The sequence below is a fragment of the Triplophysa dalaica genome, chromosome 19, assembly GCF_015846415.1.
Source record: "Triplophysa dalaica isolate WHDGS20190420 chromosome 19, ASM1584641v1, whole genome shotgun sequence".
NCBI lineage: Eukaryota > Metazoa > Chordata > Actinopteri > Cypriniformes > Nemacheilidae > Triplophysa > Triplophysa dalaica.
Genome location: NC_079560.1, coordinates 15,447,449 through 15,591,627, shown reverse-complemented (window position 1 = coordinate 15,591,627; position 144,179 = coordinate 15,447,449). Strand labels below are relative to the sequence as shown.

The 144,179-nt window shown below is 38.7% G+C and overlaps 2 protein-coding genes and 1 long non-coding RNA gene across 7 annotated transcripts; 1 reads left to right on the top strand and 2 right to left on the bottom strand.

The window, feature by feature from the left end:
* Positions 1 to 45,421: 45,421 nt before the first annotated feature.
* nsg2 (neuronal vesicle trafficking associated 2) lies at positions 45,422 to 76,774 on the bottom strand. Its single transcript, XM_056731291.1, has 5 exons — positions 76,509 to 76,774; positions 75,943 to 76,101; positions 72,582 to 72,701; positions 47,037 to 47,147; positions 45,422 to 46,550 (listed from the first exon to the last, which is right to left on the bottom strand). The coding sequence occupies exons 2-5, from the start codon at positions 76,069 to 76,071 to the stop codon at positions 46,359 to 46,361; spliced, it is 552 nt and encodes a 183-aa protein (XP_056587269.1). The 5' UTR covers positions 76,072 to 76,101; positions 76,509 to 76,774; the 3' UTR covers positions 45,422 to 46,358.
* A 2,594-nt stretch (positions 76,775 to 79,368) lies between these two features.
* On the bottom strand, positions 79,369 to 102,975 carry cpeb4b (cytoplasmic polyadenylation element binding protein 4b). Of its 5 annotated transcripts, none has more exons than XM_056730413.1 (11): positions 102,888 to 102,975; positions 100,745 to 101,897; positions 93,967 to 94,057; positions 90,141 to 90,191; positions 88,295 to 88,318; positions 86,445 to 86,615; positions 86,248 to 86,337; positions 85,990 to 86,108; positions 85,392 to 85,506; positions 83,673 to 83,854; positions 79,369 to 83,256 (listed from the first exon to the last, which is right to left on the bottom strand). In XM_056730413.1, the coding sequence occupies exons 2-11, from the start codon at positions 101,843 to 101,845 to the stop codon at positions 83,029 to 83,031; spliced, it is 2,172 nt and encodes a 723-aa protein (XP_056586391.1). In that variant the 5' UTR covers positions 101,846 to 101,897; positions 102,888 to 102,975; the 3' UTR covers positions 79,369 to 83,028. The 5 variants fall into 5 exon arrangements, with proteins under 5 accessions (XP_056586391.1, XP_056586390.1, XP_056586392.1 ...); XM_056730412.1 differs by having other exon boundaries at positions 102,532 to 102,955; XM_056730414.1 differs by lacking the exon at positions 102,888 to 102,975 and adding an exon at positions 102,023 to 102,156.
* On the top strand, positions 102,197 to 108,388 carry LOC130407500 (uncharacterized). The gene is made up of 4 exons (XR_008904652.1): positions 102,197 to 102,271; positions 103,760 to 103,966; positions 106,641 to 106,907; positions 107,997 to 108,388. It is a non-coding gene; the product is annotated as an uncharacterized LOC130407500 (long non-coding RNA).
* Positions 108,389 to 144,179: the final 35,791 nt, after the last annotated feature.

Sequence of the window (144,179 nt, the reverse complement as noted above, 5' to 3'; positions counted from 1 at the left end):
ACATGGCGCCGTAGCGGACCCTCGTGGGTATTAGAGGGCTGAACATTTGGACCGGGGCCCTACAATTATCCCATCTCTCAGGTGCGTTTGATTCGTGGCACAGTTTGACCCTTGCTTAGCACTTACAGGCGTAGAAATTTAAATCAATTTGCAGTGTAAATCAAGGTGTCGTGCAGAAGAATGTTTAAGCTGATTTATTGAGGGTTTTACCCCTCCTTTAGTACAACGGTTTGAGCCATCATTTTTGAGAGGTGAAGAGGTTTGTCATTATTTTCTTGGAAGCAGGTGTGTTGATGACAGCTAGAGGAAAGACATTGTGATCAATGCACTGTAGCTGATAACAGCCTACGTACGTTGTATTTAAACTTTTGGTTCCGTAAAAACAAATCTGAAGTACACAAATGCTGTAGTAAGGTGACTAATATCTGCAGTACTTGGACAATAACTTTTCATTGTCATACATTTGTAGATATCCAAATCTTAGCCAAATGTTTGGCAGACAAGGACAAAGCTATTAAATGCCCAGAGGAAAGCATTCATGTTCAGTGGTTGGTATTTCGCAACTCATAAGACATAATGACCTTGTTCAGTCATGAAACTCTAGAGGCGCAGGCTGACAGTTTCTAGTCTTGCGATCTGCCAGTGCCAGCCAAACAACTTGAACATCGAACATTCAATGCTTCTTCTTCCTCTACATAAATAGTCTCAGCAGCATGCTATAAGCAGTCTGGAGTTTTAAACAATCACCCGGCTCCATCCCCAGCTTGAATTGGCAGAAGAAAGTCTTTGTTCTCAACACAATTGGCTTTCGAGCCTTATGATTGTTAAGTTTAGGGGTGGCGCTTCAGTATTTATTTTTTCTGACAATAGTACATTGAAAAAATGTATCGCAATTTAGTAGTGTTAAGTAACTTGCGCTATCTCCATTTGTTCATTCAACTAAATATTTTAAGTTTTTACTTTCTTAACTAGCTTGTAAGTTGACTCAATGAGAGCATTTGTGGTCTCAACTTTTAAAACATTTGTTGAGTCAATTCATGGGTGATATCACATTCTCAACATATATCGTTAGTTAAAGTTGTGTTTGACCACTACTGTAGTAAAATCAGCCTGATCTCACAGGAATTAGTAACTCTTTTAAGAGATGGCTATTTTTATGATTTGATATGAAGCAAATTGTACAAAATGTAGGATTATAAGAAAAATCAATAATGAAGCCTCATAAACATCCGACAAACATATCGATAAACATATAACCATAACAGCCACAAAATTAGATAATTCAAAAATGTACAATTGAGATTCCATCATACAAATTAGCAATCTCGTAAAATGTAAAAATCCTGACTGACGACAGAAGACACAAAGGGACAGACACTATAGCCATGGGTATTAAATGTGGCCCTCCAAAGTCTGTTGGAGAAACAAAGGTTGACTTAAATAGTGTCTTAATTTGTCTCTTAAATATCATCTAAAGCCCGTTCAGACCGCCAGCGACACCCAGTGACAAAGCGAGGTCATTCATTTCAATAGTAATCTAGTGCGATCCACCACAAGGGACGGTGACCGTTGGCGACAGAAAATGGGCGTGTCTAGCTATTCGTCTTTATGCGAATGATAATCGACTTTCAGGAGCCATTACCAATATGAGTAGAGCATCATCCATCTCTTAACTGTTACTGTAGGGTTTGTTAATAAATGTATGTAGGACAACCAATGCTAGGTACAGCAAGAGACTGGTACCACACAGCGATGGCGGTCTGAAATAGCGTCTTAATTTGGCGGTTAGATCTCTCTCAAATCTGGCTACTGTTGTTATATAGTATAGACCTATAAAAGTCTCCAATTGCTCTCCAATCTTTGTATAATGTCGCTGTCCTTCTGAAATCTTGATGATCCAAATTTGCTGTTTTTCAGGAAATAGAAAAACACTTCACTTTTTCAATGATTGTCAAAGTTGACAAGCAATTTTTTATACTTTTTATGCTTAAGATATTATCAAAACCCAGTGACAAACATAAAGGGTGACTAACAATCATGATTTATGTCAAAAAAATAAAAAAATAGACATGGAGATACCAGGTTTCACAAGGCCAGCAGCGATGAGAGAAATTTTAAACGCGTCTAGACTATCAAAATATAAAAAGCAAATGAAGTTGGTTGGGCCTTGAGGAGTTTAACAAGGGTTTCATTTTCTGTTGACTAAGAACGACAGGGATGTACAGTATGTATAAGGAATTGTACATATGAATCATTCTTTATATTTGCTATGTGAGAATGATCAATAGTTGTATGTTCAAGGGCACACAATGCATGGGCCCTTAACGAGAAGTAATCCCGGTAATTAAAGAGGTGGTGTCGCTTTCTCTGTTTGGCATGCTTCAACACATTAGCTTGTAATGAGTGAGGGACCACAATTACTGCTGCTTAATTTAAAGTTGTCAAGCGAATTGAAAGGTTGACATAGAGGTTTAAATAGACCCATTACAATGCAGTGAAGCATAAAAGTTATCCAGAACATTCCATGTTGTGCGAATGCAACCTAATATTAAGTAGAAAAATGTGTCAGCCTCTCAAAACCGTTTTCGAAAGTACAGAAAATGGTCAAAATTGTACTTATATCTTGAAAATATTGTTCCTGATTTGTTCTTGATATTATATTTTTTTTAATATTTTAAGATTGCTGTTTGTTATTTTTTTAATTTAAATGATGATTTATTTGAATTTTATTAAAAGTTTCTTTGTTTGATTGTTGATTATTTGTCTATTTTGATGCTAAACTTACACCTCAGAACAAAATTTCTGTCTCTTTTTTTTCATAAGTATTTGTCTGGTATACCATATCCTGCTATTTGATCGTCACTGTGAGTTTTGAAACATGAGAGCAACTTGACCCTACGTGAACTCTTAAGTTAAGCTGTTGTTCTGTGCTTTAGTCCAGTTAAAGCGATGTGATGTTGCTTCAAACACAACTCTTAACTTCACAAGAAAGTTCTGTGTCCCTGTGTGAACACAAACAAAGATTTGGAAGTGTACATTTTTTTGTCCACAGGTTTTACCATCTGATAAATTTGTACCATGCCACTAATACACAAGTATTCCGCACAAATGTAGGCATCCAGCTTGTGTATGTGCTCTTTTCATGTCCCCTTTATGAAATGTCTTCTGTTTCACTGGGCAACTTCTGCTTTGATTAATGGTTGTGGATTATGTTCCAATATGTGTAAGACAGGGTAATAAAGATGTCAAGAGATCAAATACATCATTAAATAAACAAAATATGAAGCAAATTAAACAGGAATGTAAATATTAAATATGTAAGAGCTTCTCATTTTACTCGTATGATGTTTTTTTACACATTTCATCTCACTGTAGAACATTTAAGAGTTTGTGATCCAATATACTGTTCAGCAGGCATTTGAAAATGTCTATACAGTACTCAAAGGTTGCTCTAAAGTTATTTTAAAAAAGAATGTGGATGTAAGATCATCTTAGATTATTTGATCTCAAAGATTTATTGAGTAATATTGATATAGACAGATCTTTATCAAACTGAAATGTATCATCTTGGTCAATCAAAGCACACTTAGTGACATGTTGGCTTCTCTTCTAAAACTGACGCATGTGAGATTACTGTTTGTTTATTTATTTATTTTTCCTAAGAGAGATCTGAGAAGTAAACATTTGCTCCCTAGTTTATCTCATTGCTGTCCAAAGCACATAAATGAAGAATTAAATAGATCACATTGGTGACACTCTGTCCTGTAAGTTAACCAGGACCATCAAAACCATTTTATTGATGAACTAATTACGTATTTTAAAAATATATACTATGTACTCAAATTGTTACTCTACAATATTTTATTTTTAAAAATATGTCATGATGTATGTGTTAAACAGCATAGGCGATACTTGTAAACCAAAGTTCTTTATGTCACATTTACTAAATAATCATTTTTTTTATTTAAAATATGAATTGTATATACCCGGATTACAGTAAATCTGACAGGTGCTACAGCCATTCTAAAATCCCAATGCTTTGGTTGAGTAGTTGTTGACATACAGTGAGCACAAGGTGATTGTTTTCTGTCAGTCAGCAGGTCATTTGATGACAATAGAAAGTGTGTTGTGATCTGCAGCTTTACAGCTTTAAGCTCTGTCACATTACTGCAAAGTATTACGTGTGACTGAGTTGAACTGTCTGCTGTTTATTACTGATATGCCGTGAGATTGTGTTGGCCAATCAGGTACAAAGACATCTAATCCGTTTGTTTGTAAATAATCCATATGTTTACAAATAATGTATTTATCGGTGTGGAATTAGATTTTTTTTAAAAGCTGAGGGTGCAGTTCTCTTACGTACTGTCTGCACCATCAGAGAGCCATGCGTGATAGTGTAGATCGCAAACATCTTGAAGCTTTTCTTGCACAGCCTAGCACTCCTGGAGCTCTTTAATCTCTCTATAACCTTGTTTGTCTGCCACCATTAAGCTCTGACAGTTTCCCATGTTTCAACAAAGAGCTTCATCGTTTGGGTCTGTGCCGCACTTCCTTCGGATAAGCTAAATGAAGCTTTTCCAGAGAAACCAAGGCCCCAAAGACTTTCTTATTGCCTGTTAGCCATGCGTAAATACGTCTACGTGTAAACAACAATGGAACCGCAAAGCGGAACTATGGCGTTTGCAGTGTTTTTAAAAAGTCCCTAAGCTGGAAACAGTCATTTATGAACCCATTTCAAAGTGTAAGTGTGATTTTAAAAGACCCATTTAGTTGTAATCACATTTTGTGTCGATTTTGTTTATTCAAGTTACCTCCACATAAACTATGTGTTTACGTCGCATCCGTGCCATTATTGGAACAAAGATTAAAAAACAAAGATATGGCATTATGATTTATACCGCGGTCATCTCAGAGCTGTAATTAAGTCAATTGTCTGTGATGAAAGCGATGGGCTTGGTGTTGTTGGGAGGGGCCTGTTTGTTTGGAGTCTGACAGTAATCCTGATCTGAAGACACACAGGGACAGACACTAGCCATGGGTATTAAATGTGGCCTTTCAAGGCTAAAAAGTGCCTGATGGCGAAACAAGAGCTTTTATTAACAGGTTTATGGATAATTTTACATATTTACAGTTTTACATACAATATTATTTGTATTATTACTATTATTTGAACATTTTAATGTTAAATTCATCCATATACCTGTTGTATAAGCATGCAGTTAATACATAACATTCATATATATATATATATATATATATATACATGAACAAAGATTAAGAAAACTTAATTATTATTATTATTATTATGAATAAAAATAAGAATTAGTGAATAGATAAGATATTATTATATAAAATATTACTTTGTTTGAAATATAACAAACTTCTCCAATTTTGTACCATTTGTACCATTGTACCAAAAAGTTACATCCTACATTGTATTATTTTTATATTGTTTTATTTTATGGTATTATTAAATGTTATTTCCTGTTTTAAAATGTAGTAAAATTATAAAAAAATGTAACAAAATTAAAAATAAACTTTCCTTGATGGACAGCAAAAACTGACACCCAACACAGGTAACTGTAAGCCCCAGGTATACTGTATGCGATTTAACAATAACAAAGCTGACATCATTTGACGTTCATCTTTTACCGGCTATCTCATGAGATATAATAAGTGTCATTTTTCCTCTTAGCATGAGAGTTCAAGCAATCATTCCTAATTATATTCCCATTAGATATATCAACACTGTGACAGAGATGCGTACACCTAGATCAAATATCAAATGGAAGGACTCCAAGATGTCATTCTCATCTGAGCTGTAAAAAAAGGATCTGCCAAACTCACTGCCAGTGGAACGGTCTCATTCACTAAACACCGTCCAAACGTCTCTCATTAAAATCTCTCATTATTCCCTCAGTCATAACTGCTCTTCTCGATTTCAAACGCACCAGTTTTCTTCCTTTGTGTGCCTGTCACCTAAGCTCATTGCCCGGCTCCATTAGGGATCTCTCTTACGGCGATGGAGGGACTTTACATTCAAGACTGCTATTACTTTCATTGTGTTTCGCCTCAGCCCGAGGAAACACCTGATTGTGTAAATAGTTCTCCTGCACACCATAGCAGGGTATACTGTGTGCTGACAGGCCTACTTATGACTATTCAATCTTTTGAAAGGGGTGGGATTTTAAAGACCTGATGTTTGATAATAGTTTTTATTTATCATGGCTTGCCATAATCTTGCTTTTCATATCCTGGCAGACTATTTAAAATCAATCACAAATAGACTTAAGATAAAGGATATAAATCAAAAATGCTTATAAAAATATATATTGAGTAAAAGCGGTTGGTTTGTTTAACAGCATTTCAACCTTGCCACCCCTCCATTTGTTTATTCAGTTCATCTAAATTTGAGAAAATAGCCCCCTCTAGTGTTACCCATACAAAATGCACCCAAAGACCTTCTCACAGGGTTTCCCAAAAGCATCATAACGCTAAATTGATCGTAAAATTGATCGTAAGAGTTGTCTTAATATTGCGATCTGTTTTCCAAAAGCATCTTAACTTAAATAGCATTTAAAAAATCATCGTAGATCAACGAGTGCTCTGGAGTAATCCTAAAGCTCTAAGTGCATCGTAAGAAGACAGATTTATGAGGACACTTGCAGGACAACCGGAGAATTGCACCTAAACTTAAATACGCCCATATATGACTTATCGTGTTTTTATTTAGTTGGTTCTTTGTTTGTTTGCATCTTTTAAACTACTTAACAAAATGTATAAAATATAAAGTTAAATAAAAATGAAATGACTTGAATAAAGTAATGAATAAAAATTATTAGTATGGGCAAGTTGCTGGTTCCAAACAGAGATGCATGTTTGTTGCCGGATCGCTGTATTAAAGTTACTCAAAATTTTATGCAAAGTAAAAATGTTGTGTTTAAAAGAGAAATGGTCAAATGCTTACTTGGTGGTTGTAAATGTGTCTTTTCTTTCTCTGTGGCTGTTTAGTGCAGCCATGATTTCCTCTTTGAGACTATTGTGAACTATCCTTTACTTATTTAGAGGATATTACATAATCATAATGAACACATTTTGTGCTTTTTATTAATAAAGTGTTGATAATGTACGTATACAATAAACATTTTTTGAAGCTAGAAAGCTAGATAATACATAGGGCCTTATAAAAGTTTAACTTGAAATTGCCACCTCCACACCTCACAAAAGTGTAAAAGTTCTGCAAACATCATACACATACAGCATTTTTCTTTACTTTTAATTTTAACTTTTTTATTTTCCCTAGAACGTGCTTAATAAATTGCACAATATCTGTAGATAAGCCCTATATAGACATAGAAAAAGTATCACGTTGGACAAAAAATATGTTAAACAGCATTAAACAAAACTCACCTACCACATGCACCGGGTGAAAATAAACGGCCTTAACAATTCGAAAACAAGCGCGTGCTACAAAAACGAGCCATTGTATAAGGTGACATTTCAGCACCTGACAAGCGGATAGCGACTCTTAAGTGGCACTTAACGTGTACGTGCAGTCGTGTTAAGTGCACTTTTGGGAAACGCACGTGAAACGATGACTAACGTACGCAAAGTGGCTCGTAGAAAACGCTCTTAAGTGCTAAGATCCATCGCTCTCGGAAAAAAAGCAAAAAAAGCTTTAAGTAAAATCATGGCAAACACTAATTAACCGTGATTTTCACATTATTTTAATTGATGGTATTTTTAAATGTGTTATTTCTTGTATTAAAATGCATTTTAAAAAGTATAAAATTAAAAATAAACTTTTCTTTCTGGACAACAAATCTATTACCCAACTGGAAACTCTAGAAGTCCAAAGTCTACGATTCAACAGTAACAAAGCCGATTATAATACAGTATCCAAATTTCAAGTAAAAATAAGTAAGATATGACTATTTTATTATAATTATTTTATGTTTTATAGAAATATATTTTTGTATTTTATTTACATAGCCTTTAGGGACTTGATGTGCAAATAAGCACTGGAATAATGTTTATTGTATTGTACCTGTTCAAATAAAAAAGAAATCAACACAAAACAAATAAAAATAAAACTGTGGTTAAGAATTCGCCCCAAAAAAATGTTTACTATAACAAAACCACAGCTACATCATCTATTAACAGAGAGATTTCCCTTTTTTTTCTTTTTTTTAGTTTCAGTTGTTTTTAGTACAACTGACTACATAATATAACACGAAGGAACACAAATATACAATTGTAACTTGCACTATCATAATAGTGTAGTTTTGTAGTTTTGGCAGGGTTAGTGAAGTTTACCTAACAAGTGAAGTTGTGTACTGCAAAATATACGGGCAAAATAGACAAACAAATAAAAGCCTAAACACAATTGCTTGTGGGATATCTACAAATGTAAAACAAGGTATCAATAAAATGCTTGTTTATACAATACAACCTAAAATCAGAGAGAATAACTGGAATATAGCACACTGCATTCGACTTCTTTTATTAATAATTTATTGTATTTTCTTATATTTTATGGATATTTTCCACATTTAAAACTAAACAATGTAATCTACACATTAATACACTCAACAGACGTTAATGCATCAATTTATTTCACCAGCGGTAGAATGTTTTAGTCCTTAAATTATATGAATAGTGTCCCAGGGCTTGTGCGTTTTGTAGGACAGTGCGCAAGAGGACATAGATCTTGAGGTTTTCTAATCGTGTGCTTGAAATACTTTACAGTTCTCATTTTAGCCAGCAGAGCTCGCCCTCTGTTTGGTTTTTGCGGGTTTTGCCATCGCCATATTCATAGACATCCGCAGACGCAGGGTTGAGCGCTTTGGCTCATTGATGTAACTCTACAACGAGTCCCCCATATAGGTCAGCGAAAAGTCAACGTTTCAATTATTTAATTGTTCTTCTTATTTGCAAAGAGTTCTCTGTCATTGTAACACCAGTGACAATAAAACCAGTCACAAATTCCCATGAAAGGCTACTTTTCCAAAATGATGGCTAAATCACTGCAAAATGAATAAGACGAGGCACACCACAATCTATACATTTTACCGATTTTTTTCCAATAAAAACTCTTTCATGCTGACACAAACCAAAGCAACTCCAATGACGCTATTAAAGAACCACAAAATCCAACATTTTAAATAAAATGTATGATTTGTATTAAGAAAACATGTGTGTGTTTGAACAGAGCATCTTCTTTGTTGACCTTTGACCTTGTAATGTACTTACTTGCATATTTTTATTCTTTCAAAATAATAGTTTGTGTCAACAATAACACCAGTGACACAAAATCAAAGAACAGATCTATTTTTGTATTATTTGTATTAATAAATAATTATTTTGGTTTCCATTTTTATGCATTTATGGGTCCTATACTTGTGTTTAATAGGTTAACTTAATTTTTTAAAAAATATGAAAAGGCAATGTTTTACACCATACAAAAGAGTTAAAAATAGGGAGGGAGAGATGTATTTTTTCAAGTGCACATCAAATTCTAATTAATTTAGTAAAAAAGAGTACAAAACTATAAAGACTTAAATAACAATCATCATTATAAAAAGGAGCTCAGTTGCGTATTAATGGCTAAATCGGGTGGGTTTTTTCATTTGAAGCTTTTTACATGCCTGTAAAGTGAAGGGACAGGCTTGTGACCATATTTTGAAAATATTATTAAATGTACATGCTCAAAACACAGCATGTTCAGTTTGAAATAAGCAATGTACCAAAATACAGGACAAAGAATACATTAATGCTCAAACAGAAAACGTCTCTTTAAAGCACGGCCATTAGTCATTTACATCACATGTTTTCCCCTCACCTACCCACACTCAGCTTCGCTCACAGCTATCTCACTCAACATATTGCTTTTAAAACACATCGTTCAAGGGCTGAAAATCACAACAACATTCAAAGGCTATTGATCTTGATCTGGTCAAGGTTATGGTTGACATGGTACCCTTTAGTATATACAGGGAAGAAGTAGGCCTACAGCATATTATGTCACCATAAAGAAAACTATTGTAAATGTGGGGTTAAATTACGTATTCATATTAATATTTATCCTGGCGCTCCTGCAATAAATTAAATCCACTACATTCATCCATCTGCAGTGTGCAGTGTTATTTTAAATACAAACACATTAAGCCTTAGCCAGACTGTACAGAAACAAAGGCCCCATTTGCATTTTAATTGAATAAATCCTTTTATTGTGATACAGCCTGATTAAAAATTGAATAGGATTAATAGGATTCTTCATAGCGGTAAATGGTATTAGTTGTCAGGCTGCATGATGGGTAAGCACTTGGTCAGGTGACATTTTGTTCGCATGATTAGTGTTTGCAGGCTTTCTGGGCTTTACACTAATTGTTAGGTTTGCAATAATGTTGTAGGTTTTATAATAGCACATTGAATATAAAATGAATTCTGTCAGTTGTACAGTCACACCTATATGTACAGGTAACAGTCAAATAATGTCCGTGTAATCGTTAATATGTAATAATTCATTAACATTATGCATACAAATATTTGCTTAGTGAACAAATATTCAAGCACAGAATAAATGATTGACTTAATTAGTTGAGTTTCTTCAATCTAAGACAACAAACGTCTAGTTTTAAACCTTCGACTTTTTGCAGTATAATAAAAAGATTGACTTACATTTAGAAACCTAAATGTTACATTGAATTCAGTGACTCTTTTGACTTTGAATAGAAAGCAATCATGTAACAATCAGACAGAAACACACGTATGTCAGAAGTTTCGCACTGAAACCCACCACTCACCGTTTCTTCTGAAAATGTAAAAGTCTAGTCTATCAATATAAGTGCACTAGACTGTGAGTCTAGTAAATTGAGGTCATATAACATGAACAAAGAGAGCAGTGAAGACACCCAAGAGAGAAATAAACAGAACATGACCTGAAGATTCATCATCCCTGTTCAACTTACAGTAGTAATTACCGCAGGTTTCTTTCTCAATAAGAAAAATATTGTTTCAGACCTATTTTATCACCTTAGAGCCTTCAATCTATATTTACCATCCCATGTTTACATGGAGGTCCTGAATCTTGCTGTCCTAGAGCGCCTGGTACTCTGAATTTCCATTTAAGACTACAATCGAAATTACAGGAACATTCACATAAATAAATTATAGGTTTTCTAAAAAACAGCTCTCTCAAACAGATGGGTGCTGTCTTCTTGGGAATCACTGTGTTTAGTTTTTTGTGAGAAAGAAAGATGTCTTAAGAGATCAATCTGCTATAATCCTCTTTGATGCGCTGTAGATTTCTGAGTTAAATCAACCAATGTTTTAGTGTTAAGCTAAATTAAATGTGTTCATTCATTCAATGCTGATTTTTTTATTTTGCTAACCAAGTTGACAAATTCACTCAACTGAAATAAGTTTAAATATATTTTTAGCATAACTATATTATATACATCCTTGACGTAAGAAAGATAAAAAAATGTTGGTCAAACATGTCAGGATCCCACTCCTTGTCATGGTCTTGTGTGTGTGGGTGTTTTGTCTTTTCGTGGAGAATCGTTCTATCATCCCCCACGTGTTTGGTGTCTACGTCACTGGCCCCGCCCCCCGTGTCTCCTCGTCAGGCTTTCCCCTCACCGGGTTTCCATCACCTCATCACCCACACTCCTGTAGCTTGTCTCCATTAGTACTCTCCCCTGGTTTCTCATTATTTATTGTCTTATTATTATTTTTCACTGATAGTTCCCCTCTATTTAAATCCGTCTTGTGCTCTCGTCCAGCGTCAGACCGTTGCGTGTTTTATGCCAGTTCTGACTGCCTCAGTCTAGCGTGTCTAGCACTGTTAAAGTCTTGTTCAATTGTCTTAGTTACACTATAGTTCCGCTTCTCGGATTCGTCACAGCTCCAGTGGTTTTGTCTCTTTATTATTTTCTACCCATACCTCCTAGTGTTCTCTGGCGCTCCGGATCTCCGCTCTTCCCACTGCCGGCACCGCTCCACAAAGGAACGGCAGGCACGTCTGGATTCAATCGGCGGGTCGAAACTCCTCCCCGCAGAGCGTTCGCTCCTGGAGGACTCAAGAGATCAAGTTCGGATTCTTTTCAGATTCTTACCGTGAGTGTCGGTGGTTAGAGGCTTCCTCCCACGCACTCACGAAGAGGCGCAGTCCCAGATTCTCCTCTGCTTTCTTTTTGGATCGTACCAAATAAACTGATTTCCTGCAATTAAGTCTCCGACCCTCTGTTTTCACTACAAGTCATGACAGAACGGTCTGACCCTACTAGAGACTCAGCGGAAATGGACCCGTTACGCAATGCCTTACAGCAGCAAGGAGTCGTCCTTGGACAGCAGGTTACTCGGCTCAACACCACCGCCCAGGATGTGGGGATTCTCGCACTCAGGTTACCGACCTCACCAATCTCGTTACCGAGCTTCGCAGGGAACTCGCGGGGAGCCGGATTTCTTCCAACGCCTCTGCCCGAGGAGATTCTGCCCATGCAGAGCCTCACGTCAATCGCCCTCCGGTTTATGACGGAAATCCTAACGCCTGCCGCCCTTTTCTTTCCCAGTGTGAACTGGTGTTTTCCCTTCAACCACGCCGTTACGCCTCGGAGGAAGCTAGGGTGGCGTTTGTTGTAACCCTGCTGACTGGCCGTGCATGTGAGTGGGGAACAGCTGTGTGGGACTCTCAAGCGCCATGTTGCTACTATTTTGCGAACTTTCATGCTGAGATGACGAGACTTTTCGACAGAACCGTTCGAGGGGAGCAGGCAGCCGCTCAACTCTCACGCCTCACTCAGGGTCGTAATTCCATCACAGACTATTCTATAAGGTTCCAAACCCTGGCGGCCGCTTGCTCTTGGAACGAGGAGGCGTTGATTGCTCGTTTTCTGGACGGAGTGAATTCCTCGATTGCTGACGAGATCGCTACTCTCGAAACACCACATGATTTGAATGCTCTCACCAACCTTTGTCTTCGTGTTGAGACCCGTATGAACAATCGCCGGCGCCGGCAGCCTTCTCCCACCTCTTGGCGAGCCCGAGATGCCAGCGCTTCCACTAGAGCCACCGGAGCTGCAGAAGAGGAGCCTATTCTGCTGGGCCGCTCACGTCTCTCGGCACTCCAGAAGCAACAGCGTCTTCTAGGGGGGCTATGCTTCTATTGCGGGAAGTCCGGTCACCAAGTGGTTCAGTGCCCGTTAAAAGATCCCGCTCACCCGTAGAGCGGAGAGTCCGGGTGGGCGCCATTTCTGTATCCTCTCCTGTTTCCCGTCCTGCAGTTCGGTTTCGTATCCTTTTTGACGGACGTAGTCACTCTGGGCAGGCTCTTCTCGACTCAGGTGCTGAGGGAAGCTTTCTTGATGCCGCCACTGCAACCCGGTGGAGGATTCCTGTCAAGCTTCTTGCTCATCCCATCAGTGTCCAGACACTAGGAGGCCTTTGCTTCGCTACTATAACCCACATCACCCCTCACGTAAGGCTTTTTATTTCGGGAAATCATTATGAGTGTATTGAGCTGTACATCCTCGATTCACCCAATACTCCCCTCATTTTGGGGCATCCTTGGTTGTTGCAGCACAATCCTCATATTGATTGGGTTAAAAATTCTGTATTGGCCTGGAGCCCATCTTGTCACGTTTCTTGTCTTGGTTCTGCTCTGTCTCCTGTCTCTGTGTCTCCTGTGTTGCAGGTCAAGGCCATTGATTTGTCTGGGGTGCCGGAGGAATATCACAATCTTCGCGCCGTGTTCAGCAAGTCACGAGCCGTCTCCCTTCCTCCGCATCGTCCCTACGAGTGCCGCATAGATCTCCTCCCAGGCACTTCTCCGCCCAAGGGGCGTCTTTACTCTCTGTCCGCTCCTGAAAGAGAGGCCATGGACACATATATTAATGAATGTTTACAGACTAAGCTCATTCGCCATTCCTCCTCCCCGGCTGGTGCTGGGTTCTTCTTCGTTGAGAATGACGGCTCCCTGCGTCCCTGTATTGATTACCGAGGTTTGAATGAGATTACTATTAAGAATAAATTCCCCTTGCCTCTCATCTCTTCCGCCTTTGAACTTTTGCAGGGAGCCCAGGTCTTTACCAAACTAGACCTTCGCAATGCTTATCACCTGGTCCGCATCCGGGAGGGGGATGAGTGGAAGACGGCATTTAACACTCCTTCTGGGCACTATGAGTATTTGGTACTCCCGTTCGGTTTGACCAATGCTCCTGCCGTTTTCCAGGGCCTCATAAACGCCGTGTTGGGAGACATGATTAAACGATTTGTCTTTGTGTACCTGGATGATATCCTTATTTTTTCCCCTCTCTCCAGGAACACACCCGACACGTCAGGGAGGTCCTTCAGCGACTTTTAGAGAATCAACTTTTTGTGAAGGCGGAGAAGTGCGAATTCCATGCTGTTTCAGTTTCGTTCCTTGGCCATGTAATTTCTCCCAGAGGCATTAACCCTGATCCCGCCAAGATCAGAGCTGTCGCCGAATGGCCCATTCCCGACACCCGTAAAGCCCTCCAGCGGTTCCTGGGTTTCGCCAACTTCTACCGGCGATTTATCCGGGGTTTCGGCCAAATAGCCGTACCGCTCACCGCATTAACCTCCACCAAGATCCCGTTCAGGTGGAATTCTCAAGCTCAGGTAGCCTTTGATAATCTTAAGTCCCGCTTTGTCTCTGCTCCTGTGCTTTGTTTTCCAGAACCCGAACGACAGTTTATTGTCGAGGTTGATGCGTCTGATGTTGGGATAGGTGCAGTTTTGTCTCAGCACTCTAGTCAGGATGGAAAGGTGCACCCCTGCGCTTTCTATTCTCATCGCCTCAGCCCTGCTGAACGGAACTATGACATTGGTAATCGAGAGCTGTTGGGGGTCTGCCTGGCTTTGGGTGAGTGGCGTCACTGGTTGGAGGGAGCAGTGCAGCCTTTCTTGGTCTGGACGGATCATAAGAATCTCAAATACATCCGTTCAGCCAAGAGACTCAACTCGCGACAGGCCCGTTGGGCACTCTTTTTCGGACGGTTTAGTTTCACCCTCTCATACCGACCGGGGTCCAAGAATGTCAAGCCTGGCGCTCTCTCTCGTCTCTACGAGGTCTCCGAGGGGGAGTTCTCGACCAGCCCCATCCTTCCCAAGGAGATGGTGGTCGGGGCTGCCGTCTGGGATCTCGAGGGACAGTAGAGCAGGCCGGTCGAGGGGTGCAAGTTCCGAAGGAGTGTCCAGGGGGTAGACTGTTTGTCTCGGTTGCACTGCTCCCGAGGTCCTGCGGTGGGGTCACTCTTCCAGGTTGGTCGGCCATCCAGGTAACCGGGGAACCCTGGCTTCCATTCGCCAGCGGTTTTGGTGGCCATCTATGGCCTCAGATGTTAGTCAGTTTGTGTTGGCTTGCCCGATCTGCGCCCAATGTAAAACCTCTAACCGCCCTCCCACTGGTCTGCTTCGCCCACTTCCCATTCCCTCCCGCCCATGGTCACATATTGCCTTAGATTTCGTCACTGGCCTACCTCCCTCTGGCGGAAACACCGTCATTCTCACGGTGGTGAACCGTTTCTCCAAGGCGGTTCATTTTGTCCCCCTGCCCAAACTTCCCTCCGCTCGGGAGACATCCCAACTGATGGTGGACCACGTCTTTCGCCTGCATGGGTTGCCCACTGACGTTGTGTCTGATAGGGGTCCTCAGTTCACCTCCCGGTTTTGGAAAGAATTCTGCAGACAGATCGGGGCCTCAGCGAGTCTGTCTTCCGGTTTCCACCCTCAGACCAATGGGCAGTGCGAGCGAGCAAACCAGGATCTCGAACGCAGACTCCGCTGTCTAACATCACAATCTCCCGGTTCCTGGAGTCAACAGCTCTCCTGGATAGAGTATGCCCACAACTCCCTCCCGGTATCCTCGTCAGGTATGTCCCCATTTGAATGTTCTATGGGTTACCAACCTCTCTTGTTTCCATCTCAGGAATTCGATGCTGCGGTTCCTTCTGCTCTGGCCTTCGTTCAACGCTGTCGCCGCACCTGGACGAGGGCCAGAGAGGTTCTGGCCCGAACTTCCCAGAAGACCAAGGCAGCGGCCGATCGCCACCGGTTGTCTCCTCCAGCCTTTGTGTGTGGTCAGCGGGTGTGGTTCTCTACCAAGGACCTGCCTCTCCGGGTGCCCTCTCGCAAGTTAGCTCCCTGGTTCATTGGACCATACCGCATCACCAAGGTGGTTAATCCAGTGGTCGTCCGGCTCAAGCTTCATCCTAGTCTTGGTCGCATTCACCCTGTTTTCCATGTTTCCAGGGTTAAACCTGTCATCACATCCCCTCTCAACCCTACGTCACTAGCCCCGCCCCCCGTCTCTCCTCGTCAGGCTTTCCCCTCACCGGGTTTCCATCACCTCATCACCCACACTCCTGTAGCTTGTCTCCATTAGTACTTTCCCCTGGTTTCTCATTATTTATTGTCTTATTATTATTTTTCGCTGATAGTTCCCCTCTATTTAAATCCCTCTTGTGCTCTCGTCCAGCGTCAGACCGTTACGTGTTTTATGCCAGTTCTGACTGCCTCAGTCTAGCGTGTCTAGAACTGTTAAAGTCTTGTTCAATTGTCTTAGTTACACTATAGTTCCGCTTCTCGGATTCGTCACAGCTCCAGTGGTTTAGTCTCTTTATTATTTTCTACCAATACCTCCTAGTGTTCTCTGGCGCTCCGGATCTCCTCTCTTCCCACTGCCGGCACCGCTCCACAAAGGAACGGCAGGCACGTCTGGATTCAATCGGCGGGTCGAAACTCCTCCCCGCAGAGCGTTCGCTCCTGGAGGACTCAAGAGATCCAGTTCGGATTCTTTTCAGATTCTTACCGTGAGTGTCGGTGGTTAGAGGCTTCCTCCCACGCACTCACGAAGAGGCGCAGTCCCAGATTCTCCTCTGCTTTCTTTGTGGATCGTACCAAATAAACTGATTTCCTGCAATTGACTCTCCGACCCTCTGTTTTCACTACAAGTAATGACAAAACACTTTGTGTTGAATGCACTTTCGACAGTAGCATTGCTTCGTGCACTCAGATCTCTGAAAACACAAATCTCAAACATAATTATCAAACAGTCTAAATCACTATGGCGCAAAGTGAAACTACACGCTAATCATGTTCGTGATGTCATCATGCCGTACTTCACTCAAAAAAAAACGTTGTTGATGAACTTAATTAAATTAAAGAAAGCGAAAGTGAATTACAAAATATAATTTGTTTGAAAAGATTCATTATAATCTTGTTGTGTGAACTTAAATTTTTTTGTAGTCTTGATTAAATTAATTTGTGTCTTACCTACATTAAAATAAAATTATATGTTCAACATTTTTTTATATTATACAATTTTTCATTAGTTAGACATTGTTCCATTTAACATCGATAAGAAGAACTTGAGTCAATAGAAATCAACAGAATTGCAAATAAAGGATTGTAACCGCCCCCGACATAACCAAAGGCAATGCTTTTCTGAACAATGGTAACCACAAAACTCAAAAATATAACAAACTCGGCAAAACTTTGAAGATAAATGAATATAAATCACTAAAAAGTATTTATTTCTACTGAAAAATGCAAAAAGAACACTTATTTAAGAAAATAACTCTTAAGATGCAGTTATACTCAATGCATGCTGGGAAATATATGTCCTCTGGCCAATTATAACTATATTATGTTAAGACAACACAACTCCTTTATGTTGTCCCAACATGAATGGATTCAGTTATATGTCTAAACATGTTTTGACCACATTTTTCAAAAGTTGTGTTGATTTAACTTAAGCAAGTGAAGTAAATTGAACAAGCAGCAAAAATAATTATGAGCGTTGTGGTAACTTTCTGGACTTACTGTATTGTATTACAACTCAATGCCCAATAAAGCCATTGTGGTAAACATGTTTACATAAAATCGTTTACATATTTGATGTTTCAAATAATAATTAAAGACAAAGTTTATATGTCCAGTCACTAAGAATGACAAGTACATATAAATGCTGTTTTTTAATCATTTAATCATTCATTTAAAAGTAAGCTGCAGTTTGGTCATAAGTGTGCTGCTTCTGCCATTCACTGAACAGAGCAGATGCAGAGAGAGACATTAATCCACTCACTGAAAGTTAATGTTTATCTCACATGTCGCTAGTCGCTATCACTTTTTTGATGTAAAATAATTCTGTAAACACCGCACAAGTGGTTTGTGTGTGCCTGTGTATGTATACTTTTTGGGTCTGAGTGAGTGATAAGATGGATACTTTGCAGATCCCGTAACAACACCGTAAAACAACATTAGAGATCGCTGTGTTATGATAATTATAAAATGATTTTCGGTTTGTTTTGAAACTATGGCAGTACAAATCACGTTTAGTCCATTCACAATCACATTCTAATGAAATAAAAATATGTTGCCAACTGATAAAGAATTATAAGGTGTCTATTGTAAATTAATCAAAACTATAGACAGTCTTTACATATTCTGTCAGGAAATTTTTGGTTAATGCGACCACTGCTCTGAAACACCAAAAGCATAAATACAGCCAGCAAACACTAAGGGGCGCTTTCCCGAACATGGATTGTCTTAAACCAGGACTAGGCCTTAGTTAAATTAGGATATTTAATTTTTTTTTTTTTAAATCCTTAGTGGTGTGCATCTTAAACAATTGCACTGATATATGTTAAAATATGTCAGAGTAAGTTGTTGTCGATCAAGACACCTCTAATATTTAGGTTAGTCTGGGACTAGGCTTAAGCACTGTTTGGGAAACCGCCCCTATACAGTCATCTTTTAAATATTAACCTCTGAAATGTGCTGCACATGCAGCAGTACATGTCATGAATTTTCAAAAACCTTGTTTAATGTAAGATTAAATAATAAAATTAGCAACATGTTTAGACAAATCTTTTTCCACTATATCTAAACCTCTGTCAACTAAAAACTTTGTTCAAGTTACTTTATTTTGTCATAAATTGCTCCGAGACTTGAAGGGTTTTGAATCTAAATGCAGCTTTAATAGTCCGAGTTCAAGAAACAGGCAAATATCAGGGCACGCAGCAAACATTCACAAACGAAATCACAGGCAATGGTCGGGGCACGCAGCAGACGTTCAGAAAACAAAAATACAATACAAAGGTCATACACGATAAACCAACAATCAGACTGTTCAGAAATGCTGGTTGTGTAACACTAACAAGACTTCGCAATGAGTGAATGAGTGAACAGAGCATATGTAGGCTGACCAGACAAGATAATAAGACACAGGAGATGCAGATTCATTAAAAGAGTCCAGCTAAGAATTATGGGAAGTGTAGTGTGTAATGAGTCTGAGTGGAGTGACCTCTTGTCTAGGTGACTTGTGATATATTTCCTGTGTTAGGAGAAAAGAGAATATTTTAAATAAATAGTTGATTGGGTTTTTATGTAGATCTAAGATAAATAAATACAAGTCATAGGAACTTTAAACTGCTCATCGACATGGCAAATTGCAGTATGCTCATAATATCAACAATCACATAACAGGATAAATTAAACAGTTATCATACAAATATATAAATATATTATATTATATCTATTTCTATTGTTAAAATGTCCACGCTCAAAGCTAGAATCTGTAACTTCTCTGTTTGAAATCATGAGTCCTTTCCTACTGATCATACTTTGTGTATGTGGGTTGAAGTCAACTGAAGTCAAACATTTCCTGCAAAATTATACTGAAAGCTGAAATCGTTATTATAGGCATCCCGTGGAGTAAGAACTGATGTTGTGCTGTTTTTCCATAACAATAACTGTAATATTATACCAACACACCCCCCCCCCTAAAGAACCCTTTACTAAGCCATTCAAACGGTAGGTTGTTTCTTCAAAAAATTGTCACTCCTACTGTACAGTATGTGTCACTCTTTGTCACTATCAAACATTGCACTGATACAGCTGCTTAAGTTGTTTGGTAAGAACATGTCAATCCAGTACATCCTGCGCTGAAGGCATGATGGCGAATTCATCTTCTCTCACTGTCGGCCATATGTGGAATTTTGTCAGCCTTTATGATAATAGACAAGCAGTTGACCTGAATAGGTTTAACTCAGGGTTGCTAAGTCGTGTACTCATCCACTTATTCAGATGAGAGAGGAATAGTATCTTTCCCAAAAGCTCAGCCCGGACCTTGATCCATTGTCTTGGAGGAGATGCAGAGAATACAGAACTATTGCTTTTATAATCATTTTGGTGGATAAATGTGCCCAAAGATCGTCTTCTTCATGCATATTAACTTTTTATATTGTGAAAGGCCATAGACATGACCGTAATCAGCAAATCTGTTCATAACAAACAAAAATTTAACATACATAATAATAATACCTTTAATTTATAATGCTCTTTTCTTACACGCAAATCGCTTCATAATAAAATACATCCATTACTACAAAGAAACAAAACAATAATAACCAACAAGTAATGATAAGATAATAAAAATAAAAGAGTAAAACAACAATTTCCCAGTTGTTAAAAAACACAGTCATATAAATATGAGTTTTTAACTGTTTCTTAAAACTACTAAGAGTGGGAGCACTCCACAGCCTAGGGGCGGCTCCCGAAAATGCTCTATCACCCATTGATTTTAACCTGGAGGATGGCTGTTTAAGGAGGAGTGAGTCTGACGGAGAGTACGAGAATAACAAATAACAAATATAAAATAGATGTCAAAAGACAGCTCCAATACTTATCATACAATTGAACTTTTTTTTTTTTTATTGGTTTGGACACCACTGAGCTGAGCAAGAACAAGTTAGAGGTTGCCATGGCAACCCGGTGAGAAATGCAGAAAGGGTGAGATGTTGGGGTGAGAGAGCAGGAGCTGAAAGGATTTGTTATCAAAGAGTGCATTCAATACAGTGAGCCACATACAATAGAACACGATAACATTCAGTAGGTGAAAGATGATAATGGCGAACAAACAAAATAAGTGAACATATTGTTTATCACTGATAGAATGAATAGAGAGAAAACATACAATGCTACATACAAAACCGTAGCATTGTTCAGCGGTGGTATCGGATGATAAAAAAATGGTATTTTGATACATTATATACTATGTTGCTGTTTGATTATACCGTATGATATTACTGCACCTAAACACTTCAATTATATTTTTTTCAAAGATGGTTTATGTCATTTAAGTTCTTATGACACATTGTTGGTTCGCTAACAAGTTAGGTTTTAGCTAGTTTTAGACTGATTTCCCTCCCCTGCCATGTTGAAATCGAAAGCGAGGCAGAGGTGGGAAGAAAACCCGAAGGACAGATAGACTACAATGGTTTGGACTACCATCGGGTGTCTGTGACATTTAAAAAAAAGATGCGTTTAAAAACACCTTTAGAGTAGCTGTATGTGTGAATGAAACCGCTTATGGCAGCTTAAACAGTCACAAATAGTGACGATATGGCTGAGGTGGTAAAGTAAAACAACTTGTGTGATATTTAAGATCTTAAATCGCTTTAGTTACTCCAGATTGGTTGTCCAAACCATTGTGGTCTACCTGTCTGTCCGGTATTCTTCTCACCTCGGCCTCGCTTTGGATTTCAATATGGCGGTGGCGTGAAATCAGTCTGAAGGATGTTATAAAACGGGCTGTGATTGATCTGTGTGTTTGCGATTGGCAGGGAATATGGGCAAGAGCTTGATACCACGGCTTCACTTTACAATAATTTCTGCAGAGACTCTGAATCATTGGTGCGAGTCCACTGGATCACCGGCACCAAAATAATGTGATATTTTTGACTTGTTGGTAGAAGCGCATGTGAAGTAAAAGGTAGTTCCATACATCCGACACTTCTTGTTTTGTCCTTAAAATACTTTCTGTTGTCAGGTAAAGTGATGCTTAAGAGTCCAGTTTATGAAATTTAGCGGCACCTGGCTGTGAGGTTGCGAATTGCAACTAAAGGCTCACTCCACCCCTCCCATCCAAAGCACTACGGTGGCTAACACAGGACAAAGAAGTTTTCAAGCTTTCGCTATTTTGCCAAAGAAAATAATGTATTTCGAAGCACGCACTGTAGAGAAGTGAGTCCGTCTAGGGGTACTGTAGAAACAACACGGAGAATTCCATGTTTGGGGACCCGCGGTGTATTTAGATAGATATAGCTCATTCTAAGATAATAAAAACATAACACTTCAATAGAAGATTGTAAGATGTAATTTTTCATAAGGCAAATCAAAAAGCCACAATTACTGTATAGTGTATCAATAAAGTTCATTTGTGTCTTGATTGAATTTTCCTGAAGAATTTTACAAGAATCATTTGAGAAACCTACCTCAGTGAAATATGCAATCCATCCTGCATTTGGGAGTTTTACAGATTTACAATGAACAATAACTCAGATTTTTTTCTGAACGGAATGAGAAAATAACACAGGTAAGCTGTTTAACTGACTTGTCCTAAACAAGGAACACAGTTTTCTTTTGTTGTTTAATAGGAGTACTCTGCAAGTCTATACTACCATGCTGTCAGTCGAGTTTTTGTTACAAACATGATTTATTCATTCCCAAGTCATGAGCCGAGATAGATGCGTGCTCATATCTGTGTTTGTCTGAATGACTTGCCTGCGGTGTTGCAATTCTTACCAATGTTTACCTCCTAGAGATGGTGTCGCAAGATGGAAAGCGCATATCAAATGAAATAGTGCATAAGCAAGAGGAGACATGACACAGCATTGGTTAAATGTGAGACATTGTATGTCACCTAACTGCAAATGACTTTGGGGAATACAGAGAACTTGACTATCTTAAGCATGGCCAGTGTAAATTAGGGGAGTTATAGCTGGTTGGCCTCCAATCTCAGTTGCCTAGCAGCGCACTCTGATGCAAATTCAAAGTCATTTTTTTCGTGTTGTTGAGAGGCTCGGGGAACAATTCCCTTCTGCATCAAAGCCTTCGATTAATACAAACAGAAGAGAGTAATATTTTGTCCTCCCCCGTAAATTGGCCTTTTACATTGTGACTAATAGCGAACCTGTGGTTAATGTAGAGAGTATAAGTGTCACGTTGTTCTGTGTCAGGCACACACTCACACAGTTAGAGACGGCTGGTTTTGAAGGTGTTCATAATTGAAGTGTGGGTGGATTAACATCATCACCATAGTGATCACATTTTGTCAGGTTTTTTAAGATGGCACATCTTCAGAACAGCTGCTCACTGCCTTTAGAGTATATCGTACATTATGTTGCTTTTTGTTTTGCCAAATGAAATGTTGTTGATTATGCATAATAATGCCCAATGCACCCAGCAGTTACCTTACGTCAGCAAACTACAGCGTGTCTGTGGGCTATTCTTCTGTTAACCTTTCTCCTAGAGCATTAATATGTATTTGATAGAAATACACAAAAGAGATATCTTGAAGAATGTTTATAGCCAAACAACATTGGCCCCCATTGACTTCCACTGTATGGACACTGAGACATTTGACAAAATATCTTCTGTTGTGTTTTCGAAGTAAATAATGACAGAATTTTTGCTCCTGAGTAGGAAACCAGATCCATAGGTTTGGAATCGGATCCATAAGGCTAGGTATCCATACATGCCAACCCTCCCGATTTTTCCGGGAGACTCCCGAATTTCAAAGCCCCTCCCGAAAATCTCCCGGGCCGACCTTTCTCCCGAATTTCTCCCGATTTCCACCCGGACAACAATATTGCTACATCCGTCACTGGGCGCCGTTTCATATGAGGCACGTAAGTTGACAAAAGTAAAGCGAATACCAAGAGAGGAAGACAACGCGCGCGAGAGGGAGTGAAGGCGTGCGAGAGGGAGTGAATGCGCGCGAGAGGGAGTGAATGCGCGCGAACGGGGGCGAATATGCGCGAGATGGGGCGAGTGTGCACGAGAAAGAACGAGTCTGCACGAGGAGCAAATGCGCGTGAGAGGGAGAGTCAAATGAGTGAGAGTGTGCGCGCGCGCAAATTACCAAATTAAAGAAACATTACTTAATTGTTTTATAAATTGTTTGAGATAAATCAAATTGTTTAGTTTTTGAGGTTTTATTGATTTTAGTATACGACCAGTTTACTCTGAAAAAGTAATTAATTACTAGTTACTCATAACATATTCAATAGTGTAATTAGATTACTGTCCAAATTACTCTGTCCAAAAAGTATTTAGTTACTCATTACAAATTACTTTCTATATCCTTAATCAACCTTGATTAGTTCAGTGATTCAAGGATAGACATGAAACGGCTTATTTAATTCATTAAAGAATAATATTATTAACTGACCAAAGTATTACAAATGTGAGAATTATACATTAAAGCACAGATTTTAAAGTAAGACTTTGAATTTTGATGTCAATTACAGTATTGCCCACGCATGTATTTCAAAAAGTATTAAGTTTAATTACATCAAAAGTAACTGTAATTAAATTACAGAAAACATTCGAGTGATCCCTTACTTTACTTTTTCAAGGGAAAAGTAATTCAATTACAGTAACTAATTACTTAGTAACTAGTTACACCCAACACTGTATACGACAGTTTTCCTCTATTAACCTATGACAATGCTCCATGCTGGGCATCCCACCAGCCATTCCCCCCCCGTTGAATATCTCCCTAATTCTGAGGTATCAAAGTTGGCAAGTATGTAGGTATCAGATATTTGACATGAAATTCAAATGTAAAATCCAGTTTTGCCTACGCCTAACCCAAGTACATACATTTTTCCCAGCCTATGGTTTTCCATCTAGAACTGTTTTTTTTTACATTTTGCTGTAAAATCTATAAAAGTAGAGAGTTTTTACAGTGCATCTTAAAAGAGTTTTTAACCAGCTTCCATGTTCCAAAACACAGCTACCAATTTAATGATTTTTTTAACCAGGTTACACTTTGACCTATGAAATGAAACCAAGAGCTTACTGTACGCATCTGTTCTATACTGATTCGGATGATTTCGGAAGAAACCTGAAGAAAATCACAAGGTTCAATGTATTTATTTTGAGAAATTATCATTTTTTTCCCAAACAAAGCAATTGCCACGAGTCAAAGCATTCATTCTCCACAAACCCTGATGGCAGTCCTGCTGTGGTGAGAGGTTCTTAGACAATCTATTGTCCCAGCAGGAACTCAGATCTGTCAGAGCGACGACAGACAGTGACAGCACCTATTCATGGAGGATTATGCTATGCTAATTATTATCGTTTCAGTTCTTGCTCATTTCAGATCTGTTAGTGTTATACATAATTGTCTGCAAGAGATTCTTCAGGATTGACAGTGTAATTACAGAGAGGGGTCAGCACAGAGTCATATTACATTAATGTGCTGGATTGTGAGTTTTCCATTCGAGTGAAATGAAAACACTTTTAAGCAGAGATGATTACACTGACTGACTAATATAAAGACCTTATAAGTGACTCAACACTGGGAAATAACACTCAAGAGCTTTACTGTTCTAGTTTCGGGTTTTTTATTTTATAGCAGGAGGCATACAATTGAGCTCCTCCTAAAGCCCTGTTCAGACCGCCAGCGGCACCCAGCGCGAAAGCGAGGAGAAGTCCATTCATTTCAATGGTAGCCTAGCGACATACAGTGACCGATGGCTACAGGAAGTTGGCATGTCTAGCGACTCAACAAAGTTGAGATTTGCTCAACTTTTTGAAATGATGAGCGACTTTCGAGAGCGACTACCAATTGGAGTACAGCAGTTGAGCTCACGTCATCCGTGTCCTGTTTGTTACCGCAGGGTTTGTTATTAAATGTTTCATTGGACATCCAAAGCTACCTTCTAACGAATTTGTAGGGAGAGACTGGCGACACGCATGGACTCAGTTGTAACAAACACAACTTTTTTCAGAAGGGTTTAATTACTATCACGGGAAACGTTTGACCAAATTGTTGCCTTTTACTTGTTGGTCTTACAATAATATCACTTGGGACAGTGTCACACAGTCACTTGTAGACTGAATGAAGCTTCAGACACCGAATTTGTGGTACAATTTTTTGTTGTACTTCTGAAAGCTGTTTGTTGAAGTTTTACTCTCCTGGTTCATCGAAAATGTGATTCTCTGTGTGACCTCCTGTGTTACTATAAAAAATGAAGAGGGATTTAGGGAACCCGTTGACGTCACTGCCTAGCACCATGCTAACTCAAGCTCTAGCTTTGATAACTGATGACTTTAGTCGTATACTGTGCCCCAGACTACTTCCTTGTTAGAGTGCTCACAACAATAATATCTTGGATATATGGATGCTGGTGTTTATATATATATATATATATATAGAGAGAGAGAGAGAGAGAGAGAGAGAAAACATTGATGCAATATGTGAGGTTGTGTTAAGCATTTACAAAGGGCAGCATTCAACCGATGGGATTAAAGCTTTCAGGTGAGTGGTAGGGATAACCTCACTGATAGGGATAGCCGTGTGAGTGACAGGGTGAAGGGGTCAGCTGAAGCGTAATGAGTCTGGGAGATGGACCGACAGCTGAAAAAAAAAGGTCAATTTGTCTATCTGTAGAGAAAAGGATGAAGTCTTCTTTTGTCTATTGGACACTTAAAGTGCTAAGGATGAATGTAATGTCCTTTCAGCGGTTTGGAGATTTTATTTGACGCAATATAATCAAAGCAGTGGGTGTGTCCAGAACAAACAAAAGTAAGGGTTTGTTTTGGCTGCTACATTAACAGGAAGATTTAGAAATAAATGTAAAATACTGTTTTACACAGTGTCTACACCAGACAAACACCACGGTGTGATTTGACGTTTCAAAAGACAATATAGAAAGCAGTAGAACCCACTATAATTTAATATTTTGTCCACACTGGACGAGGCGTGACAATCCCATTAGAACAAGCCGTATGTCGTGTCAAATCAAGCCAGTAGACACATTAAAGTGGTTTGATTCTTCTAGTGATTTTCCTTCTCCTGATTTAGCTTTTAAGCTATCCCAACATCTATACAGCTGGCTTGTTATATTGTCAATAAGGGGCTGTACATTAGACAATTCAACTTCTATGCACTTTGGATGTTTATTTCCTTGACGACGGCTGTTGGTGGGACTAAAAACGCAAACTTTTATAAACGTTTCTCAAAGTACACTTTTTTTTAAACAACGCCGCTGTGAAACCGCAAAACTGTAAAAACGCTGTCGTTATGCACATAGTCACAAACTTTAATCTTTTCATTCATGTTCATGAACATGAATTTCCCCTTTTTTCGTGTCACTATGCACAACTATCAATCAGCAGTTTCTTTCATAAGTATAACTACATATCAACGCATGATGGAAATTCACACCAATTTTAAAAGGAATTAAATTTGTGTGAATTCATATGATCTCATGACTCATACTATTGTTATGATTTGATTAGGGGTGGGTGAAGGTTGGCCCTTTATGGTTGCTTTGCCACCTCGTAAATCCATGTGTTTTAGCAAAATTTGCCTTTGTGTTTGTTATTTTAGGGTTTGGGGTACCGTAAGGGGTAAGGGGTGGCTTCCGCTAATGACAGTATAAATATACAGCAGAATTGTCAACCCAGTTTCAAGGCATTTGTGACATTTTGTATCTATTTATTCATGTTCATGGACACAATTTTTTTGTCAGTCAGCATGACTTTCAATACACAGACCACGTGTTTATTTATAACCTGATATCAAAAGAAGTCTTACATATTTTAGGAGTTGGCTAGCACCTTATCTCGCCCCAAACCTTAAAATCAGAGCCACAAAGGCTAATTTAGCTAAAAACACCAGTTTTTGAGGTGGCAAAGCAAAGATAAATGGCTCCCCTAACCCCGCCCCTAAACCTAATGTTACAGGGGCAAAGTTAAAACAATAAAAAACAGATAAATAAGATTTAAGAGTTAAACCTGGAAACGTGTATGTGCACGCAATGTCTTTACAAATTGACACCAACTACACTGGTCTGGCATGCACAAGTTTTTAATCAATAACCCAGATCCATGTACATTTTCAGAACATCTTGTTGTCAATTTCAACATAGAAAAAAAATTATGCAATTCAAAACCTTTCTGTTTTCTACAGTGTAATTGTATTGCAAATGTTTCTGTAAACCTGCTGAAAAAATAATTATCTTTGTTTATATACATTGCTAATTGGATTAGAACGAGACCGGGAGAGAATGAACTGTTTCTATCTCGACTCTCTGCTCCCATGCTCTCAGTTTAAAACACTCTTGATCATATCTTCAACATTGGTAGTCATAAGACAAAACACATAGAAGTTACTGTGAATATGAGACACGTACAGCAGCTGCTGACTTCAGATATTACAACTTTTAAATTAGAAGCTCTAAAACGTCATTCTCAGACATTCAGAATAAATAAACGCATTGCAGTTTAAGATCGTCTGTTAATTATGTGTGAGCTTTTCCACCATTCTTCAAACAGCTAATTTAACATCAAAACTTTAAAATTATTTTTTGTTTAGAAAGTGAATCCAGTTCTGGAAAAAAAAGAAAACAAATATTGAAAATTCCGGTTTGGGGTTTTAAATCAAATGTGTATTGTTAACTCTGGGTCATGTTTCCCCAAGAGATCTGTCACTGCGAATACACCCATTTCATCATGGATGCGTAAGTGTGTTGCACAGAACAATAGTTTCATTCCATGAATGAGGAAACCAGCAGACAGATCTATGGAATTATATTAATATCTAAATTATACCGCCACCGACCTATGTACTCTAGACGCAATCGATAAGACAGTCCCTGTGCTGCATTGCCAATAAGATAACTGTCACTCTTTGTTCCCAATAGACGTGCCTTAAAAAGAGTTAGCTTTTCTCTCTGTTGACTGAAGAAAGTGGACAGAAAATCTATGAGTGAGAGTTGGCTGTGCAAGTGTTTTGAATGAATTAAACATCAGAACCTCCAGTGTGGCCAGTTCTTTTAGCTTTTTTAATAGACAAAGGCATGATTAAAGAAGGCTAGAAAAACATAATTTTGACGGATCTCACAACCATCCATAATTCTATGGATGTTATGGATCAGTTGTTGTGATCCAATTCAAAATGATCAAACTAATTTAACCCAAGCTCTTTACCTAATTCTGAAACCCAACAAACTTTTTTAAAGTCACAAAAATATTATATTCAGAAACCTACAGAACACGAGAAGATTGTAAAGCTTGTTTGTGTGATCCACAGAGGTGTAATGTAAGCTTTTTTATTCAGGTCCATTATAAGACACTCACTATGGTTCTGAGGTAATTATGACCACCTCTCTCTGTTATTCTCACTTTGTGTTTCTCTCTGTCAGTAAACATAACTGCAGTCGTGTCAGGTGCTGTGTGTGTGATTTACAGCTTGGACATCGGCGCCCTGCTGTCTTCTTTGCAATTGAGAAAAATCTTCTGCCTTCCAGAGACAAGCACATGCACACTTTCTGTCTTAACATAAAGCCTCATTCATATATTCAGTGACTTTACGCCAGCTAATAGAGAATACGTTTATCTGATAATTAACATTTTTTTCACCAATTATTCATCATTGGAGTTATACTTACCCATGTTGCCTTGCTCATCAGGGACACATAATTTTTGTCTTTTGCTTTCTATTTTCATCTAAAGCTCTTCATTTGATGGGTCACCACGCCAAAACTCCTCCCCGCCATCCCTCTTGAAAAAAACAGCGGTATGTTTTGATGCTGGTTTGACCAGCTTAAACCAGCAAAAACTAGCACCAAACCAGCATATTCAGTTTTTTTTTCGACAGGCATGACTAGCCTACAGTGATGCCATTCATTCATAATTTGTCCGGCCATTATTGCTAAATTGGCCAGTTTTTCACTAGATTTAGTATCTTTTCCGCCCCCCTTAGCAGCTTTTGTTCAGTAGACCCTGATAACGACAAACCTAGCGTCGTTTTGGATAAACCGTTCATTCAGTGGGAAAGTGTTGTCAGTATTGCCTCGCTTGCGCAAGGTCTTGCTTTCCTGGTGCAGGAATCGCGTCTGTGAGTGAGCGGCAGACGGCAGGGAGAAGCCATTGACTCTAAATGGAAAGCCTACAACCTTTAGCCAAAAAAGCGTAACGGCTAATCCTAATGCCCTGACTTCCGCTCATTAAGGTGTGTGTGGTGATTTTATCAGACGATTTGTCTTGGTTTTAAAACAGAACTGACAAAGCTGTATGCACTCCAAATGTTCATCGAGTAAAATCGAAAGGGGTCTGAAGTTGCAACTTTTGGTGGCATCAAGCGCTCTCTGAAAATCCATAATAGAGGGAATGCACGTGTCGTCACTTTACCACGTGAACACACCGGAGCCCTCCTGGGTGGCAAAACATTCTGCAAAATGACTGCTTACAATATCAGGAAACGCAATGCCACGCAACATTTCAGTGTCCAGAAACACCTGATTCCTCTTTGAGTCGCAGTGAAGCCGTAAGCGTTAGCGACCGTAACCGTCGAGTCCAGCTGCTTGTAATTTCAGCAATAATTGTGTGTTTTAGTCCCGTGGTGCGTCCCAAATTTTATACTCAATGAGTAGTTACTCAATTTCAGTAGGTACGTACTCAACGGGGCAAAATGGGTATGTACTGTTTTCCTTAAATGGGTGTAGTATGTATGCGATCAGATGTTGTCCGCCATATTGATGGTCTTCTGCTCCTTTTTAATGGCGGGGAGCAAATTACGGTTGTGGTCCACCTGCTGTACTGGAGTGTACATGGCCAGAGATGAACCATGTGATGTAATAACAAGTGCAACAATTAAGTTATGAGAGACAGGTAGTATGGCAGTATGACAGACATTTCTTGTACGCATTTACACAGTAAACATTTCTGTACAAGTTTTACACCAGAATACAACAAATGACACGTAATATACATAATAATAATACACAGCACCAAATGTACACAATTTGTGTAGTGTACAAAGGATAATGACACATAATTTACAAATAACTAAATAAATAGCAGCGAATGTACACACAATGTGCGTAGTGTACAGTGATTGATATGTATTGTTGTATTACAGTAATGTATAAAGTTGTGCGTGCTAGTGGGGGATAAAGTGCAGTGCTAATGATTGTGAAAGTCAAGAGTTTAAGAGTCTGACTGCTTGGGGTAATCAGACATGTATGATATAAAGGAAATTATTTAACGCAGGGATTAACTTTTCTTTTAAATTCTCATTTCCTCCAACGTCTCTCCGCAAACGTCGCTTTTGTTTACTGGCTGACACGCCCATTTCCTGTGGCCATCAAGTGCTAATGTCACAGACTCAATAAAAGATTGTCACTGCAGGTTTGTGGCAGTGTGCGCGAGGCTTAATGCTGTAATTCACAGACATCTGTATCTTCTCACCTAAACAATGTCCCAGACATCATCTATTCAATACACCTCAAATTCAGAACCTGAGGAGACGTCTTCAGTCTGCCAGCATTGCACTCTGTTTTCTCAGAGTTGCCATTCAGTCTCCTGTCATTCATGTCATATCAGTGGTTTCCCAGGCTATTACCACAGCAGAACCGACAGAAGATGTGGATGCTCTGCTGCTCCTGATGAGAGTGTTCAAAGCAAAGGATGAATCCCCATCATTATTGGACAAAGCAGCAGCGTCCTTATTTCTTACAATAAAGATGCATCTACCTATTTACCGAATCAGGGTAATGGGCAAGGAATCAATGATCTCATGCACAGTATCCAGAGCCAAAATCATATATGGTGCATTCATCTCATTGGTTCTTTTTTGCATTTTATTTAATACAGTGGGAGAGAGAACGACAAGCTAATCCTTCAATAGTGATATGTATCTAGCACAGGGCAGTTGTAATCTTTTCCCAACATTATTCTTCACAATATTGATTTCTATTCTGCACATAACAAACCCAATTATATCTTTACATTTGTCTGTATTCATAATTAAAATTAATTGGTTTTGAATTGGAGACACTCATGAGTGCCTATACATTATTTGATAGCAAGCATCCACTAAGAGATGAATCGAATACCAATATAACATGATATTTTGTTAAGGCATATTTGAAGATTACAGTAACAATACAATTATCCCACACAGATTGTTCCATCAGGGTTGAAAATCATAGCTTAGCATAGTTCAGTAACTCTTAGTTTATATAGTTGTTTTACCTGTTCCCTACCATTTAACTGTCCAAAAGCCCAACCTTACTGACAATTTTCACATCATGAAACAACAATCATACGGTCAGTCACATTGGCCTTGAAGAACAGGAAAACGAGCATCTGGGAAATTCTTCGGAGCTGACCATATGCTTCTCAGCGAGAGCCTTCAGACTCCTGTTTGAGATCTGTGAGCTCAGTCACACAACAACACAGGTTACTGGAGATACAAACCTGCCATGTGTCTACCACTGTGCTAAGTGCTGCATTTGTCATAGCTGTATAAAAGATCTGTCTTACACTGTATGAAAGCAGGTTGTGTTTCCTTCACAGCAATATCTTTTCATCTGTAAAAATGTACCACCATTTTTTGAATCTGAAATTTTCATATTGGTTTTCAACTCTGTGTTGATGTGGTGGGTATAGCCCTACCAAATTTCCACTCCCAATTCCAGAGATGTACTGTAAAGTATTTTTACATAACAACTTTTTAAGGAACTGCACTTAATGAGAGTGTTTGTACTTTGGAAATAAATGCTGCACTAGCTTATAAAGCATATGTCATTAGTTTTCCTCCACTACATTTCACAAAAAATAAAGTTGTATCAAAATGTATAAAGCAACAACAACATTTATTTATTAAATGTAGTGTAGTAAAACGTATGATATGTGCTGCATTATGTAGTTTTAACTAAAAACACTCTCATAAAATACAGATATTTAAAGATGTACTTGAAAGTAAAATATATTCTGTACTATCCAACACTGGCCAATGCATATTAAGATATTAAAGAAAAATAAATACTCTCATTTAGTTGCTTGTATCGTGTGAAACTGATAACTTTATATCTTTTGTATACATATCTTTTTTGTATTGTCTGATTTATAGTACTACATTTCTGTTACAGCAAAAGAAAACATACTCAAAAAATCATTACAGTAAAAAGTGATGCATACATACACACACACACATAAACAAACCGAGCTAAAAGCAATGCATAACATGCACAAAAAAACTATGAAATAAATTGTCAAAGTCAGCTGTATTTTGATTTGAAATATGAAATACTGTACATTGAGCTGCTCTGCTGATGTGGCATAAAAAGTGCTCCGAAGTCTGAACGTATCAACATAAAGCTGTAATCCTGGAGGATGTGTTAAGCCTGACCTCAATATTATAGCGTCAAGTGCAATGTGAGCTTTTAAAAAATACATGCAACAGAATATTTATTTTATCCAGGATTTATTTGCCTATTGATGAATCAGATCAGTTGAATACGTTTTTGTTTTGTTGCTATATTCCTTCTTTTATCACTTTTAAAGATAAGTGGAGCTTTTGTTGGGATACGCTCATACTTTTATATAAACAACCAATAGGCATTTATGTATCAAACATAACCTAAACAGAAAAAAGTTTTTTTACAGATCTTTATGTTCTTCTTTTACAGATTTTCCATGTCAAATGTAGAAAACAAAATGTTACTGTTTTTTACATATTTTTAATGTATTTTTCAAATAGGGTCAAAAAAAATATTGCATGTTTAAGGGGATAACGAGAAACCACGTGATTTTACAGGGAAAATCGTTATTTTAAAGCTTATCTATGGCACCCAGATTTTTTTTTTAAGATTTAAATTTTTACAGTTTATTTTTATAATACGTTCAAAAAACAAAATTAAAGAAAAATACAGCAAATTTACAGGTACGACGGGAGAACATTTCATATTATTACAATTTAACAATATATATCCTTGTATCCTGTAATTTTACAATAAAAAATATATATTTTACGTTATGTTTCTGTCGGTCCAGTGAACTGCTTTCCTTTTCGATGGCAGGTGATATTGGTGTTCTAGAATCCATATTGTTAAACAAAAAAATGTATGTGCCCCTCTGATTGGATATCTAGGGTAAGGGTTACCCAAACCTATATGTGGATATCTGCTTTTTTGTTGAACATGAGCCACAATATACCACCAACACCTTTAACTAGACATTTCTGCATTCCTTGACATTTCTCTCTACACATTCTAATGCTACCACAGAATATGCCACGTCTTTTATACCCTCTGAAATTATACACTTCATCATTTATAACATCCCTTCATTCTCATTTCTTTTAAAAATAGCAACACATACGACTGCAAATCCAACAAGGGTAATTATTTAGTTCCACGAACATCTCAGAATGATTTATAGGGCATCTTACGAGCATTTTAGCCTGACTTGTTTGCCAGCGGCTACGGGATATAAAAAGCCTGCAGTGTTAGTGTGTGAAGCAGACATGGAGGTGAAATGTGCTGCTAAGGAGTGTTGATGACGAACAGAAGGTGACAACTTGTGATCAGGTTATTTTCCACAAATAGCTGCAGAATTCACAGCATGTGAAGCTATACCTTATCTCCTTTGATGGTTCATACCACTATGCAAAAAGCTTTTCTGCATCGCAGTTTAATTAAAAGAAAATTAAATGATCGTTTCATATAAATTCTATTTACTATTACATTTACGTTTTTACTTTAACTAAGTTTTTATTTTACAAATACAATTTTCGGGTTTAATACACTCAGTCTAGGCTATTGAAGTGTTCTCATGAATAAGATTGACATACATGGTTGTTGCTATGAGAATATAAATGACCCCCTTTAAAATAAGCGAAGTCAGTCAGTTAACGCAGAAAACGTATGGCCGTGAGGGTGCGGGATCGGACACTTGCATAATAAAAAATACACACACACACACACGCATACACACACACATGTTTCTTTCTTTATTTATACTATTTCAGTGAGTCCCGCTAAATGCAATTTCTTATATTTCTAAAGTGTTTCTTTATAATAAACATATTGTTTTGTCAATACTTTACCCACTCTATAGTGCAAGGTAGAGCAAACAATCGATTCTCGAGGCATCAATATCAACCTATTCAGCACTTCCGCCATTGACAGCACCTACTAACGTCACACTTAAGAAAGTTTACCTTAAGTAACCTCAAAAGATATAGAAAAGGTATAACTTGAGTTAAGGTGTAATGTAAGAGTCTTCGTAGCGCGCTAAGAGACAACGTTATCGAGAAACACAGCCAGGCATTCGTCTTTAAAATCATTTTATAGTCCCACACACCTGGCCCATAGTTAACTTCCAGTCTGTTTTTGGTTATAATATAACAATTTATTTTATGTTCAATTTATATTTACATTCACTTATATTAATATTTTGTTGTATTTCAGTTGAGTTCCTGAATTAAAATAAAACTTCCTTACAGTTAATGACTCTTTGCAGAGGTCTACTGGAGGTCAGGTTTGGGGCACGTTTGTTAATGTTGTTGCTGCTGAAACCGTCTGTGGAGAATGCTTTCAATTATGTTGAGAAATGGTGCTACATTCAATTATACAGAAAATAAAAATTAAAGAGTAAAAATTAAATACATTTCGAAATATTTTAAGAATGAACCAACATTACAGTTTTTAGTGCCATAGCATACAGACATTAAGAAAACGTAATGTAACACATAATGTAAGTAAGTTGTTACATTAAAATAAATTGAATATGTGAATAACTACATTTTGACAAAAATGTCATATAGAATTAGGACTTTATAATTGCAAGGTGACGATTTATTTTTACTAATCCAGGGATAATATTGGGTATTTTATTTATACTATTTTTTTATTTATATGTTATGTTATGTTATGTTATGTTATTTTATAATCAGATTTTTATTTATTATTTGAATAAAGAATGTATGTATATAATGTATATTAAAAAAGTACATAAGGTTTGTAATAAAGGGATTAGGTTGAGTAAATTCATGATTAATGATAAAATAAGGACATATACAGTTGCTTTGGTTAAATGACATGCATTCATGCATTCAACTGACTACATTTCCTGTTTTTCATATATTTTTGGAACAGACATGGCTGATGTGAAATACGTATCCCCATGCCAGAATAATCCCTCTGTATGCTGTATGTATGTAGACACATGGCATTTGCATGTTTGACGTCTGAGTCACAGCAGACAAAAAAACAGGAAGAGGAACTCTGGGATTAAAATCTAGAATCTAATCACACAAAAAAACATAAACAGAAGGCAACAGTCTCAGTTTTACATGATGAGGAGTGTCACGTTTACATCCAGATGACAATTTAATCTACATGGAACCCAGACCTCATAACGTAGCTCCAACTGAATAATTCATCTCAAATAATTTAGAGTTCTTGAGAACGGTATGTGCTGACTATGTCTTGTGCCCTGAATAGTGCACTTCATTATTTCAATTGGAGCTCAGTGTTGAAAGTATGGCATTAACAATGCCAAGGTCATGGGTTCGATCCCAGGGGATTGCATTAGAAACAAATGTATAGGACAATGCAATGTAAATCGCTTTGGATAAAAGCGTCTGCCAAATGCTAAAACATCAACACAACACAATAATGCTTCTCCAAAATGGAAGGGCATATGTGATAAGGAGATTTCACATTAAAAAGGGTGTACTGCACAAAATGAACTTCCACAGACAATATCCCTGCACATTTCCATAATAATATAAGCTCTTTGTGCGCTTCACAATGAAAGACTATTTTATGGTTCTCTTTTCAGCATCTCTATTGAATTTGGCAGGAATGTTCTTCAGCTCACCCAGCTCAGACTCCATCTACGCCCAGAGGTGGGAGAAAGAGACAGGGTTTCATTAGCAGCCGTTTTAAATGCTAATCGACTGCACTAATTAATGAGAATGGATCAGGCCGAAGAAAAGCTGACACAAAGCCAACTGCTGCAGCTCGGAGTCTCTGAAAGATACAGTAGCTGTTCAGCCGCTGGTGCGATGTGAGAACAGTCGTCTGTTTCGGGTTTAAAAGACATTGTCCTGGTGACTGTTCTCTAGATTCACTTTGATAACTCTGTTAGGCTCTGATAAGACATCGGGGTGGATGAAAAGTTAGGTCACATCACTAACATTAAAAGACAGAAAGGAATGAAGATTACATGAAAAAAGTGGGTGGGACCATAACATTTTTAATAATGAATGAACTAACTCCAATATGATAATATGTCTTTATCATATTCATATGATGAGGTTCTTATGCAAGTGAAATTTGTCAGTTGTCAAATTAAAAAGATTAGTGCCACATGAATATTTAACATTAAGCTTTTTTCATTTGAAAGCACAATTTCACAAACTGTAACATTCTTTATGGTTTTATCTGACAAAGTGCCTGGTCCGAAGTTAACTTCCAGTTTGTGTTTGGTTGTAATATAACAATTTTTTTCATATTTTATTTATTTTCATATTTTATTATATGCTAATTGTATACAATTTAATTAAAGTTATTCAACAGTTATTGATTATTTGAGAACGTAAAAAAACGTAAAACCTAAAAAAATGTAAAAAATAGGCAGCAAATTTACACGATGGTAGTAAAATAATATGGAAAACGTAATTTCCCTTTACAGAAAATATATGTTCTGTTACTTTATTTTTCTAGCGCCATAGCTGCCTGGATATTACCGTTATTACAAATTTTCTTTACAGTGTAGATATGCAACTCGCTCATGTAAAAAAACCTCACTTGTAAATTTGAAGTCTTTTTCTGTAATTTGACTTTCTTCTTTACCGTATTTCAAAAATACATAAATATTCTGTAAAACAAAACATCTTTAAAACTCTTTAAATATATATTGGGGTTTATTTTCTAATAATAGTGCTTTTCAAAGATTACACTAAACAGCCTTAAACGAAGAATAAGGAATGTCTCAGTGGTTTTGTGTTTATGCCGTACTGTGGAAGTCAATGGGGGTCAATGCTGACTATTTACCAACATTCTTCAAAATATCTTCTTTTGCGTTCTACAGAAGAAAGAAAGTCACACTGGTTTGAAATGACATGACGATGAGTAGGTAAATCATAAAATCATTTACATTTTCTATTTAAGTCCTTTCATTTAGAAACAAAATAGATAATGCACTTAAATAAACTATCCTTTTGTTTTTAATAATGCATGTTTAATGGGAGTCCCAAAGTCACCAGTGAATGCAGTGCCTGGGGGAGGAAGGTGGACAGACGAGCAATTAAACAGTTCTAAAAAAGTAGGCCAGACCAGAATTACACACATGCCATGCGTGTGCCCTGCCGAGATCCCTGAAGACAAAATTGGAAGCCAAGAATTACTCAAAAGGTGGAAGAAATGTCATTTGAAAATGCTTTCAAGGACTAGCAGTGAGAGGTTTGCAGTTTATGTTAAAGCAGGTAGAGCAGTCATTTGTGGCTGAAACCTTACTGTATATTAGACAAAACTTATCAGTGTGTATACACAGTCTATATTTACTGTACTACTTAGTAAACAAAATGGTCAAAATGGACTTTTGTGAATAAACATTTTTGGTGAAAACATTGTGGAACCAATGGTGTTTCAGAAGACCCCCGCAATCCAATTCAAAACAACTGACTGAAAAAAATTTCTTGCAGACTTTTGTTGATAAAATCCTAGGAACAATTTGCAATCTTTTTTTAAGTAAGAATTGCTTCTGTAATTCATATTCGACTTACTCTTCACAACAATTGTTACAACTTAAAAAAATAAACTTACAAATTATACCAAAACCCTCCTAAATCTCAAAGATAAATAAAAAAAACACTAACAAGTCTTTTTTTTTGATGAAAACACTTAAAATGACCGATAATCTTGAAATTGAATCTCCTAATGCAGTCAGATACAAAGCATGCTGGGAACTACAGATCAACTGCCAAGGTAGTTATATCTACAAAATGTACTCAACACTTAATAAATAAGTAAACTTGATTTGACCAATTTAAATGGGTTTAACATGATAAAAATGTAGTTATATTTACTTAATAATTTGTTCAATTAAAATTAAAAACATTTAAAATCTTAGCCAAAATAAGTAGATTTTAACCCCAAGATTATTACTATTTTTACAATTTTTTGTTAAAAACAGGAAGTTAATATTTTATTTTCAAAAAATTGACTATGGCACATAATATTATTTTCAGTTAGTTTAATCAGTTCTAAAACTTCTTCTTCTGCATAAAAATCTCAGCCAACATATTTAGATTTGCATGTTTTTCATTCTGTAATATGTCACATTATAATGTAAAATACCATTTCATGTTGAACGCTGTGATGTCTGTGGCTAAAATGCCTGGAGCGTTTGTCTGATTCGGACTGTGCAAAATGAAACATCTCATGCTCCATTTAAACATCAAGCTACATTCTCGCCTAAAATGAGGGAACAGATGTCACAAGCAGAAATCTGTAGGTGGGGGTCCGCATGGGCACATGGTCAGAGCTTCCTGTTGAGATGAATCGTCTGTATAAAATCAAAACAGGTGCTCAAGTCTGTTTAATGTTTGTTCATGTTTGAGTTTGTGTTTGTTTAGGGACAGTCAAAACCGCACTCAGATTTTGTTTTAACCTGAAAAGCTCTATATGATGTGTCAAGGAACTCTCAAGGACGAACCCAATTGCAGGCAGGAGATGGCAGACACAGATGGTTGAGGGGTTAACAAGACTTTAATGATAACATAAAACAGGAACAAAGCAAAAACCCTCGATGGGGAAAACAAGACCCACGATGGGGTAAAACAGGAACAGACAACAATAACAAGATACAACACAAGGACTCACTAAACACTAGACTAACAAACACTTGACAAAGACTAAACTGACAACTTACTAGGACTCAGGGTAGATAACACGGGCAAGGCACAAGACACGGGCAAGGCACAAGACACGGGCAAGGCGCAAGACACGGGCAAGGCGCAAGACACGGGCAAGGCGCAAGACATGGGCAAGGCACAAGACACGGGCAAGGCACAAGACACGGGCACGGGCAAGGATTCTCATCATTTGTGAATATAATCTCACATGTTATCTCATATTAATTGGGCATTTTTATATTTAATATATGTGTAATATTAAACTGGAGCGGTCAAGATGGCTTTAATCCGAATGACAAATTGTGTTATTAGATCTGAATGGTTGTTTTCAGTGAATAACTAACTAATATATTCTATATAATTAGGAAAAACAGTTTTTTAAAAATCTGTTTTAATTACTTTTTACTTATTTTTATTTGTCCAAAGCTCCATCGCAACACTGCAAACTGTAAAAAAACGCTGTAGGGAATAAACCTGAATTGAATTTGTGTTCATGTTTTGCTTATTCAATGCTTTACCAACTGAACAGAAATCAACGATAAGGCTCAAATGATTGAAGGCTCAAATGATTGAAATGGCAACATTCCGCAGTTGTGCTGTGATTGTATTTTATCGGCCAATTGTAAAGTGTACAAATGAATTTCATTTACAATACTGACGTGTTGTTTTCCCCTGTGCTTTTCAACACATGCGTCATTCTCCATCGCCACAGGTTGTAGTGAGACACAAATGCTTCAGCTGCCTCCATGGCAACAGTGTAACATCACAATTTGCTGAACCTTAAATGAACAAGACCTGCTTCTCTCCCAAACATTTCAATGCCCTCGTTTCCCTCAACATCATCATTGGGTTATCACTGTTAACTACTGTTATTACTACAGTTGTGCAGGTTTGTGTTTTTCATCCTGAGCTACCTAATAAGACATTTATGTTGATTATTTTATGTTTAAGATAATATTTCAAACTCAAGAACGTCAAAAATAGCACAAGGTGGTAAACTAGTCTCTTAGCAAGGCAAAATGTCAGTTAGGTTTTTTTTTTTGATGTTAGAGAAGACCATCTATAAACCAGAATGGCCAACAGTGTAGACCAGTTAAACACCAGCTTGTCCAGACTGGGAGACCTGAGAACTAAACCTGATTTAGCTTTGGTTGGGATTAAACCATATTTTTCTTTATCCCGCAGGGTAAATCCCATGAGCACACTGCTCAACTAAGGAATTGCTTTTACTTTGACTGTATTTTTCTACTATCACTCCAGATAGGGTTTGATCAAGTACCTTACGCTCGCAGGAAAATCCTCTCAGATCTAAAACCCCATGAGGATTTGTGAATGTCCTTCAGCGCCACATCTAATCATGCAGATTCATGATGAAACAAGTTCAAAGATGCCTTTAAACACTCTTGTCAAATCTGGCACTGTTCACAGGGGTGCCGCCAGAAATTCTGGGCCCTATGGAAACCAAAATTTCTGGGCCCCCTACATTTTTTACAGATAAAATTTAACCCAATAAACATGCCCTGTATACTTAAAAAAGATACTTAGCACATTGCATAGTTAAAATGTCTAAAGATGAGTACAAAGCCTACAAAAACAAGAACATTTTTTAGAAATATGTACTTGTTTACATAAAAGGGAGAACATTTATTATCTCAATTGCAATTGCAAGCACAAGAGAACATTATGTATTGACATATACTTAACATGAACAAGCTTTAGCTGGGTCAAACTGCTCATTCAGGAAACATCAGCTACAGTAGAGACACGTTTTATTCAATTTTATATTATATTTTTCTGGGGCATTTTATTCATATTAAGAACGTCAGGTTTGACAGCATCGATCTTAGCAGCCGCACTGTCACTTCACAGAACACACGACACGGCAAACTAATTTTGTAATTTTTGAAGCGTGTAGATTACTTTTTGTTTTGCGAAGTTATCATCATGTGGCGAACACAGTAGATAAGACGTGTTTAGAGGCTTCAATCTTCGCGAAGTTTCGCGCTCAGGCTCACCTTGTTCGGCTGAGACGGGGACGGGGGGTGGGGGACGTGGGTGTGCAGCAGCCGCTGAATCTGTGTCTACGAGACATGATAACCCGTCCCGGAGACAGCAGAGATGTTATTATTGTTGGATGTAAATCATAATTCAGTAATTATTTTACTAAGCTCGCTAGATAAAAGCAGGTCATGTAGCAACAAAAATAAGTTTTGGAATACAGGAATATGGCAAGCTACCTTTCTTTTTGAAAAACTGTGTGACATACTGTCGACTTTGGCGTTCTCTGTCTTCTCTTGACTTCTTTTCTTTCCGTTTTTGTTTCCCTGACTTTTGATGTGACGTGTCTGCGTGTGTCACTCTCTGCGGCAAGTCCAATAAGCAAGAGACGCTACACTAGCGAGCGCAGGTGGAATGAACCATTGTGAGAGGGAGCAGGGAGGGTTGTGACCGAAACAGTAAATACATTACTTGTTTTTTAAATATTAAATCTATGGTCAAAACGGACAAAATACACATTTAGTGCACGAGGAGCCCTAGCATATTTAATGTATGTATTAAAAAAAGAGAAAAGAAATAGGAAAATAAAAAGGGGGTCTGCTCTTCTGGGCCCTAAATCAGGCTGGGCCCTTAGAATCGTCCTAACCTTCCACCCCTTTACGGCGCCCATGACTGTTCACTACAGCAGCGGTTCTCAGCTTCTGTCCGAGGACACATGTTGTATGTCCCTCTTCAGCTGATGTTTGGTTCATAGATCAGTTTTAATACAACCTTCTTAAAATCAAACTTTTACTTTGCCTTTTTTGTACAGACTTCAATGTTGTCGAAATAATCCCAGTTCACACGGATCTATGAAAACGACTAATAGCAAGATCACGTGATTTTTGGCTGGAGTTTGCTGTCGCGGACAGATTTCCAAGGTCTGCTACAAAACCCTCGGATCACAACTAAATCTGTGTTTGTTTCGGTCGTCGAAGCTTGTTTAGTATAAGCAGGTCAGCACGTGATCCGGACCTGTCTCGAGCCATCCCAGACGCTCCAATATTTTCAAACATGCTTGATATTTTGGCCAAGAGATCTTGTTTTGTGTGATACTGTGGAACTAACCCAGCCATTCACAGTGCAGAAGGTTTGCATCAAATTATTGCGTGGAGGAATTAAAAACTGCTTGCATAGTTTCATTAACATTACAAACATTTTTTAAACTATCCTTAAGCAACAAGTCTGTATAATATAATATAGAAAACCCTTTAATAACACTTCAATGTTTAACCTTCCGTTCCAGTGGATAAACAATTTGTTTACCATACACGTCAAAGAAGAAGTAAGGGCGATGTGTGAAGTGTCTTCGCTGTTGGTCACATCTACTCCTCGACCAAGATCTTGTTGTTTGTCTGCGTTGTGAAGTGTGAGTGCTGCAACAAGAAGATGAAGGATGACAGGAATCCTTCTTGTGTAGTGTAAGCGCCATAGCAATTCAAGTAGTTCACAGTCCCGTAGTGTCAGCTCAGCTCAAAACACTGTAATATGAATGCCATGTCAGTTTGTAAAGAAAACGCTCCTGTTCATCCACAGAGTACAATCAAGAATACAATCATTTTCCGGATGGACGAGGATGGTTTACAATTTGAGGAGGGTTTAGAATTTGGATTATATAAAGGAAAAGCTCTTTTCCAAAACGCTATAATTCCATTTTAATCGTTTTCATGAAAATGACATTTTCTTTCTTGTTAATATTAAATTTATCCTGTTAAAATGGTCTGTTGGATGAGTCGGAACATGTTAAACAATGATTGTTAAATGAAACAACGATATTGTCGATTATAAATTCAAATTTTTATTTTCAAAACGCTACAAATCCATCCTTTTTTTCCAAAAAATGTTGGTTTATTTCTTTTTACAAACAAACAAACATGAGAACATGAAACATATGACATCAGGGACTCTACTATAAATTAATATAAATCAAAAAAATCCAAATGCATGAAATAAATAACAGCTAAATAAGATAAATAGTAACAAACAAAATAGTAAAATAAAATAAATATTTAAAATTTCATGTTTCAATATTTTCCACCACATACAATAAATACTTTAGAAATCACCCATACAAATACCACTAATAATGGAATTCTGATTGGTCCAGAGGATATATCGCATTTAGGCTAAAAACAGTTTCGGGATTTATAGCGTTTTGTAAAGAAACTGCATCTTGCAGTACATTTTAAACAAGGAAATATAGCAATTTGGCATGAAACATTGATGAAGCAGTGAATAGGTTTAGTACACAGCAAAATGGCATGATAAACTCGTTTTTTTTTTATTTGGCATTTATTGCGTTTTGGAAAAGAGCTCTTCAAATACTGTAGTGGTGCAGTATATCTAGGCTTTTCTGGAAAAGCGTAAATAAAAAATAAGCAAAGACAGTGTTGTCCACCATTTTTTATTTTGGTATCGGCACCTATTGATTGAACACCTAACTCGAATGCGCATGATGTCCCCGTTCTCACAAATTCCCAATTGTAGTTTACATGGTAGATAATAATGGTGTTGTTTAAAATCCTCGCACTTTGAAACCTGCAATCAAAAGTTGACATTTTCAGGCCTGTTGTGGTGGAAACGAAGTTTTAGTTCATCATCAGTTGATTTTTTTGTGTAAATGGCCATTAAATCAGTTCAAATCATGGATTCTTGGTAATTCAGTGAAAAGGACTCATTGCTAAATGAATCCATCTGTAAACCATAAGTACAGAATCATCAAGACTGAGTTCATTTGAGTATGCATTAATCAATTTGGGTATTCCAGAATGGTGGATTCATTTACAAAATCTGACTAAAAAAGCTACTTGTTTATCATGGAATAAAACCCAAGATCTGAATATGAACCCTCATAAGGGCACCAAAGAGCACTAGGGATGAAATAAAGAGTTTTGATCCATAAACTCTTAAAAACTCTTGGTTATTTTCCACCCAGGGTTGAGTAAAAAAGAGACAAACCCAACCATTGAGTTGTAAATTAACCAAAGCTGGATTGTTTCAACCAAAAAAAGTTCATTTTAACCCATTGTTGGCTTATGTATACTGTAAACCATTTGTTAGCAAAATAACGTCCGGGTTCCCCCCTTTTTGACCCAGCGCTGAGTTGAAAATAACCCAATATTTTTTTAAACGTAGTTCATTTTCATTTGTTCTTCGCACAGCTACTCGAGCGATTATAGACTCTGTGCATTCATGGATCAATATCTTGACATTTAAGCTGTCTCCAGTCGCCTCAGCATGAGGAAACGCGTGCTGGAGAAAAGTCATGAACAGACGATACGAACAGAACTGCTCATTAACCAAGCAGAAATAAACCAGCTGTCAGTCTTAATGTGTGACTGCTTTACTCATCATCAGAGACTGACATCGACCCATGAGAGAGAAATGTGTTTATCAATGTGAGTCAGTAAAAAGACTCCTGAAAAATTTGTGAATAATATTTATAATATTGTGGTAAAATAGGCTTATAAGGCTGTTGATGTGTCACTATGATGCATCACAGAGAATCATACGAGAAACAATTAAAATAAAGATATTCAACATAAGTGTGTATTTTTCTTCATCGCTATTGTCTTTCTTGGATATTTTATTGATAACGGTGGAAAATAAAAACACACCCAACTCAACGACTGAACACCTTGTATATCTTTATTGTTTTGAACCTAAAGGATATACAAATGAAAATACTCAAGGCTTTGCTACATCTCAACTAACAACAGCACAAGATTTCCAAACTCCAGTTTTTCCTCACAACAAATATAAAAATGGAAAAAGAGCTGAAGTGGGACCAAACATAGCAGAAAATCAAGCTTTGGCAGGAATTCAGATGAGAAGCTTCACCAAATCATCTCAGTGTCCCTGTTTAAATGCAAGCATAGACACCAGCTAAAGCAGGTCGCAAAGCTCTAAACACCTCTGCTCATCCATTGAGAAACGCTGATAATATTACAATGTGTCTGATGGAGGTACACAACATGGGAAATTGCTCTCATTGGTTATTTACATTGAGGTTCAAAGTAGGAACCATATCATTCTGTACATTTATAATGTGTTCTTTTGACGGTCTACTGTTAGTCTACATCAATATTTCCGTAATATATCGTAATATGTTATACATGAAAATGAATATAACAAGGAAGTTTTTTGTTTCCATTTTCTAATGAGAGCATGATGTTTTTGTGGAAAAATGCACAAAACTCCCTTTGTGTTATCATGCCTTTTGAGATGTTGTCATCCCCTAACTACACGAGGGAATTATGGGTATTCTGCTTTCATAATGGATCATTGACACTCACAGACACCGTGTGGGGAAACTGCTCGACGAGATTGCAGTCATGCCTTTATACAAACAATACCAGAAGATTAAATAGAAAACAATGTACAATAAAAACAAAACAAATAGAAATAGAAATAAATTACAAAATGATTGAGAGATTAACTATGCTGCAAAAAATGAAACACTGAACATAACAGGAACAAATGAGCCAGTTGAAATATAAGGGACCTAGGGAATTGTGGGATGTAAGTGAACGTGATGAAATCCCTTTAAAAATCAGCACGGCAAATCTCATTGGCTGTCTGTGTTGGGAGGCTTGACATCATGTGGGGCGCTGCCGGCAGATAGCCAGGGAGAAACGGAGCGAGAGGTGGTCTGCTTGGCCATGCTGTAGTGACTGATGACGGTGTAAAAGCGACCGCGGTTGTTGGCATCCTGGGCAGTGTAGTAGGCCTCCAGTGAAGCAGGAATACAACGCTTGTGCTGTCAGGAAAAGTGGAAATGTAACATTAGCACGTTCATTTTATATACACGTGCTGTTCTTTAAAATGCATTGATCTACAGTACATTCGTAGAAATCCACTGTGAATTTCACTCTGACAAACATTTAAAATGTAAAAATTTTCAATAAGATCAATTACATTTGCAAATAATAGACCATTAGTGTGAACAGATCAAATTGTGTATCGCAGAAAACCGTAAACAAATGAATTTAGTCTTTGTATATAAACTTGTGTTCGATATGTGTCAAGTCAACGGCTTTACAACGTTTTGCCAAATATTTTCTATTAAGTGTGGTATGCTGTGGGAACACAACATGGAACATTAGGTGTTTTAAATAAGTAAATGACATGCACGGTCAATGCAAAGACGTGAATAGACGCAAATTGAAAAAAAAAAGTTGAAAAATGTATTTATTGCTGGCCTGTTGTTGTAGTTTTAATGAACATGAATCTTGCACCCGCTTACCTTATACACAAAGCCATCAGGACAGGTGTGATCATAGGTGAAGGCTTTGTACACCACCAGGAACACTATGCATGCCAAAAAGGCCAAAGCCAGAATAATAAGGATGGTGACCTGCAATAGGGAAAAAGCACACATTTTACCACAGTTTATAACACAAATTCTTATAACGGATGTTACAAACAAAATAACTTAAATACAGTTTGAGGCCACCATTATGCCCAAAATGCCCAAGAATTCAGTACAAGTTATTCACACACTTGAAATGAAAGATTTCTTGAAATGAACTAGAAATTGAGAGAAATAAGACCACACAAAAGCGTTTGAAGCTTGTTTTGGTTGAAAATAAAAACTTGGCTGTATTTTCGCAGAAGGTTTGAAAGTAATTTACCGTAGTTTTAGTTGACAATTTTGTCTTAAGCATAAATATGCCTATTTGTATATTTTTCGTTCATAAAACAACTTTTCTTGTTATGTAAATTTATCGTAAAAGCTTAATATTTTTACTTAAAAACATGACAAAATGCTTAGGAAGAATGGCAATTTTTGCAGTGTTGCTGTTCTAATGCCAGTCTCTTCTTGCTCAAAAGTCAAAATGGTTTTAAATTTGAATAAAGTAATTGAAAACAGCACTAATAGGGAATTAGTATTAAGTAGTAATTACATTTACAGAATGTTTTACAGTGCATGTTTTGATCCTGAAGGTCAATTGAACATATTAACATCACTGTAACTATACTGTTACATAAAACCATACTGACAGTTAATTATCTAAATTTAAAAGAGACATTCAAACATTAACAAGTTTTAACATATGATGTTATTTTAGGTTATTAAGTGAATTTATGTTGTTTTTATTGGAAACCAAGACAAGAAATGAAACAAGAAGTCTAAACCTTTGTTGGACCCATTCAAGATGTGCTTAAACAATCCATATTGTATCAAAACCAATTATATTTTGCACATATTAAATGAACTTGAAAGTGTTCCGCACATCAACAGAGAATGAACAGCAATACGAACCACGTGCAAAATAATCTTCCAGTAACCAACTGATTCATCCCCACCCATCTCCTCCAGGCCATCTCCCCCTCGGTTGTGCCAGCTCTCATCCAACTCGCCTCCCACCATTGGTACATTTCCCACAGTCTTCAAAGAGTCCCGTATTACCCCGCTACTGAAGAAACCCAGTCTTAATTCTGCACTGTAAGAAAACTAGAGACAGGTATCTCTTCACCTCTTTATTGCTAAAACTCTTGAGCGTGTTGTAATTAACCAGCTCTTTTCCTTTCTTGTGCAGAACAACCTCCCGGACCGCAATCAGTCGGGTTTTAAGAGCGGTCATTCCACCAAAACTGCAATGCTTTCAGTTTGAAGCCCTGAGACTGGCAAGAGCAGCTTCTAAATCATCTGTACTCATCGTACTGGATCTATCTGCCGGTTTTGACATTGTTAACCACCACATCCTCCTCTCAACTCTCAAGGCTATGGGTGTCTCTGGACTAGTGCTACAATGGTTCAAGTCTTACCTCAGGTAGGTCATTTAGAGTACCTGGAGAGGTGAGGTCTCCGAGTCACAACATCTTAATACCGGGGTGCCTCAGGGCTCAGTGCTTGGACCGTTGCTTTTTTCCATTTAAAGTAAATGACATCCCTATGTTCTGTCATTCGGAAACATGGCTTTTCTTATTACTGCTATGCGGATGATACACAACTCTACTTGGCATTTAGGCCTGACGATCCAACTGTTTCTGCACGCATTTCATCATGCCTGAGTGACAATTTACTCTGGATTAAGGACCATCACCTGATGCTGAACCTTGCCAAAACAGAACTGCTTGTAATCCCGGCCGAACCAAAAACTCATCACAACCTTTCCATTCAACTAGGCTCATCAAAAATCACACTTTCCAGAATGGCCAGAAACCTGGGAGTGTTAATCGATGATCAGCTAAACTTCATGTTGCCAACACTACCCCGTTCCTCTAGATTCATCCTCTACAACATTAGGAATATTAGACCTTTCTTGTCCGAGCATGCTACACAAGTCCTAGTCCAGGCTCTTTTCCTGTACAGACTGGACTACTGCAATGCGCTACTGGCTAGACTCCCATTTTGCACAACCAAACCTCTACAGATGATCCAGAATGCAGGGGCAAAGGTGGTCTTCAATGAACCGAAGAGAGCACACGTCACTCCTCTCTTCATTAAGTTACATTGGTTCCCTATAGTCGCTCGCATCAAATTCAAGACTCTGCTCCTCGCCTACAAGACCACCACTGGTTTGGCACCCCCATATCTTGACACGCTATACAGACCTATGTACCCGGCAGTTCCTACGCTCTGCAAATTAATGATGTCTTGTAGTGCCATCCGAAAAAGGGAAAAAAACACTCACATGTACCTTCTCCGGATCTGTCCACATCTGTGGAATGATTTCCCGCTGCTACAATATCAGCAGATTGTTTAGCCATCTTTAAGAATCAACTGAAAACACATCTCAACCGTCAAAACCTGACCGATTATTCTATCCTTAAAAAAAATCATCGGCTTTGTATACTGTGGAAGGCTATATGAGACCAGTTTGTACTGCACTTCTGCTATTATTTACCTCATTTGTAAGTCGCTTTGGATAAAAGTGTCTTCTACATGACTAAATGTAAATGTATTATGTTAATCTCTAAACCACCACAAATCCAAAAACAGAATTGGGACTTGTCACGGTTCTGCCTATCTTGTCTGGCTAATTCTTGGTCTTGAGGCAGAACCAAAACAGAATTCCCTGTTTCATGTGGGGAGAGGGATTTTGGACCTTTTGGGCTTCCATACTCTCCCCGAGTCTCGTCTGTGTTTCCCGCCATTTCGTGTCATTAGCTTCCCCTTAGTGTTTCATCTGTTTCACCTGTCCCCTATTAATTATCCTGTCATTGTCTCCCTATAAGAGTCCTCTTGTTTCATTGTCTTGTGCGGTTCATTGCGTTTGCCCTGCATTGTATTTGTGCTGTGCGTTTGATACCTGTTCTATTGCCTGTCCATGTTAAGCTGTTGTTCCTGTTTCCTGTTTCCCGTGTGTAGTAAGTCTAGTTTAGTTTTTGAAGTTCTGAGTGTTTGTTTTCTTTTAGTTTAGTTAGTCAGTGTTCTTGTGCTTGTTAAAATATTGTTTATCCTGTTTTCCCCACTGAGGGTTTTTGTTTTGCCTGTTTTTGTCTTGTTAATTATAAATAAATTCGTGTTCAAACCCCTGTACCACCTTGTCTGCCTGCACTTGGGTTCTCCTGCCTTGTCTCCTCGGAGATTCTTGACAGAATGAACCGCCACAACAGAACCCAGCAGGCAACCGCGGACGATTCCTTGCGGTCCCACCAGGCCCGACTCCTGTTGGGTTTTAAGCAGGGGGATCGCGGGATCAGGCAGTTCGCTCGGGAGTTCCTGGCTGCAGCTAGGGAGACTGAGTTCGGTGAGGCAGAGCTCAAGGTTATTTTTAACTGCTGCCTCACCGAGCCTCTCCGGCGGTCTGAGATGAGGATGTTGAGCTCCCTGTGGATGGGCGACATGATCAGGTATGTGGTCAACCGGGATGATCCCTGGCCATTAGTGCCAGACTGGGTGTCCGCCCCCGTGGCTACCGTCCCGGAGGACCGCGCCCTGGCCGCCCTTACCCTGGGGAGCTCGGCACCCTCATCCGCAGCACCTCCTGCGGCCACTCTACCGTCGGCCAGTCCCACTGGCCGGCGGAGGAGAAAGAAACTACCCAGTCCGGAGCTACCCAGTCCGGAGCTACCCAGTCCGGAGCTACCCAGTCCGGAGCTACCCAGTCCGGAGCTACCCAGTCCGGAGCTACCCAGTCCGGAGCTACCCAGTCCGGAGCTACCCAGTCCGGAGCTACCCAGTCCGGAGCTACCCAGTCCGGAGCTACCCAGTCCGGAGCTACCCAGTCCGGAGCTACCCAGTCCGGAGCTACCCAGTCCGGAGCTACCCAGTCCGGAGCTACCCAGTCCGGAGCTACCCAGTCCGGAGCTACCCAGTCCGGAGCTACCCAGTCCGGAGCTACCCAGTCCGGAGCTACCCAGTCCGGAGCTACCCAGTCCGGTGCTACCCAGTCCGGTGCTACCCAGTCCGGTGCTACCCAGTCCGGTGCTACCCAGTCCGGTGCTACCCAGTCCGGTGCTACCCAGTCCGGTGCTACCCAGTCCGGTGCTACCCAGTCCGGTGCTACCCAGTCCGGTGCTACCCAGTCCGGTGCTACCCAGTCCGGTGCTACCCAGTCCGGTGCTACCCAGTCCGGTGCTACCCAGTCCGGTGCTACCCAGTCCGGTGCTACCCAGTCCGGTGCTACCCAGTCCGGTGCTACCCAGTCCGGTGCTACCCAGTCCGGTGCTACCCAGTCCGGTGCTACCCAGTCCGGTGCTACCCAGTCCGGTGCTACCCAGTCCGGTGCTACCCAGTCCGGTGCTACCCAGTCCGGTGCTACCCAGTCCGGTGCTACCCAGTCCGGTGCTACCCAGTCCGGTGCTACCCAGTCCGGTGCTACCCAGTCCCAAATATTTTTTGGGGGGGCGCCGTGGGGAGGCGACTGTCCGAGCGGCCGTTCCGGCCGCGGATCCGTTCCAGGAGCCGGAACCAAGCCCGTTCCAGGAGCCGGAACCAAGCCCGTTCCAGGAGCCGGAACCAAGCCCGTTCCAGGAGCCGGAACCAAGCCCGTTCCAGGAGCCGGAACCAAGCCCGTTCCAGGAGCCGGAACCAAGCCCGTTCCAGGAGCCGGAACCAAGCCCGTTCCAGGAGCCGGAACCAAGCCCGTTCCAGGAGCCGGAACCAAGCCCGTTCCAGGAGCCGGAACCAAGCCCGTTCCAGGAGCCGGAACCAAGCCCGTTCCAGGAGCCGGAACCAAGCCCGCCGTCAAGTCCGGCCGCCCAGCCGCCGTCAGAGAGCGCTGCCCAGCCGCCGTCAGAGAGCGCTGCCCAGCCGCCGTCAGAGAGCGCTGCCCAGCCGCCGTCAAGTCCGGCTGCCCAGCCGCCGTCAAGTCCGGCTGCCCAGCCGCCGTCAAGTCCGGCTGCCCAGCCGCCGTCAAGTCCGGCTGCCCAGCCGCCGTCAAGTCCGGCTGCCCAGCCGCCGTCAAGTCCGGCTGCCCAGCCGCCGTCAAGTCCGGCTGCCCAGCCGCCGTCAAGTCCGGCTGCCCAGCCGCCGTCAAGTCCGGCTGCCCAGCCGCCGTCAAGTCCGGCTGCCCAGCCGCCGTCAAGTCCGGCTGCCCAGCCGCCGTCAAGTCCGGCTGCCCAGCCGCCGTCAAGTCCGGCTGCCCAGCCGCCGTCAAGTCCGGCTGCCCAGCCGCCGTCAAGTCCGGCTGCCCAGCCGCCGTCAAGTCCGGCTGCCCAGCCGCCGTCAAGTCCGGCTGCCCAGCCGCCGTCAAGTCCGGCTGCCCAGCCGCCGTCAAGTCCGGCTGCCCAGCCGCCGTCAAGTCCGGCTGCCCAGCCGCCGTCAAGTCCGGCTGCCCAGCCGCCGTCAAGTCCGGCTGCCCAGCCGCCGTCAAGTCTGTGTCTATGTCTATGTCTCAGTCTGTCTTGTCCTGTGAGTCTCCTTGAGGAGCGTCAGGATGTCGCTCCTTAAGGCGGGGGTTCTGTCACGGTTCTGCCTATCTTGTCTGGCTAATTCTTGGTCTTGAGGCAGAACCAAAACAGAATTCCCTGTTTCATGTGGGGAGAGGGATTTTGGACCTTTTGGGCTTCCATACTCTCCCCGAGTCTCGTCTGTGTTTCCCGCCATTTCGTGTCATTAGCTTCCCCTTAGTGTTTCATCTGTTTCACCTGTCCCCTATTAATTATCCTGTCATTGTCTCCCTATAAGAGTCCTCTTGTTTCATTGTCTTGTGCGGTTCATTGCGTTTGCCCTGCATTGTATTTGTGCTGTGCGTTTGATACCTGTTCTATTGCCTGTCCATGTTAAGCTGTTGTTCCTGTTTCCTGTTTCCCGTGTGTAGTAAGTCTAGTTTAGTTTTTGAAGTTCTGAGTGTTTGTTTTCTTTTAGTTTAGTTAGTCAGTGTTCTTGTGCTTGTTAAAATATTGTTTATCCTGTTTTCCCCACTGAGGGTTTTTGTTTTGCCTGTTTTTGTCTTGTTAATTATAAATAAATTCGTGTTCAAACCCCTGTACCACCTTGTCTGCCTGCACTTGGGTTCTCCTGCCTTGTCTCCTCGGAGATTCTTGACAGGACTAAACGTTCGCCTGGAGACAATAGTGTGATCGCAACTTTGTTTTCGCCAGAAGCGCTAATTTTTTCACATCACTGTCAACTTCAAGAACATTCACCTCAAAGAATGCAGCGCAATCTGTCATGCCACATTTGTCTCAACAAAGCGGCTCAAGCAAGGACTCCGTGTGGTCCAAACTACAAATCCGAGGTTTAAAGAAGGCAATTCCTTGCCAGACCAGACCAATTTGTCAGGGGCGATTAGTTTGGTAAAAGCTGGGCCACTTTCTGCGTTTTAGTCCCGGAGACAGCAAATGGATATTTATGAGCACCGACTAATTAGAATTATGCAAATAGGAATGAAAGATAGATGAGAAAAAGTCTGCTGACATCTGAATATTTCAGAACTCTTTCACCATATAAAGAATACCAGCTGTTTGGTCGAAGCATATTAACAAGTTAATTGAATCCACTGCACGTTGGATACTATTTTTGCAACACAGATATAAGAAACGTATAGACTCTAAAAGCACGTTTTAAATAATATATTATTTTTTATGCAGATATATAGAATCTGGTCTTAAACCTAGTGAGCTGCCAACCTAGACAATATTCTTAAGCATCGTATGTTCCCTCGCAGCACAAAACAGACCATAACATTATGATGTCATTATGAAACTTTTTCGTTGTAAGGCCCTTTGACGTGAATTTTAATCAAACCAAACACATATTCAATGATACATCAATTTTGTTGTTTGGTGGTATTATTTTTCTGATGTTTGATTGCACAAACTGTAAGATAAATCTCTATACTTCAAAAAAGCAGGTCACTGGAAAATTGGAACAGATCTATGATGTTTGTGTGGTAGAAAATGTAGAGAATATACGAATGCTCAGAGTGTCCTTCACCCTCCATATCTACTCACCATCGGATTTATGTAGGCTATTCTGTATGAACATGAATGGATGAAACTCTGATGACCTTTATTCTCTCTGTTTATCCATTCTCTCAGCACAGATTAAACAAGTGTACCGCTTGATGTCCTTAGCCAAAATTGGCCGCATTTGTACCATGTTGCTAAGCAGTGGGACTGAAGCCAAAATGGCTGTGTGCCATTCACGCCGTGAGCAGCATCTTTAAACCACTTTTGCATTTCAAACCACCCTTTGTCAGATCACCTGATGCCACATTTTCAATAACGGTATGTGTTTTTGGGAAACCTATAGCAGCCGTGAAATTTGACAATAAATCCAATAATGCTTTGCTGGGAAAGTCCTTGTCGAGCGCATGCTAATGCCGGCCGTATAAAACAGCACTCCAGGTGAGAGCCACCATGGCGTAAAGGTGAAAAGGCTCCATTCATTTACTATCTGCAAATTATTTATGCTTGACTGTCTTCACAGACATTAAAATCATTATCTTCACCCCCATTCCCAAAGAACGAGAGAGAGGGGGGTGTAAAAGCTCTGTTTTGCCGGATACACTTTAGTTCGGAAAAATTCACTTTGACTCTGGTCTCAGGACAGAGGTGCCACAAAATGAGGTCATTTCCACTCAAACGTCAACGTGTTTGTGACACATCAGACACGCCACCATCTGCTTTCCTGTTTGTTTTTGCTCATACTTGCACAAGATTTTATTAATCACTGCAGTGTCCTACCAATGAGATTCAAGGTTGGGGGGTTTTGTTGTTTTTCTTGGTGTTCGACGGCAATTTTTGGGGGGTCAGAATAATCTATGTTTGGAAAACTATAATCCCTGGGGTGGATTTATCTTGGCTGGAGCGCTGGGGGTATTAATGCTTTATGCTGATTCTGCATGTGGGGAGCCCTGCATTTTTATTATTTATTTATTTATAGTTGTTGTTGTTGTTGTTGTTGTTGTTGAACATCTCAAACGAAATGATAGAAATAAATAATAGCATAACACAACTAGCTGTTATTTGAACAAAGTATAATTTTCACATTTAATGTTAAAAGTAAATAATACTAAATAATAGTAGTCATGTAAATAATACTAAAAAAGAATAGTAATTATTATTAAAATAATAAGAATACATTTAATTTATATAAGTTATGCTATGCCGTTAAAAGGCAATTGTTTCAAGACCAAGAAATACAAGGGATACATTATTTTGAACCAAACTAACTTCACATTTGTCTGATATCTTAATTTTTTGGCATAAATATGATTTATGATCCAAATATTCAGGAGTAGAGGAAGCCCAAATTCAATAAAGACATATCCATATTGGTTTCCAAAACTAAATGTTGGGAGTTATACCCAGCAATACTGTATCTTTTTCTCAATTATATTTATTATCAATAAAATATATGACATGATATTAAACATCATCCAAATATTGACCAGAAATTGACTCTGGACCAGATATTAGCTGACCATGTCACCAATCCTGCTTTCCCTTACAAAACTAATAAAATATAAAATCATAGTACGCAGCCCAAAGACGTAAAACTGAGTGTAACATAGTTTCTCTAATCCCAAATTAATATTTGTAGGCAATCAGAAGTGAGCCATGTTTTTTCTGATCATTACGAACAAGCTTGACACAACAATGGAGGCTCACCAATGAGTTTCGGGTAGAACTATCCAATGTCAAACCGAATGACTGTTAAGAAACCTGATTAAAAACAGGCACTGCTTGATGATGCTGATAAAGAAATCACACATAAAAAAACACCATATAAACATAAATAAAATAGTGAGGGGGACCATTGTATAGCAAAGAAAATATATCAAGAGGTATTGTGCCATATTTGTATCACATGGTTTACTCGTGTTACTTCAAAGAAAGGCATTCATTTAAGAATGACATTAATTTGTATGTACGAAAAGCACACTTTTACTAAGCTAATAAAAAAACGGGCCTACAAACTCAAAAAAAATGGTGCTATTTAGCCCTAAAAATCGTTTGTTTGCTTGTAATCATATGGTAACCATTTGAAGTGCACTATATAGCAACATATATTGGTGCTTCAGTGGTTCTTCAAAGGTTCTTTAGGGTGACCGAGGTGATATATCGCACTGTTTCCACATAAAGACCCTTTATGGCTCTTAGGGGGCCTCATCCCAAAGAACCATTGAAATACCACTGAAGCACCAGTTATGGTTCTATAAGGGACTTAAACTGGTTCCCCTATGATTACGAGCCAAGAACCACTTTTATGGCTATATAGTACAATTTTTTACTGTTTAGCTCAGTCCAGTTAGCCCATAACAGTAGATGCAACCAACAGAGGTTCTGTGAGAAAGAGAGTACTTTGAGTGTACTGTACTTTGTGGTTGTCTACTTGTACGTCATCACAGTCTGTTCCATGCAGTTAGTTTAAATCTTCCTGTTTCTTCTCTCCAGATGTCAAGGACATCAGAAAGTATTACTGTCAGATTTAAGGTTTCTATCTTCATTGAGCCTGTTCTTTGTACCTTCTTGTTTCTCCCTATTAGAAAATCTGTCCATAATGCTCGCTGTATAATATTGTCTTTCTTTCTACTTCAGTTTGATGAATACTGCATGATTTTTTTTGCTCGAATGTTCTGCAGTTAAGGTCGACGTTTCCTATCCTCTGCAAGCCCATGTTTGAAAGAGATTTTATCCTGTTGTAACCTTGCTAATGGCTTCGACCGTTCCACAAAGGTGCATTTGTATAATTGCCGTGATTATAGCACTATTTCATTACTCCTCCCATATGTTTCCTCACACACTAGGCAGGAAGCATTTTACGTCTGCCATTACTAGTTTACTAACAAAATAGGCATTCAGTATAGCTTTCTATAATGTGCTATAATAAAATATTAAATGTTGCAAAGACATACAAAATTACTTTTAAAAGAGCATATGTTCCACAAGTTTAGGTGAAGCTATAGGTGAATACCTGCCCAACTCTCTCTGATTACTTTTACATGTTTTTGATGGGAAAATGTTTTTTTCTATATCGTCCAGCTGTTCATACTGGTTTCCCATTTTTCATGACCACTCGCTTTTTCTCCGGTCTGTCTTCCACATTTGCCAATGAATTGATATGAAGTCAGAACTTCTTCTGTGCTTCATCTATGTGCTTAGTGTTGCCCTCCATTTATTTTAACACCATAAACAGTTCTATCTATACACCAGATCACCTTCTGCAGCCTCCTACTTTCTGTCATCAAGCTCTGCCATCTCTTCAATGGCAAGTTTCCACATTTAAATAGACATTTTTCACTGAAAGAGCCTTTTTAGAGAAAGGTCTAATTGCTGCCCTGTCTGTCATAAAGCAGCGATGTTTCATTTCGGTTTTAACAATGTCTAATAACTTTTTCTGAGGAAAGGAAAAATTAGACCCTAGTGAGACGAAACTGACAATAAAAGAGTACAGGGCATTACAAAGCTATTAAATGAATGTGAATAGGATGGCTCGGACAATTTTAGTCCTGTAAGAATTTCAGGAAAATGATTAAGACGAGAAATTGAGTTCATATTGTTATCTCTTGACTTTTTGATTGCAGACTGGTATTTCGCCAAATCTGAGAACAGTTTAAGTTTTCTAAAGAAGAATTAGAAAAATATTACTGCAGTGTTGTCACAAGAGGAACCTAATAAGCACTTAAGCATAAGTTTCCTATGGCACTGTACAATCTTCATTAAAGCGCAATTTCGTTATATTTAATCTCCCTGCGGTCTAAGAAAAAGATATTAGAGACATCTCATTCGTGATTTGATTTCCAATTGGTGTAAATTATGAGAATTCTGGGATGCTCGAGTTTTGGCTCAGTGAGCATCTTTTGTTGCATTTCTGGGTGTCTCCGCTCAAGCGCAACTGAAACAATCACCCACACGCACAGCCAGACCACTTTCCACTCCATATGTGCGAACAGGTCCATCCATCACAATTTCCTCAGGGGGTCCGAGACTCTGACATTCATATCTAGTCTTGCCGCATAACAGCGGTGCCCCAAAAGCAGTGTGATGCCAGTCAATAAATAAATCAATGGATCCCTAAGTTACATCGTGCTGAAGACTCGCTTTTCTCCAGTAACTCCGTTATGAGATGTGAGCCAAGCCTAGCCACAGAGCATTAAGAAAGTTATCCAGATTTTGGCATTATTTGATAAATAATGCTCTAGATATTTGCTTTAGAATTACCCTCTCGCCAGCGGTGGATTTTAGAGTGTCCTAGAGACAAACACGGGAAAATCACAGAGATTTTCAGAAGAACATTTTGTAGGATTTGTAATCTTAGGCTTTATGTGATCCTAACTATTTGCTTACAGATGCAAAGAGGGGGAACGAAGGGAATGAAAAAGACGAATGTGTTTATTCACTATTTACTGATTCAAAGCCCCTGTCGGGGATCTCTTCTCGCTCTGCTCCCAAAACTAGTATGCTGCCTATGCAGACAGCGTAGGGACTCATAGAAGATACCTCGATTCATCTGACGTGTGTCTTGCATCAGGAAGGCAAAGAATGAAGTGCAACAATCCTAGTAGGAAAAAAATCAAGATTGTGTATAAGGTGTAAAAATACTGAGAAAGGTCTTTGTCTTTCAATAAACAAGTATTGACACGGATAACTCATCTTAAATATTAATTATTGTGCCCAACATTTGTGAGTATAGACGGTTTCAAAGCAACAACATAAACATGCGCGCATTCCTAGACTGAACTTAACTTCCGGCACACATCGCAAGTAATAGAGTGCATGTAGATTATTTCTGATGTAAAGCAAAAGAAACCGACAAGAAGCGTTACTTGGCTAAACTTGTCGCTCCAATATTTTGAATTCAGACTGCGAAACAAAACTCAACCTCTAGATGTCCATGTACCATTTGGTTTCTTTAATTGCAACTACAGGACCCCTTCAACTATTGTTTATTTAATAAAATTAACATATAACAAAATTCAACAAATTGTTTATTGAATACAATTGTTATACAATAAAATAATAATATAAATTAATATTAACATAAATTGAATTAAATGGCATATAAGTAGTTATATTATTAGAGACTAGCCAGACCGATGAACAAACACAGACCGGAAGTTAACTTCAGTCCAGGCATGCGCGTCCGATGAGACTGTCTACAGTGAGTATAGTGCAGTCAGGTTAGCTAAGCAACATACAAATGTCAGTTCTAGTCGAATCTAGTCGAGTCGAGTTGGGTTGGGTTGCAGCCTATAAAGAGTCTTCCAAATATGTCGCCTGCCATGATTCTTCCTCATCATGTCATGGCTTTCTTGGTCTTGTGGCAGAATCATGGAAGGATCCCTTGTTTCATGTGGACAGAGACAATTTTGGATCTTATGCATCGCCATACTCTCTCTCCGGTCCCGTCTCTGTTCCCACCCTCTGGTCTCTTAAGTTTGATTGTTAATTAGTTCATGCCCCGCACCTGTCCCCTCTTGATTTATCTCCCTATATATTGAGCTTGTGTCTCTTGACTTGTGCTGGTTCGTTTTGTATTGTTCCGATGTATCACGTCATCGTAAGTTGCCAAGTTTATAACTCTCGTCTGGTCTATCGTGTATTTAGTGTTATTTCTGTCTTTGTTTCATTTTGTTTAATTAGTTACCTTGTTCGTTTGTTTGGTCCCCCTCGTGGGAGTATTTTTATGTTTTATAATAGTCTTAGTTCTCGTTTGTTCCCCCATCGTGGGTGTTTTGGTTTGTCTTTGTAATAAAGTCTTTTGTTTCCCGTTGTTCGCTGTATGCAAATCGTGACAGTCGCCTATGAAGATCCGTAAAAGTGCACTTAGGCCGTACATATTTGTGTGATTTTAGTGTTAACATCAGCGAATGATTTACTCACATGTACAGCTTCTTGAACAATCTATTAAAGTACATTGTGTTTATTCATGTCACAGACACCCAAATAATCACATACAAGTACTCTGATACAAGTTGTCTCTATTAAAGGGATAGTTCATCATAAAATTAACATTCTCTTGGCATTTACTCAACCAGACGTTGTTCCAAACCTGTTTAAAGTATGTTGTTTTGCTGAACGCAAAGAAAAATATTTGAAAGAATTTTTGCAACCAGTTCTGGGTCACTATTGACAACATTTACATTACAAAAACATTTATGCATTAAGCAGATGCTTTTATCCAAAGCGGCTTACAATCAATTGTATAATACATTTTTTCTGTCTACGTGCAATCCCCTGGGATCGAACCCAAAACCTTGGCCTTGCTAGTGACGTGATCTTACCACGCTTTTACCACTGAGCTACAGGAAAGCTAACTAAGAAATAACTAGAGAAAAGATAACTACTATGGTAGTCAATGGTGCTCCAGAAACATCTGGTTTCCCACATTCTTCAAAATATCTTCTTTTGTATATACAGTTACAGAAACAAAGAAATGTATACGTGTCTGGAATAACTAGAGCGTGAGCAAATGATGAGAGAAAATGGTCACACTTTCCTTGAAGCATGTATATAATGATTATAAAAGTAGCATTGTAATGCACCTTTTAATGCATTGTTATATCTTATAAATAATTGTTATCACAGTTAAAACATTATAACGTTGTCCTTGTTACACTACACATTTTAAATTGGTTATCATTCTTTACAACTACATGTAATGCATTACAACACACATTATGAATTATAATAATTCTTTATAATGCATTATACATACATGCTTCAAGGAAAGTGTTACCGAGAATTCTCCATTTTGGGTGAACTGGCCCTTTAAATATAAGCATAACACTTTCTCAATTAAGTAAGTTCCATGCAGTATTAAAACTTATTTTGGTACTCATGTTTTGAGCCTTGAAGCAAGTTTTGAATGTAATTGTCACGATTGAGAGAGGTAGAACCCAATTGCAGGCAGATAGGACAGACGGTGGTGAAGGGGTAAACAGATATTTATTGACAAGAAACAAGACTGAACAAAACAGGCAAAACAAAGACCCACGATGGGGGAAAAACAATACAGGGATAAATATACTTTGATAATAAACAAAGGACACCGACTTACTAAACTAAAACTAAGAAAAACAAACACTAGGAACAAACACTAAACTGACACTTACTGAGACACATGGACCAGGGAACAGGAACAATGACTCTGGCAAAGAACAGCAAGAACGTATAGTAAACAGGAATCACATACAATGAACGCCCACTAGACAAAGAAACATGAGGACTCTTTATAGGCAAGGTAATTAACACAAACTAGGAAACAGGAGGGTAGGGAAACAATGACGTGACTCGGGGAGAGTATGGAAGGCCATGAGTGTCAAAACCGTTATGGAAAGCCATAAGTGTCCAAACCACCTCTCCCCACAAGAAACAGAGGATTCTGTATGATTCCACCTCTAATCCAAGAAATACCAGGCAGGGAGAGGTGAAACCATGACAGAACCCCCGCCTTAAGGAGCGACATCCTGACGCTCCTCAAGGAGACCCACAGGACAAGACAGACTGGGACATAGACAAGACTAAACAAAACATGGAAAACAAGATAAGGGGCAGACAGGCAAGAATCAACAGGGGATTGGGGTGACTCAACAAAAATAACAAACAAGGGAGGGGGGGTGGGGGCAAACAAGACATGGGTGGAAGTCCAAAAGGGGTAGGGCTGGGTGGGGAAGTCCTTGCCCTGGGGGACGCACCAGAGTGCGGAGCCCCAGGGGGCTTGACAGGGCTTGGCGCCGGTCGGAAGATCGGCAGGACAGTTCTTGACGCCGGCTGATGGGCCGGCAGGACAGGGCTTGACTTCGGCGGCGGCGGGGCGGCCGGACTTGACGGCGGCTGGGCAGCCGGACTAGACGGCGGTCTCTGCTGGGCCGGGCTTGGTGCCGGTTGCTGGACCGGGCTTGGTGCCGGATGCTGGACCGGGCTTGGTGCCGGATGCTGGACCGGGCTTGGTGCCGGATGCTGGACCGGGCTTGGTGCCGGATGCTGGACCGGGCTTGGTGCCGGATGCTGGACCGGGCTTGGTGCCGGATGCTGGACCGGGCTTGGTGCCGGATGCTGGACCGGGCTTGGTGCCGGATGCTGGACCGGGCTTGGTGCCGGTTGCTGGACCGGGCTTGGTGCCGGTTGCTGGACCGGGCTTGGTGCCGGTTGCTGGACCGGGCTTGGTGCCGGTTGCTGGACCGGGCTTGGTGCCGGTTGCTGGACCGGGCTTGGTGCCGGTTGCTGGACCGGGCTTGGTGCCGGTTGCTGGACCGGGCTTGGTGCCGGTTGCTGGACCGGGCTTGGTGCCGGTTGCTGGACCGGGCTTGGTGCCGGTTGCTGGACCGGGCCTGCGGCCGGGCTGGACGCTCGGACCGTCACCTCCCCACAGCGCCCCCCCAAAAAATATTTGGGGTTTGACACCACCGGACTCGGGACCACAGGACTCGGGACCACAGGACTCGGGACCACAGGACTCGGGACCACAGGACTCGGGACCAACTGGTTCCCGGCTGACCTCCGCTGCCTCTTCTTTTTCAGCCGAGCCACCCGTCTGGTGGTCGGCTGAAGGAAGGAGGTAAAGGGCAAAGCCGGTTCCGGGTTGGAGGCCTCAGAGGAAGACCCTGAGGAAGTTCTCCTCCCCCGCTTGCCACGGAGACCAGTCGGTGGTGGTGAAGCTGCTGCGGTTGAGGCGGAGGGCACGGTGATGCCCACAACCCCGACCTGCAGGGTACGACCCTCTGGAATAGCAGCCAGCGGAGATGGATAGCAGGATTGTACTGGGACCCTGGACTCGGACCTGTTCGTGGCATACCGCCACACGACATCGAAGTCCAGCGGTCTCAGCATCCTCATCTCCGCCGGCGACAGAGGATCCCTGAGGCCGCGGTTGAACAACACCGCTAGCTCCGCCTCCCCAAAGACCACCTCCTCTGCGGCATCCAGGAACCTCTCTACGTAGGTCCCCAGATCACCATCTCCTTGGCGGATACCGCAGAGGTGGCGTGCCTGGCGGGACCGCAAGCAGTTCACCTTGGCTGCCTGCTGGGTTCTGTTTGGGGCGTTCATTCTGTCACGATTGAGAGAGGTAGAACCCAATTGCAGGCAGATAGGACAGACGGTGGTGAAGGGGTAAACAGATATTTATTGACAAGAAACAAGACTGAACAAAACAGGCAAAACAAAGACCCACGATGGGGGAAAAACAATACAGGGATAAATATACTTTGATAATAAACAAAGGACACCGACTTACTAAACTAAAACTAAGAAAAACAAACACTAGGAACAAACACTAAACTGACACTTACTGAGACACATGGACCAGGGAACAGGAACAATGACTCTGGCAAAGAACAGCAAGAACGTATAGTAAACAGGAATCACATACAATGAACGCCCACTAGACAAAGAAACATGAGGACTCTTTATAGGCAAGGTAATTAACACAAACTAGGAAACAGGAGGGTAGGGAAACAATGACGTGACTCGGGGAGAGTATGGAAGGCCATGAGTGTCAAAACCGTTATGGAAAGCCATAAGTGTCCAAACCACCTCTCCCCACAAGAAACAGAGGATTCTGTATGATTCCACCTCTAATCCAAGAAATACCAGGCAGGGAGAGGTGAAACCATGACAGTAATTATGGTCTAAATAGCATGAACGTTGAATATTCATGAATGATTCATTCAACAGTGTTGGCAACTATGAACACTGAAACACCAACATTGCATCAGTCATACTGATTCCATTTCCTATAAGCGGAAGCGACAGGAATTAAGGAATTCTCCTCGGGGATGCAGAGAAATGTCATGTTCAGCTACAATTACTTCATTCTGAAATGAGCCAATTACCCTGGGTCTCTTCAGAGATACCCAAATTGCAGGAGACAAAAAGAAACTAGCTTTCGACAAACACTTTTTATCTGAGAATGCTTCACAATGTTTAAGCAAAAGAAAGCCAGTGACAAAAAGACCAACCAAGTGCTTTACTCTTTTCTTGTCATCTGTGACCCCCTAAAATGCATTAATCTGCATTGAATGGACAAGCTGAGATCTCCAAACATTTTGCAGTACTTTTCTTTCGAGCAACTAACCAGTAGTAAGACATATTTGTTGAGTATATGGTTCATAAAAACAGCTTGACGACTACAATCTACAATAGTTTACAAAACTGTAAATGTCCATTTGTACTTCAATCGTCTTCTATGTAGTCTACTTGAGTTGGGCTAACCGCCTCTCAGTTCCACCACAGAGCTTAAAGATTTCTGTGGGGGGGTAATAGACAATATGGAAGAATAACAAGACTGGCTCTCCAGGGCCGTGTCTCTCACACCGGCGAGCTTGTGGGCATTTTGGCCATTAGCCCAGCTAACACTGCGCGTTGAGAATGAGAGAGAAAGAGAGAGAGGACCTGTGCAGCAGGGAGAGCTGCTCTGTCACTAATTGCTCCCCGAGCACCCCCACAGGTACACAGGCAAGAGGCTCGTGCTCAAGAGAGACAATGGTGTCGCACAATACCATGAACTCATTCTGCTGTGTAGTCAGATGCAGTAAAATGCATGCTTTGCCGTTTTCATGCCAATTTTACTAGCGTTGGCAAATTTTCTAACATGTCCTGTCATTTTGCAAAGAAATAGGAAAATGAAGACTTTTAGGGTCTAAGGGCATTTTGGTTTCATACGGCATGCGCACACGTACATGTCCACGTGAGCATGTCCAATCACGTTGCATGAAGTCGACTTTATACTTATGCTCGATATCTTTAGGTTCACTGTTAAAATGCCAGTGTGAACGCTTAGCAAACCAGGACTTAAAGTATTTTGGGGGGTTGCAAATGTGAACACACCCTTGAATTCAAAAATTTGGCAAAGGTAATGGTTTCGGCTCCCAGCGAACAAACATACTAATGAAAAAATAGACTGCATTCACTGTAAGTCGCTTTGGATAAAATCCTAAATGTGAATGGATGTTGTCATACGGCTTGAAGAAATGTCACTTAAACTAAGTAACCCTGCTGAAAATGTAAATTATTAGGTTAATTTAATTAAAATATTCCCCACAATACAATATAATAAGTTGTTTTTTTGCATAATTTTGCATAAATAATCAATTAGATTTTCTTCAATAAGAATATACCCTTTCCTTACTGAATTTTTTTTAAATTAATTAGAAATGCACCGATACTAAATTTCTCCAGCTGATTGTTGTGAGTTATATCAATACTATCAGAAAAATACGAATTCTGAAAAGTTCTTAACTTTCCGAATGTTATTAATTCATATAATGACTATTAATGTTGACTTATATACTATTAATCAAGCTGAGGATGTTTCTTAACATTTTCTCGATATGAAACACAAATTCATTTTCTTTTGATTGACAGGATATATCGACCCTGACCATCAGCTGTTTTTTAAACTAGCGGCCAATAGCCTATAATGCCAAAAACTGCTTTCATCAAACAAAAATGATTATTGGATGATATGTCGTATCATCTCTAATATTCATATTTACATTAATATTAATATGATTTCAGTTGTAGCATTTATACGTAATGGTTGTTTTTGTTAAAGTATTAAAAGCACTACATTACAGTAAATATTTTCTAATAATATTACAATACTAAGAATTAATGAAATAATAATTGTTATAATTGTTAGAATTATAATTTCCTTCTTATGATTCGCAGATAAACTATGACACATTTTGGAAATTTTGTGAGACTCATCTTAAATGTATGTCTTGTATTAGAATCCATCCTTTAACTGTGTTATGTGTGGACACGGTCCAGAGTATTAATTATTTGGGCAAGCTCACAGTGTGTTAGCATTATGTTGAACTTACTCGTCTGTTTAACCATCATGTAATAAAAAAAAGTTGACGAACTGTCGCATTATCACCAGGCATCAATGGCCAAAGGATGAAATTTCTATTCACGAAGATGGAGACAAAAGAAACAGACATGCTTCTCCAGCAACGGTGGAAGGTGATATTCATCAGGGTTTGAACAGAGGAAAAGCCATCTGGTGTCATAAATCATTTCTGTCGCCATGAACAGAGAACAGCATGTCCCCCAAAGCAGTTCAAATACACAGTCGCATTTAAACATGACAAATGATTCCAGTAAGCTTTCGCACAACTCCTGGTGATTTTACAAAACACGACAAGTGCATGGATGAGCTAGAACAGTGTGATGTAACACTCGCAAAAACAGGCAGATACGCCTGCTGGATGATTTAAACACTTCTCGACAAAGTGTAGAAAGACTGTAATTTAAAGTGATGGGACAGCACAGCAATGTTTCTTTTTCAAGGCTAGAACCACCATTAAAAAAGAATCAGTTCAACCCCAATTTTTTTTTTCATAATGTATTCAATCTCATGTGACTCTTTGGTGAAACACGTCCACGGACCACCTACAGTCTGTCCACTAACTGACAGAATCTCCTCATCCGACCACGAATATCTCCACGGCCGTTGAGATGTTTTTATCTTGCCCATGGAGATTCTCATCACCATCATTCATCATGATCAATCACTCTGACAGCGGTTGTCCCATGCATTACCCGGGGTCATGCTTGACGACATATGGTTTTGCCCAAGCAAACGATTTGTCAAATTCAATGAACGGCAATCATCAGAAGGGGGTGGTTCCAACAAGTCAACATCACCGCAGCATAGCATGGTCTCCTGACTCCAGTCTGGGTGACAACCGTCTCTGTTTCCTGAAACTCCCACAAGATTGGGTACTTTATTTTGTGACTGAGCAAATGCCATGTGACAATTTACAGCGTGTGTAGGGGGAACGGATTGGCAGCGTTATACAAAAGTGGATGGATCGCTCTGCGTGAAAGCCTACTTTATGTCATTGAGAGGGTGAGTTATATTGCGCGAACAAAGGAGAAACGCTTTCGAACGCTTGGAGACTGTGAAATAAAAACATGGTACCATGTCTTTTGGATTCTCCGTGCGTGCATTCGCTTTTAGAATACTTCCGTCAGAGCGGCAAAAGCGTCCGTTCCGGCCCATTACGTTAGCAGCCCACCGGGAACACGCCCGGTACGCCAGATGGCCAGTCCTCCCCTGAATGTCACACTGTTTTTCAATTAAACGCTATTTTATTTATATAGCACTTATCACAATATGCATTGTTCCAAAGCAGCTTTACAGGAGAAAATAAAACCCAGAAAAGTTAAAATACAGTAAAGTGCATGGTGTAGTAGAACAAGCAAAATCATTTTAATAAAATCCACAAATATATAATAACAGCCGTCTCCAGGTGAGCAAGACAATGATAAATAAACGGAGAAAAAACCTCGGGAGATCCCAGACTCAGTTTGGCCTCGGGAGGGCCGGGTCCCTTCTGACGTGTCACAGCTGCACTCAGTAACTTTGATTTAAAGTTTATGAATAACAGGGAGAGCGTTTAATGAGTAAATTTATATGAATATAAGGGTTTTAAAAAAAAATAGTTTAAACTATTTTGGTCTAATTTTGACAAATTTTGTGAGTGATATCACAAAATATACAATAATGAGTATTTTACAATTAATACTTTAAATAGGGTCTTACCCTTCAAAGTCTTCTTTCGAACTTTAGCTGACCAGAAAACCCTAAAGATATCGTTAAAATCCATGCGTCTAACCATGCGGCATGTCATAGACATCATTGTTAAATGGCTCAGTCTTTCTTATCCCACTGATGACGTCAAACGAGACTTAATAAAAGATATCCCTTTCAACTTTATTTCTCCTTTTTGCGCAACAACACCACTTTTTTGAACACCAGCCAATCGAAATACTTCATGTTCTCAACAGGCGTCACCCGATGTGATGCGAAAACTGTAAAGTGATTTTGATTGGACGGTGAATTAAATCAGTCAGGAACATTTTCCAATAGTTTCTTGTTTTTTTTAATCAACCACCTACTGTATATGATTTGTCAATCAATGATGTAAGGACAGCTCCCATTTCCTCAAGCCAATCAAGGGCCTTCTCGTTCCTTTTGTTAATCCAGTCCTGGTCACAATATATTGAAATATGACCACTATTTTACCCTCTGTTTTTAGTGTTGTTCCCTCCCACTGGCTCTCCAGAGATGTTAAAAGGAGACAATAAAGGTTTAAAGGAGAGCCGAAGGCCTCTGCAATGCTGTGTGGGCGAGCCACATAAGCGGTCTTCTTGCAAACATGTCTGCCGCTCACCTAGCCCTTCTTCTTCATTCTTATTCTGCTGTTCTCCCAGAGATGACGAGACGGACAGGGCAGCATTTCAGTCTACTTGACATCTGTAGTAGAGTAGGCGGGGCGAGACCGTGATTCAAGTCCGGTGAGTAATTGTGAATGAGCGCCAGCTGTGCGCACACCGGGCTCGAATCACGTAGGAGATTGGGAGCATATAAAAGGAACGAGCGACCGGACCGTCGAAGAGAGAGGACCGGGCCCGAACATGTTTTACGTTTGTATTTATATTTGTATTTATGTTATTTCGTCGGCGGTCGTCCGTGAGGGGCCGCCGGCTGTTATTATTTGTATTAAAACTTTATTTTAAATGTCTGCCGGTTTCCGCCTCCTTCCTTCCCTTTTATGGAGATTTTCTACAACATCCCTTCGGCATCGTGCCTGAGAATTCATGTGTCAGTGTGCAGAAGCTCTCCATTAGAAAGCTTGATTGTTTTCAGGCAATTATTAATTGGTTTGCAGCACTTGCTGAAGGCTCGGCAGGGGTCTGTTGCTGTAATTTGACATGTTATCTATTAAAAGTGTGCATGTGTGTGCGCTACAGTCTGTTACGCCAGAGCTGTTGAAGGATAAAGAGTTGAGGCTGTTCACTTTACCGTCCTGTTTTTGTGGCACTAGATGCATCACACAGAATAGCAAAATGAAGATTGATTCAAAACAAGTTTGAAACACTTCTACCTTGTTTCTACCTTCTAACAAACAGTCTCGCCTCAATCTCAAGCTACTGGATGAACATACGAGCAAATCTGTTTGGTGTCTAAAGCGCTGTTGAAAATATATACTGCCAGTGAATGTACATTTTTGAAAGAGACATAAGAGTACAAACTAAAAAAAAAACTAAGCCCAAGACCCCTCTGGTTCCTGCTATACTGTATAAACATTTCTTTAAAGGGATAGTCCGCCCAAAAATGAAAATTCTGTCATCATTTACTCGCCCTCAAGTTGTTCCAAACCCGGTTTAAATTTCTTTGTTCTGATAAACACAAAGAAAGATATTTGGGGAAATATTAGCAACATTTCTGAGGCACCATTGACTACCATAGTTGGAAAAAAATATATTATTATAAATAAATATGACAAATTTGGAAGAGTTTAAGAAAGCACCCAAAATGTTTGTACAATTGTAAAATTTTGGGTGAAGTATCCCTGAAGTCTATGAGGTTTCTTGCCTGAACCAGATGATATACTTGAAGTTGGTTAAAAATAAACGGGTATCAATTATTGAGTAAGAACACAAACACTATTCAACCAGTGACTTATCATACTTCGATTCAAAACAGTAAATGTATGAATAAAACATGTAATTATTATGATTGGGAACATTTTCGCAGGAAATTTGAGTTTGCAGCAGTTCTGCTTTGCATCATTACGTCACGTCACTAAACAGAACATACAGGACCGGCTAATGTATCACATGTGTGGATGCTGTGGGTGGTAGATCGTCGCTTTAAACGTTCCATTAGAATTTTAATTTTCATCTACATTGCAGCGTTTCAGTGGATAAAAAACCTCCACACTACAGCTTTAAGGCTAGGATTACGAGTTTTTAAAACCACTGATAATATTGCCTACAAGTCATCATTAATTCATCATTAGGTCACCTCCTACATATTTCAGACCGAATATTCTCTCTGATGTGTCACAGTCGGCAAATGCAAATGCAAATGTAGTTTCATGATGTCTTTTCATAACACCGATATTATGTAAAACTAACAGCATTTACTTATCTTAAACCACAACCATAATAAAACGCACTACCTATCAATAAATTCTTGCTCTAAAAAATGTATGTGGTTCTTTCCTCTCCACATGCTTCTGAATTAGTCTTACATTTAAAGGTGATAGTTCACCCAAAAATGAAATTCTGTCATCATTTACTCCCCTACTTGTCATTTTAAACCTGTAGGACGTTCTTTCTTCCGCAGAACACAAAAGAAGACATCTTGAAGAAAGTTGGTAACTGAACAGCACTGGCACCCATACACTTCTATTGTATGGACACAAAACCAATGAAAGTGAATGGGGGCCAGTTAACACTGTTTTTAAAAAGATAATCTTTTGTGTTCTGCAGAAGAAAGAAAGTCATACAGGTCTGAAACCACAAAAGTGTGATTAAATGATCACAGAATTTGTATTTTTCTCACTTTAATCTTGGCATGGCAGTAATGTGGGTATTTGATGTTGATGTGATCAATCCCTTGTGATGTCACAGGTGTTACATGGAGATAACTTTGGGTTGATTTGTATACATAACATTGATATATCAAATGTATCCATGTGTAGCACAGCACTCGGGAACAGTTGTAAAACTGTAAAAATCAATTACAAATCCGCAAACCCTTTCCTTCCTTGACCTGCCAAACTTGCCTTCCAGTGTTCTAACAACAAAATGATATCGCAAGACCTCTCGGCACAATTAAGTTGTCTTAATACCGCATTTATTTCAACATGATCTCTTAATATGTTCCACTTCGATGCATAAGACACCAAGAGACCTTTGTTTTGAACATTTAATGAGAAGGAACGTACCTTCTCCACTTGCTGGTGAAGCTACAGCTGGGAATATGAACAAATCCAACAGGGAGATATCAGACGCTAGTTAGCTCTTTGTATTCTGAATGGTTTGTCCTAGACAACAACCTTCCAAAAACAAGAGTTTTCTACGAGCAGCCCATTAAAGAAAGCTGGGATATGTCTCCTTTAATACATCAAACAATAATGGCGACACCAAAGGAGGCAATTGTGTCTGTGTACGAACAAGGCAGTTGTCAGGGTCTTGAGGTTCTTGTTGTCGGTGCATTGTGATTCTGAGGAGACTGGCAGTCTCATTCAGCATCATTTAAGCAGGAATTTAATGATTATGCCAGCGTTCCTGTCTACTACATCTGTCTCTACAATGACCCTCACCGCAACCGTAAAGTGTCCCTCTAGACGTTTCATCTCTGCAACTCTGCATTAATGAAGTCCAAACCCATCACACTGCCAACAGCTCTTTATCACCCTGTTAAAAAGGCAACCCCTGGGAAGTGGACCCTCCCAAACACCCTGCCTCCTTCCGTCGTTTGGACTGTACCAGGTAGAGGCGTTCGGTAAGGTGTTGTGTGAAGACATCCAGTGTCTATAGTTTGTAAAGATTGAATAGTCAAGAGTGCCATATTCAGAGATTGTTGATCGTGTGCGCGTGAAACCTCTACAACTAGGTCTAGGTTTCGATCCAGATTCAGACGGAGTTGAAAGCAAGCTTTAAAAGAGAACTGGCGATCCTTGTCATGCTTAAATAGGTTGAGTTAAAAGAGTTGGACATGTTAGTTGACACTCATTTGGAAACAACCTGGGATCGAATCTGGCTTTGGTATTTCCCTCCTTAATTCCATGAAAAACACGATAAAAACAAACAATTATAATAACCCTGATAGCACACATACAACTGGCTAACGTCTATTTGACGTCTGTATTTACATCTGCAAGACATCTTAAATACATAGTTTGCTCATCTGCAATACGTCTCGGAGATGTCTGCTGTCAGACGTCATATAGACATCTCGAAGATGTCTGTAAGATGTTTATGATTTAGAATGGATGTAAAGCTGCTCTTTCTAAGATGTTTAGCAGATTTGTTTACGCAGCAGATCTCCAGATCTTTAGCAGACGTATTAGAGACGTTCAGACGCCTCCAAGACGTATTGTAGATGAGCAAAATATGATTTTAGATGTCTTGCAGATGTAAATGCAGACGTCAAATAGACGTTAGCCCGATGTATTGTGCTATCTGGGAAGTGGCTGAAGATGTCGTTGAAATTTCAACGTAACCCCAAAACTTGAATCTGGTCTTTTTCAGGCTACAATCCTGCTGAAAATCCACTTTCATGCCAATCCATGCTGGTTTATGCTGGATGTGTTTCGGTCTCACAGATTTTGCAAAATGACCAAAACACGGGCTGGCTGGTGAAAAGGGGTGTCACAGTATAAGGATGTGATATTTATATCTGTAATACTATGCATATGATGATATTGTAAATAATTACACGGCAGTATCTGGTTGACATTTCGCTGACATATTGGGTGGTGGTATTACACTCTATTAACATTTTGCCTTATGACCAACAATTGTTACAAACTCTCTCTCTCTCTCTCACTCTCTCACTCTCTCTCTGCCTCCATATTGGGTTCAAATACTTCGATCTATTGCTGTGTTGGTCCATGCAAACGAAAAAGCTTAGTTGTACCTTCAGCCTTTCGGACACCCCATCAGCAACGCTGATGGTGAACTCCTCAACTTTTGGGACTTTCAGTTTGGCCTTGTTCTTCTGCTCCGTCTGGTACTCAGTCCGTGTCTTCACCACCACCTGCACAGAGAGAGCTTAACCATCAAAACAAATATAAAGCAAATTCACCAATGTACCCCAATTATGTAAGATCTTTCGAAAATCATCTTGAACTGTAATTTCCCGAGGGTTCCTGAAGCTCAACTGAGTCTAAGACATGCAAAAGTTGTAGGTTCAAAATGAGACCCCTTTCAGCCCCAAAGGAAGTAAATTACGTTAGTGAATTCAGTTCCTGTATTTTATTTACAGTACAGAACTTTAATTTGAATTGTAAGTGATAGTTCAAGTTTTTTTATCATTTACCTCTCGTCATTTCATACTAAATGTAAAGCTGTCATTTTGATTCAACATCCACTGAGATGTGGTCAATTGAAGTTCCAACCTGTAACAGTCAGTTTCTAAATTAAACACTGTGTCCAAACCATTACGCTGAAGTACAGAGGAACACCACATCCAGATGATGACGTCTCATCATTGACCTCTATCCCTGCCACCCCGTTTCCAAGCTCAATGTTGTTGAACTCTAATGTCCACAGAATGACGCTTCAGCTCTTCTCATGAACTCTATAATAACTGCTTATCTGACTCCATCCCAAACCGTTTGACATTTTATTTTTCGGTGAATAACAATCTTGTCTGCCTCCATTTGTCCTTCCATCACCTGAGCTACATGCGACACCCTGTTATCATTGGGATAGTTATTCCTGTTTTTGCACTTCCCCAGAATGCCCCGGCAGCCTGCGAGCAAGGTTGTGCGACGCCTTTATTGCTGCTGATTTAAGCCATCGATAGTGTCGTCAACACCAGAGACTACTGCAGTTCAGACTGGATTTGTTCACTTCAATCTGAACATGGGTCTGATATGCTGTAATGACAACCTGTTTGCTTAAGGAATGTTGTGAATAATGATGAGATGAAGCTCGTGATCTGCATGTAATGAGAAGATGATGAATGTGTTAGTCTGCAGATAATGTTGTAGGGATTTGAAGAATGGCCTGAACCAGATTTTGGATGAGTACTTGCACTAAATATTATACAGTGTGTTTGTGGATGTCATGCTTTTTTTTTTCATTAAGAATACCCTTTATACCCTCAATATGTCTTTATTTATGACATTATTTTCAGCACACATTTTGCAAACCCCTCTTCTGGCCTCTCCAGATTACACGGTCTGTTATGATGTCACTGTGTCAGATTTTGCGCTTTGACTCATCATACAGACAACATACAGACAGGAGTACTGTTACCATAACTCAACGAAGTTTTCCTCCATCGCATTGTCCCACCTAGCAGCACCGCTGTCTCTCCTTCACTTCGCTATGTTTGAATGTTGTGTACAGAAGAGCTTCACGCTTCTGTGCTGTGATTCTATTGGTCAACGTCACTACAGCGTCGTCATGTCGTGCAACCTCACAGGAGCAGTTTTGGTTGTGGTATACTATGGGGGACTATACGAGACGACACGATTGAATCGTGCATCTCGACCGCCTATGTCGTTTACGAATTACTACGACATGCAAATCTGGCCAAAATTGGGCTAAAATCGTGTAATCTGGAGAGGCCATTCATTCAATAAAGAATGACGTAGACTACTGTATGAAAAAATACTATTATTAGGAATTATATATTTGCACACTTCTTATTGCCATGAAATACTAATACTACATTGCTAATGTAAAATAAAGACTGCTATGAGAGCTTTCAAATAATTTGCAGTCATTACTATCTGACTTCTATCTGCAGACCTCAAGAGAAAAATTATAATTTCCCGTGAGGTTCATTCCTGTCCTGCTTAGAGACGTTAATGTCAGCACTGAAAATGAATGATCATTGTACAAATGTTTGTAACAACCTCATGCTTCAAAGTGACTTCAGATGCAACCTTCTCTTTTTATTTCTTACAAAACTAAATTTAATAGTTCACCAAAAAATGAAAATTCTGTCTTCATTTACTCCCCAAGTAGTTCCAAACCTGTTCCAATCCTGTATAAATGTCTTTGTTCTGTTGAACACAAAGGAAGATATTTGGAAACATGTTAGCAACTGACATTTCTGGGACATCATTGACAACTATAGTAGAAAAAATAACAATGGTAGTGAAAGGTGCCCCAGAACTGTTTGCTTTCCTGAATTCTTCAAAATATCTTATTTTGTCTTTAAAGACCGTGCTCCACCTCATCCCATCATACCAGATATCCAGAAATCCTTCATTCTGGTGGGTCATTTGCAATATGGTCAAATTTTTCTCCTTAAGAACTGTTGTCCATGACAACTTAGATAGCCTCTCTGTGGTCTCTACTCGGCAATACAACAATTTAAGTTAAAAAAATCTATATTTTTTATCTATATATATTTATTTGACATGAAGCCATGAAATAAGATAAATAAATGAATCTGACACTCGTTGACGTGACGATGACACCATTCTTTCACAGAACACAAAACAACACAAAACAATTCTGTGAACCAAGAAACATACTATAAACCCCAAAAATAGATTTGTAAAATTGTCTATATAAATATATAATTTTCTGCCACTCCTTCTTAGCCAATGCACAACACATGAGAGCCACTACCGTCCACAAAGAGTAAAGGCTCGCTCGCTGACATAGACATGTTAATAATCCAACACATCCTCCTTACCTCTGAGCTGGCATTCAACAGAGGAGCAGCCTCCATATGACAGCTGAGATAAAATGCCTTTTTCTCTTTGTCATGCAGGCCAATAAAGCGACAGTCCCAAAGGATTACCCGGCGAATGCAGGGGGGGGCCGGGGCTTAGATTAGGGTGGTACGCGCCTTTAAAATATGACAGCGTGCGCTTTTGTGACCGCCTTGAGTACAGGCTTGGCAAAAGTGACGGGCCACTTCAGTTAGCATGATTGTGCCATCCTCAGCGAAATCCCAAATGAGGTCCAAAGCACCACTTGAAAAGGGGTCACAGCTCTTACCCTTACGCACACAAGGGTGGGACTGGTTTGTGACCTTAACGTTGCTGTTAAACTGTGCGTACCAAAACCAGTGAAAGCAAATATAAATAAAAGTAAATCGAAGAAAACCAGAGCGAAAAAAACACATTTAACACTATAATGTAATAGCAGCCGACAGGTTAACATTCACCTGCATGCTTTCTAGCTGCTTGAACTGGTTTGGACACGTTCCCATATCTTGTTGTCCTATGTGACATCAGGTGAGGGATGTATTTTACGATCTCAACCGTAGTCGTGCTGTTACACAAGACTCGATGAAAAATGGATCTTACCTTGTCTGGGGCTTGGTACTGAAGATTAGTAACATCCAAGGGTGTGATGAGGGGGACGTTTTGAAATCCGTCCTCAACACTCACTGCTTTTGCTCCTTTGTCTTGTAGATTGCTCCCCAGTTTAACCATCTTTAAAGGATTATTTCACGTTTCACAAGCCTACAAACAAAGGGGATTTTAGGAAGTGTTGTGACATTTTATTGAATTTGTCGCTTCTGGTTACATAACTACTTAATTAAAACTGACACATCTATATACACATCTGGCACATCACCTTATATGTCAATGCATTTGGTAAACACATCACGCGTGTCCGGTTTCCAGTCAAAACGCGAATGTTTTTTTATATAAACCGACGTAAGTGAATAAATGCAAAATAAAGTCAAATGTCTTGCAATGATCAAAACAAAGCCCTTTTTGTTGTTTAAAATGCGGGAGTCGAAACATCAGTCACATACATAAAGCATCCGCACCCTTTGAAGGCAGATTTACCAGTCACAACAATTTATCTCCCTCCAAAACGCGACACGTACCAGCTGAAGATAACGTTTAAAGCACGTACTCACCTAAATGTTTCACTTCCACGCTCTTTTTAGGCTCAGAGACCGGTTTGATTCGGGTTGTTGACAAGGGCAGGTGGAGCGACGCGATGGAGAGGCCTGTATGTGTGTGTATGCGTGAGTGTGTGTGCGGTGCGGTGCGGTGCTGATGAGAGAGATGCAGATACTGACGGCCTCCGTCCGCGCGCACCGCGCAGCATCCAAACCCTTAACTTACACTCGAGCCACTAGGGGGGATCTGAAGGAAACCCTACATTTTTTCATCCGACCCTTAGAAACCCTGAAGCTCACTACCAGCCGACACAGTCTTGTTTGCCATCTGGTGGAAAACGGAGAGAAGTGCAGTAGCATCTTGACGTGTTTGTTTGTTTTCAGTACAAACTAAAAACCAACTAAACTGTTGTTATTGCTTTTTCAAAATAGATTATACTATAATTGATTTAATAAAAAATATAAACACATTATTTAAATAACAATATAATGTAATATAGATTGTTAGCCTTAACTTGGCATTTGACCTTGTAATATTGTTTTATTAGGATAAGCCGCGTTTCTAAGCAGTTAATAAAATATAAAAGCACATCTGGGATCACACGGTAGCAGCTTGTTATCTTTCATAAGGGAAGCATGTGTGCATTTCTCTAAAAAGGCGAAAACACTGATGACACACTGTAAAACGGAATCGTACAGTTTCATTTTACAGAATTTTCATGATTTTGTTTCAAAGACCAACGGCCCAACAAACCTCGGGTGTAATTTAATGAAACATTTAATGTTATAAAAATGTTAATTTGCTTTTTTCTGCATCTCCGGCAACCAAAATACAGTTTGTATGGGCTTTTTTCACCGTAAGGGCATCAAGTATTTTTAACACACACGTTATTGCGATTTTTCATTAAGTTTAACACACCAATAATCGAAGAATTCGTGTATTAAAATCATCAGCAGATCAAACTGAGCGCCAACATTTGAGTTTAAACGGGTAATTGTGAATAACTTGTAAATAATTAAGAACATAACACTTTTATATAGCCTATATGTTGTGGCGCAATGGTGTTAAAGCCTTACGCGTGCTTCTGTGAATGAAAAGACTCAAATGTCCAATTTAAAAGGTTGGTTGATTTATTGTCCGCAAATTGCAGGTAAACACATAAAGAATTGAAAGAAATGTAAGTTAAACTTCAAATTCACAATCGACAAGACATGTTACAGCCATTACTACCATATGAGGCCTGCACTCACGGTATAAGTTGACCTTCCATATTGGCGTAGTTGTGCCACATCTTCACGTCATTTATACAATAAAGAATTACTTGAACGCCCCCTAGCGTCCTTAATAAAAATAAACAATAATGTCGCTTAACAATATACATGATTTATGGAAACTAACAAACAAAATAAACTTTCAACAGTTTGTATGTTTTGTTAAACAAACAACAGAAAGCAGCATCCATATTAAGAGAGCATTACACATTTTTATTTAATAAGAATTTCTAGATGAATTTCAACAAAACCAAACCTCAGGAGTGACATAAAGTCATCCAACAGCAATGTGTAAGACTGACAGCATGACAAAACTGTGATAAAATCCAGGTTATTATATAAAACCTTTTTTTTACTTTTTCTAAAAACTCTTGTAATGTTTAAAATGTGAATATGAAAGTGTTTTCTTTGCAGTATTTGAGGTCTAACACAAATATTTTCTGTTATTTTCACATGTTCCCCCAGTGTTCCTTTCCTGCAAATAAATGCAACTTGAATCAATATTCTTATTTGAAATATGGGAGAAACATTGCTATTAGTTCACATAATGAAACAAAAATTGTAATTTTAAAATCACATTTGAATGGCGTTTGAAAGAAGGGTAACAAATATATACATTAGTGTGATATGGATGGTTTATAAATTGTTGGAATTTAATATTTGGCTGTCAATAGAAAAAGCATATAAGATTTGTCTACATACGGTTCTGTACGGCCAGTGTTTGGAATACTAATTCGGTTCACATTACCAAAACCAGAACTTGAACTATTGTACCAGTAACTAGACCATTAACCAGCCAAATATGGACCTCTCGGGCTGTGTGCGCCAGTGAATAAACGCATAGAATGTGACCTAAACTCAGTGCTCAACCTTTGTAACCAGAGTCAGACATGATCTTGTTTCACTGTTCCCTACATCCTTCCTCTGACTGAATAGATGAGATTGAATCCGGTTCTGTGTTTTATTAGGGTGGGTCATCATTATTACCTCAGTAAGATGGCACTCCCATGACCTGCGTGAAGACAAAGAACTGAAATATTCATATGGATTATTAGTTTCATATAGAATATCAGACGGAGACATAATGATGTTGGTGGTATCTCATTATTTTAAAATAATGTGAATCTTGTCCGTTCTATTGAGTGTTTTTATATTCAGTATCAATATTATTTTGCTCAATTGTAATTTCCAACCTTGTCTATTTCTTTTCATTTTTATCAATATTAAACCATCTATTTGGCTTGCTAGACCCTGCATGGTTTCATTAGTTTGGTTAAAGAAGGTGCAAAATGGCATCAGTGTTCATTGCGAGTAATATGAATGATCAGATAAGGGCCTTTAAAGGTAACTCAAATACAGCACTGCCATGTAAACACACAAGTATGTTCTAAAAGCAAAACTCAGCAGGTGGCGCTGTTTAGACTGTTACACCACAATTATAAATTCTGCATTGTTCTGAAGCCATGAAATATAAAAGAGAAAAATGTTGGGATATTTATAAAATGACAGCCATTGGGATTACCTGATGAGTGAAGACGACACACTGACATGAATTTAGACTCCACATGTGAATAAAATAAAAGAAATACAAAAAGTCGGTGTGTGTTGTCACAGTTAAGTTTTATTCATTCAACATTTCACATTACAAATATTTAAAAATTATGCATATTGTTATAAATAGTTGGCTGCAAACAATTAAATAACATTAGATTTTTCTTTTTCGTTTCACTAGCACTTACAGACCAACTCCTAGAATATGAACATTTTGTATAACATAACTTAATTAGAAAGAAAAATACAAAAATAGGAACTTATAAAGTGAAATGACAATAAAAATTAATGTGATATCTTAAGTAAAAAAATGCTATTAATAAATACAACAACCTTCCCATACACAGTTAAAAACTATTGAAATTTTGCCATTAAGTAACATCATTAACAGACAGATATTTAAATATTTATTTTCCTTCAGAAAATGTGAACCATATATTGTGGAGCACAATATAGCAATTAGTAAAAACTAGACACTTTAACATATTAAAAGCTTCACCTCAAAAATATAACAAAAATCTGATCAAAATTATAAAAATTAATTATACATTCCAATTAAAAATATACCAATAAACAGCTAAATACATTATTGACCTAATAATTACAATGCAATCAATCACAGTAGCTTGAAATAAACAAAATAAGCAAATGAGCACAAAACCTTTAATGTTTTAAAAATAACTTCAATTATTTTATATTAGTACAAATAGTTTGATTTCTTTTCTTTTTTACAAACACCAGCATGAAAAGGATTACAATAACAGTAGAAAATGACTGTGAAAAACATATTAACATCTTCTTTAAATGTCTGCAATTAAAAATGGCATTAAAGAATTACATTGCAAAGAGTCTTTATCTGGAAAGAGTTCAAAAAAAGTATTGCACATAACAACTCGAAGTTAACTTGCAACATTTACCACATTCAAGTCTTAAGTTCCCCTTCCTCCAAACGGGTTTTGATTTACTCGAACAGACAGTGGGGATGAAGTTCTCAAGTCTTTTCGACAGCGTACTAGAAGATGCTTTCGTCCTGCAATGCCATTTCAGCGTTTTCTCTAGAATTTCACGCGTTTTGTTTTTTGTTGTCGTCTCCGTGCGCATCCTATTGATGCTGGATTACGGGGAAGGCATAGAGAATAATAACATGGGAAGGGTGCAGGGTGTTGGGTGGCCTTAACCTTAAATCAAAAGTTCAGAAACATCTGGTGCACAACCACAACGAGTAATTTCAATAGCTAATTCATGTACGATTTTTTTCTCATCATGCATGCTAAGGATTACAATAGGAACTAGTTGGCAGTTCAAGAATATATATTTTCAAATGTTAAAATATCTAAACATCAAACATCCATTCTTGTGATACGAGGATCAGCCTAAACATGAACCAGATTTAGCATTCTCCTTTAGATTATAGTTTATATTCCAGCTACGGAGAGGATAGTTTATCTTTTATATCCAAGTATGTTTCCGCAATATTAACATGAATGACAACGTGTTCCTGCCATGCTGCTGTCAGATTCATTTTATATCTATTTTTGCCATTTTAATCTAGCGTGCGAGAGCCGAGACCTGTGGATCTACCCTCTGCAGATTTGTCGCTTCAACACAAGTGCGTGCTTTGTTGTAAAGATTCCTCAGCACTGAAATGTATAAAAAGCATAATTGAAAATAATATATATTAAAGTCACTCAACTCTTTTTTTTCTCTTAAAATTAAAATTTCCATATATGCAGATCTCTCAGTAACAAAAGTACAAAAGCTACCTTTCACAATGTGAAAAATTGAGGTATTGCAAAAAGGAGTTTTTCCATTTGTGAAAAATGTGCCTAAAATGACTGTTGAAAAACAAAAGCATTTAGAAAAGTAGTGCATAATAAATGTTTATATGTGCATGACAAAATAATTTAGCTAGAAAACACTGTACCAAAAAATCAGCAGGCCATGTATAAAATAATCCTTTTTTTTGCCATCTCTTTAACAGCAAATTCTTCAAAAAGTGTTTAACTTCTAAAATGCTCAACCACCACACCCACAAGCTCAAGTGATAGTGCTGAACGGGTGCATCAGAACACCGTCAAGCCAACACGAGGATACATTTCTCACTAGTGTATCAAGCGGTAATTGATCACTAACTCCCTGACTTTACTCAAGCAGATTTAGGCGCTGTGTAAATCTCTACCCAATTGGATGCAACTTTTCGAAACCTGATGCCTGGCGTAAACTCCTTAACAATACCCGAACGACGTACGTCTCCTTTGTTTGACCTTTGGAAAAGCCTTGCGGAAAGGCCGACGCACACTGGGTTCAGCGGTTTTCACTAGTGTTACTACGATTTTAACTGCATGCTGATCGATTCGAGGCCAATCTTTGGTTTGCTGGAGCCTGTCCGGTCTTTATATTGAATGGGATGAGGGTTAGGGGCCAAACCGATACACCAAAGCGACGCATCTATCACTTCGTTTTCATTTCAAGGGAAGTTTAAAAGAAAGGAAAGGTCCATGGTTTCGCTATAGCTACTACACAGCCATCTTTGGTTCCCTAATGTCTGAAAGTTAAGGGTTTAGAGGGACGGGGGGCCAACGGGTGGAGCGATAAATGGACTACCTTCAGTTATGCTTGACACTCAGGCTGAGTGGGCACGGGTGCTGGAGGACAGGAGGTATATTGTTCGATCGTTCTTCAAAGTAGCTTTCTCTGTCTGTACCTCTTTTGGGGTTCTAGGGGCTGGGTAAAGGCTTACGAGACGCATATTGCCAGAAAAACAAACGAACGAACATAGGCTTGCTGCTTGCAGCCTGAGAGAACAACGGTCGGTTGTATCTAAGCTGGACCAGAAATTAAGTTCCTTGCTTGCAGGCAGACTACAACTTTAACAACACACATTCCCCACTAGGATGCTGCTTTCCAAGCATCGTTGGAATCGAAATTTTCCATCAAGAAGTGACAGAGCAGATTTTCTCAATGTGCCATTTGCTGATGTCATTTCCTTTTGTGGTCCTGGGGGAAAGGAGACCAGCTTTGTTTTTTGAATATTTGACTGAAACTAGCAGCTAAGCTTGAGGTATTAGTTTTCTTGCATGTCAAAATAGAGATCGAATCCAGACAGCTGTTGTGGAATCAGTTGTTGTCGTCAGGAAACATAAAAGATTAGCATGGTCTTAAAGCACAAATGATACAAAACAAACAGCGTTGAGAGAAATCGCTTTAAATCCCAAGCTTTGGTTAACAACTGAGATCTTCGACCACATCTGCATTCTGGGAAGCAAAGAAATAAGTGCACTCTTCTCGCACCCTCTCTGTCATATCTGCTCCTTCGCCTTTTTCGATTAAATTAAAATAGGACGTAATACTTCCAATCGCAATGTTAACAAAAAAGCCAATTCTAAAGTCATGCAGATACGTACTGACAAATTATACTAATACTCAATATATTCACATCTCTGTGCACTTGAAAATGAAATATAATGCAGTTATTAAAAAAATAGAGAGATGGATTAGACATTTTCTTTTCCTGAATCTTTTTTAAGGATACACATCCATTTTTCATATATTAAATGACAAATTAAAATCATATCTTTTGTTTACTTTTTTTAAATTAAACTAAAAAGAAACCAGCAACTGAAAAGTGCATTTGTCTAGATGATGATTTTGCGACTCCTCCAACACCTACTCTCCTCCTCTTTCTCGCTCTGCGTCTCCCGGTCCGCTGGCTTTAGTTCCAGCGGAAGGAGATGTGGCGAGGTCTGTCGCCGCCCTCTTTGACCAGGGGCTTGTGGAATTCCCGGCCGGCGCGTGAGTGGATCGCCGCCCAGCAGTATTCACAGTAATACTGGAGACAGGTCACGTTAGCGCAGAAGAAAGGAGCGAACTTGCCTCCACAGCGGGTCCCCTGACATTCATCGCACAGCTGGTCATCCAGGACGTATGGCTTCACTTCCACCTGTATAGAAAGATGTTCAACTCTTTATGAGCATGTTAACCTTTAACTTGTTATGAAGAAAATTTCATGTTTTTGCAAAAGGAAAGTCTAGACTTATTGTAGAACATTATGATGTCTTGAATTACAGTTAGGTATTACTGTAACCTATAAATACTTTAATAATGTTTTTGTGCATTGCAGCGCTGAAAATGATATTACAGTAGATTACTCTACCTTTATTCAAGAAACTGAATTACATTTTAAATATGAAACTACAAGCAAAACTTGTATCTGCTTATCAGCCAAAGCCCATCGGAGTGTCACAACTAGGGTTGGACCATAGGCCAAATTCTGCTCGAGTGTTTGCGAGGTTCGCGTGATCAATGCCGTTTTATCGAAGTGTGCGCGGCTATTTTTTTGTGGAGCTCAGCACTGACCCGTTTATCGATTTCTCCATGCTGCAGTTGTACAAAACGAGCACTGATAGCAGCAATGTAGCTCTGCTGATTAGAGAAGGCGACCCGCCCTGCTCCCTTGGGGTACTTCAGCTCTGGGTCGGTGTCGATGCCTGCGTAGCACACGCCCCCATACAGCCTGTCCATGATCATCGCCAGCTCCACTGTCAGAAACAAAACAAATACGTCAGGCATGTGATCAGCCAAAGACAAAAAAGAAGGAAGAATGCACCCACCCTCGCCCAATTCCCCCCCCCCCCAAATTAAATGATTAAAAACAGGCAAGTGTTTGTCAAAAATAGATATTTTTCACTTAGTAACACAAAACAAACTATTATAATCATCCAATTCTGACTGGCCATTTTGGAAATCCGTTTAAATGTTTATTGGTTCACTTTCACCTAAACAATATTTAATAAAATAGGTTGATTCTTTGTGCAAAAATCTTATGCTAATGTCAAATAAGATGAGATGAGCTTATATGAGGCTTACTTCAAATTTTATTGTAATCAGCAATAAGTCATTAAACAATAATTAAAGTAAAGAATATTGTGGCCCCAAGAGACTTCCATACAAAGCCACTAGATGGCGTGACGTCATTCATCAGCGTTTGACCGCATTAATCCCCATGTAATAAAATAATTTTCAAACGCATGTTGCGGTTTTAGTTCATTTCAATGTATGCATTCAGTTGAGACTTCAAAACGTTTATATATAGACAGTGACGTAGAGAGCGTAGTAAGAATCCTGTTGGCCTAAGCACACATCTCCAAACCCCTACCCCAATCTCCTTTTATTTATAAAAAAATCTTGATACGTGAACTATTAATTTCTGCAAACATTAGTTTGTGCCAAACTACCACATTAAGTTAAAGATTCCTTTAAATTAAGAAACTAGCAAAACTACAAGCTCTCGTACTGCATGGACTAAAGCAACGCTATGTCATTTATTCTTTCAGAGTTAGAACAACTCTTTAGTCAGACGAATTCTAGTGCTGCTGCAACCTGAACAGCCTCCCAACAGCTACAACCACACTCTGTTGGGGTCGGTACACACCGTGGTACACAAAGCCCCGCCCATCCCATGTTAACGAAAGACCTTCCAAACGACCTTTCTGCATTGTCAAGTTTCAACAGCTTAGTCAACAAATTCACGTGTATTGAGCCGCCCAAGCTAAAACAGCGACAGTATTTACAACACTAGTAACAGATCATTGCGCTAATCAACCACATGGGGGAACCTGTGAGCAAAAGTTCCATAGTGTTGCTTTAAAGCTAGTGTTGCTAAATGTCAGTAATAAAGAAAATATTTAACAAACACAAAAAGGTACTAGAACACTATGCGAAAACTGAATCTGAGAATTGTTTTACTGGATAAGGATATAAAAAAAGACTGTTTCCCACCCAGTAAACACTGCAGGTGAGAGGCTTGACATGGCAAAACTAGATTGCATCTATTAAAATCAGTGAAGATATCTACATCGCGCACAGTGTGATATAAATCTCTTGCTGTGTAGATGGCCAGTTATAGCGAGAACGATCAGGTGGCGTTGCATCACTTGCTTGCTATATAAATTAGGAGTGTTGACAGCATTGGTGGAGAGTTCTCTAGTCCTTTGCCTTTTTTCTTTTACAATGTCAATGTAGACATTCAAAAACATGTTTATTTTAGGGGGGAAAAAAAACTGTTCACCAATATACCTGCACGGAGTGGGCGTGGAACACCACCCACAAATATGGTCTTCCTTGGGTCCAGGGGCTGTGAGCCATCCATCACGAAATCGCTATCATTGAGATTCCACGGACGAATCTGGACCTGTTACAAAAACCACACAGAAACAAAATAAGCGAAAGTAATCTAGTTTTCGGTCAGATTTCAGACCAGCTATAATGCTATTATTCGGTTTTTTGGTAACACTTTACAATAATGTGCTGTTTGTTAACAGTAGTAAATGCATTAGCTAGCCTTAGCTGATAATGAATAATTTAGTTATTTAGTAATTATTAATCCCTGTTAATGTTAGTTCATGTCAATACTGTTATAATGTTAATTTGTGGTGCATTAACTAATGTTAACAGTGTCTACGTTGGATTTTAATAATCTATTAGTAAATGCTGAAATAAACATGAACTAACATTAATAACTGCTGTATTAGTATTGTTCATTGTAGTTCATTTTAGCTAATGCATTAACTAAGGGTTAACAAATAGCACCTTATTGTAAAGTGATACCGTTTCTTTACAGTATTAACTGTATGCTGGTTTGAGCTGGGGTGACAGACATATAATTTATCCTTACAGGTTTGTCTTTAATGGTGGGGCTGGAGACACATAAGTAGAGCTTTCCGTCCTCCTCGATGCAGGCGTCAATAAGAGCCTGAACAGAACTCTCATCTTGAAACAAAAGGAATGCGTAACCTTTGGAAAGACATGTTGAAGAGTTAGTTAACAATACCAGTTGATATTGGTTTATCTACATAATTTATCCCCTCGAATAACGTTAATGTTCAATAGCACAAAGAAATGAATTAAAACTTCATTACTCTTATCAACTCACCTTTTGGGGGGAAGTATGACTTGCTCTCTGCCTTGTGAGGCCAGTCCACAAACAGATGTCCAAAGCGGCGAAAACTAGCTGTTATCTCATCTGGGAAAGAAAATATTACAGAGGTAAGAGCAATCTTCCCAAAGTCAACATTGAACCTTAAAGCCTTTACATAAAGAGTAGACTAGAAGATACTCTGTCTTTAATACCTTCATCTATGTCAGGGGGGAGGCCGCCCACAAAGACCTTGCGAGAATAGCGCTCCACCCTCTCTCCGTTCTGGTGAGGGAAGCAGTGGGGCGAACCAAGGCCTGGCAAGCTCGGATCGGCTCTCTCCTCGTCTGGGAAGCCATCTTCCATCGGGAACAGGGATGAGTGTCCTGAAGAGGGAAAACAGGAGTTAGCATCTATGCTTGACTATCTCTGAATGTATGTCCTCCCTGCACCACAGAATGTTTCTTTTAAGACGATTATTTTAAGCAAAAGCAATATTTAAAAGATGAATAACCCAATGATGAAGCAGGACATTTTCATGATTCATGTTTTTCATAGGAATTAACACAGAATGTTTAATCACAGTTTGTGTCAGAATGTGTAGAAAAGATGGCTGTGCATTTTAATACATGAGACTTATGAGACGACCAGATGGCAGCAACACCAACATTGAAGACATCTAATAATCAATTAATAAATTACTTTTAATTAAACACAGAGCTGCTTCAACAAATTATGATTAACTAAAGGAGACTTTTAGGCACGTTAATATATATTTCAAGTAATGTGCCGTCACAGGTGTGCACATGCTGGCTGTTTTACGACAGCTATACGTGTCTCATCCAAACTAACTTCAGAGCCAGAACTATTAATTTTATCAATATATACACAACCAGGCAAGTTTAAAAACACTTGACTGAATTTATGTTTCAGCATATTTCCATTTAGGGTGACACGTTTCCGGAAGACTCCTGGAAATGTTTGTGTTGAATGTAAAAGGCGTAAGATTAATGATTTGAGCCAACCGTTGTCAAAGAGTTTGAGCCGATCAAAAAGTTCTGGAAGTGATATCATATGAAAACATTAACAGACAGATTATAGGATCAGTTGGAGGTCAAACACTTCCAACTTTTGTTTGTGTTATTTCATAAATTTTCATAAGTCTATTATTCTACAATGTTGACTCGTAGAGTACAAATACAGGTTCTCATTCACATTCCAAATAGACAAACACAGTCTGATTACTGGGTATATCACGAATGGAAAGAGAAACAAATTAAAATTTAACAGTGGTTCGATGTAAAAAAAAAAATATGAAAAGAAACTAAAATCTGATTCCCTCCCCCATTGTGAAACTATGTGACACTGTGCACACAAGTTATTTTACCAGGAGCGAGGCACCATGCTAAAAAAAGCCAATATCTCATTGCCATCTATTGTATAGACAGATACATACATAATTCTGCTAAACAATATGTGATGTTTCATGCACCATTGCCCCTTAAAGTTAAGTCTATAACTGTGTGTTTGTGCTTGCATGTCAAAATGCTTTGTTGTTGAACCCATTTTACGGGCCACTTGTTTCTATAACATATGGGTCTATCAGGCAATTAGGTTATATCTTGTCAGTGTATCTCTGTATCTGTTTTTGTAGGCCCGCAGGACTATAGAGGCTGTAGTATTACTGGCTTCAGCCAGTCCAGCAAATTTCCTCCTGACGTGACAGAACCCAGGCCTGAGCTGCTTTACAACAGTTTACATAAGTGAGTTAGCCACAACTATGGCCTGAATAGATTTGTGTGTGTGTGTGTGTGTGTGGTTACACAACCAGAGAAAAGCCCCAATCAAATTTGTTTTGCACCAAAAAAAATCATCGCTGGAATAAAGTAGGAAAGAGTAAAAAAAAATCGATACAGATGGAAATGAAGGCTGCACGTTGACATGCAAACAATTAACAATGGCCCAAACAATGCATGCAGATGCTGTATTTTATTCCTCGGATATTTATTATAGATTGTAGTTTATAGTTTTTATGTTCATTAGGATTGTTAAAAGTTTTCTTTACCTCGTCGCCTCCCATAATTCCTTGCTGCATGTAAAATAAGATGATCACAGTTGAAGTAACACATCCCCAAGAACGAGACTCTCAATAAACCATATAAAAGATGTTTAGCAAGTCTTTTATTCCAAATATGATCAATTCCCCATGTTGTACACAAGAGTGTCATATTATGTGACAGGCCTAATTTGTTTAATTGTATGGTTTCATAAAGGACATGAAAAACACAGCTAACGTACCAATGCTGTTATAATCTCAAACTGTTTATCTAAATCGTCACCTAAATTCTCAGTGACTGAAGAAGAAATAAACTCATTTTACGACCTTGTGTAATTCAGCCTACATGTCCAAACTGATCTCATTTCAGAGCCATGGACAGTGACTCAATGGAATCATGCTACATTTTTAATGCTGTTTGTACAGGTCTTTTGAAGCATGCTATGATGATTTTATTGTGAAAGCTAACCAGCTCATACAGTAGCTCTGTAATCGAAGACAACACCTTAAAAGAAGGGCTGGCCAACATGCATTATACATTCACAATTTATCTGTAATGACTTTGCAGGATATAAAAAATAAGCAACAACATAAATATGGTGGCTTTTTATTTCTTTTTCAATAACATCCAGAATATAGTTGTATTTAAGATATATTTATGTTTTTTTTTTTGCAGCAACATCTGGATTTTTGATAACAAAATACCTAAGAAAATAATACCTTCGAATTGTTCGAAGACTGTACACCAAGACGCTAAAAGATATAAAATTATATAAATATATTATATTAATATATAATAAATTGTGTTCCCTGGCTTTCTTGTAAATGTGCAGTCTTTTTCTGAGATGTAATTTTTTTTATCTTATTTCCAAAATACAATTCCAAAATTAAGTTTTTTTTCTTACAGTGTGGAAATCTTTATGAGTTATGTTTATCTTAGCAAGCTTGATCGATCTTCCTCCCAAGTAATACATGCATATACAGCCGCTGAAAAAATTATGAGACCATTACAAATTTCTAATTTAATCAGCGTTCCAGTCCAGTGTCTGTAGAATCAGGAGTGACAAAGTCATTCAACAGCAATGTGAAAGACTGTCAGCGTGACAAGACACATTCATTTTTTTTTTACTTTTCCTAATACATGTACAAATACTGCTGTCGTGTTGATAAAAAGGGAATATGAACTTGTATTCTTAGCAGTATTTGAGGTCTGAAAAAATACAGAACAGACCTGTTTCTCCAGTTTTCATTTTCTGCAAATAAATGCAAATAGACACTATTTTTATTTGAAATTTGGGAGAAATATTGTTAGTAGTTCACAGAATAAAACAAATGATCATTTTACATAAACACATAAGTAGTAAATTCAGAAAAAACAAAATTTTGAAAAAGTCCCCTAATTTTATCCACAGCTGTATGCTATATAACTTTGTAAATGCATCATTTCTTAAAAGAACCAACTATTTATGAAAAAATAAACCTATATTTCAGTCACGCTGAGGGTTTGTATATTTAAAAAACAGCCAGAGGATTATGGAAAGACAGCAGTACCTTCATATCCCTTCATGCTTCATTTGTCTTATTTGGGGTGAAAAATTATAAACATTTGCATTACACTACGTGTGTCAAATCTATGCAAATAAATGTTTCTGATAAAAGGGCAGCAAATCGATTGGCTAATAAATGAGACCGAGTGCCCAGCGAAGACTTCAGCTAAAACAAGGTTAGCACTTCTTAGGCACAAACGTGCAGCTAATCTTGCAGACTGTGTCAACACGTGGCTCACTGGGCCCCATCCATCCACCCTTCTGCCTGAGCCTCTAAGGCACCAAACCAATAAAGTACATGTACATACCGTTTATGGGCAAGGGGCTGTCTCCTCCTGGATGGGTGAATCCGAGGCGACCTTTGAGAGAGGAGGGTATGAATCAGCTGGATTCGTGAAATGACAAAGCACTGGCCCATCCAACATGTGCTTCGAGTTAATGCACGGCAGTGTGATTGGCCACCAGTTTTTGAGTTTACACACCACTTTGAATGTACGGAATAGACTTAAGCTTGGTACATAAGAACACAATAACACACACACCAAATGACTCTCAGTCAAGACCAGATCACCACCCTATTGAGGAAACATACTGAAACAAAACCCGCCACACTACTGCCCCAAGGAAAACAAGCATTAAAAAGCATGTTTGCTAGGTTTTCTGTGTTATATTCGACACTCCCCAATACACCAGTATGTACTTCTGGCGTATCACAACATTCTCGGATTAAGATCACTTTCATACAGTCCCCCATATCAGAATGAGAGGAAACAGAGTAAAACCAGCACGGCTGGTATGGTCCTTCACTCCAGGGGCACAGTGACAACCCCCCCTTCCTGTTCACTCAAAGAACAGTCTGGTGGCTGGGACTGTCACACCATGTTGTTGCTTCGGAGGGAACAGAGAGCTTTTGTACAAGCTGAAGGACAATGCTGGAAGCTATTCAAAGCAACTTGAACGGTGGAATATTTCTCTTCCCCTGCCTCTTGTTTGGTCATCTCTGCCTCACTGGGATGGTGTCTGCAGGGTCACCCGCCTGCTTCTGGAGGTCCAGCACTTCTCTGTTGACCCTGAAGAGTTGCCCTAATTTGGATATTGAATGGCAGTAATATATACACGGGTGAGGCCTGCCATGCGTGTTGCAGATAAGGACGCCCACAGTGAAGTCAATGTGCTTCAAATGAAGCTTTGAAACCAAGAAGCAACATGCAACAATTGCCACATTATGTAATTAAAGCACGCTTGAACCTGCAGATATAACAATGTCATATGACATTAAATGTGTCTGTTTGAAGACAACATGAAAGGTGCAACCCATGTAATTCTGCATGAATATTCTAGAACAAGACTTTATCTAACAGGTAGTTGGATATGCAACAATATATAGAGCCTCTGAATAAAAGTCTGCAATCAAATGTGATGGATTACACCACCAACAACCACCTTTATGAATATGGGATTCTGATTGGAAAGTGAAGGTCATGCTCACCCTCTAGAGCACAGGTTCCCAAAGTGGGGGTCGCTAGGCAGTGAGGGCGGGGTCACAAGATGATTTCCAGAAATCGTTTTTTATTATTAGAAATAGCGCATGTTGTCAATAAGTGTAACACAATATTAAAATCTCAGTTAAGTTAAAATAAAACCAGGCAAATAAAAAGCTATCAGCCTTGGGAATTTCCACCCCCTGGATCATGATCCTGGAGGTGATTACGTCACATTAAAGACATTAGCAACTGCATTAGGTTAGGTGCAGCAAGTCCTTATACAGCACCACATTAAAAAGCTCCATGTGCACGCAGATTATTTTTTAGGCTTTAAGTTTAGGATATTCTTATTTGTCGAAATGAAACGTTGATTAATTTGGTTCAAAGACAATGGAGGGAGGCCAGCGGTGGACGGCAGAGAACCGCAGCATACAGAGAGGCCATCTTCCTCAGGTACGAAAACAGCAGAGTACATCCATCAGCACTCAAATCAGTTTGATGAAATTCGACCATCTGCAGTAATAGTTCATAGTTTATGTATAACAACAAGTAAAGTAATGAGTAAATAACTATAAAATAATATTATATTACACTGCTCTTTTGTGTTTTTCACCTGGCAAGCCACATTTTTTAAAAGAGCCATATACGTTCAACAACACTGCTCTAGAGCAAGACTGCTCAATCTCGCTCATTGAGATCAACCTTTCCACCCCAGCTCTTGAGTATCTCAATGTAACCCAATGCGGACTTTAACAGTGATGACCCCATTGCAGACCATCTCTTATTTCTATGCAAGAATCAAAAATTGAGGATGTGTTATAACAATAAACATAATGAAACAGCTTCCTCCATCGCATGTTTGAAAATCAGTTACTTTAGAGCCACTACATACAAAAATGTTAAAGCTTATTTCTATCTACACATTGACAATAAACAATTCCTAAATTGCCAAAGTCAAACTGAAGTGTTTGTTAAAATGTGAATGCAGCTCTGGATAAGCTCTGCTGCACAGACACACAGCCATTTGTAGGTCAACACAGAGTTTTATCTTTTTCCTCGCTCTGTTTGCGTGTGTGTGCAATGATTCAGCGCTAATGGGCAGCTTCTCACAGCTGCTCCCTCTGAAACAAAAAACTGAACACCACCTATGAAGCAAATCGCAAAAACACAAAAGTAGAAAATAGAGAAGAAGGGTCAACGAGGTATAAGGATTTTCGACATACCAATTTTAAAATACAAATTAATAATAAAATATATTGCGGTTATTCAAATATTAAGAATGTTTACTACAAATAAATGCAGATAAAAAATTTTTATTAACTGATATTAGTATTTTTCCTCTAAGAATTAGCCAGCGGTGTATAACCTCAATCGATGTTGTCATAGACAAGCGCATTCCACAACCTGTCATTAGCTGGGCCTGGTGTCAATAACAGATGTTATTAAAAAGCTCGGGTTTAAATTGTGATTTTAATTCATCAGTTCTTCAAGCTAACCGTATCGTAGATTCTTAATTCAGCCACAAAAAAAATTATATATTTTATGTTTAATTGAATTCAACTATTGATATTATTGGTCACACAACATGATAAGTTGTCATTTTATATGCAGAAACATTGACCCAGAAACTAAAAAGACGACTAAGAAGTGTGCAGAATGGTTTTATTGCCTGTTTATTTGTCTACGTGAATGGTACCCACATTGCGAACCGTACCGTACCAATTTTTTGGGACCCTTTCTTAAGGGTACCTAGAACAGTAGAACCAATAGTACTGGAACCTAATGGGTGGAGCTAGTCTCACTGCAGAACGCTGATTGTTTTTCATAGATTTTACAAGAGGCGAAACTCAATAGATCGTTCAAATACAACACCTGCGCCTTGCATTTCCACCATTTTGGGGTGAAAGCGACTCTGATTTCTGCTCTGGCGATATCAGCTTTGTTTAAAAAAAAAAGCTGAAATTCAACCTGAATGATGATAATACATGACGACAAAAGCCTTTGCTCGCTAGAAACCTTGTCAGAAATTAAGCATTTTTACCCTAAAATGGCAGCCACGCTGTTTACTCTCAAAAAAGCACCAGAGTTGTGACACTTGGTATCTATACTCTTTGGGGGAACGACAACACAGAAAGCACCATTGTCATTGACAGATTGCTTTGTTGCGTGAGAATGAAGTCGAATGCTACTTTCAAGCTGACCTGTTGTCAGTGGATACATAAGCCTGATAATAGTTACCCGTAACGAAGCGTACCATACTTTACTGTATCGAACCGTACTGCTCAGTGGAAACGAGGCATAACACACATTTAAAAGAACTGTATGAGCTCATTCATTGAATTGATTGCTGTTTTCGAGTCCTCCACAACCATTTCTTTCCAACAGTCGTCAACTACCACAGACCATATGAAATTTTTGTGTGCAATATCCAAACAGCTTAAAATAATAAAAACCTGGTCCACCAGTATTGGTGAGAGACCAGAAACTCGGTAGCATTAAAACAACAAACACCTGGCAGTGTCACTGGAGTAAAAGCCACGCAAAACACACGTTTGTTGCTGCATAAATCAAACTGCTGATGGGTCAAAGGTTTTTGGCCACCATAATGGCACTTTGACACACAATCTACTTCTGTAGACTCTTATCTTACCTTTTAGAGTGTCTTGCTCGGCCCTCATGATGTCAATCAGAGAGTTCTCCAGAGAATGCATGTTGAAGCCATCGAACGATCTTTGACGATCCTGTTAGGGAGGGGAAGATGACAATGGGTATTGGATGGGCAGCAAAAAAACAACGATTGCATTTTTCATTTCCCTAAACTTGCTGGGAGTATCCCTTTCATCTACAATACACTTAAAGATGTTGCGCTTTTGTTCCTTTCAAAGAATCAAGAAAAACAGCAACAACTGAGAAATCCAACAGAGACACTAGACCCAAACGTAATCTGAATAAGTGTCAACATCTATTCACTCAACCTCAGGATAACATGACAACTTTAATGATTGATGTAATCTAAATGGTCAAAAACTGGCAGGTAAAGCAAGAAATAGCTTGATAAATGTTTAACAGACTCCCATTTCACTGGGCATTCTACCAGTGAAGTTATAGGATTAGATTATGTTTTATATAAAGACTATGAGATAACTGTAGGATGAACAAGGCAGATAAAGGAAAAAGATAATTCGGATTTAAATCAAATAGTTATACTTCACCTAATGACACACCACAACATTTTGTTAAAACTAGACTAGACAATGTGATGATAAAATTAGGCCATGTATTATAGGAACAGTTCACCTTAAAATAAAAATGTATTGTCATTTCAAACCAGTATGTAACACAAAAGAAAACATTTTGAAGAATGTCGGTAACCTAACAACGGTGGTGCCCATTCACTTCTATTGTATGGACCCAAAACCAATGCATGGGTGAATGGGTTCCGCCACTGTTTGGTTACCAGAGTTGTAAAAATATTTTTGTGTGTTCAGCAGAAGAAAGAAAGTCGTACAGGTTTGAAATGACAAGAGGGTGAGCAACTGATAACAGAATTTTAATTTTAGGGTGAACTTCCCCTTAAACATGTCATGAAAAACACTCTACACTATTCTGTCCTCCACAAAGTATAAAATAACCAAATCAAGGTCTTCTCTATGTGAAATTTTACTTTAATTACATGTTTTTGAGACGCTTCGCTCATTTAACACTGGTCAACAAACAGATTTTCATACACAAACCATTGGTTGAGCCAATGTTGACTGTCAAGGAGTCAAACAAACAGAGCGATGTTTTGATAGCACCACAGATCCACAGTGTTTGGAATATTTTGGAAAGGAAATCTACAAACTGCTTGCTTACAGTTGTCTTTGATTATTAAAATGGAAAAAAATGAGCAAAGTGTCTTTTTATGAAGAGCACGTTACAGAACTAAAACAGCTATTCAGTTAGCCTATTTATTTTCATGTGTTCCCTAGGAATTGAACCCACAACATCTTTGCTGCTAATACAATACTCTACCGACTGAGCTACAGGGATGTAAAATCATTTTGACCAAGTGGTATCATTACCATTAATGCCAAACATGTTCTTGCATAACAAACGAACAAAACAACACACCAAGGTTAAACACAATACTCCCTCATTATAACACAAATAATTCAAATCCTAGGTAATGTAGTGTACCTGAGCTTCAACGAAGCAGCTTGTTTTGACAAGCGCCCAACTAGTTTGGAGGGTGCCGTGATAAACCGCACAATCTGCTCATGCTCAGTCACGATCCCGCATCTGCTGGGATCTTCAGAGCAACACACTCATCCCCCTCAGCTTAGAGAGGCTGTGCGCTCACGCAGGGCACTTATGCTACAGCGCAGGGCTGGCACGCTGATTCAGAACACGAGAGCGGGCCAAAGGCCATCTTCAGAATCGCCACACAGCGCACACTACACTCCGCTAAGAGCTCTTTGATGAAGGACCAAAGATGGAACCCATCGCTGATAAAAAAAAAAACATCGGTGCTGCATTCTATGAACCATGTCTTATTAAAAAGGTGTTAATAAGCATAGCCCGATAACGCGAAAGCTATTTCGGGTTTAACTATAATTAGCCTGGTGGTGCAAGGCTTGCTGACTCAAAGTCCTGTACCCACCGGGGGCATGTTTTCAGGTCATCAAAGTTCAAACGAAATAAAAAAGTCAACTGAGAGCGTTTGGAAATGGACCTTGATGAAACACCCGCAACACGTCGCAGTTTTTTCAGGGCCGACATTAATCTGAAATGTCATGGCTAAACTAATGAAAAGGGAGACGGGGGATGGGTGGGCAGCGGAGGCTTGACTTTGTGTTTTTTGTAGGAGCGAAAGGTATTTCAAAGCCGTCTACATCAAATCACTCTAAAGCCTATTAATCCGGTCTTTCCACACGGTTGGAGAGGCAGGGGGTATGGAAACTTTCCACAGACTTTGCTGATAAAGTAATTAAAGTGTAGAAAGAGGTCCCGATCAGCGAGAACTGAAGGCACAAAATGACCATGACAATTGCGGTATTGCATCTATTTCACGCCTCTTTTCATTGGAGGACTTGCAATATGACAATTCACCATTTAAAAGGTAGAGGTTTTAATAGATAACTGAGGGACGTTAAAGATAAGCACAGGAATTGCACATGTGTTTATTTCGGCATGTCCTGACTGAATCAAGATAACTGGTCTAAACCTACTTGTGAAAATGTCCACAGAAAATGTTAATGGAGAAGAAAACGGAGAAAAATGAATTTATTTTATTGCAGTACAGCACAACACAGCCATTGTAATATGCAGTTTGTTTAAAATCGGATTACAGCAATAATTTAACTTAATTTTAAATGTCATGTAAATGCTTTAGCCGGACTAAAATCTTACTTGCCTTTTTCGCAAAATCTAAACAGACATCTCGACTATGCAAAAACCTGAATAAGCTGGAAAATAGCTTGAATACAAATGCCCATGTAAATGGATTTGTTGTAGAGAACATAAAATCTCAAACCGTCTACTTTTGTTTTTAACTTAAAGGGACAGTTCACCCAGAAATTAAAAATCTATTTGGAAGAACGTTGTAACCAAACAGTTCTGGGTCACTATTGACTACCATAGTGGGAAAAGAAACTACCATGGTAATTAATGGTGACCCAGAACGGTTTGGTATCCCACATTCCTCAAAATGTCTTCATTTGTGTTCAACAGAACAAATTGATGTTTACAGGTTTAAAACAACTCGAGGGTGAGTAAATTATGACATCATTTCATTTTTGGGTGAACTATCCATTTAACAAAAGTGACAAGCTGGTTCAGGAAAACTAGAGGGCGAGTCAAAACCATGGTACATTTATTAACCCTTTAGATTCAAAGGAATCAAGATTGCTGTGATCGCTACGATATTGTTCCTGATTGTGTTACCATTGTGTTTCTTAACCGTAGAGCCATTTTTTCAATTTTATCTTCATAGTTATCGTTGTTTGAACCAGCTTCAATGCTAACTGAATTTTCATTTTGAGGACTATGTAACACCACAAGCAAGCTCCTCTATAGTACACAAAGACCACCAAGGCACTGTGGTCCTAATGTGGATGCCCATCCTGGACTTTTGAGAAGATTACAGGGAGCTAAAATGATGGCAAAATTTACAAACCAAAAGAACTGGGTGGCCAAGTGCATAAAAAACACACACAACACAGCAAATATGGCAAGAAGAAAGTCTATCTAAAGTTAAAGAATTGCTCTTTTACAAGGCGTTGAATGTGAATCTCTAAATTCAGAATGTAGTAGGCCAAATCTGCATGCAGCGCAAAATGTGAAATGTAAAAAAAGAAAGTGTGTCAAATTGGGCATTTGTGCAGTCAAATCCCTGGTTAACCCTCTGTTCTCTACGATAAAGCCGAGCAACAGATGACTGTTTGCCGTGGGCACCTGCGCTCCATATCAATAGCCAAACAAAAGCTGGCCTTGCCAATAAAACAAACAGCTTTAAAATGTCTCCGTGTCAGCCTGATTGCTAATTGAGCCTTGGGCATATAAAAGCCCATTTGGGTAAAAAAAAGGCACACATCCCATCAGCCATATTTGTTTTTCTGTTTTCTTTACAGTGTCTTCAATCATCTAACCTCGTCACCATTCCCATCTTCACCATCGTGAATGGCACGTCCCATTTCTCATTTTCTCTCCGAGCCATTGCTTAATTACACATCTCGCCAGCGCCTGTTCATGTGCGAGTCTGTCAACGCGTGAGCGTATATGTGTGTGTGTCCTCCCCCCTCCGGAGACAGCCTTTGCTTTCACACCAAACATCAGATATTCTTGGCTGAGAGTACACAGAGCCTGTGGAAACTTCCAGCGACATTATGCAGTGCTGGGAATCACATCACGTATTCAACCAGCTGGACCAAAAAGCTGCGAATAAGAGATGCCTGTTCTCAGCGGCAGGAGCCACAGGTTTCAAACACTATCAAATACCCTTAGATTGTTGGTTTTCACAAGAAACTAAACGCATCTAAACGGTAAAATTTCTGGCTGACCTAAGTTCCCAAACCAGATGACTTTTGTGTGCACATGGCTCTATAAGAGGATCTTGAAAGCACCTGCTCCTGGGAATTAAGTGCAACGTAAGTGACATTTGACAAGAAGATAACTTGACACAAATGAGGGTTGAAAGTGAATTTAGATCAGACCGTTTAAGGGATTAAAGAAGTGATGTGCACGAATGCATGAACATTCAATCCCCAATAACTATTCGGAAATAAAAAATGCTATTCAAATTTTTCATAAAAACTGCATCACCAAAGTGTTAAGTTACCGCTACAGAAGACCTTAGAGTTGTCAAGTCTTATTTAACACTTCTTCAATTAATCTCTAATGATTATATAATATACAGAAACAAATTTGTAGGGGTTCCTAAATCTTTGTTCAGCTAGTTTTAATATTTTAAGTTTACACACCGGATGCCCGGATCCTGTGTAATGCTCGGCTCACAACACCATATTAAAATGTTTCAAAACTAGGGAGCCACAGAATTCGTAAACATTACTTACAATAGGTATAAAATACCAACGAATAGGAAATGATTAACAATAATTAATTTATTACCATAACTTGGTTCGGAGTGATTGTTATTTGTAAATTAATATTTGTTCATAAAAATATATCAAGTAATGCTAATTTCAAGAGTTTAAAACACCAAAATATACATACATTTCACTGTAAACAATGTTAATGAATTTGGCCTTAGCATAAGACTGGTACCTTTTTCCATAACTTAAAGCCTGAATTTTCCTTCTAAGACGTTCATATTACTTTACAGCATGTAGATAATTTGAACGGATGCTTTTTGTTTTGTTCGTTTTATCCTATGCTTGTTTTTCTTATTAAGAACATGTAAAACAAAATAAACAAGATAACCATATATCACAGACTGTCAGTATCATTGCGTTTTGTTTTTTCTTTTGTTATTATACCGTTCCGTGCCGGTATAAATGCCGTTTTTATGTGTTTTTCAATTTTTAAGATAATTATTAGCTTGATGTGAAATTGTGATTAACTTAATTTAAATGTAAAAAACTGAAATATTCATTTTTTATGAGCTTAAATCTTTGAATATAAAATTATAGAAAAATACCCATCCCTAGATTAAAGTACCAAAAAATACGTATTCCTATAAAAAAATTGACACCAACACTGTCAGACAACAAAACCGTGAGGACAAGTTACAAGGTCTAGGCCAGATGCAAATTAAACCATCACAATTTAGCTGTTTCACCTCGTTACAAGCTGTGTGGCCTTGGTCTTTCGTATAAAGGAAGAAACATTTTATCTAAGAAATACTTTAACATACTGCCTATATCCTAATCACATGCAGACACACACATGACGTGCTTTCTTTCCTAACCAACATTAATTCAACCGTCACTAACGTTTTACCACCGTCATATCAGATATAGTGACCCTGTCAATTTGTCGTTTTCAAAATGCCATAAAACAATTAAAAGTAAAACTGTGTTTGATGGTAAAACACCACGATCATCTTCCAATTATTTGCTTTGTATCTTAGCATAAGAGCATCTAAAAAAGCATCATAGTAAGCAGCTGATGTAAGCAACCAAAATCTTACAGGGCTGTTTGGAAAACAAAACGGGTAGGGCAAAGTTAGTCATTCAAGCCACTGGGCATGTTGCATTAGGTCTGGATCATGTCAAAGACCAGTAGGAGCTGTTTAAATGTGAACAAAACAAAGATCTAATTTACGATTGGTGGATGAAAGTATGTTTTTTAAAAGCCATCGATATGACACCGATGCAGATCGGGTCAGGTCTTCGTGCCACACTTCCTCTTCCTGTGAATTTTACTCAGGGCGAGTTTGAAAACGTCCTAAGAACCTATTTTATTAATAAAAAAAGCATTATATAGTTGACCTTGAATGCACGTTATTGTTGGATTATTCAGTTTACCTCCTTTTCGTCCACTATAAGCAACAGCAAAAATGATATCAAATTTTTGGTTCAAAGCATAAAATGAACAAAATGTACCAAATTTTAAAGGATTTTCAACTATATGTTTTAAACCAACATACAAAACCAGGGTTTGAGAAGCCATACATTTAACTAGACATGTAATTAGACATTTGATCCAACCCTTGCCCTTCATGACAAAGGGCAGTTATGACAACCAATAAACATAAAACATCATAAATATGTATAATTCATTTGTTTAAAATTCACTAAACCAAATAAAAAACTTCATCAATAAAGTAATTTTGTTACCATTAAATAAATAAAATTCTCAGTTACAGGCTGACACCCACATTAACAAAATAATACACATCTAGTAAACGTCCAGCCCTTTATATCATTCTTCCAGTAGTAACTATTACTTATTCATGAGACAGATCACTGAGTCAACAGTATACGCACCTGGAAAGGGAATATGTTCTCGCTCCTGCTCTCATCCATCCAGGACTTTGGGTTGAAGCCGGGACTGGTGCGGGAGTACTTCTGCTGGGCCATGTGGTTGTTGGGGAAGGTCTTCTTCAGAGGAGAGATGGAGTTGAGAGGCGTCATGCCACCATTTAGGCCACGGCGGAACTCGCGGCCTTGGGACCCGCCCCAACCGCCGTAACCCCCGCCTGGGCTCCAAGAGGTGGATGAGGGAGAGGGCGAGGGGCTCTGGTAGCTGCCCCAGGGTGAGGGAGGCTTGCTCAGGTTGTTGGAGAGATGCGGCAGCTGACCGAAGGGGGCGCTGCGGTGGGGGAACTGCGGCGGGTGGGGACTGGCCGGAGAACGACGATGCTGCTGGTGCTGACTGTGAGGGTGCTGAAAGTGGGGGTGAGGAGGGTGGTGTTGGGAAATCGGGCCGATCTGTGGGGAGAAGTTTCCCCCGAAGCCCGGGCTGACGTGGTGTGAGAAATTCTGGAACAGCAAAGGGCCATTGTTGGCCGACGCCGCTGGGTTGAAGAAGCTAATGTCCTCGTTGATTATGGGGGAAGCTGTGGCGGGGATAGCAGCAGACCAGTTGTTGAAACTGGTCAGGGAGGAGCTGCTGGATTGGGGGGCCGTGCCCAGGCCTGAGGGCTCCTGATAGTCAAAGGGTGTCAGCACTGGGGACTCTAAACGCAGCTTCTCCTTGCCGTTGGTCCCCTCGGACGACCCGCACTCCACTTTGCTCTCTTCAGAGCGAGCCTTTTCGAGCTCAGAGATGATACCGCTATCCTGGTGGCCGGGGGAGAGTTGCTGCTTGTCTTGGCTTTCTTGAAGCTCCTGTTGCTGAGCTTTGGGTTTCTCCGAGCCCAGAATTTCATCTTGCATGTTGCTGTGGGCACTAGCTGCCGGGAACAGCCAGGTCGAGCCGCTGCTGCTACCATTCCCAGCCGGGGTGCTGTTTATGAAGGCGGCTGGGTTGGCGGTGGCATTCTGGTGGTGGTGCGGCGGTTGAAGGTGTGGGTGAATACGTACTGGGAAAGCAGACTTGTTGCCAGTGTTGTTTTGCACTAAGACTCCAAACCCGTAATCCCCCATTTATGTTCTCCAGTTTAACCTGGCTCCAGCAGTTATACTTGCTTCCTACGTCCTGAAAAACAACAAATATTCACCATTAAGCTTAAAAATACACCATGACGCAGTTGCACAAGAGCAGAAGTTGAAACATTACAGACAACTGGAAACACTGTCTGACCGACCGCAGCACTACGTTACCAAAAATACAGAAAAACGTCATCAACATCGTCTGGAAATCTATGACATGTTCAGGTTTTCGAGGTGTACGAAAGATTGCTTTTTAAAGATTCCCGAGTTATAAAGGTCTGTCAGGATCTAATTATAGATTCGTGACGTCTCTCTTCAGCTAGCTGCTAACAGGCTACCGGCTTATTCACCAGGAACTACTCAAAGGCTTCATATCAAGCGAAAGGCCGTATTTTTCTGACGCAGAAATAACGCAACCAGGTACCTTACGCCTTAAAATACCGACTTTGAAACGAATTGTAAAGCATTTAAGAGAAAAAGTCCTCAGAAATCGTTTCCCTTCTCAGCGAGCGAACATATTATCTGTCTCGAGCTGAAAAATGATGACGTATTCTGCTCTTGCGTTTTAATGCTCGCATTACTGCGCGAGATAACGCCTTTAAAAAATACATCGTACACATTTTATCATCGATCGATCATATATACGCAATTCAAGATGAAAAAATAAAACCACTTTTCACCTTAGCGGCTGGTCCAAGCGACGACTGAGGGCAGACACTCGTTCCGGTTATTACCGCAACGCAATACTAATGCAAAGCCTGTGATAAATGGATGATCTGATATTTTAAACTGGGGATCTGTAATCCGACAGGAGTGTCTGTTTTTTCCTCCCTTTCCTCGTCTTGACGTGTCCTGCTTTCTCAATGACACAGCCCTGTCTCGCTTTAGCCAGCTGCTAACCTTTAAATCACTTGTTTCAACGATCCTACGTCATTGACGTCAATGTCAAAGCACTAGTTTAGTTACTGATGAACTGTAACGCGTTCGTTCGTCGTTCTCATTGTTATATTTGCGTGTCTCTGTCTTTTTTTTTCACCGGCGCACTGCTGTTCTCCTCACTGCTCTGCCGCTGCTGTCCTTCTCTCCACAGCGCAATCCACTGAAGCCAAATGACAAGGAGACCCAGTCCACACACACTTCCGGTTAAAACTCCGCCTCCGTCAGAGCAGACCCCGCCCACGGGATGTCCCGTGCGTTTTTCCGCCCACGCTGGCGGAAAACTCGGAGTTTAATTGGCTACAGTGCAGGTTATTCCCGCCTTCTTTTCTCTCATTTGGATGCGATTCATAAGATGTTGCTGCCCTTTAAGGTCATGCGAGTAAATCTCCGCCCTATAAGGTCAACACGGCTCCTAATTATTTTGCAGTCGTTTCATTATTGTATAGGGAAATTAACCTTCAGTAATCATAGTTTAACCATGATATCTGTAAACATTGGTGAAACACTGATCAATCCACCAAAAAAGTATATGGTTACTACACTTAAAAAGTAATAAAACTATGGTTCATTTTAAATAATTGAGGTGTAGTATCAAATCACATAAATCTGAAATAAAATTTCCATTTCTAATTTCCATTTGTTTTTCTGTATAGCCTAATTGTTTCTTGGCAAAAACGTCTTTTTTTGTAGGAATGTCATATTTTTACTAGAATGAACTTGAAAGCTTTGCATCGAGTTTGTATGCCCTACACAAGCCCCCTCTTAAGAGGATATTTATGCAACATGTTTGACTTGTAAATGCCCCCATGCAATTTTCCTGAAATTCCACTCATTCCCTAGTGACAAAATCGTGTGCGGTGTTTGAACGTGTGTCCTTTCCTGAGACCCTGGAATGAATTGGAATCAGCAGGGGTGTAGCTTCTCTCAGTTGTGATGACACCTGCATGCGCCCTTCTTCTCTGTTTTAAGCGACCTGGATCAATCTCATTACCAGTGTTCCTGCAAACTGATGGCTGAGAGAGCAGGAAGGAGAGTGCCTTTGAATACAACAGCTGTGCCCTCCTCAGACAAAGATCTCATTAAGGCCTGCTGCTGCCACCGCTGCTGTTTTCACTCCATAATGGAGCTCTTCCACCAGCATCATTGTTTCATTTGTTCTGGGACTTCTCGTAAAACGTAAGGTTTACATCAATAAATTGAAGTACATAGTAAGGTTTATTGTGCTGAGATAAGACAACACTTATGCGACTTAGTGAGGGAAGGCAAAAAAGAAGCAAAGCAGATGTTTTCATATGTACTATGTTTGTATTTTATCTTCTGTGTTATTGATTGTAGCTTCACCCCTGTTGATTTATGATTATGGCATATTGATCGAAGAGGTATTGGTTTATAATGATCAGCCAGTAATAATCGTGGAAAAAAAGAGACTAAATGACCTGGACACTAGAGATATGAAGATAGCATAGCTATCCTATAACTTAGGACCTCAAGAACCATGTAATAATGATCACTATTGGCAGTAATAACGTACATTTGTATGTACAAACGTTTATATGCATGCTTTTGGCATTGGATGTTTTCCGAAGGGATGTTTAAGATTGGTATATTTTATCATTTATATACATTCCTGAACCACGACGACCAATAAGATAACTATAACAATAACTAGTTTCCACACCAATGGTCAATAACGTTATGATATTCCAAGCTCTTGGCTGAAGTTTTTACATTTCAAATGAACTTTAATGGCTTTCAGTGTTTTTCAACTCAATTCAATACTTGAATACTTCATTACTGTACTTCTATAGCGCTATTCACAGTACTACATTGTACCAAAGCAGCTTTACAGTATATAAAGAGAAGCAAATTTCTAGCATAGATAAAAATATAGTAAAAGTATATTTAATATACAAGATAACTATATATTATAATGTATAATTACAAGTACATTGTTTGTATTAACTATGAAACTCAAAATACCAATCAAGCTATAAAATCAAAAATGTCTGTATGATAGTCATTGGAATGTTGTAATTATGTTGTTATTAAGATAAATGAATATCAAAAACTGAGCTTCGCAATATTACCATTAATACCTCATACAATCTTTCTGTAACTATGTTTTGCTATTAAGGCTAAATGTACGTGTCATTATATATATCTAAAGGAATATGAATATGATTACTCATCCTCAAGTTATTTCAAAGCTTTGTCTTTGTTCCGCTGAAAACAAAGAAAGATATTTGAAAGAATGTTGGCGATTCTCAGTTCTGGGACATCATTGACTACCATACTGTCCCTCCATATTGGATCCTAAAACATTATTGTCCTTAGGGTGAATGGACCTAAACAAGACCACAGATGTTATTGAAACACTCGCCCACTGTCATGTCGGACATCTATTTATAGAATGTATCCTGCCTTACAATCCTCAGACTTATAAAAAAAACAGACATCAGTATGGTGTCTACCATAAGCCTAATCGTTTGCTGTCTGATATAAGGCGAAGTGCTTTGAATGGCGTCTACTTAAATCCCGATACACGTTTCTATTCCTTAACTCCATTCATCACCACTCCTCTCATATTAATTAGGAAAGTTTAATAGTAACTCCACCGAAATTAGCAATTATCTGTCGCTGTATAGGCTACATATCCCCTCAATCTCCGAATTCCTACAGCACACTGTCTGCCAAAACAGTCTCGAGTGTTCAGTCGTTCATTGTGACGACTCATAGGGGAAGACAGTAAGTTTCATCTGATACGCACTTCTCTTTTAATGTGGAATGGAGATGCAGGCATGTTGGTTAATGGATTTAAAGGGAGAGACTAAACCTGTCAGACTGGCTTTAATGGAAACACACCTTTCCAGAAGAGCTCAAACAACCCCCATGCAAAATTATTCAGGCTGTCGTGCACATTTACATTTATTAGGACTATTTGAATGAGGTTGGTGTGTTTGAAAAAGCAGATTTGCGCTCGTGTGCGTCTCGCTGCAAAGATTCTGCGCACACGACCCTGGTCGGTCTGTGGTTTCATTCGCTGCAGCGCCGGCGATGAATAAAACATTGAATCCATTAAAAAATTAATCACCCCTACCTACGGCATAATTATGCCACAATTTGAATACTTTCCTTAGAAGAAAAAAACGTGATCGTAACGAAGATGCATTGTGTAATGTGGCTAGGACATATTTATCTAGCCTAAACAAAGCGATGTAAAATAAAAGTGCAACTGGGATCGAGATTTCAGCTTAATTAAAGCTAACAGGAAGGACGAGCCAAAATGGCGGCGCTCATGCGCATAACTCCCGCAGTCGCATTTGGTTTACCAACCAATCCCTCTTTTTGTAATCCTTTTATTGACCTCCATTATTTATTTTTGATACATTACTAAAAAGGGCTCGGCATGCAAATGCTACACGATTTGGTATCATTGTGCACGTTGTTCTCCGTCTATTTGTTCTTGCCAGACTCCCTGAGGGATAAAATCCTAATTAAGCCGAAGAGGCCGAGGCAGTCAGTTGCGCCCTTCTTATGGGAAGGAATGCGGCTAGGCATGCGTTCGCGTCAGAAATGCATTTAAGATTTCATTAGTCCTTTGGGTCCTGAGATGAATAAATTAAAGTCGAGCGGCCCGGGGTACATATGCGTATGGGCGTGTGTATAAGAAGACATATCGAGCCTGTGTTAATTGTCAGGTTGAATTTATATGATTGCCATGTGACCTCACAGTCCTAGATATTATCCTAGTATAAGCTTCTAAGTGTCAGTAGCCTAGTGATGGATATGTCCAAATACAACATTACAGGGCTCCAAAATGAGATAACTCATGCTTTCTCTCCCTCCTCAGCACCCCAAAGCCCCACAAAACGCTGACGCGGCCAATCGACCTGGGTGGCCGACGGCAAAACGCTGAGTCAGCCTGGACTGCACCATCCTCCCCAGCAGAGATGCTCGGAGTTGAGCCTCATCTATAATGAAACGTTCCCTCAGCCGAGAACCACAGCCGGGGCTCATAGTGAAGCCTCTAAAGAGTATCTCATCGCCTCTGCAGTATTCAGGCTCCAGAAAACCTGTGGCATGGCTAAGCTTCGCCATCAGTCCGATGTCAATGAAGGTGAGATGCATGTGGTCTAAAACAGAAGCATGATGCAAAACGCACTGGTAATCGAGATACCAGGGGGCATTTTGAGATTGGAATAAATACAACTGTTATTCAAAGCCATTATAGCAGTAACAGTCATACAATAGTTAATGTTGCTCCAGAAGCTCCTATCAATTCATACGCTGCTGGATTAAAAAAATCAAAATGAGGTGGTTTCCCTAGGCTTAATACAGCCTAATTTTCTCACATGTTTGTTGTTGGCCTACTTAAACATGGGTGTTTCTGTTTGTGTGTGCTCTAAACGCAGTAAATAGCATTAAATAACAGAGAGCGAGAGAGACAGTGTGATGTCCTATATACCTCAAAAATCAAAGATCAAATTTATGTGTTCCCCTCTGAACGTGGGGTTTCATATTTGCCATTTAGACCGCACTGTCAGCAAGCTTCAATAGTCTTTGTTTATTTTTTCCCAATTCCAATATTATAAATGTCCACAACATTCCCTTTATATGGTGCGTGTTGTTGAAATACTTCATCTTATCACGATGTATTTTTCATACCCCTGTTTCGATATATTGATTATAGAGCGTGACCTTTTCATTGTCATTGTGTGGCTTTGGTAAAAAGGGATTGATTTTCCACCCAGCTATGTCCATAGACCTCAGTTCACAGGGTTCACAACAAGGGCACCTAATGGTTGGACTGTCTTAGGACATAGGTCATGGATTAGCTTTAGGAGTGCATTCAATGCTACTATTCAATTTCTGTTACTTTTGTTACTGGTACATTATATTAATCTTAAATTCCTTCATTTTTTGCATAGTTTTTGTGTATTGTATTCCAGAATGAACTTTGTCTGAGATAGTTTGTGTTGTTGTTGTTTAATTTGCCAACAGTGATATTCAGGCTGCTGTGGGGTTCAGTGTGATTTTATGTTACGAATAACGGGTACGAATACGAGTACATGAGCTTAGTATTGGGCATCCCTAGTATAAATATAAAAAAACCTAAAAAAAACCCCTTTGCTTTAAATTGATTTTACATTAAAAGCTGCTGTTTTCATTCTGCCTTACCCACAATCTTTCTTGTTGTAATTTGTAGGCCCCAGCGAGAGACAGATGGTGTGATGCCATATATCAGAGCAGCAATCTGCACTCCCATCAAACATTTACACATTTCACCTCCCTTTCTGCAGAGAACACACAGACATTTAATGTGCAACGTTTTGTGGGGACTTTACATAGACAATGACTTTTGTTCTGACCAAACTGTAACTCGTCCTCTCATGAAACCTTTTTGCATTTATAAATAAGCATTATTTAATATGTTTAATAAAAATGTGTATGTTAAATAACAATAATTGATTGGTGGATACATTACGGGAACACAATGATAGATTAACCTCTACACATACTGTACACACATATGCTGGCACTACCCTTGTAAAGTGCACTGTTTATTCCAGTCCTGTTCTCTCTAAGCTCTGAGGATTCCCCTTCCCCCTCTCATGTTCAGTACAGCTCCTCAAAGAAGCTCCTGGGAAGCTGACTGCTGCATTTTTTCAGACTCCATCGAGAGCTGAATGGGTCATATAGAGGGCAATCAAATGAATTTGTGTAATAATACATAATACATACATTAATACGTACAAAAACTGATTAATATGAATTGCTTAAAGATGTTTTGTGTTAGGAAACTATGGAACTATGGTTTTGTTATAGTGAAAGTATGTTGGTCACCATAGTAACACTTTATAATAAGCTTGCATTTGTTAATGATTTAGCTATCACTAACATGAACTAGCAATGAGCAATGTAGTTGGTTAGCTCATTGTGCATTAAAGGGGTCATATGGCGCGAATACGTGTTTTTCTGTATCTTTGGTGTGATATAAGTTGCCCATGCATGTATTAGACACGTAAAATTGCAAAAATGTAAGTTTCGGAACAAAAGATGCATTCTATCTAAAAGCGAATGCTGACCCAGACCTGCCTGAAACGTCTCGTGTAACCACACCCCCACAAATATGTGTCAGTTCCTGGAATGATTTGACTAAGACCGCCCAAACGTATACGGAAGTAAGGAGCGCGTACCAGACAGTACTATTGCTTTGGAACCTGATGTTCCAAATATGGTAAGAGGCGTTAAATTTCCATCACTCGCTTGCAGTATTCGACCAATCACAACACACTGGTTAACCGGCCAATCATAGCACCCCATCAAAGGCATTTCAGAGCCTTGAGCTTTGTAAAAATCTGCGACAAAGAGGAGATACAAACATGCACGGTGTGTGGAAATACAGCGCTTTTGAACCTTAAATCGTGTATACAGATTGCATTACATCTAAAACAAACCATAATATTTGTTTTAGCCGTGTCATATGACCCACTTAATTAACCTACGTTAACAGCAATAATATTTTATTTCACAAATGTATTATCAAATGAACTAGAAGTATTTTTTTTTTTTTAGTTCATGTTAGCTGATGCATTAACTAATGTTAACAAATAAACAATAAAAAATGTTAACATGTGAACATTTCCATTTGTATTAGCATTTTAGTACAAATGTCATAGTTAAACTATTCCTGCAGTCAGACAATAGTACATCTTGTGGAAAATACCGTAGATAAACTATAGTTACTTTGGTAAAACCAGGGTTAATGTTTTGTAGGAGAACAGAAACAAGAGTGCTTTATTTTAAATTATATCCTTGTCAATTGGATAAAGCACATATCTTTTGGTGAATGTTGAATTAAAGTTATTTATTTATAGATTAAAGTTAAATCAATTTGGTGTATCATTATACTGTATATACATTATACATTATTACACTTATAAACATTTTTTAACTATACATTTTTGACACTCTCTGGGTTACTACCATAAAATCTCTTGTGTGAATATCATGGTATATGAATATGGTAATCATTGCATATCTCACAATTGCATTACCATCTTAAACTATTGAGATAATTACCATGATGCATAACTGCATCAGCAACAGAATAATGCAGTGACATTTGCATTCTAAAATGCCCGTGCGTGGCCTTCAAAACAACCATTTCATTTGCGTTGTTACAATGTCACTTCACTGAATTGTGCTATGAATATACATATAAGTGCATTCCATTCAAAATAAGAGATTAACTGTTGTTTAAATCTTAATGTCTAGAGAGACAAATTCCGGTTTTCAGCTAATCGTGCAGTCTCCAAGGCTTCTGTGGGAGTAAAGGCGTGGGATGCAGTGATGCATGGAGCGAAGGTCCGCTGTACATGTGTGGGGTGGCATGCGGCATAGAGCGGGAGCGTCACAGTGAGATGCATTGATGCATTCAGCGGGGCAGACGCACAGGCCAGAGCTGCAGTGTTGAACACACAACCGTCCCCTAGGCGACATGCTGACAGAAACAACACTGCAACAAAATCAGGCCAGTTGGACTGGTTGTGGATGAGTGGTTTAGTGACTCGATACATTAAAAAAAAAACATAATTATGGCATATGCATATGCATATATATTTGATATACACAGCACTCACCGCTTTGAACAGAATTATTTCACTACATTTTATGATTTATGAAACTTTGAGTTAAGTTTCATCAATGTTCATCAGATTGTGATACATTTCTATAGATTCTGCCTCCTTAATTTTAAATCAATATTTTTCATATTTTAAAAAATCCTGTAAAAAAACACATTTTCTGGTAACTGTTTTTTTGCATGAAATTACGTTTTTCAGTAATTTTAAATTTTCATGTATTTCAAAAATATGTGAAAAATCGGTTTAAAAAAACAAAAAATTCTGTAAAATTACACGTTATTACATTATACAAGGTGAATCTGAAAATAACATATATAAATCAGTAAAATTACAGTTTTCAATGTATGTATTTTCAGTGTATGTAAAGCTGCTTTGCAACAATGCAAACTGTTCGAAGCGCAAAGTAAATAAAATTTTATTCAATTGATTAACATTTTTTTTCTGTTCATCATACAAAGCTAGAAGTCACAGAAGTCATAGCCTACTTACTTTATTATATTATATTGTTATACGGTGCTTCATGAGTAAATCATTTTTGTGTAAACAAATCTTACAAATTGCAACCACATACATGTATTACAAAATTAGCAAACCACATTCTATGTACAAATCATTATAACAGTATGTATTTGTCATATGTTTTTATCCAAAGTGATTTGCAATACAATGCATTCAATCTATATATTATAACAGCAATGAATATCCTGTGCTGAAGTAAATCATTGTAATCTACATTGAATCTGTTATTTTAAACACAATTTATTTCCCATCACCTGTTGTTTATACACTCCTTTATACAACTATCCACTTTGACGTTGCATGGAGGAAAATAGATGAGGTGAAATATGAGCTATGGGGGATCCATTTCTTTGACAAAAGGCTTGCGTTACCAAGGGTTACTGCCTTTTCCAAGTGCGGCTCTTATCACGTCAAACGGATGTCGGCCAAATGCACCGTAATCAAATTCCTGACAGAGGGTAATTAGTTCAGCTCCTGTGCTCAAAGCAGGGGTAAACGGCACACCGCCAGTTCAGCTACACTGATAGAAGCCTTCCACATTGTCCTCTTATGTTGTGCTAACATGGCTAATGTTGCTGTACGCAGCATGTATTCAGCTCTGTACTACAGTGACTTTAAATTACAGGGTACTGCCAATTTTAATACATTATGTCCAAATCCAATTTACTATATTAAAATGACATTAAATGCATCCGATATTCGTGCAGATAGATTCTGCAAAGCACCTCTGAAAAGTTCAAGGACCTCCAGAAGTCATTGGCGCTCTTAGCAGATGCTATTTTACCAAAGCAACTTTGCACATATTGCATAAGTGGTAATTACCAGAACAGGTAGCTAAAAATATAAGTGAAGTGTTAAAGTAGGGCTTCTAGTGCCAAGAGGAACACCAAGAATGCGGTGGCAAGCGGTGCCAAACTCTGCAATATCAGGTCAATAAAGAGGAGTTTTAAGAGCAGACTTGTGCTGTAATCACAATGTCAAAATGTGATTGTGGTGGCAGTTCGTGGGAGGTGTTAAAGAGAAGTGTTAGATGTGTTACATAGTTCTTATATTTTAAGTCCATGCTAAGCTAAAAATGACTTCAACTCAGCCTCTACTGGGCTCAACCTAAAGGGATAGTTCATCCAAAATTCTGTCATTATTTAATCCCTATCATGACTTTCTCAACCTTTATGTGACTCTTTATTCTGTGGAACACAATAGAAGGTATTTTGAGAAATGTATCAGAGGTTTGTGCCCATACAATGGAAGTCAATATAGGGTCCAATGTTGTTTGCATGCCAACATTCTTCAAAATGTCTTCTTTTGTGTTCTGTTGAAGCAAGAAAGTCATACATGTTTGGAATGACATGAGGAATAAATGATGAAAGAATTTTCCAGTCATGTGTTTTAGTCCCTGTAAAGGACTCAATTAAGAACCATCCATTTCCCCATTTTTAAAGAGATGGTTTAAAGATGGGGTAACACTTCATTATAGGGGCAATTCTCACTATTAACTAGTTGTTATTAGCGTGCCTATTATTGCCATATTGGCTGATTATTAGTACTCATAAAGCACATATTCTGCATGACCGTATTCTACATCCCTAATCCTACCCCATCCCTAAACCTAACAACTACCTTACAAACTATAAATAAGCAACAAGTTAAGAGTTTATTGGCGGAAAAGTCGTATTTAATGGTTTGTTAATAGCAAGAATTGCCCCCCATACTGTAGTGTGACCGATGGTCTTCCAGCCTAGCCAAGCTGGTCTCATCTTTTTATTGTTAAAGTAGGCTTTTTTTTCTATAGGTGTGAAATATAGGTTCTATAGGTGTTTTTTTCTAACTCAATTATATTCACTCCTTTCACCATTTTGGCCTCAGACTAGAATTTTGAAAATGGATTGTCTGGGCCACACCACAGAAAATCATCACCCATGCTGCACCGATGGGGCCTGCCCCAAATAGCCATCCAACAGGAACAGTGTTAAAGCCCTATAGCCACCTCATGCTTAAAGCCTTGTTCCCAATTCTGTCCTAGAAACCAGACAGTTCTCCACATGTTTGCGATTCATAGCATCTCTTTGCTGTAACAGGAACCTGAGTTCCTGTTCCACAATCCTAGATCTAAATATTAAACTTAAAGAATGATCATGATTCACACACACAAATATTTAACAAAACACCGAAATTCGAAACCCTGTTAAAAGGCGAGATCAAGACGTGGTTTAGTCACCCCCAACAACAGGCGTGTTTTGTTTCTGAATCCATCTGGGGTAACATGACAAGATTATGGTTAAATCACCCCAGCAGAAGGAAGGCTTGATTTTTCCTCAGGCACCGTCAGCTGACACTGACACAATATGACCGTGCGACTTTTACGGCCATTTAAAGGTTCAGCATTAGCTTAGTCAACTTGCAGGTCATTTATGAAGGTCAGTTGCAAATATTCAGATTCAGAGATAGGGCAGGTGGAGACCACCATAATGGTCACCGTAATCATCCTCATGTGATTTTATTCTACAATCAGACGAGACGTTTACGGTTGCTTTATTCTCGATCACGAGGTCTATTATCAAAGCAGTAATTACCATGACACCGTGGAGAGAGGGGGTATATTTATGGCGATGACCTCCACATGATTCATCACCCGATAACGTCACAGTCTGAAACATTGTTCCACAGCTGGGCTCTTGCTCACAAGGTCAGATCACAGAGAGAGAGTGTGTGCTTGACTATCGTCCCCATTCGCTCGCCATGGCAACAGAAATGGTGGCATGACAGGCAGCGCACAGGCTTCAAGGTAACAGAAATATAAATTGAAACATGAAGCAATTGACTATCTGTTTAAAAGTGAAGCTAAGATGGAGATCACCGTCATTATGTAGTGTTCACCATTTCGATCAACAATAGCAACTAAAGGAATAGTAAAAAAAAACGTTCATTAACGTTATATCCATCATTCTTAATATATACAAATTCCATTTTACACCTTGTAGTTGTCAAGAGAATAGCGCTCTATTTGTGAAAGGTACATATGATTAGCCCTGTGTGCTCTAGGGTTTGGAAGGAATCCCTGGGCGGAGTGACGTAAGAGGAAACTTGCGAATCAATCAAACATCTGGAAATAATACAACAGAGAACATTAATATAGCAATATATAGCTTATAGCAATAATCGTACATTAATTAAATTCATTTGAATGTGGTTCAAACGATGGCTGTGTTTTTGGGAAGCTGTCGTGACTAGCTAGTTTGTTTCTCCGGTTATACATCATACTATGATGGTTAAGCAGCGAGTTACGTCATTGTTTGGGAAACGCAACCCTGAGCATTAATCTCAAATATGGCGACATTTCAATAACTGCAAATCTCATCTTCTTGCCTTTCTTGTGGCGAAATATCATTGACAACCAGTCACGAAACACGCAACAACTAAAGAGATTCGAAATATCAACCATATTTGACTTAATATTAATATATTTGAAGATATTTGAATCTATTGTTTCACTTTAAAAGACATTTACCCAAAGGAGATTTTTTTATTACTTTAATATAGGATGTATGCTCTTATGTAAGAAGATACAACACCGTCTCACAGGAATCGATGTCATTCGTACATTTCATTACGATTTGACTTTGCCCCTGTGACGTTAGGTTTAGGGGCGGGGTTAGGGTGGGCCTTTATCGTGGCTTTGGCAGCTTATAAAATTTGTGTGTTTTAGCAAAATTTGTCTTTGTATCTGTGATTTTAGGGTTTGGCGTGAGGTAAAGTGTTGGTAAGCCACCTCCCTAAAGCGGATGTAGCACAAGCAGTTTCTGCCAATCTCATATTAATCTTGAGTACCTATGTAGTAGAATTGCATACTTCGTATCTTCTAGTAGTCTTAAGCTTGATCACATTAATAAAAGACAGATACAGCTGTAAAATTATTTCCAAAAACCGACGTGCACAAGAGCGGAACTAAAGCACGAGCATACAAAACATAGTCGCATGATCTGTTGATTCACTATAAGTCTGTGTTGTTTACATAATGCACGTACACGCCGATTTCAAACAAAACACAGACATTTGACTCAGTTCATGTCCGGCATCTTTTAGCACTGGGACCGCTACATCTATCAGTTTCAAACGCTCTCCAAATCCAGCGTTATATCAACAGCTCATACTGTATATAGTTCCTCAATGAAATGCAGTGAACAAACAAACAGAGCTGAACTTCGCAAATTAAGCACATTGATGGGCGTGATCTTTCTCCCGCTCTCGCTGGTTGACATGTGGGTGTGCACTTTCACTCACTCTCGCTGGTTGACGCGTGGGCATGCTTACCAGGAGAATTGTCCAATAAGGGACTAAGAAAAGTTGTAACGTTATGGAATTTCATGTTCGAAACCTATAAGAACCTTAGGGGAGTGTTTCAAGCTCAGAAATACTTCGTCATATGTCCAAATTGTTTTTGACATGTTGACCATGTCAAGCAGCCAGTACATTTAACATTGAAAAGAAGTTAATGCATGAAACACTGTTGAACCACCCTTTATAATAATATATATAAATAATAATATGTGCGACTTCCTTTGATATCAGGCTATATATGTATATATAAATGTATATACACACGCAGCCTGTGTATTGAGAGTCGTTGTCAGGACTCTCACCTTCCTGTCACGAGATTTATAACTCCCTGGACATAGTTGTGACAGTACCACGTCTTTCGGGTTTCGATGTGTTATGTATGGAGACACGTAGCTTTTTGTCACTTTGCGCCACGTGTCCTCCTGTCATGTCGCTCAGCCCCGCCCTCTTGTCTCCCGTAATCATGCCCTTAGTGTTAAATCTCCGTCACCTGCCCGTCACCTCCCTTTTGTAATTATCCTTCATTAGCCTTCCCCTATATAATGCCCCTTTGTTCACCGTCCCTTTTGGTTTTGTTATGGTCTTTCCTTGTTGTCAATGGTTTAGCCTGTTCCTGTTCAACGTGCCCTTTCGGGTTGTTGGCTTATCATTTGGATTACCGTGTTGTTTGCCTCGTTTGTTTTGTCCCCCTAGCAGGAAGATTTTGGTTTGATTCCTTGTTTTGAGTTTGGACCGTGTTTTCCACATCATGGGTTTTGTGTTTGTTTTATTTATTAAAAGTCTTTTAGGTTCACCGTTTTCCTGCCTGCGCTTGGGTCCTGTCTCCTCCCGTACCATGACAGTCGTGCTGAGTGACACAAAAAAGGGGGAAATTCGTGGCCATGAAAACAAATCAATAGATTCAATAGATTCTAAATTTCCATTCTAAATTGCCACAAACTGCCTTTCTTTCTTTCTTTCTTTCTTTCTTTCTTTCATTCTTTCTTGGGTTGCCTTGAGACTTGGTTGGAAGATAACATGAGGGCATTTTATGTAAAACTAAAGAAGTTGTATCTGGAATGGCATGATAGTGAGTAAATTCTTTAAAAAATTGTGTTTTAAGTAAACTATTCCGTTAAATTTCAACTATACAGTATTAATGTGATTTATGGAATTGAAAAGCAGGAAATACTTTATTAAAAGTAGATGCTTATGCTAGCAAATATGCTTGTAATGTCACACGTCAAGGTCACAGGTTAGATGTTATAGGGTACAACGCTAAGGGTGGGGTAGAATGCAATTTTCTCAATCCAAGGATGATTCTAAAAACAAAGTTGTGAAGGATCTACAGTTGGATACAGGCATCTGAGTCAGCCCTTTCAAACATTGAAAGTGCTTGACTGGACATGTGCCCGGTTATAACATAATTCTCTATTATTTGATGAATTGCTGCTGTTATGTTCAGTATGATATGAACACAAACATGCCCTTTTGATAATAAATCCCAATCTATTATAAACTATACTGAGACATTTACACAAACATATGTCTAAGCAGGTGCTGTATGTGGCGCAACTGTCAACCTAGACTAAAGTCTACTAAGTTTGGGAGCAGCAGCTAATAATTTGGTCTATAATGATATTTAATTGCCACATTGATAAATTACAGCACCGAGTGTACCTACAAGAGCATCTGTGTATTGCTTAAGGAAAATATTGTTTTAATTTCTTAAAAATTTCCACATCGATGGGCTGGTCTGTGTGTGTCCTCTGAGAGCTGTATCCTGGGATTGTACCGCAGCGATGGCACTGATGATTCAGTGAGATTTGCTGAACAGATGGGGCATGTGATAGGTCACATCTGGCAGTGGGGGAGGAGGGAGGACAAGAAGCAGAGCTTTTCCAGTGACCTGAGCTGAGCCGGATTGGAGAGGGTACAGTTCAGGAGATTTTTCTTTCGTCACATTACCTATTATACATAATATACTTGCAAGACTTTGATAGTTTTAACCTGCCCATATGAAACCATATGCAGAAGTTTGCAAGAACTTTTGATCTCTATGACATGTGAGGTAAAATATATATACAGCATGAACATTAACTGTCATAGCAAACACAAGTAATGGCAAAGCAAAGAGCTAAATAAATGTTATAATGGGATCAATAGGTCCATTTAAATGAATGTTCATGTGGATCCATATCTGGATTTGGCTATTGAAGATTTTTGTAATATGGTGTATCACAGTTCTTGGGAAAAGTGTTTTATTGTGTGTGTGTGTGTGTGTGTGTGTGTGTGTGTGTGTGTGTGTTTGCTTGTGTGCGTGAGACTATCCTGCCGCTTCATGTGATCTGATGGCTCTTATGACCAGATTCCAAACAATGAGCTCCACACAGAGACTGAACTCACTTTCCCCCGAGGTAGATGTTTCAGCATCATCATTAGAAACAGGGCGTTCCTCAGGGGTCTGTTCTTGGCCAGCTTTATTTTTCAAAGTCGCTTATTATTTGAGTTCTTTATAATTTTTAAAAAAAAATCTGGGTCTAGTAACTCTGCCTTTACTGTTCATTTTAAACATTACTGCAGTGTTACAAATTAACTTATAAAAGTACAAATATGTAGCCTCGGTTTAATATGGACTCATAAAAGGTTTAATGCTGAGTAATTTTCAAAGTCTTGCATATTTAAAATAAATGTTTATATATTTTAGATTATCAATTTTACATTGTTAGCTACTATTTAAAATCCATACAATTTTGGTGAAATTGTTGATGGTCAATAGTGTTCTAGATTTGTCACATCGAGATGTTTATTCGAGTAGAAAACAAGTGAACACTATGGAATGTCATACATACTCTGTGGGCCCTCTAGCACAACACTCACTTCTTTAATCTTGTTGAGATGAAGGGCACTTGTCATGGGATTACTTCTAAATGGATCCCTTCACTTTAGACTACATCTACAAGTACTCCCACACAGTTTCAACACAAAGGTCACTGTCTAGCCTACTTTCACGGTTCAAGGAGACACACAAAGTAAAACAATATTTCAGATGAAAATGAAGGGTGTGGACTATGCTGTCAGAATTCCTGGTTTTCTGCCATCCATCCTTTTACGTAATACGGAAGCTGCGAGGATAATATCCACAACGGCATATAGCATCTTTTGAGATGCTTTTTACTTGGTTTAGCTGTTACTGTCCCAGTTTGACCCCTCCAAAAAAACCTCAAAACTTTCATGCATTCTTCTCCTGGGGTCTGTAAGATCTGTATGTAATTTTAATGTTATCAGCTGGCAATGAACTTGATCGGTGTTGCAGATCAGTAAGGAACACCCTTGCAACCATTCACAATAACCTAGAAGCTAAAATAAATGTTTGCTACCACATCTTGACAACCACCCACAAGTCGTGCACTGGCAAACACTGTTAAAGGACATTTAAAAAGAATAGGCGTAGGATCAGTGTCATGCTCTGATGACACAGGAATTATGTTTAAGCAGCGGTGATGCAGTTTATACACATATATGGGGAGATACGTGTATCTGTATGATTGATCAATACAGGTTTTGTAAGTCAGAGGACACACCCCTTCACACAACCCGCTCTCAGCGCTTGAAGAAAAGCTCTTTGACAGATGCTGTTTTCAGTCTACCCTGTTGTTTATTTTCTTTTCCACTGTATCCGCCTTGCATTCATACAGTATGTATACCCATGCACACGCACACACATACACATAAACACATACACAACTGGTAACTGAGAAGGCCAACACCTTTAACCTGAGAAACCAAGTCATAGAGAGATTTTCTCTAAAAGCATGTTCTCCCTCAAACAGAACTACTTTACTGGGTTGCTGTATTAGTGAAATGAATTCAGTCTCCCTAAATGTAATTTTCTATAAATGTACCCATTATAAAACCTATAATTATTACTTACCATACAATATTTGTATCTAATCCACCTCACACCTGTTTAAATGCTGGCTTTACATCTGAGTGGTCTTTTATAAACACAACTGTAAAGTGTGGTTCACATCATATAAAAAATAAGCCACCTCATAAAATAGATATGAATTTCTGTAAGATCAGGCTGATAATGTCTCCCTCTTCAATGTTTAAGCCACTGACAGCTGTAATACAGACTACTGTTGATGTGTAAGGTAAAGAGACAGCTAAAGAGTCATCAGCGGCACATGGTAAGCCCCGTGTGATCATACGTTCAGACCATGTGTCTCTCTGTCTGCATTATGTCACGCATAAATGATCATAAAACATTCATGTAGAGACTGCAGAGAGTTCCTACGTTCTCTCTTGTCAGCACGCCCTTCTTTCTACTCATCTAAACACTCACCACATGATTGTGTCTTCTTTTCCAGAGAAGCACAAAACAATCCACTGTTAGTTGCTAATACGGTTATGTTTATCCATGCCAACCAGAGGAAAGGATTACATTAGGGCAGTGCTTGCCTGTGCTATCCCAGCCGCTGACCCCTATACGAGGGAACACAGTGTTCCTGGCTGCGTTCATTATTAAACTGGGAAATCTGGCTGGGGTGGGGCGGTGGAGTTGTATAAGGCACCTCAAAAACTAATAAAATAACACAGATCATCTTTTGTCGTTGGAGTAAGAGGGACTGTTTCAGAAAGTCTTGTGGTTTATTGCAAACAGAAGACGGGCCCATAATCAACACTCGACAAGAACCAAGAGTAGGCTACATAAAAATTGCTTTGGCCAATATATAAAAAAAGAAAAATAATAGTTTCTTACAAACATCAATGTATAATGGGGTTGATCACTTCATGATATTCTGATTATCTGACCTTTACCTAGTATTACTTGCACTGTAAAAAAGTTAGATCCTAAATCAAACATTTTTACAGAAAGGTAATATCTAAACATTTTTAGGTGGCTCAGTTGAGCTTTCATAAATCTCATATGGTTTAAATAGCATTTGTGTCTTTTCAACAGGTCTGTGTTAAATGCACAAAACTTAAACTGAGCCAGTATGGAATATATCAATAGAACATTTTCAGTTGAAAACATTGAGTGGTTTTACACAAAAACTACTAGAGCCCTATTTCCTGCGATGGAGATCTCAGTGGTCATAACTTCAATGTCAAAACTGATTTATTAAAATGAATTATTTCCTAGCAGATTGTGTGGCCGATGGCTTGATTTGACCATTTTAGCATTTGGTAATGTGAGATGTCTTTTAGAAGGAGATTTATTAACATATTTTTAGGAATAGGAAGAGATGCATTGTGAAGGGATGTTTTAGCATTACAAATCAGGAACTGAATGGACTACCTATAAAAATTAACTTTTCTAAACCAATGTCAGCTTGAGAATCATGACTTGTCACAGTTCCTTTTCTCTGACAATTTCTATTTCTGACGATAAGTATTAGAGACAGAATGTTTTGTAATACAAATTGATCATAAACCTTGAAATCAGTTAAGAAATGTAAATGTGCTTTGTAACCTGACAATTCACAGCTGCCTCTTTTACTTGTAGGTGTTAACAAGGCAGTCTTGTCCTACCCAATATGGCCACACTGTTGACTTAAGATGCAGCAGCCTATGCGGTGTCCATGTACACAATGTAAAAAATGGCCAGGAGATTATAAGTACAATTTTATAACATTTCGGTAAGTGCTAAATCACAATGCAAGGCCATGCAAAATTAAAAAAATCAAACACTTGAAGCATAACTTCAAACACCCCAAGAAGTTATGATTTATAGTGGTTTTATAATAAATGCCATTCTTATGGAAACAAAGCATTATACAAACACTTGAACTATATGCAGGTATTAACACTCTTGACTCTTAAACACAACACATACACAATGAGAGCAATAGATAAGGCATAAAGTGACATGCAGAAATGCTTAATGCTGAATTCACTATATTTATAACTGACATGTCTCATAGTTTGTTCTCCTTTGTGGATGGACTCTTTCACTGAGCTATTTGCAATGCATTTTGGGATTGCCTTGTCTGTAGTGAATATCCAATATACTTTATGGAACAACCATAGCATCGGGAGCCCCCTTTGATGTCTTAAAATGCTGCCCACATAGCCGGCCCACTAGGTTTTGAAACAGAGCCTGTGTGGGAGACTTGACAGCACATCAAACTAACAAGAAATACAATTCTGATCGCACCAATATTTGACACAAACACTAAACAATTGCGTCAACCCCCTAAACCCAATGAAACTAAATTTAAGCTGATTTTAGTTTTGAGTTTTATTAAAGTTCACCCAATACTAGTGATTTCATGCCATTGCATCATAACGCATCACTTGGCAACATCTGCACAGCACCTTCCCACAAAACAACTCAAAAGGAAGAATTAATTAAATTTGCAGCTGGAATGTCCCACAATCCATCACACCCGCGTGTTAAACTATGACACTGGTCTTTAGCATGTCTATTAGACCAGTTCACACACCATCATGGAATCCAACACCAATGAAGTCACTAACTAGCTCAAATAGTCAACTAGTGAGAGACTTCCCTGTACACTCTTAAAATGTTAGTTTTTTTCGACCCAGTGCTGGGTCAAAATGGACAAACCCAAAGGTTGGCTTGTTGGGTCAAGTATAAACATTCTCTTGGTTCATTTAACCCAGCAGTTGGGTTTGTCTATTTTTTGAGCCAACGATAGGTTGAAATAACCCAACACTTTTGGAGTGCATTCAATCTCACAGGGACTATTAGGCTTCAGAGTTGTCTGTATATAGTGGAAGAAAATCATCGTTCCGCTCATTGTTTAAGTTTAACTTATGAGCTCCCTGATAAATTCTTTATATACACCATTCAAAAGTTTTGAAACACTTGACTGAAATGTTTCTCGAGATGTAATTTTTTTTTTCTTTTATATCATTTGTTGAAATTTATTTTGATTTAAATTATTTACTTCTATGATCAGATAAAATTCAGATTGATCAGAAATTCATTCAATGTACTGTTTAAAAGTTTCCCTCAAAGAGTTGGCTGATATCCTGCGGCGCAGTGGTTAGAGCATGGCAGTAGCAATGCCAAGGTCATGGGTTCGAACCCTGGGAATGCACTTAGTCAGACACAAAATGTATAATACAATGAAATGTAAGTCGCTTTGGATAATAGTGTCAGCCAAATTCTTAAATGTAAATATCATGCAGATTCTGGACAAACATTCTAGATTCTGGGCAAAGGTTGGCGTCTTTGAAGATTTTCAAATATAATGTAGTTTTTCACAATATCATTCCTACAGTTACAAATGTAAAAAAATCCCCATAAAAATGATAATATTACGGCAGCCAGGGAGGCAGAATGTTTTTTAAATACTTTTTTTGTAAAGTAAAATTGAATGTTTTTGTTGTTGTTTTAATGAGTTTAGTATTATTCTAAAATGTAGAAAAAATGTAAATACAGAAAACTTGGATGGTGTATATGTCAAATCACATTTATGGAAAAAAAACCTGAGCTCTAGAACAAAGTTTGTGGTGGCATTATAGATGACCCATGTGAATAAAGAGATCAACCAAATGTAATTAAGTCATCATTTAGAGTTCCAATACCCAAACCTTTTGGAAAACATACACGCATCCTTTTGAAAGGGTCTCAAATGTTAATTTGGAAATATAAAGATTTAAGGACTTGTTTGCAGAGAATGCATCTTGATAATGTGTGTGTGTAGGTGTAGTCACGCTGAGTGTAATTTTACTTCATCACAAGATCTGTGTGCGTGTGATATTCAGCACTGATAAGTGTTTTCCTACCTCACATAGAAGGATCACACATTACAGCTATATTTCCTTGTGAATGAATAGTCCCGCGCATTAACTGGCCTCACACAATAAAATAATAAACCAAAATCTTATATTTACACCACATGAGTGAAAATAAAGAGGATCTCCTTCACCTTATCCTGTTACAACCATAGATATAAATATTACTAGATGCGGCATTCGAGGGCTACGGGCACATAGACATGTCCGCCATTTTGAAATTGTCCACTAACATCACACACAGTTTGCTAGAATGCCACAACACTGCACGTAGCCATAGCTGTGAAAACCACTGGGATTTAAATTCTGTTGTTGTCGTTGTAATTTAGCAAATACAGGCGCGGTTTCCCAGACAGGGTTTAAGTCTAGTCCCAGACTAACTTAAATATAAGAGGTGTCTTAATCGAAAACAACTTCCACTGACATATTTTAAAATATATCAGTGTGATTTTTTGTCTCAAGATTTTTTGTAGAGTATGTTATTAAAAAAAACTTAAATATCCTTATTAAACAAGGCCTAGTCCTGGCATAAGTTTATCCCTGTCTGGGAAACCGGCCCATAATGTTTGAGTTTACACAACACTAAATAAGTTTTCATAATCAAACACGTGTATAACTATATTTGCAAAGTCAGCCTGCTCTGGAGTGTTCATGGACTGGCGCAGGGTTGCCAGATCTCTGTAACGAAATCAATCATCACTATGTCCCTAGTCCAAAACATAATTTAACTTTCATAAATAAAATCATATCAAGATCGACAGCTAAATAACAACATTTTCTTCCACTCTTAACCTGTGGATAAATTTCCAATTCCACTGGAAGACCGACTTGACCAATTTGCACCCTTCTAATATGGCGGACGACCTACAAATAGCGACCAATAGAAACAGCTCCTAATGCAGCATCTAGTTATATATATATCTATTGTTACAACACTCCAGAAACTAGGACAATGTTTACCTCACTTCCTCTGACAATGAACAAACCAGAAAAAATACCAATCCGAACATTTCATTCTCCATGTGAGGAGTGATCAATAACATATCTGTCCCTCTTTACAAAAATGACCGAACCTAGTACTAAATACGCTCCTGAATTTGTTGCTTGGGATAAAAGTCTCTGAGAAATACATTTATACATTCGGCAGACATCTTTTATCCAAAGTGCATTCAGCAGAATATATTTTTTTGTCAGTATATGTGTTCTGCTCTGTGGGGGTCACACATGTGACCTTTGCACTGCTCTGCCAACTGCAGCTACAAGAACATAAATGTACGTATGGTATTCCTCCGCCGTTTTTATTATTCATTGAAAATCTTTTCAGTGTCAGTTCTCAAATATTCTTCACATCTGCACAAATTAAAACCCAGCATGTTGAGATCCCAACGAGACATGTGAGATGTGAGAACCAAAGACGATTCAAGCTATTTATTAATTTATGGCGAATCTAGTGTGGGTCATCGTGAGGTGCAAGGTTTAAATGTGTGGAAGAGAAAATTGTCCCTAAATAATAATTTGAATTCTTATCTACTCTAATCTACCGTCACGAACAACGACATAAGTAGCTGGTTAACCACCATAGTATGACGCATCGTCGGGGAAATTAACAAAGTGTTTCCTGAAAACGTAGTAACTCTGTCGGAGATCGATTGTTTGCACCTAGTTGGTTCAGCAATCTAGTTGATAATGCTACACAGGTGGTGGAGTAATGACGTCAACTAATAAATACGTTCAGATTGAATTAATGTCAAATTCTTGCTGCAAATAACATACATTGGACTACTTTTGTTTTTTTTTGTTATCTCTTGTTTATTTCATGATATTTAATTCATTTATAAGTGTCCTCCTTCGTCATTCCGCACAGGGATTCCCATGGGTCCTAGAGCATGCAGGTTATGAGCGTGCGCACTTTTCAAACATCAGCGCTACTATTTTCTTGAATCACTAAACTATGTAAAATTTTGTTTTTATATATTTAGAATGTTGAATATGTTTTGATCGCCTACTTTGATGAAAAGCTTGATGTATCTGAGTCTACGTGTCATAATAATAAGGAACGATGCTTCACCTGTAGTTTTAACCACGCAACATTGCGATGTTGCTTGCGATTGATCGTTTGAACGATGGTTTCGGGAAACACTTAAATCGTTCAACTATGCTGGAACGATGGAACTTGCAACCGTAGTTGGCTTACGATGCTTTTGGGAAACGCACCCCTGCATTGAACACAAGTAACATGGATTATGTTTATGGACCAGACGCGATTTCTTTAAGACTTCAATGGAAGCTCAGCTTCCCCTATAATTGTCAAAAAATGAATGGTCAAATATATGTACTATTATGTTAACATTTTATTGACTAAAAATGCGTTAAACACGTTCATCTTGAACGAAAACAATTTCGTCCAGAATCAGCTACTTAGGTCGGCTGACTCGATTTCCTTCTCATTCATTCCCGTAGCGTACAGTGCATTACTCTGTTGAAGCCCAGCGTCCATTGACTTGAATGGGGCTGCTTTAAACAGTTTTTTTCAGTGCTTAGAAACAAGACGGTCATTGGATAATGCTGCGATTATGTCCCGCCCACGGACGCTCAGCGTCTCTGGGATGAATGGAGGAGTGGGCTGGCCCGGACTCCGAGCGTCTGCGTGATGATTGGAGGGTCTGTCATCTCTTTATAATCCACTTTTATGTCCTAAAACGCCCGTTTTTTGGGGTCGACAGCTTATAAAAACGTATTTCTTGTTTGTTTTTTTAGCTTGTTTGATCTCTGCTGATCTTTTAAAGAGGGGAAGCTCATTTTCTATATGAACTATATGAATTAATGAACAAAGGATAACACAATGGCCCAAGGCCGTTTAAGCAGCCTAGCTCTGCTGGCCATTGAGAGGACACTGGTCAAGTCACTGGAAAAGACGCCTAGTTGGTACGACAGGGTTACAGAGCATTTTCTTGAAAAGGAACGTAGGGCAGAATTTACATATAAATAAATGGACAATTTTTATGATTTAGGCCGAAAATGAGCTTCCCCTCTTTAAAAGATCAGCAGCCGCCACTGTTATGGACACAGATGAATATTATCTGCTTTCATTGAGCAGCTTGTACTTTTGTTCATTTGTGGTACTACGTTTAATAATTCTTTCTCAGAACTAATTTGAAGCCTCTTTTGTTTTCTGTAGGTACTAGTTCTGAAGTGAATGCATAACTCTTCTTTTGTTATAAATGCACGAGCAAACAACATTCTCTGAATATCAGTAAGGCAAAGTCTAACCGCCTATGCAATACTTTTAAAAAAGCAGGTCTTATCAGGAGTGAGCTGGTATGTACTGTGTCCCTAGGTGTGTGAGGACAAACTCTCTCACATGCACGGAAAACGGTGAATAAAGGACTTTGTTTACTCTTGCAAGAAGTAGTTCAGAGGACTGTAAATATCCACTCCTCCCATTCGGCATCTGTGATTGGCTGAAATGTGTGCTCCACAGGCCAGGCGTGTGGTTAACACAGCCATCTTTGTAGACTCAAATAAAGACAAATAATGTAAATAGAGTGCTGATAGTGCTCTGTTAATTTATAGAGAGAGACAGTAATGTGATCAATTCTGGACATGGACAGTGATGTGCTCTGATTGGTCAGTGCTTTGTTTTTTTGTTTTACAAAAAGACAATGCTCTGATTGGTTGGTCAAAGAGAAGGGGTGTGATTGGTTAGTTCTAGACATGATGAGGTGAAGAAATGGCCTTTATCAGCCCTTTTGCTCCCACCCGTCTCTCTCTCTGTCTGTCTATCCAGAAAATGCTGATACTTCTGTCTCTGCACATTCCAGCACAGATCTCTCTCTGCTCAACTCATTCTGAAAATGTGCCCTGTTGAAATTTCACCACCACATGCCTATTTGAAATCTACATAAACATTGTGATAATATATGCAGACTGAATATGTTACAAATATAATTTCTTCAGTGTCACATTAACCAAACAAAAGAACACCTGCGGCTGTTAATGGTCAGACGATTTAAATGGAAATATATTTATATGGTCTAAAAATCTAATTTACCTTACTGTGTGCACCTATTTCCTATTGAAACATAAGTATCAGCTTATCATTTTTTTAAAGTAAGAAGTTGAACAAGTATAGGACACAGTAGCTTTCATGAACAAAACCGTTAAACTCTTTAAAAAGGTGCTACAAAAGGTTCTGTGATGCCATGGAAGAAACTTTTGGTTCCATAAGAACCTTTAACATCCCGAAAACCTTTCTGTTTCACAAAAAAAGAAGGTTCTTTAGATGAATCTTAGGAGATGGTTCCTTAAAGAACCTTTGACTGAATGGTTTTTTGTGGAACTAAAAATGGTTCTTCTATGGCATCACTGTGAAGAACCTTTGAAGCACCTTTATGTGTATTTTAAGTTTAAGTGTAGGCCCTATTTATTTTTACATGATTTAAATGTATGTATTTATAATTTTATTTGGTATTTATTTTCAGTTTACTTTTATTTTAGTTTCATTATTTTTTTTGTCACAATCATCAAAGAGAAGCCAGGAGCAGGCGGCAGGTACAAAAACTCAAACTTTATTTAAACAAAAGACCCACGATGGGGTAAAACGGCAACTGAACAATGAAAATTTTAAAACTAAGACTTCCCACGAGGGGGAAAAGACAAGAGTATCCAGGATAATAAAACAAAACCCTTAAAAAGAACTAGACTTGACTGGGAATACAGAACTGGGACACGAGGTAAGTATAACAACTATAGGTAGAGCAAAGCAATCTATGCAACCGAAACGAAAACAAGGGCATTAAAAAGAGGAACTAACAAGGGATAATGACACTAGGAAGGTGTGGGAAATAAAACACTGAAGGGAAGCTAAACGAGGAAATGAGGGGGCGGGGTAAAGAGACGAGACAGGAGAGCACATGGCCATCATAAACAAACAATGACCATGCGCTTCCACACAAACATGTGGGACTGTCATGATCAATTTTTGATCTACAATTTTTATCTAATATTAGTGCCTCAACTTCAACTTATTGTTCTTTATTGCTAAGGCATCATTTCTCTTTTTTTTTTTTCATTTAAACTTTTCAAATAATATGTAAGATTTTAATAACCAAAAATGTTTTAATAGTTTTAGTTAACTATAAACACCCTGGATCAGAGTCAAATCACAATGGATTATGGAAAATAATCTATTTCATGTACTAACAAAGACAGGAAGCTTTACCAAATCTTACAAAATGAAGTGCAAATGCACGACTGCTTTATAGAGTCTTTAGAGATTACGTAATTTTGTAGGCCAGCCTGGAAGTTATCGCTGCGCTGGCTCCCATGACCAAAAGACTGTACATGTTTCCCACACCCTGTGGAAAAAAACAGCATATGCTGGTTTGGTATGTTTTGATGCTGGTTTAAACTGGTCACCTGCTGGTCCTTAGCTGGTTTAAGATGGTCAAACAAGCATCAAAACATACCTAACACAGTGATATGCTGTTTTTTTGAACAGGGTAGATTTTGTAAAATGGCAAAATGGTTTATGATGGGAAACCTGATGTACACGTGGCGGCCATAAATAGCAACATGGCTATAACAACAGCAGAGACGACATCAGCAAGGGTCTCTTCATCTGTAGTTGGTTTTAGACGAAGACAGGTTGGTACCAGAGGTTACAATGAACTATAGGCCAACGTGTGGACGTTTATGTGTTCTACACTCAAGTTTGCTAGCACCGGCCTCTCTAAAATACTTAACCTCTTGGAGACTGAAGTAGATGAATATGTATGAAGCATGTGAATAGACCGTACTGTAATGATTTCAGATAAACTATTGAAAGAAGATAGATAGTGGTAAAGAGAAAGACAGAAAAAATCTTTCCTTTTGAAAAAATCAGCATATGCTGGATTGGTATGTTTTGATGCTGGTTTAAGCTGGTCACATGCTTGTCCTTAGCTGGTTTAAGATGGTCAAACCAACATCAAAACATACCTAACCCAGCATATGCTGTTTTTTTTCATCAGGGCTGACAGAAAAGTAGCAGGTTCAAAGCAGCTAGCAATAGCAAGCTAGCTCCTCTCAATGCTCTCTACAAAGCCACGCCTCCACATGTCAGTTACCTCATGTTTCTATTAAAGGTGAGACAACAAAACAGCACAAAACATTGGATATCGCAATAATAATTAATGTAAATAATTCATAACAATAAGGTTATTGTTAAAGCTTATAGTGGTTTTGTTGTTTATCCTCAAGCTTCCTGCATGGAGCAAAGCATATGCATATATGCAAATGAATTTGCACTGAATGCAAGGATTGGATCAATGTTTTATGGACCCAAGACTTCCAAAGAAGTTACATACATACATTTGAATGTTTTAAGCACTTTTAGACTCCAATGAGTGTGTGAAGAGACTTTTAATTAATCCTAAAAATATAGCTTTTAACATCTGTAACATAGTATATAAAATGTGCATTGATATATTTTCAATGGACAAATAACAAAGGTTTTACTATAGTAGAAGTTTTGTAACCAATCCATAAGCACAACACTATCATTTGTTACCATTTTGACATTGTCAAAACATTGTTACAATAGTGAGACAAATATATTTGGTTTTACTACAAATAAACCAAAATCTATGGTTACTATAGACCATGTTCAATTTTCATAAGATACTTTTTCTTAAAGGTCAAATTGAAGAAATACATTTGTAAATCAACTATAGCAAAAAACAAAAATGTAACAAACTCATTTATGAACCTCAAATCTGTCTGGTAAGCAGCAAAGCGCCTGTTTCTGCTTTCAGGCGTGTGTTTGGTTAGTTAAAATTTCTCTCAACAAAGGTTTCATTGTTGAACTACTTCAGCATCAGCCAATAAAAAGTCCTTAATTGTGCAAGAGTTGGAAACAGTGTGAATATCTTTCACATGACACAATAATAATGACAAAGGATGAACATGTATGATCAGTGTTAATGAATATAGAGAAGTGCTTTTAAAACATCACTGTTACAAACAAACACATCACATGATCCCAATGACCATAGAGCAGAAGTCATGCTGTTCTTCTGATAGATGCATTGACCTGTCATGTTCTGTGTCACATTTGATGTCAGCAGAGTTTGTACATAGCAGATGTCATTATTTTGAACTGCTGGCTTATTTTGAACTGTGTGTGCATGTGTGTGTGTGTGTGTGTGTGTGTGTATGTGTGTGTGTGTGAATGAGATTGTGACGTATAACTGCAGGAAGCTACAGACTTCAATCACCAGCATACTGTGAGACGGAGAGAGGGCGTGAATGAGAGAAAGTGAAGAAAGAATGCATGTTTCTGCAAAGATTCAATTCCAACTTTCACAGACAACCATGACAATCAAGCACGCAAAATTGAGAAAGAGAGAGAGAGAGAGAGTGATTATAGCTCATACAAATCTGAACATGTACATAGAAACATACAGTATAACACAATAATATTTTAATAAAAGTTTTCATTTTGATTTCATTGGGTCTTCGAGCTTTTTTCCTCACGTAGACCAAAAAAAAAATTCCCATATACTCAAAACAATTACTTGTATTATTTTTGTACTGGTATTACCATCTTTATTACTATTATTTACTGTAGGGTTTACCAGGACACACACACATTAGCAGCCTCACTCCAAATTAAGGTTTACAGAAACACCGTTCATGGCCACGCATACCATAATCTTACACAGACACACCAAACACACACACCCTTGATATATCCAGACGTCCCTGCAGGGCAACGCGAGGGTGACACTGTGAGAAGGAGTTTAGCTCTTAATTAGTCCTGAATTCATTTATTAAGTGTTTGAGAAAGTGTAAAGACCCAGAGAACTACCAGAATAAACTCATTCTCCTGTGCTGGAGAGTGTGTGTTTACTTGTTCAGCTATACTTGTTAGAGGCAAATTTCTAGAAAACTGATTCTCGCAAAAATAATAAACCTTTTAACATGCTATGTGAAGACAGCCCTAGTAAAAATGTGCCAAATTATTTTACAAATAATGTTAACTTATTCATTAAAATCAAAAAGGGCAAAAAAGTTGTCTGTAAGATTAGGGTTTAGTCATTATAAATTGGCTTGATTTAGGAATTATGTAAACTATTTTTTACATTGTCTGTACAAAGATTGTTAACTTCTGCTCCTACAAATCTCTGCATGCCATGCGGTAAGTTGTTGCTAACCACTATGGTGTCCTATGAGGTTGCCTACTGGCTACAGCCTGACTGCTCAGAAAAGTAATAGTACACCATAGTGATGCAAACAGAAAAATGGCAGAGTTTCAATGCCAAGTGGCGACCGGAGTGTGAGCTCATGCATGAGTAAAGGTCATCTCCAATTTTACATCAAAAACACCATCCACAAATGGGACACATGATTCATAAATATCAAAGTGTGTTCGTGTCTTAAACTCCTTAAATTAAGAAATCACGACTGATGGGAAGTTTTCAAATATGGAATGATGTAAGCAAGCTAGGACGAATGTGATGGATGAGTATTTTTGTGAGGCTTTTTTTGGAACAAGTCTGTATTTACATATTAATTTCACTGACACAAACCTCCTAATTGTGAAGTCCTGCTCTTGTGCTGGGTTTTGTAGATAGTGTGAACTTTGACCTCTTAGTGTCATTGATAAATCTTCCCATATCACTTCCTGTCCAGGCATCTCAATAATTCTTCTCGTCTATATCTGCTTTCTTTATTTCTTTATGGTGTGTCGTAAGGGAAATGGTGAAAAGAAAAGATTTAAAAGACAAGTTTACATTTTTTTTTTTCTTTAATCGCCCCATTCTTTTCTTACAGTAATGTCTTTACGCAGCCTGTTTCAAGGTCTGACAGTGCTGAGAAAAGGGTTAACTAAATGGGTCATGGCGTAAGTGGAAAAATTGTCTTTGATGTATATTGTCACAATATAGTCCATTGTGATATGAAATTAAATATTGCAAAATATGATCGTTTCATATTTTTGCAAGTTTATGACATCTAACAGAAATATGCATGAATGGACATGTTATAGTGAGCCCGGGCTGCTGCTCAAGAAACCTACATGTGCTGAACATTGTGTGATTTGTGTTTTGAATCTATCAATGTTATGTAGGCTTTGCAGAAAATCTTTTATTAAAGTCCCACCGCATTTGACAATTTGATCACTTAAAACTCATCATTAAGCATTGAAATAGCATATGTCAGAGTAATTTTTTGTTATTATTCGGTATAGCTCTTGTATTTTCGCTTCTTTCTGCGTCTGCACCTCCCATTATGGCATCACATATAGCCATTATTGATTTATTCTCCAGCTGTGACTCATTCCACACACAGACGGACCTAATAGTCAGTCACGTCATACCCACTATACTCACAGGCTTTACACCAACACACATATCCAAGCACAAACAAACACTTCTCATTGATTTCTCAGCCTGAAAGCGGCTTTGCTATTGGTTGACAGTGACATGGAAATATGAAGTGAAGATGAAAGAGAAAGAAAATGGGAAAACAGGAGTGCAGAAGGCTGGAACAGACCGGATGCATCTGAATATAAGATGAATCAATGATGCTGAGCGATGGAGGACAGACCTTATCCGAGATGTCCAGTTGGGTGCATTTTGAAGCATTTGCTTTTTATCTACACTCTTAAAAAAGGTGCTTCTAACGGTTCTTTGATACCACAGAAGAATATTTGGTAACACTTTCCTTGAAGCATGTATATGTATAATACATTATAAAAGTAGTTTTAAAGCATTGTAATGTCTTATAAATAGTTGTTATCACAGTTAATACATTATAACACTTAGCAAATCATTGTTACACTACACATCTTAAATTGGTTATAATTCTTTACAACTACATATAATGCATTACAACAAACATTATGAAGAATTATAATGCATATTCCCCATTAATAACTCTTTATAATGCATTATACATACATGCTTCAAGGAAGTGTTACCGAATCTTTTGGTTCCTATAAAACCTTTATGTCAGAATTATAAAAAGGTAAGAAAGAGAAGGTTCTTTAAAGAACCTTTGTCCGAATGGTTCTTTGTGGAACCAAAAATGGTTCGCTGTGAAGAACCTTCGACGCACGTTCATTTTTAAGAGCGTAGCTAGTATGCAGTATGGATACATTGCATATTTTGCAAATGAGCTCTGTGAATACCACAAGACGTGAATGCATTTGCCAAAATGCACAGGATGCAACAGAGCACACAGGCACTGTTTCCCAAGATGCAATGCCTCATCTTTTTATAAATAAAACCAAAAGCCAAGCTTTAATTTGTAAACTCTTGGTTTGGACTGATTATTTGTCATCACTGCCAAAAACCACTAAACTTGGAATCAAATATGTATTCACACCTTCAAGATCACATTAGAATCTAATGTTATCATGTGTCAACAACATTTAAATACTTTTTTTAAATCATTTAGAAGAACAGTTGGCCATGTGAAATATCTATTTATTATTTCATTTCAAACCTAGCCTGCGTGTAGGCTATATACATTTGCATACTACGTACTAAATAGTATATAGAACGCTACTCTGAACGCCTGTACATCTGCGAAACTCACTCGTTTTGTCACAAACTAAAATATGCACAGACGTTTATTCTGTGTTTTTGAAAGGCATCCTTATCTCTCATTACAGTACATTCTTCCCATCCCCTACATTATAATATTTGATTTAACCGCTTTTTTGTAGGACACACATCAGAGCGTCGAGTGAAGGGCAGGAAGAGAGCAGGGGAGAGGTGGAGGACTGGCGCTCAATCCTCCCATCATTTCCCAGGAGTGAATAATTGCTCTGATGATGTTGGCTGAGGGAGGAGGGGACCGTGACGTAACGTAGAGGACGTGAGGAGTCAGGGAATGCCCTTAAAAAAAAGAGAGAGAGAGCGTGGGTGTATACACACCCACTCTCTCTCTCTCTCTCTCTCTTTTGATGCTGTGTGGCGTGAGAAAGTCGAGCCTCCAGCCCGTGTTTAAAGATTCATGATGCAGTGCTCTGCGTCTCAGCAAAAGGCTCCACTTACACACACACACAAGGGCGCGTTTCATATGCCTGCGTATCACACAAATGCAATTTAAGCTTGTGTATGCCAGGAAGATGTGCAAACGTTGCATGTAAATAAAACAGATTATATAGAAAGATGTGACATACTTCGTATCATTATATGGCTTTTTCCAAATAAATATATAAATGGACATGAAATATTGATTTGAGTTGAATTTCAGAGGCTGGAGATACGAGAGATGAGAATCTAGAACAGCCATGTGGGAAATCGTTTTCCTGGGTCAATTATACGGTCCTTACACGAAAAATATTTATAAGCGGAATGTCGAAGCAGAATGATGTATTCCAGAGTGCTGTGCGAATAAGTAATGATAAGTAATGATCCATGTGTACGCTTCATATTTCAATTACTTCTTGTATTGGAACAAAGCGATTTAATCTCGTGTGCCATATGACACGTTACGCTCCATAATGCAGCACTGTTCTTGCTTATCGCCGCATGCTGCTATTTATAGAGTCTCCCAAGAGCAGAGAAAGACTCCCGTCTGAAGGAACACACACATAGGTATACACATACAGTATATTAGCCGAGAGAAGCTGGGGTGCTTTACTTAAATTGCTGAAACTTGCAGTGAGTACTTGAGAACAGGGTTGGACAAAATAGGTGAGAAATGTATGGATATGGTTGATGGGCACACACCTCAAGAAAAGTGTGAAGAGAATAGAAAGGAGGTGATACGTGAAATGGGTGTGGAGAACAAGAAAGATAGACGTGAGGAAAATCATTCAACGTAAAATGTCTTTATATAGAAGTGCAGGGTTTTTTCATTAAACAATGACCAGTGAAATGAGAAGATTAACCATTAAAAAATGTTGATCATAAATATCAGGACAGCAAATCAGTTAGCATGTTGGAATGTATTTATATGTGTGTATGTATATATATATATATATATATATATACACACACACACACACACACACATATACATATATACATATAACACACACATCAATAACACACACATACACACAAACACGTGTGTTTATACTATACTATTTAAAGTCAATACTGTTTAAAAAATTTCCCAAAGAGATAACTCCATTTCTCTTTTTCAAAAAACATGTTTTATTATGTTATTTTGTTTTAATATTATTGCGTTAGTTAGCTGTATTTGTTTAGTTATTATGGCTTAAATCAAAACAAACCAACTGCAGTTTGATTGATATTAATTGGAATGCACAATCAAAAATTATTTATATATATATGTGTGTGTGTTTGTCTGTGTGCGTGCGTGCGTGTGTGTAAACAAAAAAATGTGCCAGCAAATGAATTTCTTTCATTAGAACAAAAGGCAACCAATGAGAGTCCAGCATAGGTGGAAATTCATTCAATACTGTATAAAAAGTTTGTTGAGACATCAAGAAGCTGGATGATAAAATGCCAAAAGTACGATTTTGCTAATTCTAGCTTAATTGTTTATAATATTACACAGTAATGCTATTATATTATATATTTATGAAATGAATCTATAACAGTGTATTACACAATGTATTATAACAAGAGTTAGAATATAACTTGGGTTTAGCAGGGCAGCAAGGGTATGTTAGTTTGGTTTATTTGCAGTTATTTATGATTCTTTTGTTGGATCTCTATACTATACGGTTACGTGGCATGGTTGAACTGTTCAGTTGGTGTCAAGACAGCAATATTTGAAACTATCTATAGTAGGGCCTACTTTTCATGTAAAATGAATGTTGTGCGTCACAACATTTGATAGAAAACATGTTAACGGTAACAAAACATTTGATTTGTGCCTGAATAAAGTAATAGGGTGACCTATTCCTGATTATACTGTAGAAGCACAGGAGCATGTACAATGATGGTTGGACAATGACACAGATTGAATTTCATATAAACGTTTCCTCCAGGGTTGCCATGAGACCAAAATAAGATCCAGGCCATGTTGTATCCAGGCCACTCCATCACTTTGCCGGAGGACTAATGATGTAATGGGTTAAAGATTCTGCTGAACAGCATTGTTAGGTCACGGTGTAAAGAAACTAAGAGAGTTAGACATTGACAAACCAAATTATTGAATTGACCCGGGAGCAAATGAACGCCCTCTTGTGGTGGGGATCATAGCTCCAGTCACAGGCGTTCCAGTGCTGTTAAAGCTATCGCATGCAGATATATGTGATCGTGACGGTGATGCTTCAGCTGCCCATAGTAAGGTCACTTTTAAATCCCTTATGCATAAGTTTATGTTTCCACTTTAGCTTCGTATTTTTAGCAACAGCACATGAAATTGAGCTCATATATAACTACAGCTCAAAATTTCAACAAGACTAGAAAAGTAAAACAAGCGAACAGGAAGATTGTTCAAGAGACTCGTGAATATTCAGGCTAAATGTGCTTCCGGTAACATTACACTGAGAAGTATTCAGTGGCCACTAACATAACATCACACATGCTTCAGCAGAATTTATTAATACATCACATCTCCATAATCATCATGTTTCTTTATCACACTTATATCTGACTCCTACTGTGCATGATTTCTATCTATGATAAAATCTGATCATCTTGACTTTGTTCAAGTAACCAAAGCAGAGACCAATAAGACTTGGGGTTGTTTTGAGATGTCGCAGAGTTATTATCTGTCACGCGGAGTGGTGTGGCGTCTCTGTAAGGAAAACAAATGGAAAACATCCTCAAGAGATGCAGATGGGGCCCCGTCGGAATTCAATCTAGCGCTTCGGAGTCATGCAGAGAATGTAAACCTCATACAAAATCACTCAGGGTCTGCTTGATTTGGACATCGTCGCCAGAGCGCAATGTATTCCAATAACAGAGGCACTAGTGGACAAATTGGCCGATGTATTCCAAAGGGGTGAATGATGAGAAGGATATTGTGACCATGGCAACATCAGGAAATCAAATAAGGAGTTTTGTAGCTTGTAGTCTGTTCGCGTTGAGGCCGTCTGTGTTCTAGTGTACTCATAAAAGATGAATGTTTTAGAAGATGTACACAATTAAATGCCTCTTTTTTTATCGATGACTCATCATGTACTCATGGGCGGAGCTAATCCTTTAGCCAATACAAAGCATAGGATAACTAGGCAGCACATCAACTTTACAGCTTTTAAGAATTCGGTATTTTCCATTCAATTGTTTTATTTTAATAATCTGTTTAGTCTTTCAAATATCATCCTCTCTACAAGAACAGATCTACTAACAGCTTGCGGCATCGCAAACGCCTCGGTTGGCATTGAAAAATAACTACTGTCTGTATGGAGATAGTGGTCTAGTGGGTTAAACCACTGAACTGGTAAATCGAAGGTTGCTCGTTCGATCCCAGCAGCCACCACCAGTGTGTCCTTGAGCAAGACACTTTACTCCATGTTGCTCCAGGGGGATTGTCCCTGTAATAAGTGCACTGTTAGTCGCTTTGGATAAAAGCGTCTGCCAAATGACTAAAAGTAAATGTAAATGTAAATGTATTTACTAAAGACATGCAGCGAAAATTACCGCTGAAAATGCGTAGACGCAGCTGATTTTGTGACTGACCTTATTGTATATGCATTTGTAGGAGTTTCCTCTTCAGATGCAAACTTTATGGTAGAGTAGCCTATACAGTAAAAAACGTAATTTTACAGAATTTTCTGTAGTGTTTTGTACGGAATTTTACTGTTTTTTACCCAGAACAGAAAATGTAAAATTACAAAAAAAGACTGCAAATTTACAAGGAAAATACGGAAACTGTGTAATTTTACAGTAAAAATTGTTTACAGTTTTATTTTTTACAGGGCCGTGTCTTAGACCCTGCTTGAGCTGTTCGTTCGCGTTGGTCATTATGGCAATGAGATATTACGGTCTGTTTTTTAATGTGTCCCCGCAGAAATGATCAATTACCCGCAGATATTTCTTCTCCCAATTGCGCTTTTTGGAATTTGTGTTCTTGCGCTATTTTGCTCTGTTTATTAAATCTGGCCCCTAGCATCTTAAACTCAAAGCATCTGACCACTCATTGACCTACAGTATCAATGATAGTTTCTGTCATGTTGCACTGCTCTTGATGTACAGTCCGCTGACCCTCTAGTATTTCAAATGTCCGAGTAAAATGAGCATGTTCAGCTGTCTGTCCATCCTTATCAGCATGCAACATAAGTAGCTGCCGGTCGTTGTATACACTAGCCTTATATACCACCCTATGCAGTATATACACCAAGTCAGAGCTCAGACTCGACCAGAGAAGCGCAGATCACAGCCTGGTTTGCAAAGAAAACACACATTTGTTTCCTGTGCTGCTTATTTGCAGCTAAAATTAGATTCAAATGTATTGTTGGACCCAATATTGTTTTTTCCACATGCACGCTGACTTGGGCAGCTCATTTGGCTGGGTGACGCTGACAGCCACATCGGAAATTGCACTTTGTATTCCAGGCTACTGCGCTAGCTTTGACCATCAGTGTAAACATTTTACATATCTAGGGAATATGATTTGTCTTAGACAGTTCACACAAAATCTGTTATCATCTATTCATCCTCATGTGGTCAAAAACCTGTATATGACAAAGAAGATATTTTGAGAAATGTCTTAGTGGTTTTGTGTTCATACAATGGGGGCCAATGTTGCTTGGTTACCAACATTCCTCCAAAAATCTTCTTTTGTCTTCTGCACAAGAAAGAAAGTCAATTGTTTAACTAAATTAAAAGTGTGTTTTGCATTCTTAAAGTGATAGTTCATCCAGACATGAAAATCCTTTCTTGAATTACTCACCCCCAGATAGTTCCAACCCTGTTTAAATTTCTTTGCTCTGATAAACACAAAGAAAGATATTTGTAAGAATGCTTGTAACCAAACAGAACCCCTCCCCCCCCATTGACTCCCATAGTATTTATTTTCCCTACTATGGGAGTCAATGGGGGAGATCTATTTGGTTACTAATATTCTTCTCAATATATTTCTCTGTGTTCCTCTGAAAAAAATCTATACAGGTTTGTAACAACCTGAGGGCGAGTAATTGATGACAGAATTTTTGGGTGAACTATGCCTTTACCCTACATTAAACTGTCCCTGCTGGCACACAACTTTCTTTACTTATTCATCAAGACTTGCTTTCTGCCTGCTGTGTGTCTGCGATATTTTCCAAATCTACATTTTAAATGTGTATACAGCACGATTGAGTGAGATCCATGCAGACCATAAAACACAAATCACTGGTCTCCGTTTACAGACAGCAGGGAGGGGCCTGATGTATACACATTGCGCACCACAAAATGGGCATTGAAATGTTCATAAGCAATATTTGAAGCATATAAAGTATTTGAATATACAAAGCGTAAATATGTGCACAAATACGCTATTCATATAGTCTGTAGGGCTAGGCTACTTAAATATTTTCATACACACACTCACCCTCTTGAAATTTCAAACCAGTATGACTTTCTTTCTTCTGCAGAACACAAAAGAAAATAATTTGAAGAATGTTTGTAACCAAAAATTGTCGGTACCCATTGACTTCTATTGAATGGACACAAAACCAATGCAAATCAATGGGTACCGCCTTTCAATTACCAACATTCTTTAAGATGTATTCTTTAGTGTTCTGCAAAAGAAAGAACGTCACACAGGTTTGAAATGACAAGAGGGCGTGTAAATGATGACAGAAGATATTTTGGGTGAACTATCACTTAAGAAGAGTGTTATACGTGAGGTCCCAGACAACCCAGGTCCCGGCCCAGGGTTGGTTTAATCTGGACTGTGAATCATTGTATTTTTTTTCCAACATGTAATTGTAGTTAGCGGTCTTCTCACTGCGAATACTCTTGAATACATTATCAAATCATGGCTATTTCTCTTCTATGGAAACCACAAAATAAAACGCAACCACATGTATATATATTCATATTGAAATTTTAGTTGAGTAATAAAATCAGCTGATATTTGAACCCGTGACCTCTCACACTTAAGTCTCAGGATCACAGCACTTCACCTTATCTATAATGATAACTTGAACACGCTTGCAATAAATTATATAATAATAGTTGTTAAATGCGCATTGCGAATGATACATTTGGGGGAAATTTGACCACATTCCCATTAATAAATCCCCAAACTATGCTGAAAGTAAATAACATACACATGAATCTACTAGTGAGATGAGAATTTTGCTTTCTAGCTGAATTAGCTCCACACAAGACACATCATCGCACAGAGGACACGCTACCTGCTGCTGCCTCACTCTCGTAACCATGCCGACCACACAGATGGCCAATCCAATCTATTCCAATCAGAACAACGGCCACCGTCACTCTTGCGAGGGAATTATTAATAGCCATCAACCCCAGAGCCACATCAATCTCTCCAAAAAGCCATCATCAGCCGAGCTCATAATCACCCGGCTGATGAAGCTCTCGTTTCATTGGACGGACCAATGACTCTCCATGACCTCCGAACATCCCGGGGTCGGGCCTAAAAAGGCTCCCAGACTCGTTACGTGCGTGTGCGAGGTGTAGGTTTGTGCAAGTCTGAATCAGAAAACCCTGGGCATATGTCACTTGGCAATCTGTTGCTATAATGAGAATTTTAGCGTCGCCAGTGGCTTCGTATTTAATTTACATTTTGCTTCAGGAGCGTCTGGATGGGTGGATTTGTCAGCCGCATCACTTTTTTCATTATTCCAGTATGTCTTTATGTGTAAAGTGGCCAAGTGAGTATTTTTCTCCACAAATTTATAGAAGCAAACATTTGGAATAATAATTACCTCGCTCGGCGGAAGCAAGTATGAACGTGATATCAAAATCTGTTGCCATCTTACTGCTTGAGGAGATGGGGATGGAGGAGCAAGTTGCCTTGGCAACTGAAAAGACTTGTATGCTCATTCAGAGCAGTAAATTAGATTTTTGTGGCCAACCGGGTTCGTTTGCACAGACTTTTCCAGCTGATGAGCCTCCATTGACGCTTGTTCAATATCTTTAGAGATGTCAAAAGGAAATCCAATACAGAAGCCCTGTGACTTTGAGTGGAGTGAATAGAGAGAGGCAGGGTATGTGCTGTATTTGCCAAGCTTGATAATCTCGTATCCACTTTCGTCTGTTTATCTCTCTGTGGCCTCAGATGGATTGAACACTACAGGAGCAGGCGCCATAAACATGGCCCACACAAAGGAGTGGGTAATAATTCACACCATCATTTGGGAATCCAGTTAATGCCTGTCTACAAGCACAGCCCACCAAGTTTTGATTGGTTATATAAGACGTTGTTTCACATGGTCATAAATATGGGAAATATTTCAGGGCCTGTTTGCTTTGCACTCATAAAAAAACTGTTTAACTGTGTTTAAACTGGAACTATCTGACGTCAAGTGTTTTTGTGATTTATTGCGTTTAATTGCACCGAATGTTCTCAAAGGTCAAAATCTGATTAATGACTTTCAGAAGTTGATTGACACTCTAATATAAGGGTGACGATGGTAATGCTTGTTTCCGATAATTTAATCTGACACATTTCATTTGGATATGTCCTCCAGACTTCATTTGCAATGCAAGTTTGATTTCCTACCATTTCTTTAAGCTTTTTTTAATAGTGACTTAACCGAGCAGAGGGGAGTTTTTTTCATTTAGTCTGTTTGTCACCAAGGCATTCATGTTTTCTGAGAGAATGGAATGTTTAAATTGTGATTGGCTGCTTTTATGGTATTTTTATGGTGATTTATGCTATCTGGTGGTTTTGAAAGCCACTGGTTACCATTCACTTTTGATCAAAACGCTATTGAATGAACATCCAAACATACCCTGTTGAGTTTGATGGACGAATGAAGATCAGAAGAAGTAACATAAGGATGTGAAAGTGGTTATTTCATATATATGTTTATACATATACTTCATGAAACAAATATTTAATTGAATTTTAATTGAATTTTTTAATGCATAAAAAATCGTCAAATTGCAAAAAAAGACTGCAAATGTAAATTATGTTTTTTACTTAGTTTACGGTATTTTTTCCCGGCTGCCTGAAAACTTCTGTTTTTTTATGGGATTATTTTTTATAGTCTACTTTTGAAATACGGTCAAAAAGTGTCAAATTACAGAAAAAGTGCACAAATGTACAGTAAAAACTGGGGGAAAGGAATTTAATTTACTTTACAGAATATTTCTGGTGCCCTTGTTGCAAGAAAATATCTGTATTTTACTGTATTTTTTACAGTGATATTTTTATATATTTATATATTCCTCAACTTCAGATACTCCTGTGGATGACATTTACATTTACCCATTTCATTAAAATGTATTAAGTATAGAATACTTTACCTGTGATTTATGAGATTATTGAGCTTTGTCATCTTAGTTTTCAATTTTTATAAAATTACAAAATGGTGAAATGTAAACTGTCAAACCTGCTCCATCAGGAGTTTGCAAAATATGCTCCATCATCACTGTTTATATTGTCATTAAGATTTTGTTTTTGTATGGAAATGCTGAGACATAAAGGCTGTACAGTATATGAAGTTGAGGAATCACTGTGTTAAAAGTTACATAGAAGAACAGACTGGTTATAAAATGCTCTGAATGTGATGGGCCTGCCCCAAAACAGCAATATAATGCATACTAAATGTATATTGCGAATGCTCACTTATAAAAACACATAAAAGGGCATTCAAACTTCAAAAGAAAAAGCGACTATTATTTGTGCTCATATTGTTTTAGAACCGTGTGCCCAGAAACGACATAAAAGTAGTCCAAATATTTCAACCACTTTCAATCCAGAGATATCAAAGATGTAATCTGTTAAAACAATCTCTAATAATGTGAACAATCATCGTCATGTTTAAAAAAAGAAATGAAGTCAGTTGCACTATGTGAGAGCGTAAGAACTTTCAGAAAATACTTTTTTCTATTATATAATAACTAGACTCATTTATTTAAGAAATAAACTAAAATAGTTAGTTTAATTAATCATTTCTATAATTTTAATGAAACCTTTGGATGATCCTAGTCCTCTTTAGAAAACTAAATTGCCACATCTTAAAAATGCAGCTGCATACATTGAATTACATTATTGTATGTCTCCATCTTGTGGTCAAATACGAAGACCACTGAATTGAGGTGAAACGATTTATAAAGGTATACCATAATAATCTCAACCAACTAGATCAAAACTTGGAAATTAGAAAGCAGTAACAGAAATGGATTGTTAGTTCTATTTAAAATGCCGTAAAGGAATAATAAACAGCAATGAGAAAACATGTGGGCATGCTTCAAGTGTCACTATCCTGTTACAATTATTACTAAAACTGTTAATATTTCTAGTGATATGGACACATGGTTTTCAACTAATAAGGGGCCACAGGGGACATGGATTTGTTACATTTCCTCTCATCAGTGTCTCCATGGTTCCTCTTTGTTGTTGCTTGGCAACCATTTTATCTGGCCTACGAAGCAAACATGGAAGACTTCATGATTAAAAATCATCCAATTACACAAAGCATAATTATTAGTGTTAAAGTGTTATGAGATATCCTTTCAATGTTCCTTTTATTTCAATCATAAAGCGTGTAAATGTGGGGTATTTAGACACTCCTTTAAAAAGGCCTTACAAATATTTACAATGGAAACGCACGGTTACTCTTATTCTTATGAAAGTGTAGGGTTGTGTTTAATGGATTATTAAGTAACTAATACTTTTAAATAACTATAAAGTAAAGCACAAGTAAAGTTAGCAATTACTCTTTTTAATTGCGTTCATTTATGATGTAAAATAAAAGTAAGATGTTTAGTTATTTTATTTCTCACTTAGCAAATACAGGTCATGCACTGTAATTTTTGCACTGTAACCAAACTGCTGTAATTATACATTTAAATTGCCTAACTCGTTTCGAGTTGATGTAAAACATCGTAACATTGAAAATAGCACAATAAAATGGCATGTACAGTCAATTTAAATATATTTGAGGCAGCAAAAAAAGAGAACATTTACAATGTGTGCGAAACACTGTTACAAATTGTGTTATGAAAATAACACAATAACACGTTATTGAGTTCTTGGTTTAAAATATTGCAAGTGAAAAATCCTAGCCCTTTATGTGAGGCTATTATGCTACTTTT

What these genes read in the sequence shown, in the direction of transcription:
- nsg2 (XM_056731291.1), bottom strand. Translation starts at nt 76,071, where the DNA reads ATGGTTAAACTGGGGAGCAATCTACAAGACAAAGGAGCAAAAGCAGTG. An exon ending in AGTACCAAGCCCCAGACAAG is followed by an intron (nt 72,702 to 75,942) that starts GTAAGATCCATT and finishes CTCTCTGTGCAG; the next exon opens with GTGGTGGTGAAGACACGGAC. An exon ending in GGGTGTCCGAAAGGCTGAAG is followed by an intron (nt 47,148 to 72,581) that starts GTACAACTAAGC and finishes TCCCTATTGCAG; the next exon opens with GTCACCATCCTTATTATTCT.
- cpeb4b (XM_056730413.1), bottom strand. Translation starts at nt 101,845, where the DNA reads ATGGGGGATTACGGGTTTGGAGTCTTAGTGCAAAACAACACTGGCAAC. An exon ending in GAATTATGGGAGGCGACGAG is followed by an intron (nt 86,616 to 88,294) that starts GTAAAGAAAACT and finishes TTCCCTCTTCAG; the next exon opens with GACACTCATCCCTGTTCCCG. An exon ending in CCCCCCTGACATAGATGAAG is followed by an intron (nt 86,338 to 86,444) that starts GTATTAAAGACA and finishes TTTCTTTCCCAG; the next exon opens with ATGAGATAACAGCTAGTTTT.